Below are 144,179 nucleotides of genomic sequence, written 5' to 3' on the forward strand. Positions count from 1 at the left end.
TAACTATCAGATATTCGGATTCTAATTTCTCTGGTTTCTTAGCCTATCAGAACCAGATGCTTAAATACAAGGAGAATACAATGAGCCCAACAATTCTCTCCCAGCACTTTATCTATCTTACGTTGTAAGAGGAATCAACACAATGACTGGAATGCCATGGGAACTCCCGATTTCAGTCCTGGGTATATTCTGTATGTTCCATTGCTAGGTGAGATCCACACTTTCTCTCCCTTTTATTTGATTAAATTTCTGTTTAACTGTATTTGAAATCATCTTCCGAGTTATGAGAGGTCTAATGTCTCAGTCACTAGATTGTATTTGCTATATTAACTATGTAATGAGTCTATATTCATATCTCATTACCTTTATTATAACTTATCTGGTCCTTGGTGGTGATTTTTGTTGAAATACAGATATTTACCCACTACATAACCAAAGGGGATCACTTGACCTACGATTACCTGTAAGAACATTTCCTTGTTACATTTTCAATATCACTGGCTATTATGTGAAGTAGCTGTGACACTTAAGGAAATTAGCAGGCTTTTAAAATTATGGGCAGAACAGCCACCTCATCCGTCTCAGCTGCCCCACATCTAGACAACTCCAACTGAAGCGGCAGCTACACATGCCTTGAACGACCTTTCGCTATCCCAGAACCAACAGTCATGTTTTCAGTTTGAACTTTGGATGTCTTATTCTTCTTTCCCTTGTTTATCTCTTTTGTGTAAGTTGTATTATACATGACGATTTTATTATGTTTAAAGATTTAAGTTTTCTGTTATGATCTATATATTATGAAATAGTTTAATTTATATAATTGAAAATTGCAAAATCTATAATCAAATTTGTGGCAGATGTAGCTACAGATTTGTTATGGAATTGTTGTTAAAATTGGTAGCCACATGTCCACATAAAATCTGTGGCTAAAGTTGTCACTAATTAGCAAAGAAACAAGTCATAGCTATATTGTTGCTATTGGCTACAGAAATCGCTTTCACTAATCCGTCGCTAATTGGCTACGAATTGGAGACAGAACGAAGTTAGCGTCGGCGCTGAGGCCAAGGAATTGATCCGTCGCTAACTTGATTTTAGCTATAGATTGTGTCTGATAGCTACAAAATAATCGGTAGCTAATTTCACAATTTCTTGTAGTGTGAAAAGAAAACAAAAAGGAAGATGTGCCCCGTGTTCATAGAGGGCAACCAAGGCGGCGTGTTCACTATTTTCAAGAAAAGTAATGATGAAAATTATCTCTTAAAATTTATTTCAACCAAATAATCAAGAGTCGACCGTTATGGCAAATTAAAGTCATAAGTGGCGGGTATCGACACTTTTCAAAGAATCATGGGCTCAACCGTTGTCAAGCCAAGCACGCCGAGCAAGAATCAAGGATGAAGTAGTCGCACCTTTTTCGTTTTGGTCCTCCACTCAAAAGGGGCTGCGGAGACAATTGTTGGGCCCAATAAATGGTAAGGCCCGAATACGCTCATGATTAAGATAAGACTGCGAGTTCGACTTGGTAAAGGGGGGGGGGGGTATGAAGCCGAGATTTGTGGAGGTGGTTGAGACAATCTCGGACGAGGAACAACTATAAAGAAAGGGAAGAAGGAGAAAGGAGGAGTGGGACATTCGAAAATCCTAGAGTCTAGACACACTATACACGACCTCGACCTTGAGCTCTCATTCTCGATATCATGTTCTTAGTTCTTTGTTAATGTAACCCGACCTCTTTGTAACCATTGTATTCAATTACTCTCTATTAATAAAGTCCACTTTCGTCAACCGGAATTTCATTACATCGTTGTGTTCTAAGGATATCGTTGCCCACATTATTTCTTCTCTAATTTTTTACAAACAATCGGTGCCAAATACCTTGTGTGGGTTTTAGGATCCATATTATCTGTTGATGAATAGCTTTTGGCCATATACACATAAGCATTTTATAAGTGTTTAACGTTGATGTAATTAAATTTCATACAAATGTGACTACAACGTAAGAGATTATTATATGTTTCTTAAAAAGATTTTTTGTCAATTCATTGGTGATAAAAGACAAACAATCCAAGTCCTAATTGATGTATCAAGAGTGTCCAAACAATTTTGACATTTTTATTCATGATCTTTGAGAAAACAACACACCAAAAAACTCAACTTCAAACAATGAAACACACATGATCACTCAAAAGTATAATATTTTGTTCTCCAATGAACAAGTACAATATTAAACCCTATGTTTTTCAATTTTGTACACAAGTTCACCAGGTTTGGCACCAACAACCCTATCAATCTCTTCTCCTCTCTTCATAAAAACAAAAGCTGGGAGTGTGTTTGCTCTATACGTGCCAGCCACATCCTGCAAAAACATACCATATAGCTTACTCTTGGGACTTAAATATTCACGGTTTCGGTTACACTACGACCGTAAATGATAATTCATCAGTGAGACAAAGAGCGTAATAACCATGAGTTTATCCACATCAACCCTCGCAAAAACAGCTTCTGGGTACCTAGAAACGATTTCCTTAACTCTAGGTTCCATTGCTTTACAAGGTCCACACCATGCAGCAGTGAAATCAATCACTAGCTTCAAAACCAACACAATTTTTTAGTTAGCTTAGAATAGAACCAATGCAATAACATGTAACCAATATTAATCACTAATATAATGTTTATCTTATAAATATGTACCAATTTATTTGAAACTTTCATGGAGTCAAAGACAGATCTCCATTGTCTTCTTGATTCGATTTCCACAACCAAACCATTCTTGTTTTCCACTGATGAAGGAACATCATGTACAGATGAAACATTAGAACCCATTATGTTCCGAATGTGTGTATATAGTGTATATAGAGAAATGATTTGTACTTAATTGCTTGTGGCTAATATGAAATGAAACAACAGACGGGTGAACTTTATATAGATTTTAGTAGGAGAACTGGAGAAGTTTGTTCATTATTATAAAAAGTAACTAATAGGAATGGAATATGATTCAATTTGCACCTTCTCTAACCGCTGGTTTTATTTTTCAAGAATATGGAGCTTATTCCAATATAATTTTGATGTGTTTAGTTCGATTTAGTTGTTCAATATTCTCCACTACATAAAGCAACTCTCACTATGATATTTAGTATCTATATTATTAAAATTATATTATTAAAATTGAAGTATATTTAAAAATCATCCTCAAAAAACATTACTCTATTTACGTCTAAATGCCTTTGAATTAATATCAGAATATTCTTACGATAGGAACCAAAACAAAAACGTGTTATAAACCAACTCATGAATAATTTATAAGAATCCATAAAAGGTATTTAACTAACCATATATGATTTACGAATAATAGCTAAGAATCTAGAATGAATCAAAATATTCCTTTAACAACTAAATCTTGCATTGGACTTTTATTAATATTTTAGCAAAAAAAAAAACTAAATCTTGCCATATCAAATAACTCTAAATATTCCTTTAACTACTATATATACCATACATCATTCGCCTAGACTAATCATATTTCACCAGAACATTAAAAACATGTTGACCAAAATGTTTCCATAGAAAATTACATGCATTTTAAATAAATTATTAAAATTTGTATCACTAAAACTTAAACCCATTAATTATATAAAAGTATTATTGACATTCAGCGAATGATACTTTCGGAAATTTTCATAAATTGCTTTATTTGGAAAAAAACTTTGTTTATATATTGCATTTAATATTTCATTAGATATATGTTTCAAATTAAGCAAATGGAGGATATTGTGCCTCAAAATTGAGTAATTAATATATTCAGGATCATCTATCTCAGTATGAAATGATTATTGGCTTCCATTCACTCGCCTGAAACAAGCAAATAAAAACAAATACAATCTTTATCTAGCTTTGCAGTGGATTCTCTCATCAATAACTTCGAAAACAAAGAATTTACAGGTAATTTAGAATCCGGTGGATCCTCGAAATTGCGAAAATAATTGAAAGTATTCCGTTAAGTCGAATTCAGACAGGAGATCGTGATGGATGAAATTTTACTAATAATGGGAGATACACGGTTAAATCAGGATATCAAGTATAACGAGTGTACTCGGATTGAGAAAGAACGCTACCAGAGTATGGTCATTCGTTCGCTCCATTGAAGGCTTTCTGCTGGAAAGTACGCTGTCCACCTAATAAGATGAAACACTTTTTATGGCAATTGGTATCATGATGTGTAGCGGTTAAAAAAAATTAAGAGCAAGAGGAATACAAGGGGATACAATTTGTGCACGATATGGAGCACTTGAGAAATCCATAAACCATGTGCTTTTTGAATTTCCATCGGCGTTTCAGGTTTGGGCAATCTCACGAATTCCATCGAATTCAGACATCTTTCCCAGTCAATCACTCTTTGCGAACATGAATCATTTAGTTTGGAGGGTTTCTCTGGAATTGGAAAATCATCAATTTGCATGGATCTTATGGTACATATGGAAAAGAAGAAACACCAAAGTATTTAGCAATTTAGATGTTGATCGTAGAGATACTCTCAAATTGGCAGAAACATAGTCATTACTTTGGGATGAGGCACATATTTCACTTATACAGGGAATCGATCAAACTCGATTACTATTAGAAGAAACAGTACCGGGCTACCGGCTATCCCAGGTATATGGTGTTTACGATGGCTCATGAAAAAGTCAGAAAATCTATTCGGGACAAGGGAGTAATAATACACTGGAAGGTTTTAATGGTTAATGGGAGCGAGGAATAGAAAAGAAAGTCAGTCGCCACTTCACTCGGAGATAGAGGCTCTTATTTGGGCAACAGAATGTATGAGGGATCTAAGACGGTTTACATTTGCAACTGATTGTTCTCAGTTGACGAAGATGGTTTCAGAACCGAAAGAATGACCAGTCTTTGCAAGTTATTTGGAATACATAATGATCTTGAAGAGAAATTTCAATAGTTCAGAGCTACAATCTCGTACGCTGTGCAAAGAAGCAACTGTCGTTTGTTGTCCATATGGATGAAAATCTACCAGTTTGGTTTGCAAAGTCTATATGAATATGTTTAAGTTGCTGACAAAAAAATGTAAAGCACATGTAAACTATCAATTTTGTAAAGCATTTATTAAATATAAAATTATTTTAAAATATGCTATTTCATGCATGTTTTATATAACCATTAGTCCAATGCAAATCCAATTGTATAAAAATGTATATACAAACAATAATTAAAATTACTGGATATAAACAAAAAGTTTGTTTTACATATATAGGTATTAGACTAATATACCTCTTATGAAAAATATTAAAACATATATTACCAAATATATAAGAAAAATATTGATCAATATAAAAGTACAAATAAATACTCGCACATTTTGGCGCACGGATCAAAATTCTAGTTGTATTTAAATTTAGATGCAAAAGAAATTACATACACTTCCGATGACAAAAAAATTACATACACTTCTTGATGTTAATATGACTCTACTTATTTGCTAATTCACTTTTTTCTTAGTCATGTTTTTTCTTAAAAAAATACTTCGTAGTCATGTTATTATCTTTTTATTTTGGAGTAACTTACCCCTTTGTAAAGTATTTATTTTAAATTCACTGATTCAAGTAAGAAAGGAAAAGAAAAAATGAAAAACACGTTGCAGTTCATGTGATGTAGTTTCGTGTGGAAGGAATACATCGGTATGTGTTATTCCATTTTGGTATCATAAGTGAAAACTAATTTGAAATTGTAGTTTATTCGATATTGTTGGGGTTGGGGACGTGTACGTACACCATCTTTAAATTTTCCCTTGGTGCACAAAAAAAACTCCTTCCCCATTAACTTTCACATCATCCTCTCATGATCCAAACTGTTCTGATTCTAAAATAAAACTCGGAATGGTGATTTTAAAATTCATCTTGCCTTAAGATTAAATACCTTAATTTAAATGGGAGGGAGTTAAGTCCCAGTGGAGACGGTTTGATGTTATTTATTTTAAAATACACACATATATATATCAGAACCGAATCAGATTTATGTATTTCAAAATTTAGTAATTATGATTTGCTTCATTTTAACAGATTGAATAGTATTTGTTTTGATCCGCAGAGTTATAAATATCCAAATATTTCTGATCGAGTCAAAACAAATAACGTACGGATCAAATCAAATTATATATTTTTTAATGCTCCTAGTTTCGGCCCCAAAACTCATATATGCAATTTTAAGAGGGAATTTTACATTTTGGTTCCCAAACAATGCTTCAAAAATTATAATTTTTTGCAATTTCATCCTCGAATTCTTCTGGAAACTGTAAAAGACTAACTAGCAGATTCTTAACGATGCGACTACACATTTTTGAGACTTTACGATTTATATTATGTCGTTGGATCAATTCATATTTTACTAGTGGTCTGCACTTCACACGGGATGTTGTCCTTGTTTTATGTATGGAGTGATTATCTTCATGGGTTTAAGGATTTTGTTAATTCTTATCTAGGAAAACAATACATTCTTAGATAATTTTGTAATATAAGATCGTAATGATTGAGATGTTCATTCAATTTGGCTAACATGTATCTAACAATTGTTTTAATTATTTGAGCTAAGCCTGGGTGTTCGGTTTTTGGTTCCATTTTGGTTTGGGTATTTTGGTTTTCGGTTTTTTGGTTCTGGATATTTAGAAACCGTTTTGTTATTTACAAAATCCAGTTCGGTTTTGGTTCGTTTATTTTGGTTTCCGGTTTGGTCTGGGTAGCAATGTTGCGAATCGCCTAATATCCGGAAAAAACTGAGTCCAATTTGGTTCAGGTTTTATTGGATAGATTTGGATAATAAGGTTAAAACCACTGGATCATTTGGGTTTTTCATGTTAAATATCAGTAATTCAGATTGTTCGGATAAAATATTAGATAACTCGGTGAATTTTAAATATTTCAGGTACAAAAATATTCAGTAGTTTTTGTTTTCGGGTAGATAATGAATGCTCTACAATGATGATGAAGAAGACTGCATTAAGTGTAAGGGACGTTCAAATTTGTATGAACTGGAGAGAGCTGCTATTATGTGTGTATAATGCTTTTGCAGAGAAGAAGGTTTCAGTGTTCGAGAAGTTTTTGTGGCAACGGCGACCTTCAATACGTGGATCAAGTTTGGGTTTTATTAAATTTATGTACATGCCCGTAAAAAAGTAACCCATGAACAAATGACGAAGTCCAACAAAAAATCTACCAGGAAAAAACTGAAACAAAACTCATTAGTCTAATGACACATGTTATGTTTTCAGAGAACTGGTTATTTACATGAAGAATTAAGGAGGGAATAAATCTATATATTTCTATATAATTATATAATGATATAAATACATATATATATATATATATATATATATATATCAATTGGATTGACTAAAATTATCACTTAATATAAATTAATCTCTTCACTGAGTATGCAACATTTTAAATAATCTCTCAATACCACATCATATTTACAACGAGGAGTAGTCTTTTATGGCAATCTGCACATAAAGCTTGATTTTGATTTTCTTGATCTCTTGTTGAAATCTGCACATAAAACTTGTAAATTGCAACATTTAAAGACTTGGAAATCTATCAAATAGATGTAAAACTTGTGGGGACCGAAATTCGTACTGTCGATCTTCCGTAAAATAAGGAAAGATAGAAACCCTAAATTTTCCAGAGGTCCCGAATAAACTGCGTAAACACATGGAAAAAACCGAAAGAGACAAAGATGACAGAATATTGAAAGTAAATTGCACAGTGGCATATTATTGATTGATAAAAGAGCAAGGTTACAAGATTTTCGAGAGACAAGACGGACAGAGTTTTGCTAGCCAAGTTTTTCTCAGAACGAAAACGAAAAGAGTCTAAGTAAAATCGAGCCGCCTAAGTTCTAAGTTGTTTTCAAAGCTAGCAGAGTTTTCCTAGGTCTCCTTCCCCTGCACCTTCAGCTTTAGCTCTCCTTATATATGCCTTCTAGGTCGGTTCCCGTTTCCTTTTTTGCCCCTTGGTCGAGTTTATCCTTTCGCGGATATATTCCTTTTCTTCTCGATCTTCATCATTATCTTGGAAACTTGACGTTTATCTTTCGATTTCGCAAGATCTACCTTTTTTCGCAAGTAAAGATAAACCGTCATAGCGCTGATGGGCTCAATTTCGTATGAAATTGTAACTGAGCTATTCGCCGCCTTATAAGCCTCTTTGGGCCGCTTTTTGACTCAGACATTTTTACGATTTTCTTAGAAAGAAATTTTCTTGATATGACATCGTCTTATCGAGGAAGTCCATACTTCTCGTATAGTTTAGAAAATCGTGGTGTTAAGTTAACCGTTGCCGTTTATACAATAACCATGGACTTCATTCGGGAAAACGAGTCTTTGCGGTTCTTGTTGTAAAGTCCCAATGGTAACTCCGATCAATACGAAACGAGGGACTGATCCACCGAGGCTCAGTGAAAAGGCATAAGGTCTGATCTACGGCAAGAGGAGTTGGTCCGATTCGCCGAACGGGTGAGCTGGACGGTGCGTTCGGTCCAACTCGCTGAACGGGCAAGTTGGACGGCATGGTCGATCCAACTCGCCCGTTCGGTGAGTTCGACTGCTCGTTTGACTCCGTGATTCATTTTTCTCGAGTCTTTTGCTTCGAGAACTTTTGTCGAGAGTGTGTCGAGAAGGCTTTCGCACAGAAATGTAACTTTTAGACGTTGATTTCGAGATAACAGTTTTTGACCCCAACAAAACTGCATTTCTAAATGGATATTTTGAACAGGGGATATACATGAAACATTCATGGTCCATGGTCAAGAACACAAAGTCCGTCAATTTTTTCTATGTCATTGTGTAGCTCCAGCAAGCTCCAAACCAATTGCATGAAAAATTTGACAAATAATGATTTCAAATAGTTTCAACATTAATGAATGTGGTAAATTAATTTACTTCAAATATGGAATATTTTGTTGTGTGGGTATGTTGATGTCATGCTCATCATTAGCAACAATAGATATATCATCCAACAGAACAAGAACATGCTTCATGGTCAATTTGACATGAAAAACATGGGTCTTGCGGATGTTAATCTTGTCAGTAAAATTACAAGGACTCCTGTGAGATAATTTTATCTAAGGATTGAAAAGTTAAACAATCGCTCAAGTGGAATTGAAAAAACTCATGTGGACACACAACTACACTTGACTAAAAATGCAATGAGGCAATTCCTTAAGTGGAGTATGCTCGGTAATTGGAAGTCTAATATACTTTAGAATTTGTACACAATCCGATTTAGCGCATACAGTAATCGTATTAAATCGTTACACCAAATAATCCATGTCATACCCACTGGAATGTCATAAAAGGGTATTTTATTATGTATGATACTCCGAATTTTATGGGATGAACTATGGTAAAGAAACATAATTCTTCAAAGGCTACAGTGATGCAAACTGGATTTCGACTCTAAGAACTCGAAATCTACAAGTGGATATGTCTTTTACTCTTAGAGGTGCAAAAATACTTTAGAATCTTCGAAACAACCATTATTGGCCATATTCACCATACAACAGAAGAAGCAGAATGACTTCGTAATTTCTTAGAAGATAGAAACAAATCACAGCTTAATGCGCACATTGCGATAGACAATCATATATAGCTCAGGCACTAAATACTCTCTATGATGGTAAATCTCGACATATTAGACGATAACATAAAACCATTAGACCCTTTATTTCAAGCAGTGTCATATTTGTGGAATACATCAAGTCAGCTGACATCATTGCGGATCCATTTACCAAAGGTTTATGAAGAAATCAAGTATTAAAACATCAAAGGGAATATGTTTATTTCCCATGACTAAGCAGGTTTGATACAAAAAATATAATATCGCTCAAATTACCCTAGAGCAATTTTCTCTCTCAAATAAGAGATCAATTGCAGTACTTAGGGATCGAATCCACAATAAGTGTGGGCATAAAATAAACTATAGATATCAAGAAGCTATAATTATTAAAGCAGTAAATAGCAACAAAGAAGTAAATTATCGGTTGTAAGATATATGGGATGAAAGCTAGAATTAGGGTTTCAGGTAATAAGAATTATCAGTTGTAGATGATAGTAAGGGTGTGTGATGTAACGTCCAAGAACTCAAATGCAATAGTAAGATATCTAGCTTTCGATGTGACTCTAATCAGATGTTTAATCCATTATTCCAGCTCTTGCGTGTGAATAAGGAACAAGTTTCAATTGATACTATAGAGTGTTGATCGATACCTATTTAAACAAGAATTAACAACCTAGCTCAGCAGAATTATATTCAAGTCATTAACTCACTTTTGTGGTTGTCTATTATCCTAAGTTCAGGGTTCTAGTTAGCTACTCTAAAACGCAAGCAGTTAGATCAATTCTGTGAAGGATACAATTAAATCACCCTAGCAGTTCTATATATCAATAATTCATCAAAACCTTAATAAACCCTAAATCTAACAGCATGAAAACTCAGACTCAAAGCATAAAGATAAGTTGAATGAACTGCATAAAAAGAATAGAATAAGAGATATTGGAGTTCCCATACAAATCTCTGAAGGAGTCATTGATTTTCTCTCCAAACTAAAGTTTATAAATAAATATGTCTTCTAAAGCGTTTTTGCCAAAACAAATGGCTTAAAACTATATATATTAGGCATAAATTCGACCAGGGGCAATCTTGTAATATGTGAATCAAGTCGAGCCCGTCTACTCGCGCGGGTGTCGAGTGACACCAAGGAAGAGATGTTGATCGACACTTCTTTTAAATCACAGCTCTGACTTCTGATTTTTTGAACAGCTACAAGTTTCTTCATGCATAAGCTCTAAAATGCTCCATAATCTCCAAATTGCTCCAAAACATGCATGGACCTGAAAAGACTCTGAAATAGACTCAAAATATAATATAAAGACTCTAAAACGACTTAACACTGGTAGAATCCATAGTATATCAACTCCCCCAAACTTATTTTTGGGATTCCAAAGGTTCGTTGGAGGTTCTCGTGATCGCACCTCGGCCTAGTTGTTCTGAGTGCGAGTCAGAAGATCCTGGTGTTCTAGACTTCTTGTTTGGAACTCGTGGAGACCGCCATAGCTTAAGCTTCGATGGGCCATTTAGGGTTGCGCCGTTGGTCATGAGTTTTCCCCTTCAAATCGAGCAGATTGGGAGCTAGAGAATTCTGGTGTTTTGAATGCTCCTTGAGTTTGTCTTTGAGATATGGGAGTTTGATTTGCCGGGTCTATTTGATTTCTCGATCTCTCGAGGGTTTCGGTTCGATGTGCGGTGAGCTCTCTTTCGGCTTGGCAATGGTCCGATATGCGATCTCAAAGCTCTGGATTTGTCCATCTGCGTTGAGTCCATGCTTCAGAGTTCGGCCATCTCTTCTCGGGTTGGAGCCAGAGGTAGAAGGGAGATTGGTTGTGTTTGCGTCCGACTGGTCGTATCGATGACGGCTTTCCTTTCGCCAGATCAGTTCCAGACATGTGGCTTTGTTCGTTCTGGGACAGACAGTCCCGTCGTACCAGCGGGCAGAGGTGTTTTCTGTGCTTGAGTTACTCCAATCGTCGCGGTCTGCTTAGTTTGTTCTGCTCCAGCTGCTGATGTTTCGTTTCTTGCGTTAGATATGGGGAAATTGACGTCGATTGTTCTTGGTTCGGTGGAACCTGACGGAGTTTGAGTGAGATCCATGATCGTGCTTAGGAACTTTAGATCAGATTCTTCGCAAGAATGTTTTTCGTTTCTCTTTCCCACAGGCGGCAACAAAATTTGAATCCTAAAATCCACACTAGATATTTTGTAGTGATTGTTTGTAAAAAAATTAGGGAAGAAATAACGTGGGCCAGTGAATTCGCTTGTACAAATAGTTTTTAAAATTTAATATAATATATGTTATGTTATGTTTTTCACATGCTATAATATAATTTTATTTTTCAAATTTAATGTGAAATTAATTTTTTATATATTTCTAAGCAAAAAATTTTATATTTAGTTTATTTTGATTATCTTATAACTTTTAAAAATGGAAAATATGATTTTTAAGTATTTATTAGATTTCTTATCAACAACTATAGTAAAAATAGTTACTGTATGCTAATGTCATTTTAGAATAACTAACATATGTAATTTTTATTTGTGAATGTCATTCAATTAATATTACACTCGTTTATAAATCCAATAATATTTTCAAAAAAATATATATACAGGATATTACAAATAATATTTTTTAAAAGATGATATGTACAGGATAATAATAGCTGAAGTCACAAAATATTTCATTGGCTAATTGGCTTACAGTTATTCGTCATGTTGGTTATTTAACATCAAACATGCAAAATTTTGAAATAAATGACAAAACAGTTCCTGCTAGTAAAAAAGTTCAAAGACAATATGAACATCTTTCAATTAGATGATTCAGATAAATTAAAATAGTTAGTCACACCGCATATATATAATCAAAAAATTTTTTATGTCAAGTTTAAATGATTATTTAATTTTTGTATATCATTATCTATAAAACGCAAATAACAAAAACTGTTAACTACAAATTTTATTTTATTTTTAGATATCTATATAACATGCTAGTAGAAAGTTCTCAGACATTATGAACAACTTTCAATTAAATGATCGGTTAAATTCAAACAGTTGGACACACCACATATTTATATAACTATATGATTTGTAAGGCAATTATACATGATTATTCATATTTTGTATTTTATTTATCTTTAAGATATGCAAATAACAAAAATGGTTAGCTAATAATTATATTTTAGTTATCTATAAAAAAGTTTACAAAAAAGGATTCTTAAACAGATACTTTTATGTATAAAATAATTTATCAGTTTTTACAAACAATATAGCTTTCTACAGGGCTAATGATGAAAAAGTAACTTCAATTTGTTTTATATCTAAAATTAGTTTAACATTTACTTCTTTTTTTGTTGAATTAAAGGCTAAGCTATCCAAGTTTAAAACTAAGTTCAACTGGAAGAAGAACAAGAAGTATAATATGAAAAGAGTCTTCAAAACCATCTTCAAACCATCAGCCCAAACTTCAAACCATCTGCGAAGTAACCCCTCCAAACTAGGCCCCTTGCGGTAATTCAGTGATGCAATTTCGAATTGTTTTGTCAATTCTACGAATAAGCACTTCTGTACCCTGACACGGACCTTGATGCCTCCGTGAGTTTAGTTCTATCCTTATGAGATACACCGATGAGTGAAAGATCAGCCTTAGGAGAATGGAATCCGTCTTGCAATGTTTACTTGAAAATGAAATTATATATATATATATATATATATTGTAGATCATTATCTATAATAATGTTACATCACTAAGATCTCTAATCAGTGTGTAATGTCCCGACCGTCCATGGCTAATGGACCACCTACGCTCGCTCTCTCGATCCCTGGACCCAATTTTGTTCTAACGGACGGTGTGTTAATTTTTTCGAGGCCTGGAAGTCTTGTTTACTGACCCTGCAATCACCACATAACATTTCTCCGTGCTTTGTCGTCACTCATACGGTTTCGCGAATTATTTTCCGATAGGTCACCCATCATTTCACAACTCCAGCCCAAGCACGCTTAACTCTGGAGTTCTAATTGGATGTGTGACAGAATGCATTCATGAATTTTTTTAGCATTTTAAATATTACTTCTATGGTATATCATATATGTCGTTTGATATATATATTGTTAAGCATTTTTGCATCAGTCATCTGTTTGCAAATTTAAATTACAAATCTTTACAAATTCCTCCCATATATTAACGATTGATTATTCATTCCTTACTAACAGCTAAAAAATCCAAATGAATATATATCCTAACCCTCATATATCAGAATAGATATAAAGGAATATATTTATAGGAACTCTAAATTATCATATTAAACAATCTAAAAGACTATTATTAAGATCTTATACAATTTATTATATTATAGTTCTATTTTTATCTACTGATAAAAATTATCATTTAAATTTAAAATAGTTCTTTTAAAATTGACATATATCATTATTATAAAAAAAAACAATGTGATTAATCTATCCATTTGGACATCATAATAAAAACAAATAGATTAACTAAATGCAAACAAACCGATAATAGATAAAAAAAAATTGGATTATACACGATCAACATTTACATTTTATCACCGAATTGACTCTAACTATACTATATTAACAACCCAAAGTTTGTGTCATTTTAAATTTTGAACCGATTTTAACATAAGATAAAAATATGCAATAATCTGTCTTGATCTGATAAAACAAATATAAGATAATATATTATCCATGTTTAAACGCGGGTTAAATCCTAGTTTTTTTTTTTAAATTATTTCATTGTCGTTTTCATTTATGGGTCAAAATCATGTCATTTTCCACTCGATGAAGGATTTTGCAAAAACATTTATGAATATTATTTTGGTACTTGTTTTATTTGTATATTAGGTAGTACTGTCCGCAAATTTGCGGATACAAATAGCTTTTTTTTGGCATCAAACGGCTGATTTATTACTCAACCTTGAGGTGGTCTAGGGAATCAGAGCGGAATAGAACAACCAATGTAGTACAGGTCCCTATGAAAAGATCTTGCTATCTTAGCTAATGAATCAGACGATACATTTTCTGATCGAGGAATAAAAACAATTGAGAATTCTGGAAATCTGCTCTTCAGCTTCTGCAGTTCGTCCAATTCAGTGGAAAAGTTGGGCCAGGCTCCTGGGTCTGGAATCATCGAGATTAGATCCTTAAAATCAGTGCCAAAAGCTTGAAACGTCGATAGCTGAAGCATGCACTCCATCGCCCACGAGAGGGCCTCGAGCTCCGAGTGAAATGGTAAGATTCTTCGTCGTTGGTTTCATACTCCCAATAGCTGAGTTGTTCCTCCTAAGGTTTTCCATGTCCATCCATAACCACTGTAGTATGCGTCATGTGTCCATGATCCATCTATCATGCATCTCTCAGAATTTGTTATCTGCTCAAGGTTCTGTGTAACTACATGTTCCTCTTGTTTGTTGTTTGCTTGGAACCAAGCATGACATTCTGATTCGGCCTATCGGACAATTTCCAAAGGGTCCATGTCTATTCCTTTGAATAGTTTCTCATTTCTCGCTTTCCAAATATACCACATAATCCAAGGATATTGGTCTTTTTATCCAGTTCCAGATCTTCTATATCATTCTTCCTCCAAAAAGGACAGTCTATATTCGTGTAGTGGCTCACGCTCGAGAACATCGATGGCGGAGTTGGGGTTGCTGCATGTCCACACGTCTGCAGTGCTGGAGGGCACTCAAAGATGGCATGGTTTATAGTTTCATCATCTGCTCCGGATCTAGGGAAATGATTATCGCATCGCATATGACGATGTGCTAGATTGCTTGTTACTTTTAGTTGTCCAGAGATTGTTTGCCAGATAAAATGTCTTAGTTTTGGTGGAGCTCGTATCTTCCAAGCAAAGGCTTGGAGTTTTGTAATGCTCAGTTCTCCATGGGTTTCCACCATCTCTCTGTTTAGAATGTTCATTTAACAGTGTACATCCCATTCTTAGTATAGTTCCAACAATACTTGTCCCGCTGATATCCTTGACTTATGGCCAAAGATTGAATCAGAGGGATATCTTCCGGATCTACATAGTTTTCAAGCACCTCTGAGTTCCATGTTTTTGGATTGCATGTCATTAGGTCACGAACTGACGTCATCGGGTGAACCACTGGTGCTAGTGGTCTAACTGGTCTTGCTGGTATCGTTGGTTTCCAATGGTCTTCCCAAGCTCTAATCTCATTTCCAGAGTGTACTTTTTGTCTGATCCCCAACGGCATTAATGGTTTCGCTGCCATTATACTTGTCCATCCATATGAGGGTCTATCTGCCTTATTTAGCCGCAAAGGCATGCTACATCTGAAGTATTTTCCCTTTAGCACTCTAGCTACTAAAGAATCTGGGTATTGTACCAAGCGCCATAACTGTTTGCCTAGTAGTGCTAGGTTGAATTTATGGATCATCTTGAACCCTATTCCTCCATCTCCTCTTGGTTTGGAGAGGTTTTCCCATTTTACCCAATGTATATCCCTTTTAGGAAGGTTCAAGCTCCACCAAAATTGTGCAATGGCATTAGCTAAGTTCTCACAAGTCTCTAATTGTAGTAGAAGAGTCGACATTACGTAGGTAGGTAATTCCAAAAGGATATACTTTATGAGTACTTCCTTTCCTCCCTTTGTGGATACAAATAGTTTTTACAATTTAATATAAAAATATTTTGTAAATAGAGTGTTTAGAGACTGAATATTTATGTGTGTTCTTATTAATGATCAAGGGGGTTCCTTTATATAAGGATTACAAGATGAAGATAAATGGAAAGTATCCAAAACCTAAACACACTAGGATTAGGAAAAATACTAATACATAATAATGGAAAGATTACATCTACTAGTAAAAGGAAATGGTTTCCTTTTCTCCAAGCTTTGTGGCCGTCTCTCTCTCTCCTAAATTCGGCTCTCTCTCTCCTCTCTCTAGGGCTTCGGCCGTCTCTCCATCTTCTAGGTATTGGACCAGTCTCGGTCCGGGCCTGGTTAATGGCAATCCACTCCATGATTTATAACACTCCCCCTTGGATGCCATAACCATACAAGATTTGTAGTACACTTCATGTTGCCTCATTAAAACCTTATCAGGAAAACCCAGCGGGACAAAACCATGATGAAGGAAAAAGAGTACAATACGCACTACTCCCCCTGATGTGAACCTCAGTGTAGGTTTCTACATTCTACGCATCTGGTGCATGATCTTTCCTGTATATGTAGGAAGGGAGTAATCGGCCAAGTTCATTTCTAAGCCGTATCTAGACCACTTTGACCTCTTAGGTCATTTCTCATGTCTCTTGACATCGAGTGTCCCGGTAAAGCATATGTGCTAAATAATGTGAACCATAATGTTCTTGGGGATCACTATTGGGTGTTTGCAAATCGTGTTTACATGTGTCCATAGTCTAGACGTGATCGTCTACTGTTAACTCTTTACTTTAATCGGACAAAATAAGTACTTATGGACAATGTACTAGACATGGTTATCATGAACCTATGTCTCGATCTGGCCGATCCATGTCTGGGTCATAGACCTCGTCTATACATGTCTACTACTTGTCTCATGAGTGTTCAAGATCAATGATCATTGATGTGAGTTTATAATCTCTTATTATGGCTCTGCAGCCGAACACTCTCATGGATGTGGACATCGATTTATTTGCCTTAGGTAATGCCGTATTCATTTTGCATTCCTATCTTAATGATGGCGTCTCATGACCTTAGTTGTTGTGGATCATATCACATGCTAAGTATATATTATTAGGTCATGAATCTTGGCTTTCACTAGCTTATGGACTAAAATACATTTGTATCCGGTTGATCCTTTGTCTCTACTAGCCCGTGATCAAGAAGAAGGGCTAGACGCCTTTTAGTCTTAAAAGCCGGACGCGTCTAATAGAATAGCCAGACGTTCTTTGCTGAAGAGCCGGACGCCTTTAGACGGACAGAGTCAGACATCTTTAGTTTGAAGGGCCGGGGCCAGACGCTTTTGGTCGGACACCCACATAGATTTATTCTATGCCTACTAACCTCTTTTAGGTTTAGTATAATCACAAGGAATTTCAAATATATGGACTGTATTGGTTTGTCTTTTATACAACTCCAAGATTAATGATCATGCGTGATCAATTTCTTTTACATACTATATGCAGCTGCTTTATGTTTCAGTCCATGAATCAGCTTAGGAACGAAGCTGTTCTTTCATCTTATCCAGTGATCCATATGCTGCTTACTACATCATTTGTATCTAATTTCATTCTTAAGACCAGACCATTTTCAATTTCGAAAATCTGTAGCAGCAACCACCACATAGGAGTTCATCTCCTTATAATATGTTCCTTTGATCTCTGTGATTACCTTGTGTAACAAGCTATAATCGAATGCTGTTAGTAGGAAAAGATGAACACCTTTACATCATGTACATCTCTCACGGTTTCTTTACTTCTCACAAGATCCATCTATTTCACTGGTTTATCAGATGGCGTTTCTATATATGTATATGGCCAATACGCTCATCTCTCTTTTAGATACTTTGAACCTCCACGTTTTATCTTTTCTAATCTCTATGATCTTTTATGATTGTATGAGTACTCTTTCGTGGGTTCATGATCCTCGTTCATCTCTTTATGTTCAAGTGCTATAACTTTATGTATCTTTATACAAATGTGTGTGTGTGTCGACACTTTCATGTGGTTCCATTATGTTCCAGACATGATCTATAGAATTGAGATCTTATTATCCAGGACCTTTATTACCTAGTAGCTTGGCGTCCCAAGACTACATGGTTTGGTACCTTAGATGTGTAGCTGCGCAGCCTTTTCTCAATGTCTGGTATGGTTTCTCTTATAATCTCGGATCTGTATTCTATGCACCATTCTTTTCTATCCGAAATTCCTTTATCTTATGGAACACTTGGTCTATCATTATAGACTCTATAGCAACTTGATTATGTCTCTTCTAGGACATTCATTTGGTGCTAAGCTGGTTAGTCATTTCTCGGGTCAGTGTCTGGCATTTCGATTAGCTTCTCAATTAGCTAGCTTTATATAATCTTTCTTTGGACGTCTTAAATCATAATCTCTAGTCCGAGGATCTTTGCCAAGACAATGATGGTTAAAACCATTCGTACTTTTAACATTCTTTATCCAGCTTATAATCTTTCTCCTTATGATATTGAATATCCGAATTCATTTGTTTCATGCAATCCGTACCTGGCCACTATTTTAATCACCCATGTTTTGGCTCACGGTCCTTTGAATTCGTGGAGAAGATCTTATTCTTATATATTCTCAATCCTCTTCTGAGGTTCCATCTTAGACGGCACATGTATGTATGTGGTGGTTTATTCAAAATCTCGTAAGATGGTGTATGTCTGGTTTTATGACCCGTAATTCAATATGAGATGGGAATATCTATGCTCACTTATATGGCCTGATGCATATTATCATTCTATACATGTAAAACATAATGTCTCCAAGCTTATAGACTTTAGAATCTTAGTCTTATAGATAATGGCTTACATGGCCGAATCTTTATAGGTGATGGCCTCTTTGGCCGGTTATGGCCTTTCTGGCCGAGCCATTTATAACATGGCCAAGTAATGGCCTTTATGGTTTGGCCATTTGTATCATGGCCTCTACGGCCGAGGAATGGTCATTTATGGCCGAGTAATGTCCGAGCCATATAACATGGTCTTAGACCATAGTGGTACACGAACTTGTAGTATTGATCATGGGTTTATCCTCTCTCCCCTTCATGACCATACTATAAGGTCGTGGTGCTTGGGACAATTAAGCCTAATGAGTTTCCCTTTGTGTACATGTTTCACAACGTGAGATCTTTTACGGGATAACTCTGTGCCTTTTCAATCTTTGCATCAGGTTTAAACTTTAGGATGACTAATCCTATCATGCCATATAGTGTAAAATTTCGTGGGATATATCAGTATAGTCACCACTTCTTTTGCCTCTTATCATACTGATCTTATAGCATAGTTTTACATCAGTAGAGATCATAGGTATAGTCTCAACCACTTATAAGGTCTTAGGCGTTTTATTTTTCTTAAAGTCTAAAGGAACTCAATTCCTTCCTTACCCATTGTTTCTACTTGGAAACCATACAATATAACTTCAATGGGTCACATGTTCTTTTGGGTGTGTATAATGCCTTTTAAGGCAATGCCTTAGCCATAGTTTCTTTACTATGCTTACTATACCCATTCATGATTTCTTTACTTGGTTTTATGCCCTTTAGGCAACTCTTTAAAACATTCATATGTTAAAGTAAGATCAGACAAGATAATGAATTCAAAATCAATTCTTATTATATATATATATATATATATATAATCGTGAAACATCAAAGCAAATCATAAAGCAATAAGACAAGTCGTATCGAAATTTAGTCCTTGAGACAATCAAAAGTCTCAAAGTCCATCTGGTCATCTTTAGCAATGTCGGAATCATTATCAGCCTCATATCCGGAATCGTGAACCATGTGAGCCTCCGGGTTCTTGTTCTTCAGACTTTCTTGGTAGAGCTCACATAAGTGCTTAGGGGTTCTACTGTTCTTGGCCCAATGGTTTCCCATTCCACATCTGTGACAAACGGATTTGGTCGAGTAAGACGGTTTGGATATGCCGCCTCAACCACGGCCATAACTACCTCGGCCACGGCCATAATTGGAACCACGACCACGGTTATTGTGGTTTCTTTTCCGGTCGGTCGAGTAGTTGTCTCGGCTGTTCGAGTAATTGTCACTGCCACGCCCCTTGTAACCACCACGGCCATTGCCGTGTGATCTCTTATTGTTTTGGACGTAATTACACTCGTTGGGTTCTTTCTTTTCAACCTCATTAGCTTCCGGTAATGGTGCTGTTCCAACAGGTCTAGCTTCACTGTTCTTCATCAGGAGCTCATTGTTTGCCTCGGCCAGAAGAAGGCACGAGATCAGATCAGTATATGTGGCGAAGCCTTTCATTCTGTACTGCTTTTGCAGTATCACATTTGATGAATGGAATGTAGAGTAAGTCTTCTCAAGTAACTCTTCTTCGGTTACTACTTCACCACAAAGTCTCAGCATCGAGACCGTCTCAAATAAGACTGAATTTTACTCATCCACCGACTTATAATCCAAGAATCTAAGATTCTTCCAGTCGTTTCTAGCCTTTGGAAGTAACACCGTTTTCTGGTGATCATATCTATGCTGTAAAGCATCCCAAAGTTCTAGTGGATTTTCCATCGTGATGTACTGATCTTTTAGACCTTCAATGAGGTGATGGCGTATAATACTTATAGCCATGTACCGTCTTAACGGTCTCATTGTTGCCCTTGATGATAGTATCACCAAGTCCCTTTGACCTTTGACTGATCTTTGTATCTAGCGCCCACTACAAGTAGTTATCTCCGGAGAGATTAAGGGCTGCATAGTCTCTGTTTGAGATTTCCGACATCTGAATCACATCATCATTCAAAATTAAGTCTCACAATGTGATCATGTGGCCGCAAGATAAACGACAAGCTCGGCCACAAACATGTCTTACGCATTTATGAAAATCAAGCAATCTAATCGACCATGGTGCGAAACAATCATCAAGCCACATGGCCATGTAGTTCTACTTAATGCAAACGGTTTCAAGATTTTATAAACTACATGCTGGTCGATTCCTTTTAAACAATATGAATGCAATCAATATTCAGATTCATATGTATGCAAATAATCTTAATCAATTCTAGGGTTTCGGTTTAAACATTAGTAGGATTCGATTTTAAGATTAAGGTTTCAAAGCCTTTAGGAATATAAATCGAGATTAAGTGTTTTTAAACATTTAAACATTCAAGCAATGCCTTACGGCCAAGATGAGCCACACGGCTATTTTAGTTCAATTCATCATCCCTGGAATTAGATCTAAGTTCAATTGCAATCAATCAGTAGTGATCAAGTTCGAGTATGAAGGCAATAAGGCCACACGGCCACGAGATGATATAATCAAGGGCTTATCAAGTGTTTTTTAGTTTAAACAAGTCAAAAAATTCAGATTCGAGTTTAAACAATCCTAGCAATCTTTCTAGGTGATCAAATAAAACAATCAAGTTTCAAATCAAACAATTAAAACCGATTTTCCAATTTAGGGTTTTAGGGTTTTCGAAACTTTGATCTTTGATCAAGGGAATTTGATTTGAGATTCAAAATCATTAAGACTTTGATTTTAATTGATCAATGGATCAATCTCGAATTAGGGTTTAGGAGATCGGATTTATTCGAGCTCCGATTTACTCTTTAGGACTTGATCTATTTTTCCTATGGCTTTCATCTTTAGAGTTCTGATTTTAGGGTTTCAATCTTTACAAAACAACAAGGTTCGATTCATATTCTCAGAATTAGGATTACCTTTGTTTTGCAGGTCTGAACCGGACCACCAAAGATCAGAGACGAGCTGAGACGAACGGACGCGGGACGGCTCCTATCGGGTCACGTTGCCGAGAGCTATCGCGAGCTTGTTTCTTCTCGCAGACGGTTGCGTCTGGTCGGGGATTTGGTCTGAGCTGGACGCAAGCTGAGCTGAGGCTGAGGACGTTGATCACGGATAGGGAACGTCTGAAGCTGAGCTTGATCGGAGTTTGCAAGCCGGAACGCAAGCAAGAACAATTTAGGGTTCTTCGGGATTAGGGTTCCAAAAGATCAAGACGGCGCCGCGTATTGTTTCTGCGAGTGTGGGCGCGTCTGAGATCGGATTGACGAACGGTTTGCGCTGATAGATTCGTCTCGTCAAGAGCTTCAATTTTTTATGTGGCTTGCCGTCTGGTTCTTCGGGGTTTGATAGATAGATTGATTTTAAGTTACGCTTAGATTAGGGTTTATGTGTGACAGATTTTAGGTTATGTTTTGTCTCAGGGTTTTGGAGTCTATCGTGCTGATAACGTGTTGTAAATAGAGTGTTTAGAGACTGAATATTTCTGTATGTTCTTATTAATGATCAAGGGGGTTCCTTTATATAAGGATTACAAGATGAAGATAAATGGAAAGTATCCAAAACCTAAACACACTAGGATTAGGAAAACTACTAATACATAATAATGGAAAGATTACATCTACTAGGAAAAGGAAAGGTTTTCCTTTTCTCCAAGCTTTGTGACCGTCTCTCTCTCCTAAAGTCGGCTCTCTCTCTCTTCTCTCTAGGGCTTCGGCCGTCTCTCCATCTTCTAGGTATTGGACCGGTCTCGGTCCGGGCCTGGTTAATGGCAATCCACTCCATGATTTATAACAAAATAATATTTTTATGTTTTTCACATGTTATTGTATCTTGTTTTATTATCTATAAAATATGCAAAGTAAAGTTTTTAAATCTCCGTTTTCTTAAAACATTTATTTTCTTAAATAGACCAAATAATTTATGACAAAAATTTCCTTATATACATATTTATGATATCATTATTGCTAAGTATAATTTGTTTGGTTATTGATGTAAATTAGTTATTGATTTAAATTTTTAAATAAAATAAATAAAATTAAAAGAATTATCAACCAATGAAATTAAAACAATTAATTAAAAAATTATTCAATGATACACATCAAAAAAATCATTTAAATGACTTCTCAGTTAATACATAGGAGGATTTCTCATACATTAAATAGCTCACACCATGCATTAAAACTTTACATCCACCATGCATTAATTAAAAATTCACCGGTATAAATGCTCTTTTGTTGTATATTATCACAGTACCTTCTACATAGTTCAAACCCCATAAAACTCGAACAAAGACTTTTTTTTTTACCATATCAGTCTAATGTTATACTTTATCTATATTTTTTTGTCAACATACTTTATCTATATTATTACCGATGATTTCCACCTTTGATATTGTTTCATCATTACTTTTCTGTATTTTTCATCTTTTATCGGTTGTTGATATAAAACTTGATTAAATTGGTAAAATTCACGAAAGATAAAGAATAAATAATATGTATTTTAAAAGAGAATAAAAATAAAAGGTTTATTAGGATTTTGAGATCATTACAGAGGTATATGAAAAATTGATCTATTGTACTATGTTTTAAAATAAATAAGAGGTCTCTCTCTCTTTCTCTAGAGAGAGAAAATCTCTCCCACCCTTGTTCCCCGATTTCAATCTTTCACGAGGGTTGGGTTTGAGATTCTTCAATTATGTTTTGGTATGTGATATATATTCGGTCAAAAGATCGATTTTTGTCTTTCGCTTTGGCGAATCTGTAATCTACGCGTGGTCGTTATGATGATTTTGTTGTGTTAATCGAATCAGAATCGACTCTATTCTTCATATTCTTATCTTTTTCGAGTTTGGTTTTGATTCAATAAAGTTTTTATGTTTCGAATCTTATCCCGCTTGATACTCAAGATCTATTACTCTAGCTGATTATGCTCAGACTTTATTCTCGAGATGGAATAAATCTTCGCGTTATTCTGAAACATGCGGAGTATCCAAATCGGTTTAAGGAATGAGTTACTGGTTATCTTTTCGTGGTTTTATACAGATTCGTGGTGGAGCTTCGGAGGAGAAGCTAGGCGATGGCTGGAGTTCGAGAGTCCCGCATGACTGACGCATGTTGTAATGCGTGTCCATAGCCTCTTTAGATGCAGACACGTGGTCATGTATGAAGATAACTCTTTTCGTTTGGGATTTTAATTTTGTTGTCTTGTTGGGCTCGTGTGTTAAACCAACTTTCGCTTGTAATTTGAACTTGCTCATTGGGCTTAATCAACAAAGTTGTTGGGTTGACAAAAAAAAAAGTAATATGTTTTAATTTAAAACTTAAACAAAATTAGATAATTCAAGAAAATCTCATTGAGTGTTAAAAAAGAAAATGGATTGAAGAGTTCAAGAAAATACAAAAAAAAACATAAAGGATTTTTCTAACATAATTTATTCATTGAAAATCAAGAAAACATTTTCTTTTCAGAATCAAATTTTGTGTACAGATTATTTAGATGAAAATCAAACCTTAAAATATTATACAATTATCGTTTTACAGCAACTAGCTTATCGTTTCCAATGTCTACGGGTCTTCTGTTCCACCCATTGACTCTTCATGTTCCACCTCCAACCTCCACCCCTAACGGGCCACCTCAGCCATTCTCCACCGCCGGTAACCATCACAGAAATATTCTCTCCTTGTCTGAAACATGCACAAGTATGCCCCAGCTGAAACAGCTCCACGCCTTCACTCTCCGTACAACTTTCCCCGACGAAACCGCCACTCTGTTTCTCTACGGTAGAATCCTCCAGCTCTCTTCTTCCTTCTCCGATGTCAGTTACGCATCCCGTGTCTTCGATTCGATCCAACAAGAAAACCACAGCTCCTTCATGTGGAACACACTCATCAGAGCTTGCGCACATGACGTTTCCAGGAAAGAAGATGCCTTTCTGCTTTACCGGAAAATGTTAGAGAGAGGCATGTCCGCGCCTGATAAGCACACGTTCCCGTTTGTCTTGAAAGCTTGCGCTTATATCTTCGGATTGTCGGAAGGGAAACAGGTTCATTGTCATGTCGTGAAACACGGGCTTAGTGGAGATGTGTATGTGAACAACGGTTTGATTCATTTGTACGGTTCTTGTGGATGTTTACATTTAGCACAGAAAGTTTTTAATGATATGCCTGAGAGAAGTCTTGTTTCGTGGAACTCGATGATTGATGCTCTGGTTCGGGTTGGGGAGTATGATTCTGCGTTAGAGCTGTTTAGACAGATGCAGAGATCGTTCGAACCAGATGGTTATACGATGCAGAGTGTTTTAAGTGCGTGTGCTGGTCTCGGATCTTTGTCTCTAGGCACTTGGGCACACGCGTTTCTGTTGCGAAGATGCGACTTTGATGTTGCTATGGATGTTCTGATCAAGAACTCGTTGATCGAAATGTATTGCAAATGCGGGTCGTTGAGAATGGGTGAGCAAGTGTTCAAGGGGATGCAAAAGCGTGACTTAGCTTCATGGAACGCTATGATTCTAGGGTTCGCTACACACGGAAGAGCTGAGGAAGCTCTGGGTTGCTTCGACCGTATGGTGAGAAAAGGCGAGAATGTTAAACCGAACTCAGTCACGTTTGTTGCGCTCCTCATCGCCTGCAACCACCGAGGCATAGTAAACAAAGGGCGGCAGTATTTTGACATGATGGTCAGAGATTATGGCATCGAACCTGCACTGGAGCATTACGGTTGTATCATAGATCTTGTAGCGCGTGCAGGCTACATTACCGAAGCTATAGACATGGTGATGAGCATGCCGATGAAACCAGATGCAGTGATCTGGAGAAGTCTCCTTGGTGCTTGTTGCAAAAAGGGTGCTAGTGTGGAGCTAAGTGAAGAAATTGCAACACGTTTGATTGAAACAAGGGAAGATAATCAAAGTTCCAGTGGCGCATATGTCTTGCTGTCTAGAGTCTATGCATCGGCCAGGCGGTGGAACGATGTTGGGATTGTGAGAAAACTAATGACTGAACATGGAATTAGAAAAGAGCCTGGATGCAGTTCCATTGAGATCAATGGAATCTCCCATGACTTTTTCGCAGGAGACACATCCCACCCTCACACAAAACAGATATACAAACATTTGAAAGTGATCGATGACAAACTGAGATCCATTGGTTACTTACCGGATCCCTCTCAAGCACCATTGGTCGATTCAACTAACGATGGAAGCAAAGAGTATTCCCTCAGGCTGCACAGTGAGAGACTCGCCATTGCTTTTGGTCTGATAAGCTTACCACCTCAGACTCCAATCCGTGTATTCAAGAATCTACGCGTCTGCGGCGATTGTCACGAAGTTACTAAACTAATCTCAAAGGTCTTCAACACTGAGATCATTGTGAGAGATCGTGTTCGGTTCCATCACTTCAAAGACGGATCCTGCTCTTGTTCAGAATACTGGTAACAAACAAACAAAAAACTAGTCAGCGATTGAAAATACACAAACCGCTGCGACCAATTTTGTATAATTCATAAGTTTGGTAATGGAACATCATATGATCTCGAATGAAAATCAATTCTTATAGCTGAACTAAGATAACAACACTTGATGAATTCTTCTGCTACTGTTACATCAAAGAAAACAGTGAACAACCTTAGCATCAGTGTCAAGGCAACGTTTTTGACTTCAGTTTAGGACCAACCTAACCTAGCTTTTTGATGAGATTGGTACTAAGACGATAGTCATGTCAGCATTGAAGACGTAACGGTTTCCCGTTCAAAGGACCACGAGTACAAACAATAACATCTACCATGTTTCTCTCTTCCTTCAATTTCTTAGTCAGCTTTTCAACGCCATTGCCTTTGAAAGTAAACGACTTTGCCTCAATGGAATTATCTTCAACTTCGCCGTCATTGGCCGCAAGGATCTATAGGGAATGTCGTGACTGCGGAGTTTCTCCCCGGAGGTTAACCACCGTTTACCACAAAGGTAGTGACCCTAACGAGTCATGAGCTTGACCAGAGCACCGTCTCTGATTGGTTCTCAAGCTAGAGACGAGTCGAGGGAAAAAATTCTAATGCCTTTTTTTTTAAAACAGAATTTCACTTATTTGAGATGGTCCAATAGAAGACAATATAGCAAAACAGTTTGCGGGTAGAACAAAACAAATGTAATAACAAAACATTAAAACACAGCAAAAAGTACCAGTAGGTACCATCAAAAGTCCATATAGAGCACCCAAAAGAAAAAGTGGATCTTATAAAGAGTGAGCGTAGAAGCATGAAAGGATGAAGATCCATTAGACATGCAAGTAGAAACTTAGAAAATGATCTTAGTCTTGAGACTGACGATAGGATTTAACCAAATCGGACCATCCCAAGCTAGTAAATGTGAGCAGAATCACAACATTAATTACTTGCAACAACATCATCTGCAAATCGTTTAGGAGAGGTTCTGAGTCTCAGATTCGATTGTCTTCTATCATCTTGCACTGAGGTCGGAGCTCTGGGTCCTTCAATCGACGGTGGGGTTTATCTTCTTTTTTTTTCTGATTTCATGTGATTCAAGTGGAGATTGTGTTTCTGTTATGTTTCTTTTTCTGTTTATTTTGTTAGCTGGTTCGCCGTGCTGGTTGTTTGCAGTGTTTTCTTTTCGGTTTGTTCGCTGCTTCTTTGCATCTCTTGTTGGGGGAGGTGGCGGAGTTTCTTCGCAGTGGCTTCTCTCTTTTATCTCCCAAACTCTTCCTCATGTGCGGTATGCTCCTCAAGTCAATGTTTTAGAGTAAGTTTTGTTTTTGGAGACTGATACTTCTACGAGGAGCTGTTTTAGTGTCACTGATCTGAATGGGTAGTGATTCATCATTTTGAGTCGTACTTTGGATCATGTTGCGTTCTTCTCAAGGCCGCTATTGTAGATAAAGTAGAGCTTGTAATTCTCAGGGTTCTAACTCATGGATTTTCATTCATTCAGTCAGATTAAGGCTTTGGTCTTTATCCTCCTTTCAGGTTTCATATCATCAACAAAACGTCAGACTCTGACTATCAAGAGAAGAAGACCAGATGATACACATCTAACAAAAAAGAAAAACAAGGAAAGAAAGGAGGGGAGACCAGCTCCAATGCTATTGCCGGTCTCAATTCTAATATGTCTATGGACACATATTTTTCTAATATGACTCATGTCTATTATATTTTATTAAATTTAAATTTAAATTAAATATAGACAAAATTATTAAAAAAACTTAAAGACTTCAACATATTTACAGATCCATACCACTCATATCCTACTCAAAACCTGACCAAGAATCCAACCCATAACCCAACTCAAATTTTAACCTTAAATCTTCTTCGTCCTCCTCTTTCTCAATTGATATTTATTTCACCTTAGTACAAAACCAAAAATTTCTTCAAATATTCACTGATTTTCTCATTTTTATCACAAATCGTTCAATCCATGATCATATTTAATTAGTTCTCTCTTATCCAAAATTGAATTTCATCTTTAATGTACAAATTCACAATGAAGAAGAACGCATAGTAGTACGAGTACAACTCGAAATAGTATATAACTAGTACAACTAAAATAAATATAACTAGTACAAATAGATTGAGTATAACCGGTATAACTAGTGCAACAAGAACATTCACAACTAGTACAACTTTGCAATTAATATGATGATATCTTGGTTTTTCAGCGTATGAATGATGCTAAAAAAATAGAATGATGTAGAAACTATGAGATATGTTGGCCTAGTATTCCCTGCTTGCATGTGTCAAACATGAATAGTCTACTTTTAATAAAATATGTTTGGATAATGATTTGCTTACAATTTTTACTAGTTATATTAGTTGTACTATTTTCTAGAAATATACGTCTTCATCTTTTTCTCCTGAAGCCGAAGAAGGTTGAAGTGGAACTGAATAAGTTGCAGTAGAAAAAGATTTAGAAGAGCATAATGCAAATTTGGTGTTTGGATTAAGACAATAGTTGTCCAACTGTTACTATTGTAAACACATGTAAAGAACATGGTGAAACTTACATATTTTAATATGAACATAATTTGATTTAGTTCTTGTACTAGTTAAGCCATTTTCGAAAAAGTCATCTTCATTTTTTTGCTCTCAAAGCTGAAAAAGGTAGTTTCGTAGCGGGGAAATGTTTCAATAAAAAAGGATTAAAATAGTATAATGCAGAAGATGATGTAGAACCCATTAAAAAGCCAAAGATAATGCACAACTATTAATGGTTGGTGTTTTGACTTTTGTTTTAAAAGGCTTACACTTTGTTCAACTGAATTGTTTTGTGTTTCAAAGTCCTAGAAAGCATATACGGGGGGACAAAAAAAAAACACAATTAGAAACAATAAGTTTACAACGAGTTAACAACGATCACAAGAATAAATCATATTCTTGAAAACTTTGAATATAATTGATGAAGCTTTGTTCACATTAGACCAATTTGAATATTTGTTTGATTATTTCAGACATGTAATAATGGTACAACTGCTACAACTTAGGTATATACCAGACATGTAATATTGTTACAATTGGCACAACTTTGTATTGTATACCAGACTTGTGATACTGGTAAAACAAATGCAACTTCGTCATTTTAGAAATTTAAAGTTTCCGTTTGATTTTCCATATGAAAAAACAGTTAACTAGTTAAATTGGTAGGTTGTTAGAATGGTCCCTCCTAATTTTTGTGGATGTTGAAGAAGATCATTGGAGGATGCAGATGCCTTCATGAAGCCAAAGAAGCTTTCAAAGCCTTCTTTAAACGTGATAACTCGTAGTTGTACAAGTTTTTAAGTTGTACAGTTGTACCGATTTTTGAGTTGTACAAGTAAATACATAGTTGTATTTCGGCACCAGAATTGAAAATTTTGGTTGTGCCATAAAAAAATAAAATTAATTCATTTGTACCACTTATATATGTTTACCTACATGGTATTACATATTATGGGATCAACAATTTGGTTAAAATACCTTCGGTGTATGTTTTCAAAAATAATGTGGGCAACCAAGTACACAAACCATAAAAATACAATGTATATCATGTAAATTTATATGATGGTGTAATAATATTAAAAAATTGGTAAAATTTCAAAAAAATAGGAGAAAAATTTATGTCCATTTACCAATTCAGATATTTGATTGTTGTTTCATATGGAATACCCATTTGGTTTTTGTCGATTTTTGAAATGACAAAGTTTTACCAGTTGTACTACTAATACAAGTCAGGGTACAAATTTGTACATAGATGTATTTTGGCAATAAAATCGAAAAACTTAATTGTACCACATAAGAAAAAAAATATGCCTTAGTTGTACCACTTCTGTATGTTTGTCTACATGGTATTACATATTATGATATCATTAATTTTTTTTAAAATGCGTATGGTGTATTTCTTTCGAAAATATAGTAGACAAATAAGTCAACAAACCCTTAAAGTATAAGGTATAACATGTAAAGTTATGTGATCGTGTAATAATTAAAAAACAAAAAAAATATTTAGAGAAATCAAATAGTTAAGAATGATCATTCTAAACACTTACCAATTTGGCTAGTTGATGGGTTTTTTTCATATGGAAAACCAAGTTGGTTTAAAAATATATATATAATAAATAAGTTGAACCATTTATATTAGCATTACATGTCTGGTATATAATAAAAAGTTGTACATGTTGTGCCAGTATTACCTGTCTGAAATTTCTACTACTTGCACTTTTTAAAAGTATTGTACTAGTTATATCAGTTAAATCGATTGTTAATGAGTTTTGTGTTAAAATTTGTACCATTCGTACCATCTTTAAATGAGATAGAGATAGAGATATAAGGAAAGAAATAGTGGGATAGAAAGAGAGCATTACACACATTAAGCGACTGAATAACCGATGAATATGCACATGTGGTGTTTTTTCGTGTCCTAACTGTTAAAAGTCTCTGGGAAACAAATGGAAATGCTTGTGGATGAAGAATTGAAGAAGAAATTTTTTTGTTGCTGAGTATTCAAAGGCGTGATGTTTAGGTTTAAGTGAAAAAAAATTGGAAACGAAGATAGATTTAAGAGAAAGTGGGTCTCAGTCATAAGTGAAAAAAGGTATGAGTCTCAGTTATACTAGTTGTACTACTTGTTAACATGTTTGGTTATATGAGTTATATGAGTTGTATTATCATGGTGAAGAAGAAGAAGATAGAATAATACGTGGGTCCTAGTCAAATGAGAGAAACGAAGAAAAAGTAGAAGATTGTGTGGTTCAGGATGATTTGATAATACATTTTAAACGAGAGTTTCAATCATGGCAATTTAGTCATTTCTCCATCCCTTGGGAAATGTAGATTAGAAGTGGTTGTTGTAAAAAAATTTGGTGCCTTGGGAGCCATAAAGATTAAGGTTACGTGTCGAGACGACTAGGATTTGTCTATAGAACTTTTCTTCCTGTGGCTCCTAGGAGAAACGGTTTGTTTGACACCATTAAGTATTTTACGTATGTACTTTTAAAGCAGATGAGATAGGATGTGAGGAATGGTCAGCAATAAAGTGGTTTTTTGGGCCTCACATCTTTATTGGACAGGTTCAACCTAAGGAAGAAGAAACAGAGAAGTATGGCCGCATGTGTAATTGAGTTAAGTCCCAAACAAACAAGTCAAGGGAAAAAGGCCTATTACAATCCAAAAAATTCAGTCGTGCTAAATACGACCAGAATAAGTGATCCGTGCTAAATACGGTCTCAACTCGATTATGATTCAAATAAACTATCCAAAATTTTAAAACATGCTTAAATCTGTATTGTCCGTGACATAAATTAGTCAACAGTTAAATTGGCTTACTGGACATCTGACGTGACACTATTAGCCAAAACAATGTTTTTTTTTATTAAAGAGCAAATTAGAAATTTTGTCCCTTCTGAAACTCAAACCCAATGTTGTCGCCCATAAAAAGATCACAAACCACTAGGAAAATGCAAAGTTTTTAAATATTATCATAACTTTATACCACCTTAACATAAATCATCTGTTCACCTAAGCTGGATCCGACCTGATTTTGACTGATTCGGCTCGGTTTTGGTATAATCAAAATTAACCGATGGATAATAGTATAAATATCCACGAATATCCGGTCGAAACAGGTTCGGCTCTGTCTCAATCCGTCATCTCCCTTGAGCTCTCTCTATCTCTCCTCATCGCCATGGCCTCATCGCATGTGAGCTCTCTCTCTCTCTCCTCATTGCTATGACCTCATCGCCCTTGAGATCTCTCTCATTCCTCATCGCCATAGCCTCATCCCCCGTTACCTCTCTCTCTCCTCATCGCCTATTCTACATCGCCCACTCCTCATCGCCCATTCTTTGTCTAGTCATGTTCTCGTTCAAATGTAGTCCAAAACGCTCTTCGTTTCATTGCAATCGTTGTCGTTGATATACGAAGAAAACAAGAAACACTTTGATTTCTCATAAAGTTTAGCCAAGTGTTTAGATAAACACTTCAAAAACATAATGTTTTCAACTAAGAAAATATTTTTATCATTTCATAGACCAAAGGCACCAAAAGCAAAACTTCGAGTAAATTAACGGTTATTCCAAGATTCGTTGTAAGAATGAGTAAGTCGTAAAACAGCCTGAAACGCCCCACTTACGACTTAAGGTTCAAAGTATCCCAATTTCAATGACGATTTACTTGGAGAAGAATAAGGAAAAATACAAGATAACAGGAGATTTCAGAAAAGCATAAACTCAAATCTAGGCGGATAAAGAAAATTGGGAAAAGGAAGATAGGAATCAACGGAAAATAAACACGTCCGACTTTGAGAGACTATATATACAAGACCTTGAACATTCAAGAAAGGGATCCAGAGACGAACGTGATGAGAAACTCCCTGTAGGATTTACGTGGTTAGAATGGCAAGTTTAGACTTGAATGTTTTTCCCTTTGTTTTATTGTTTCTCACTGTTAACATATTTCTGTTGAGCCTTAAGGTTTGTCGTTGCCATTGCAGGTTGAGCCTTAAGGTTTGTCGTTTCCGGTACAACGCGATTGAGAGTTCTTGTGCATTGCATCGTTTCTGGTTGAGTCATGCATGGACCGACTGAGGTGGCATGATTCAACACTGGAACGGGCAGATGGTGTGGCCAGATCTCGCGAGAACAGAATGAGGTGGCTTAATCGTGTTAATTTGGTGGAGGATCATGCGTAAACCTATTTAGGTAATGTGATTGCGTGAAGGCGTTGAACTCATGGGACCGAATGAGGTGGTGAGCTCTGATGCGACAACATGAGAAACGCGGGGACCGAATGAGGTGGTGTGGTCTCATGTTGGCAACGTGGGGGTTTATCCTCGTTACTTATTGTTTGAACTTTTTTTACTGGATATTCTATGTAGATTTTTTTCTGTTGTATGGTAAATGTTGGGTGATGATTTTGCGGATCCTATAGCTACTCTTACTGAGATTTTATTGAAATGTTCACCCCTCGTTTTTCTCTTTCTTTTTACAGATTCTGTTCATATTGGTGGTTTTTTGTCAAAGACTTCTTGGATCCTAATTTGTTGAAAAACATATTGTCTTGTCCCATGTGACTAGAGAAAAGTATCCTAATATAGCCGACAGTTTCAGTTATACTGGATTGGGATGTCACAAGCTTCCTGCCATCATAGGTAAGAATCTTCTTTGCCATGCATGATTCTCCATAGGTGTGCACCAAACCAAAATTTTCATCTCTTCCCTGATCACCTTCTTATAAATAACCATAGGAATGACTGTAACCGGTAAGCAAACATATTAAACAAATTTTAACCCAGAAATATTTATCCGCGAATCAACAACATTATTGGAGAACAAAACAAAATAACAAGGAGCGTAACTTCTTCTACAGAGGTTACGACAACCCTTTGATGAGAAAGATTATGTAACATCCTGATTTCTGGTATATGTGGAAAGACTTAAGATAATTAATTTGGCTACCTATGTCACCAAAGTCGATTTACCTTTGCGGTCAACCATCCATTTAGAACTCCAGAGTTAAGCGTGCTTGGGCTGGAGTAGTGAAAAGATGGGTGACCTGTGGGAAGTGTTTTGCGATATCGTGCAAGTGAGACCAAAGCAAGGGGAAAGGTCATGTCGCTACAAGAAATATCGGCATTAGTATCACACTGAAAACGCTACCCATAAGGTTTTCGTAGCGTTTTCACAAAAGCTAGGTCTGCCGCAGCTATGGTAAACCCCTTCTTATTGTAGCGTTTTTTCATGAGCTAAAATATATAGAGATATTGTAGCATTAATCTTTGGCTATACGATAATCTTTTATATCATTTGATCTGTGCTATTTTATTATTTCTCATTTATATTATAAAATTATTAATTATTAATTTAAATTATAAATTATAAATTAATATATTTTAATCCACATTTAAAATTAAAATTGAATTCTAATATAATTTTTTGAGAATAAATTTATTTATAATTAAAATTTTGGTTTACAAATGATATCGGTTTACTATGAAAACGGGTTTACATATAACCCCGGTTTATTAACTAACTCTAACTAAACCTAATATAGCTAAACCACGTTCTTCTTCAATCTCCACCACACTCCTTTTTTGACGCCGAGACCACCACAGTAAAGCTTCTTCAGTCTCCTCCATTGCGCTCAGCCACCATTGTCGACGCCGGAACCACCACTTTTGACGCCTAGAGCACCACCTTCGTTAACTAAGAGAAGATAATATCAGAAGCAATAGTGGATAGTGAATATAAACGAGCATTGCACGCTGAAATATGAATCATAACAACAATTACAAAATTATCTTTATTACCAGAGATAGGGAACAGATTTGTAAGATCCGATGCCATCCTTCCGGTTTCTCAACATACAGTCTTCACACTTTCCTGCAACAACAACAATTAAAAAAATCAACTTTTAACAAAATAGAAAAGTTGGAGTCTTTATCTATTGAAACACTCACAAGCATAAGCGATTCAACCTCGTCTTCCATGGAACTGCATCTAAATGTCACTGGTTATCATTCGCCGTCGAGGACGAGATCCTCCGAACATCTGCTCCTATGTCAATTGCAGATGAATGGAGAGAAGCCACGAATGCAGAGGAGTTGAGAGGAGTCTGGACTGCGAGAAGCAGAGAGGAGACTAAACCGGATAAGAGACCACGCCTTACACCAGCGGAGAAGAAAGAGGAGTTCACAAAGGAGAAAGAAGAGACGACGAGATCGACAGATGCCCCTCCCTCTCCATCACAAATGCTGATTTCACCCTGTAATAAAAAATAATATATATTTTTATTTTTTTAAAATATAAAATCTGGTAAAACGTGGTTAAAGACATTAGGGACCTTAATGAAATCAACTTATTACCAACCCGACCTGCTCTACCCGACCCAACCAAACAAAACCGGGTCGAACCCGTTTCCTAATCTCTAAACGACGCGTTTCACACTGAGGCGCATCCTAAATTTCCGACCCACCTAAAACAAGATGACCGCGTTTTGTCTCTCTTCACCTAAATCCCCCACTCGTCTCTCTCCGTCTCCTCTCTCTTGCGATTACGAAACGGAACCCTAGCCTCCATGCGTCGTGGCCTTCTTCGTCGTCCTCCTCCGTCTAAATCGAGAATCCATCAATCGCTCCCTCTTATTTCTCGGGTCTCAATTCTCTATTTGTCTTTGTTTCCGATTTAAACCCGAAATCCTAGAGTCGAGAACCGCTTCGTTTCTTCTTCCTTCTCTGTCGAAATCTAGTCTCCATCTTCGTTCCTTTTCGTAAGTGAGTAGTTTCCCTTTTTGAGTATTACATTGTTGAGATGTCTTAATTGATGTTTGCTATGCGGTTTGCATTTGGAGTAATTGACTTGTTGTGTTTGTAACTTCTTGTACATGAAATGAAGGGCCTAAAAAGAAAGAATCTATCTACTACGTCCGGTGGAGTCTCTAGTAGAACTAGAGCTAGAAAGGCAGTCTCAGATGGGAATGAGCCGGCAAGAGAAGATGTAGTCCATCAAGACAGTACTCCAGTGAGAGAAACGACTGTAGTTTCGCTCTCAGTTGATTCTGAAGGTGAAGACATGTCTGCTGTATCATCTAAGGTATTTTTTGCATTCATTTTAATCATTGTCAGTGAGAAAGTATACTAGTTTCAGTAGTAAGGAATGATTAATACATATATATTATGATTGCAGGCAAGGCAACCACCGCAGCCCCTTGGTCGGGTTATCAGAGGACATGCAAAGGATTCTGGACCAGTAGACCCGTTCATCTTAGGGATCGTGGAAGATTTGGATGTTTGCAGAACATTTCCTTGGGGTCGTCTGACATTTGAGGATGTAATAAAGAACATTAAGCATATGATGGAGCTTCTGAAGGGTGAAGTGCACTCGGCATGCGGCTTTCCTGGATTCATAATTCCATTAGAGGTAAAGCATACAATTTTGCAAAATATTAGTTGTTTTATAACCGTAAATCTGATACTGTGACTATATTTGTGTAGATTTTTGCTTTTGAGTGTATTCCTAAGCTGGGGAAAATATTTCGACTCTATGCAGATAGACCTTGTGAAGATTGTCCTAGGATGTGCAAGAGCCGGTTTACAAAGAGTAGCATGAAGGGTTATCCTTTGGAAGATATATATGCTGCACTTGGAAATAAAAAGGTATATGTATATATATTTTGTAGTAGAAACTAGAAGAATATAATAAAATTTAAACTGATTTTCCTTTCATGTTTTATTTTCAGGTTATTAACAGTGTGTTGGTGCCAACTGTGGGTGAGGAAATTATGCTGGCTCGTATCATTGATGAGGAGCCAGAGTATCATTGATGAGGAGCCAGAGTATCATTGTGAGGGAAGCACAAGTGATACTTGGAACCACTGGCTAAATGTGAAGCAGAAGAAGATATTTTGGAAAGAACTATATGAGTTAGATGTTGCTGCACGAGTGTTTGAAAAGAAGATGACAAAGAAAAGGTGACGTTTTTAGAAGATTCGTCTTCTAATTCTGGTTTGGAGAGCTTGAAAGGTCTGGAAGAAAGGATTTTGGGGGTCATGGGTGAAGGTTTTTCTGGTCTTAAATCAGTGGTGGAGACAAAACTGGATGATATGCATGTGAGGATGAGTAAATTTGAAAAGAACCAGCGATAACTGAGAAGTAGCGCTAAGAAAATTGAAGAAAGGCTAACTTCTATTGAGAGGAAGACAAATGAGGAGAAGAATTATGGTGAAGATATGGATTTTGGACAGTGGGATGATAAGGATTATGGTAGAGCTGAAGGGAAGAAAAACAGTGAGAAGGCTAAGGAAGACAAGGGTAACACTGAGTCTGGCGAGGAAAAGGATGTGGTCTCGGGTGGGAAAAACAGTAAGGATAGTGAGAAAGACAAGGGAAACGTGGAGGATGCATGATATGGAACAAGATGACGAAGAGGAAGAGCAAGTTGTTGTGGAGAATGAGACTGAAAGCAGTGAAGAAGAGAAGAAGAACGAAACTGATAAAACAGAGCTGGGAACTAGGGAAGAAAATAAGGTATCTGAAGAAGATTATGATACTGAGGAAGAGGCTGAGAAGAGGAGAGTAGAGGCGGATGCAGCATGGAGGAGAATTCTTTCTGAATCTGACACTCATGAAGATGTAGAGGAGAAGAAAGAGGTTGAAGGAAAAGAGGTTCAAGAAGAGGCTGAGAATCTAGAGAAAGAGGCTGAGAATGTTGCCAAGGGAACTCCTACACCACCACGTGGTAGACCGAAGAGATTGGCCGTGAGAAAACTAGTACTTACACCATCAGAGGAGTTTTTAAGAGGACCAGCGGTGGAAGCAAAGAAAGCTGTGGTAACTGAGCCATCACCTGTCGAGACTGAAAAAGAGGCTGAAGAGATGGCAGTTGAAGCAGATGTTGTGGAAGAGGAGGAAAAACCTGAGGAAACTGACGAGGAGAGTCCCACCGAGAAAAATGCAGAAAAATGGTGGAGGAAGAAGAAGCTGTAGAGGAGAGTCTCACTGGGAAAAATGCTGAAGAAATGGTGGAGGAAGAAGAAGCTGTAGAGGAGAGTCCCACCGAGAAAAATGCTGAAGAAATGGTGGAGGAAGAATAAGTTGTAGAAAAAGAAGCTATGGAAGAAGAAGCTATGGAAGCAGAGAAGGCTGAGGAAGAGGCAGATAAAGTGGTTGAGAAAGAGACTGAGAAAGTTGTCGAGGAAGAGGGTAATAAATACACTGAGAAGAAAAGAAAATGTGGGCCTTGGTCGTTTACAAGGCTAGTGAGGAGATGACAGATGGGACCAATAAGGTGAGGAGAGATGGAACCAATGAGGTGAGGACAGGGTTCAACCTTAGGTGCAAACATAAGATAATGATGTATGGCAAACCAAGGAAAGTTACAGCTAAGAAGAGGTGCAGACCAAGTAAGGAATCAGCACCTGTGATTGCATGTACGCCAAGTGAGAAGAGAAAACCTCAGTGGCTGCAGAGTCCCTACACGCAGGTGAAGACCGAAGACATTGACGGGCCTAAGAAGAAGCGTAAAACAAAGGGTAAGTAGGCCTCTGGAAATTATTTATGTATTTTAAGTCTTTAAAACTTGGTAGGATGTTTAAACTTGGTTGTAGTATGTTTTTTGGATGTTTAAACTTTGTTGTATTATGCTTTTTGGATTTTAAAAAACAGGTTTGGAAACTGTTTTCAAGTTAGGCTATGTCCAAAAATGAGTTAGATGGATAACTGGTTTTACTACTAGATTTACTAAGGCCAAAAAAACACTTGGTAATAATAAAATATACTCATGAAATGCATAACACATGTTAAACGTGGAATGCATAGCGCATTTTAATAAAGTTCTCATGTAAAACGTACAGCCGTTATATACATAAATATAATACTCAAATTACACTTAGTAATTCTTGGTATTCTTCAAGGAGTTAGTAATACTACCTTACATATAGTAATTCTTTGGCAATTTTTAGCTTTTTCTAGTTAAACCCGTAGAAAATGTAACTCTTTTTAGTAAACCCAATGATTTTACACTATGATTATCATCAGCAGAAATTTTCCAGGAATATGTATTTTGTTAGATTTTCCTCACTATAGTCTAACCTTTCACACACTAACAATATAAGTTAAGGGAGTTTTTTAGAAAACTGAATAGGTTTTTCTTAAACTATTGAAAATAATAATCAAAATAGTTGTAATATACATATTAATCAAATATATAGTCTACTAATTGATAATACTCATGAAAAATATAAGGGTTCTATATACTAAACATAAATACTCATACTAATATATATGGAAGCTGTTTAATTCGAGACACTGTACTCAAGATGGAAGATGTTTAATTAGACAACGGAAAGAAACCCTGCATCAACACATCTTTTAGACATTTCGGTTTCCACAATAGGAACAAGCTTTAGTGCGGGTGGTATTTCAGTTGCCTCCTTCCTATGTATGTTGAACCATTCAGCCATTTTCCGGATGATGAAATCAAACATTGGTAGTATGTTTAACTTTTTCGCGTCACTAATAACACCGTTAAAAGATTCCATTGAATTGGTGGTGTCAACATTGTACCTATCTCCTTCAAAGTAACATCTTGCCATTTTCCTCTCTTCAACACTTTTGTCAAGATACTCCGCTGTTCTAGGATACCTCATGCGAAAAGCATTATAAAGGTTCAAGAACTCAGCCTCAGTATAAGCGTGTGCGCACTCCATAAACTTAAACGCACAAGTGTCTCTGTTGTTACGGACGTGTCCTTTAACATTCTGAGACAAATGCCATATACAATACCCATGAGCGGCCTGAGGGAACACTAGACTTACTGCCTTGATCAAGCTTTTTTTTCTGTATGAAAGAAACACCAATCCAGGGACATCAGATATCACTGATTTCAACTGTTCCATAAACCACACCCAACTATGCTCTTTCTCACCATCTGCAATACCAAATGCAATTGGATAGTGGTGATGATCAGGATCTTGAGCAGTCGCAAAAAATAGAACTCCACCATAAACATTCTTCAGGTGTGTTGCATCGACAATGAGGACTTTCCTCATAACGATAAACCCTTCTTTGCTAGCTCCCAAACCAAAAAATAGATACTTAAACTTTTGGGCCTCATCCACAACCACACGAGCTACTGTGCCAGGATTCGACTGCTTCAGCATGTGCATATAAGAATTTAATAAAGTATAACTCTCTTCTGGACTTCCTCGCACTTTATTAGTAGCTAATATTTTTCCTCTCCATGACGTTGTGTATGATACTTGCACAACAACCCTGTGATGAACCAAATCGATCAAGGCATTGGGAGCTGTTGTGTCTAAACTATCGGGATAATCTTGAGCCAAAACAGCTGCAACGATTCCTGGTGTGCCTCTCCTTCTACTAGGCAGTGTTCTTGTGGTAACAACAGAACATCTATGCTGTTTGATGTAACTTCTAACCGTCCAATGATCTGAATTCATCAACTTTGCAACACGCACAAACCACTTGCAGCCTTCTTTGGCTGCTCCGCATTTTATCACATATCTTTTACTGTCCGACTTAATTACATCATACTCAAAACACTTCAGATGTGAAGCCGTCTGAATATGAACTTGTGCTTCCTCCTTGGTTCTAAATTCTTGACCTACAGCCAAATCCATACCATCATCTCGTTCCTTGACAGCTGGTGTTACTTCAACTGATGGTCTTGCTTCTGTGTCGATCTTCAATCACAATCGCATCTCTTTCGGTGACATTCTCATGCATTTCAATGTCTTCGTAAAGTGTGAGCACACCATCTTCTTCACAAGCCTCTCTATCAGTAGCCCATGTATCAGTAACCTCTCTATCAGTAGCCTCTCTATAGGATAGACCGACATAGACATCAGCTTCGTCATCCTCTTCTTCAACCGTTTTGTTGAACTCCACATGTAGAACACTTCTACACTTCTCATGATTTACTTGCAGTAGATAACCAAAAACATCTTCATCATTCCAGATAAATTTTAGTTATTATAGTAATACCCAGAAATTATCCTTGCACTAACTAATAAAAATTTTAGGACGATTTTGTTCAGATTTTACATTACCCATGATATAGAATTCATATTAATGAAATTACACACAAAATATCATCGAAAATGGACATAAAATATACCATAAACCCATAAACATAGTTTTCAAAATCTTTTTAAATCTCTTAAATTTTGCATCCGGTCTTTCTTTTTAAACACTAGGCGAGATATACACTTCTTTTTAATAATAATCCAGCAAAAATTTCATCAAAACCGGACATAAAATATACCCAAAATCAATATTCATAGTTTTCAAACTCGTTTTTACTCTCTCAAAACTTTCATCAATTCTTACTTTTTTTAACATTATCCATGATATACAGAACATTTAAATGCTGTTCCACAAAAAAAAAATCAGCAAAAACGGACAAGAATTACCTGTTTATGAAGCTTCAAATTCGCCAATGGAGAGTGAGGAAGGAGAGCTTCACGCAGAGAGAAGAGAAAAACTTGAAGACATGTGGGTCATGTCTCCTCTGATTGGTTAAGGTTGTCTCTGTCCCTGGTGGGCCATCTTGGTTGTTGGTTTATTTAAGTGAAGAAATAAATGAGTTAATGAGGTGGAAGAAATATATTAAAGAAATGAGAGGCTAATTTGGTATTTGCAATGACAATGGGGTCCACATAGGGGTATTGAGAATAGAGAAGAGATAAGAATGTTAGTTTTTTTCTCATGAGGGCATTTGGAGTTAAAGAGAGAGGAGATGAAGAAAAAAATATTAAAAAGCAAAGAACTGTATTCGTTATATCAGACTTCTATCAACAGTTTAGATTAAAACCCGACGCAATCCTTGCCTTCTTATTTCATTGGCCAACAACAATTCACTTTTCTTATTTATTTTTATCCGTTTTTGAACATATATGAATGCTTATTTGAAGGAAAAATGAATGATTTCAAATATTTGCATATAGAAATAATTGTTATATTTTGGATTTATGATTTAATTTTAATAATTAAAAAAATTATTTACAGGTTAAGTTTATGATCAATTTAAGGTTTGGAATTTTGGAAATATGGTTTGGATTTTGGGAGTAGGGTTTGGGGTTTAGGGGATAGGATTTGGGGTTTAATTCTAAAGTTCATAGTTAAGTTTTCAAAAAATAAAGTTTAGATTCAAAGTTTGGTATTTATAATATAAAGTTTAAAGTTTAGATCTAAATTTTTTTAAGTCTGAAGTATACTTAGAGTTTGAGAAATAGGGTTTGGGATTAACTTTTGGGGTTTAGGGTTTAAGTTTTGTTTTTTTTTAATTACATGTTGAAAATTTATATATTTTTAAAATTAGTATGCTTTTGTTTTAGTTATAAATTTCTACAAATGTTCATTTTGAAATTTATTGTAAGTGTTGGATGTTGCAATTTAGGGCATGTTTAGGGTTTAGAATTTGAGATAAAAAAATATTATTTTTCTTTTTTTCTAGTTTATTATTAATATTAAATTTTAATTTTATCATATTATTTGTTTTGTCATCTTTGGATTTTGCGATGAAATATTAAAAATTAAGGATTTAGAATATGATTTATATATTATGTATGTTTTCGGATACTTATATTTCGTATGTTCTCGGATAATTAATAAACTAAACCATTTCAAAGTGCTGTAGAGTGCACCAAAATATACATAAACCTCCCCCAACTTGTAATACATTACTCTCATCCGTGAATCAGCTGTGAATGTTTAAGATTCCTAATGCTTATGAAAGCTATTACTTATAAGAACCAACTGCATGACACATCCAGCTAGAGTCTTTAACCGTCTGGCTCTTCTCACTGTTGCAAAACCAAATCTGATACGACAAAAAGTGATGTCAATAACAATCTTGCAAATATAGACTTTCGACGCAATATAAAATCATTTTAAGAACTACCTTGAAGACCCCACCAAACGAAGTACTAACTGCCATGGAACGGGTAAGGTGGGAGGCAATGGCTGAGACACCAGCATCCCTGAACATAAGACAAATCATCTCGTTATCAATGGATATACCTTCACCGAGTCTGGGGCATCAAGAAAGAACTCCTTATATCCATCACCGATCATCTCCATGGTTCAACAATTATCTCCATGGTTCAACAATCTATGAATCCTTAATCAAGAGAGCAAAAGAAGAGAACTTTCAAGAGTTATAGAATCCCCTTCATCTAAAATCTCAATCAGAGATTACACATGGTTAGGGTCGAAATCGAGGGTTTTGATTACACTAACCAGAGAAAGGTTTACGCTTGAGACAAGGGTCAAGCTGACTACAATCTCAATCTGAGACAGAGATTACACATGGTTACGGTTAAGCCCAAGCTTCTTAGCATCCTTTGCCTTCTTGGTGCTCCTTAACCTTTATAAGGAACTTGTGGTTCTGCTTCAAGGTCACCCTTTTACTCTTGCTATCTGAAAAATAATCACAACATCAAACAAATTAATAAAGACCTTCAATTGAGGGGCTTATCGAGAGAAAAGGGACCAGAGAGAGAGAGAGAGAGATTACGACTCCTCGAGTCATTAACAAGATCCTCAAGTTCTTCATTACTTCTCCATGCTCTGTTCTGTGTTTTCTGTATTAATGTTCTGTGTAAAAACAAAACTTGCAGAACAGTAGCAAGAGTGTTGAGGTAAGAGTAAGCAAGGGTGTTGAGTCGCATCCAGGAAGCATAATTGATTCCCTCTGCTCGTTGCTACTGCTCCTTCTCGACGAGTAATCCGAATCCACAGTCGCAGCCATGACAATATCAACCCGACGGTGGAGATGCTTCGGAGCAGCGGGTTCGATTTTCCGGTAAGGCGGATACCGGTGGAGAGTGGAGGGAAGTGTTCTAAGCATTCTTCAGTAACCACCATCCTCTTCAACCTTATCTCTTCAAGCCAAGTGTGCGCAAAGTTACAAAGGACGGATTAGGATTCTTAAGTTTTGATTTTGAACTCGATTGGAGTTGAATCGATCGAGAAGAACCCGATTCACTCATCTTTTCCAACAAAGAATGTTCTGATGTTTATAATTGAAGAAGACGAAGGAAGAAGATAGATTGATTGAAATAAGAAAAAAAATAAAATAAAAAATCATCTCTAGAGAAAAAGAAAGGGAAGTCGGAAAAAGAGAGAAAAAAATGAATGAGTATTTTTTTTTTCTGAGTGTTTGGCAAAGTGTTACCCTAAATTAAATCTCCGAATTTTGTATTCCTATTTAATGAAATTCTATTTTAGCGCGAATTTAATGCTACGATAGAGTTGTGATCCGATTTTTGTACTTTTGGTAGCAGTTGATGAATTCGTGCTATCGCGAACTGCTACCAATACTTATATTTTTTTGTAGGGTGTGGTGATTGCAGAGTTAGCAATGAATTTGAGCCTTTGTAAAAATCAACGCACCATCCGTTAGATAGGATAAGACCCACATGCCGACAGAGCGGGCGTGGGTGGCCCGTTAGCCGTGGGAGGTCGAACGTTACAAATGGTATCAGAACTGGTTAGCCATCTTGGTTCTGGCCCGAGAGGCGTCTTGAGACCTGTCGTGGTGCGCAACGGAGGCGTTGCGCTCTGTGAGTGGGGGTGAATTGTAACATCCCGATTTCTGGTATATGTGGAAAGGCTTAAGATAATTTATTTGGCTACCTATGTTACCAAAGTCCATTTATCTTTTCAGTCAACCATTCATTTAAAACTCCAGAATTAATCGTGCTTGAGCTAGAGTAGTAGAAAGATGGGTAACCTGCGGGACTTATTCGCTATATCGTGCGAGTGAGACCAAAACAAGGGGAAAAGTCATGTAGTGATTGGTTAGTAAATTATGATTTCGAGCCTTCGAAAAAATTAACGCACCGCCCGTCTGATGGGATGGGATCCACAGGCCGAGAGAGCTGGCATGGATGGCCCATTAGCCGTGGGAAGTCGGAGCGTTACAGATTATAAAAAAAAATAAGCCAGCCATGAAAATAAGTAATCAAACCAGATTCATAATATCAAATTACTAGAGCTTTTTGAATATATACTTCAAATAAAAAATACACTAAAGCAGAAAATCAAGATATGCTTACATTCGTACTGGTGCACATATCTCTAACATGGAAGATAAAGTTGGAAAGTTGGAATTTATTGGTTTTTGCTTTGAATTTTTTTTTAATGTTTGATAACAAGAGTTTTGAAAAGAAAGAAGGATAGGAAAGGATCCTCTCCACAATGGCAAAGCAAAACAACAAAGGACAAAGACAAAAATCACAAAGGAAAGATGAATTAGTCTTGTCTTGAAGCTTCTCTTGCAATACGGAGATGAAGCCAAGCTGGCCCTCCTAGAGCAAGATAGGACTGGAAACACCCATCTTTCATCACACTTTTAGCTATATCTATGGCTATTGAGTTGGCGCACACTTTCTCAACTTCAAACGAAACTGAAGAAAAGAGAGTACAAAGAAGTGAGACATGCTCCAATATAGGCACCGAAATCTGGGCCAAGAAGTAGGCGATGTGATCGCATCAATAGTTTCTAGGTGGTCCGATGCTATGCCTACCGAAGTAAAATTACATCTCTCGCACTCTGTAAGACCCATACAATACCACGTAGTTCTGCAACTAATCAGTTTGTCAAAGGAGTAAAGGCATCACGACCGTGGAATAAGACATTTCCCGTGTGATCCCTCGCAAGCCAAGCTCCTCCACTCTGTAATAATACATTCCTCCAATTCACATGAATGTTACATTTAACAATTCCAAACGAAGGAGGGCACCACCGTTCCATGTATCCTGTTCTGGTGTTCAGTCGCTCTATGTTTTGAGCTTGTGTGTTGACCTCAAACCAAATAGAAGCTTCTTCCTCTGCATTATTTACGCAAAACAACGGAGATTCCTGAGTCTCTGCATACAGGATCGAATTCCTGTTTTCCTACATTCCACAACAGACAAGGAATAGCGTGCACACTGTTACCACTGGGAGTTTGGTTGTCCAGAGAGTTGAACAAAAAGGCCATGTTCTCCTCGAAAACCATTGTAAACCCATGCGAGGGTGAAGGACATTGCGTCAGTTGCCACAGTTCCTGAGCTTTAGTACAGCGGAACAGCATGTGGTTAATTGTTTCTGGTTCTAAGTGACATAGAGAACAAGTTCCCTGCACATTCAGACCTCTAGATTGAAGTCTATCAGCCACTTCCAAATGCCGAATTTTGTAAAACAGAGTAAAGACTGTTTTGATTGGTTTTCATTTTTTTATTGACTAATGTGTTAACCTCCAAAAGCTTGAAAAAAATGCAAGTGTCATTATCTATAGATACTTGTGATATTGTGGTGTTGATTTATTGTAATAGAAGAAAAAAAACTGTATCTGAAAACATCCCCGTGCAATAGTTTTAAGATCCAATATCTTATTATATAAAGAAGAGATTGACTCTCTTCTGAGTAAGACACGTCATCAAATAGCTTCTTCTGGACGCGACACGTGTCACCTATAAAACCTCACTGTTTCATTTAAGTTTGTGTGCAACACATGTAGGCTTCGTTTTGCATTCAGACCTAATGTTTTACTCAAAGGGTCAAGTCCGATAAGAGAAACTTTACGTGTTTCAAAACGCGTCGTTTCAGATTTTAGGGTTCAACACAATTCTGATCTCTGCCGTACGAGAGTTAATCTCAACGAAAGCGATGGTTCATCTTCTTCCTAACAATCTGAAAAGCAACCAGTTACAGATGCATCACCCACGATCTACCTTCAATGCGAGCTTCACTCCTGCAAGGCGGTGTATCTGCTTGTATAAAAAGGTTAGCCTTTCTGCTCTGAAAACCATCTTCTCAATCCGGTTTTGATTTTGGAACTGCCGGTGTTGAGTTTGTTTCCAAGAACAAAATATACACAGAGCCTTATCTGGAATGTTTAACACAAATTAAACTCGCTTCTCTATATCTTTCCCCTCCTTGCTTGGTTCTTTATCAAGAGCTGATGCGCAAAGCTTATCACTGCCCTTGAGTCTCCAACATTAGCAACCACAAGCTTTTGACCATCGATTGCAATCTCCGTTTCAGATTGACCCGCCTTTTATCAAGCTTAAGAGACTGCTGACACTGCATCTGTTGATGCTAAAGCAGAGTTATCCATTGGATGGCAAAGTGAAAACCATGCGTGATGTACTGATTGTTTAAACTGAGACTGTCACTAAACTAGTAAAGAGAAAAGACGAGTTCTCGTCGGTGGGTCAAGACAAAGACGTGTTTTATTAGATCAGTGAGTCGAAACCGAGTTACAAAAGGGGAAGAGAACAGAGGAAAAAGTCCGGCGAAGACAAATTCGTCGGACCGCACAAGTCGGCGAGATGTAAGATGTAAAACCCTAATTCTAGCCGAAAGTGAGTGTAGTAATTTGCGGATCCCCTCCTTGTTGCCTTGTCTCCTCCTTTTATAGGTGAACGCTCGTTGACCTAATGTATCTTGTCTCAATGGGCCTCCTCGAGTAATTGGGCCGACTCATCGGGCCGACTCATCGGGCCGTTGTGTCAGGTCGGCGAGCCGATGATGTTCAGTCAATCATCTCATCGACTAAAAGTAGTCTGGAGCCGAGCCGAACACCGGCTTTCAAGTCGACGAGCCGATCTTCTTTGTTGTAATCATGTGTCTGGGTAATTGTCTTGCGGGCCTTTTGGGAGGGCTAGGCCCATACCCAACAGTAAGTCCCCCCAGTTCGCTGGTGAGTAGCGTAGCCGACTCAGCGAATTTGATAGTAGGGTTTGCGAGACAATTATCTCAAATCTGTGATTTCAATCGACTCCTCGACTATCCAATCGACTCCTCGACTGTGCAGTGGACTTTGTATGCTCGCGTTCGAGGATCAGACTGATTTGATTTTGATGATGATTTTTTTTTATTTAAACCGGTGGTTAGTTCCGGTTTTGATTTGAACCGATTTCGGTTCTCCTCGAGAAGCTGAAAAGTCGCGACGTTTGGTGAGCTCCACGCGCCTTAATGGGCCGACTCTAGGCCCATCTAGGTCTAATGATGACGCCTCGGGGTGCGATGTGCTCCTCTCTCTATAAATACCCCTCTTCCTTCTCATTTTCTTCACTCTTCATTCGGCTCAGGTAGTTTCTCTCTCTAACTCTCCGCTTCTCTCTATAACTTTGTAGTCTTAGATCTGAGAATGTCATCGGGCGGTAGAGGTAAACTTTCTAGGGCCCAGAAAGGGAAAGCCACGGTGAATGCGTCCGAATCGAGTCCTGCACGTGTCGTCGAGTCGAATTCCTCGCCCGATTTTGAGACGATTCATCGTGAAGCCATGATGGATACGGAGAATATGGACACGCCCCAGCGAGTCCTCGTTGCTGATTCGGCGCGGCAGCTCCGCGAGGAGAGAGAAAATGTAACATTAATTTCGAGAGACGGTCAGGGTGGAGCTGATGTCGGAGAGACTTCCCTCCCCGATTTCGTTCCGTGTTGTTACCATCCGGGGGGAATCTTCGAGGATCTTCCGGCTTTGGCGGTTGAGCAGATGCGTCCTTCTGTCGTAGAGGGACAGTCATGGGAGAATATCGAGGAGACTCGTTCGACTCCTAGTAGCATGAAAGCTTTATTGAGGGAATGTGAAGGAACCGGGGTGACCTTTTTGATCCCAACTAAATCTCAGAGGCCGTGGTCCCCTCCTTTGGGATTTCAGTGCGTCTATGAGTCATACTTTCAGGATGAGACCAAACTTTGGTTTCCAATTCCTCGACTCGTTACGTCTTATGTGAGACGTCGTGACGCGGCGATAAGTCAGTTTTTCAATGGCGCGTTCTGTACCTCGGTGGCATTGATGGTGACTGCGGCGGAGATCGACGTTTCGATGAGTGTTCGGACACTCGAGGAGTTGACCTATACGAAGTCCATGGGCAATGGTTTATTCTCGATCCAGATGAGGCCCAACTACAACGTGATCGTCGATCATCCGTGTAGGACGGCGCACTGGAAGCGTTTCTACTTTTACGTCAAGTCTGACGGTTTTGCCTTCGAGGAGCCGCCCGACGTTTTCTTCCGATTTTTGTGGAATCATAAACTCGGTAGAACGCTGTTGTCAGCTCATCGACTGTCTCTTTTCCTTGTTTTCTGACGAGTTTTCGTTTATTTGCAGTTGATCACCCAGACACGGCCTCTTATCCGGAAGATTTCGTCTCTGATGCTCGTGCAGTCGTTTCGCGCGTCCAAGTGAGCTGGAAGGATATCACCATCGAGAGGATTCGACGAGTGCTTGACAGAATCTCGAGGAGTAAGTTTCCTCTTGCGATCACATGTTTTCTTCCAACTCATGTCAGTTCCGAGATTTATCTGAACCAGCTTGCTGATTTTTTTCAGAGGATTGGAGGTCTGATCTACTGCCTTTGATTACCGGTAACAAGCGGCAGTTTTCGATATTCAGTAGCGCCGAGAAAAAGATCATCAACGCGGCCAGGGAAATGAAAGAGCTTCCAGACTTGAGTGCATTAATCAAGAAAAAACTGAGCGAGGCGAAAAAGGCATCCTCTGCGACTCCTAGCGAGACAACTCTTAGTGGGACGACTCCTCGCGAAGAGACTCCTCGCGAAGAGACTCCTCGCGTGAAGACTCCTCGTGGAGCAATTCCTCCCGCTCCTCTTCCTCTTGTGGTTTCCCCCGGACCGTCTACAGGCCCGGCTAACGTCGACTCTTCGAGGGAGGATCTCACATTGATCTCTGAACGAGAGACTACTGAACCATCGTTGACTGGTGGTAATAAGAAGAGATCTGCTCCTGACTCCTCTGCATCGGCTGCTTCTCAAGCGAGGACTGAATCTGATGGTCCTCCAAAAAAGAAAAAGAAAAAAGAGAGGAAGAAGAAGAAATCTGTTGAGGAACAGTCGGAGCCTGCCGAAGGCGCTGAGAATTGTGAGACCATTATCGAGAAAGGTTCTTCTCGCGATGCTGCAGCTCGGGGAGTCGTCGACTCGGACAACTCCCCGTCCATCTCTCTGAAGAAGAAGAAGACTGCCCGCAGCCATGAGTAGTCTACTCCGGCTGCGTCTGCTTCTGCTGCGAAGATTCCTCCAGCTGCACCTCGGACTCTTGTTGAAGGCGGTTCGGCCTCTGAGGATCGTCGGGTCAAATTTCATGACCGCGTGGAGTTCAAGTACGTCGGCGAGACTCCTCTTTCCTTTGCCCCGACTGACTGTGCTGAGCTTGTTCGACAAATTAAGGGTGGTCGCAAGGACTTGCCCGCTGTCAAGGACCTTATTTTCAAGGACGCATACGTCGATGCGGCGAGGACTAAAATTCTGGTAAGAATTATTCTCCTTATTTTATCTTTTTCATGTTCCTGGTTCTGATCTTTTCTTTCGTTCATGCAGAGCGACGGGAGCATGAACTACGTCGTCGAGTTATACGACTCAGCCCTTAAGGAGGCCACGTCTAAGTTAAAGCAAGCCGACAAGCTCGCTCGAGCGAAGGATGTAGCTATTGACCGCAAGACGAAGGAATTTAAAGCGACAATTGATAAGGTCGCGGAGGAACGGGCTCAACTGATTGAGAGGAAGAAGGCTCAGAAGGCTCATTTCCTGGAGAAATTCGGGGAGTTGAAGGATAAATTTGAGGCTGCGGGTGCAAAGATACGAGGACTCGAGGAGGAGAAGAAGGCTTGGTTAAGAGAGAAGGCAGCCATGGAGGAGAAGATGGTGTCCACCGCGCTGAGACATTTGAAAGAGGTCAACAGATTGAGGGACTCTCGAGGTTATGAGGTTACTCACGAGCGGTTTCGTGTACAAACGGCCATGATTGCTAAGAGCAATAAGCGTTTCTCCCAAATTCGAGATCTCGAGAAGCATCGTAGTGAGTTCGAAACAGCCAGATCCTTGCAGAGCCAAGCTTTTGGGACAAAGAAATGTCTCGAAGCGCTTAAGGAGAGCGGGATCGACATTCCGCAAGAGACGATTGACTTGTTCGCCGAACAAGAGAAGGGGTACGAGGTTGCGGCTAAACGCCTAGCTGTCGGAGGGATCCCCGAGGAGCTTCTCTGTCTTTTTCCTCTTCATCTTCGATCTCCTTTCTAAACGAGAATGTGTGGGCGACGATCGACCCATATGGATCGAATGCGGGCCTGATTGATGCTGGGACCGCTGCTTTCCTTCAAACTCCCAGTAGTTCTCAAGGAGATCATGCGAACGAAGGATCTGTAGAACCGACTGGAAGAGAGCTCGGGGAATTGCCTCTTCAAGAAGGTGGGATCGTTGGCGAGGTCGTAAGGCTCGACGAGACGACCGTTGCATCTGCTTCGAATCCGACTACGCTCTCCACCAGCCTCGTTGTGAATGAAGATCCGCTGGTCCCGGTTCTTGGGACTAGTGTCGAGACGGAGACAGAGCTTGTTAATCTACTTGAACTCTCAGACTCTTCGACTGAAGAAGAGGGTGGCGAACAATTGGAGGAGACCGAATCCGGCTTAGTTGGTAACCCGCAAAATGAAGAGGGAGCGGTTGACGGAACTGATAATCTGCCAGTTCTGCCAGCGGACGTGACTGGGGAGGCTCTGGATCGGCTCACTGCTCAGGTCGTCGAGGGGGGCTCCGACCGTGTCGAGGACTAGTTTAATATGTTGTTGTTGTTTCCTTTAGACTTTGGTTTTTAGCCCTCGGAGGCTTTTGTTGATGTAATATCTGGATTTATTTTGCTTTTGTGGCTATCCGTTGTTTCAGACTTTCAGAAAGTTTATCTTCCTTAGAAGTTATTTTTGAAACAGAGTTTGCCTTAGTCGTGAGATATAGTTTCGTGGACTCGAGAATGCGAGTTAGCCTTCGACGAGTCGCTGAAATCTATTTTGAATGTTGGGTTTAAACGATTTTGGTTTGGCAATCTGGTCGATGTCTTGAATTAAACCGAAGAGTCGATGACTCGGCTTTATCAAATTTTGACACATCATGCCGTCAGTTCGAGTCCTCGATAACAACATAAATTTTCGAGTTTTGAAGACAATCGTTTATACTTTCGAGCGACAACGGTTTTCAAATCGATCCTTAAGTAATCCAAAAAAGAATATTAGGTGGGCCAAGCCCGGCTTTAGAGGATTATAAGATGATTGAAAGTTGTCGTCTCGATCGCACGGGTCGGGACCGCGATACGACCGAAGAATCCCTCGAGCATGTGTCTGATCAGGACATGCCCGTTAGTGGGTGCGAGTTCTAGTACGTTTGTCCGAGAGACAAGGTCGTGCTCGTGTGTAAGCATCGCTTAAAACAATTCGCGCTCCTACTTGTTGGGAGATTGTTTTTGTTATAGCTGGACCCGGTAAAGGGCTGCCTACGTACCTCTAGGAGAGGATCAAGCCATTCGTAGTTCGTTTTGGTTAGTGAAAGTGGCATTGGATGCACATTCACTTTTTTTTTTTTTTTTTTGGGAGTGAAAGTGACAAGGGTGTCATTCACTCGTCGATTGAGCAAGATTCCTTGAGTGTTCGATCTTCGGGCTTGTGCCTAAGAGTAGTATCGTCGGAGGTGCATTGAGTTCCACGCTCTGGGGACGGGTTCGCCGGTCGACGTCTCGAGTCGGTAGACTCCTGGTTTGACGACTTGAGAAATTTTGTACGGTCCTTCCCAGTTAGTTCCGAGCTTGCTTGCATTCAGCTCCTTGGTGTTTTCGAACACTTTGCGTAGTACTATGTCGCCCAGTTCGAGAGGTCGAGACTTGACCTTCTTGTTGTAGTAACCTTCGATCTGATGCTGATAGTTCTGGATGCGGATTAGTGCTTGGTCGCGGCGTTCTTCTATAGCGTCCAGGGCGTCGAAGAGCATACCGCTGTTGAGCTCGACGTTTTGTGCATCCTCGACCTTCGCAGACTGGTTACGTTGACTTCGGCGGGAGCCATGGCTTCGACTCCGTGTGCCATCGAGAAAGGAGTTGATTTCGTTGCTCCTCGAGGAGTTGTTCGATGTGACCAGAGGACACCGTCGAGTTCATCTGCCCAACATCCTTTTTTGAGATCGAGGCGCTTTTTCAAACCGTCTATTATGATTTTGTTGGTCGCCTCGGCTTGGCCGTTGCTCTGGGGGTATCGCGGACTTGATGTGTTGAGTCGGATTCTCCATCTCTCGCAGAACTCTCGAAATTTGTTCGATATTAATTGGGAGCCGTTGTCAGTCACTATCTCGTAAGGTAAGCCGTGGCGACAGATGATGTTCTTCCACACAAATCGTTGGACCTCTTTTTCTGTAATGCTTGCGAAAGCTTCCGCCTCAATCCACTTCGTGAAGTAATCTGTCAAGACCAGGACGAAGCGTTTCTGTCGAGAACTCGGCATCGGGCCGATTATGTCCATTCCCCATCGCATGAAAGGGTATGGAGCTGTCATCGTTCGTAGCAACTGTGTCGGGGAGTGGATCGTTGAGGCATGTCGCTGGCACTGATCACATCGCTGGGCGTAAGCTTCGCAGTCTGCATTCATCGTTGGCCAGTAGAAACCGAGACTCTTTACTTTTAAAGCAAGTGCTCGACCTCCAGAATGATTTCCTGCAGCGCCTTCGTGCGTTTCAGCCATGACTAAATGCGTCTCTTCGCCATTGATGCACTTCAGAAGTACCTTGGTTGCGGTCCATCGGTGGAGTTCTCCGTCGAGGACGACATAGTGGGCACTCCGCGTCTTGAGTCGTCGTGCAATCCATTTCTCGGGAGGTAGCTTTCCATCGACCAGATAGTCGATAAATTCTGTTCTCCAGTCGTTGGTGTCGTTTGACACCTCTTCGAAGACGTGGTTCGCGGGTGTGGCTTCGGTTATTGGTGCTACGATGGCGGTCTCGATGGGAGTCAGGTCGATGCTTGGTTTGTCGATCTTGTGGATAGGGATGGTACGTTTCACCTGATCGCGCAACCTGCTACCTAAGGCAGCGAGAGCATCAGCGCATACGTTCTCTCCTCTGGGGACTTTGGTGAGTTCGAAGAATTTGAAATCTTTGGCAAGTGTTTGAACGATCTTAAGGTATGCGTCCATTCGTTCGTTGCGGGCGTCGTAGTCACCACTAAACTGACTAGTTACGAGTTGCGAGTCGCAGTATGCGCTGAGGCGTTTTTCCTTGACTGCCTTGGCGAGTCTTAGTCCTGCGGTCAACGACTCGTACTCTGCTTCATTGTTTGAAGCGGCGAAGCCGAAGCTGAACGACTGTCTGATCAGTTCTCCTGTCGGGGATTGCAGCTGCACTCCTGCTCCTGATCCTTTGTTTGTCGACGACCCGTTGACGTGGAGTATCCAATTTTGACTCGGGAGGATTAGATCTTGCTCGAGCTCTGGTGCGAGCTCGATGAGAAAGTCTGCGAGGACTTGAGATTTCGCAGCTGTTCGATTCTTGAAGACAATGTCGTGCTCGCTGAGTTCGATAGCCCACTTCGATAACCGTCCAGATTGATTTGTATTCTGCATTACCGATCGCAATGGTTGATTTGTCAATACTTCGATTGTGTGCGACTGGAAGTAGGGACGCAGTTTTCTCGCCGATGTTACAACGGCGAGAGCCATCTTCTCAAGGGTGGGGTATCGAGTCTCTAGATCAGTCATGCGCTTGCTCGTGTAGAAGATAGGTTTCTGTTCTCCTCGATCCTCTCGGATGAGGACGCTGCTGACCGCGGTTGAGGATACGGCGATATAGAGTGAGAGTGTATCGCCAGTTTCGGGTTTGGATAATACGGGAGGAGTTGTAAGATACTCCTTGAGTTGTTTGAACGCCTCTTCGCACTTCTCGTCTCAGATGAAGCGTTTGTTTCCTCGCAACAACTCGTAGAAAGGAAGGCATTTGTCCGTGGATCTGGAAATAAAACGGTTCAGGGCAGCGATCCTTCCTGTAAGTCGCTGGACTTCTCTGCTGGTTTTTGGGCTGGGAAGATCAAGTATGGCAGAGATCTGTTTAGGATTTGCCTCGATTCCTCGCTGGGTGACGATGTACCCTAAAAACTCTCCTGAGGTGATACCGAAAGTACACTTGGCTGGGTTGAGTTTCATACCGTATTCGTTCAACGTCGTGAAGCATTCTTTAAGATGATCCAGATGGTCCGTTGCGCGGAGTGATTTTACCAGCATGTCGTCGATGTAGACTTCCATCGTGTTCCCTAATTTGTCGGCGAACATTCGATTGACGAGTCTTTGATAAGTCGCACCCGCGTTTTTGAGACTGAACGGCATTACTTTGTAACAGTACGTCCCTCTATCGGTGATGAATGCCGTCTTCTCTTGATCATCCGGATGCATCATGATCTGATTGTAACCAGAAAATGCGTCCATGAAAGTCAGGAGTTCATTCCCAGCAGTCGACTCGACGAGTCTGTCGATATGCGGGATGGGGTAACTGTCTTTTGGGCAAGCTCTGTTCAAATCGGTAAAATCGACGCAAACGTGCCACTTCCCGTTCTTCTTCTTTACGACGACCGGGTTAGCTAGCCACTCGGGGTATCGCACCTCGGTGATTGAGCCAGCTGTGAGGAGTCGCTCAACTTCTTCATTGACAGCTTTGCTTCGGTCGTGACCTAGCTTTCGTCTCTTCTGGCGAATGGGTTTGATGGTTGGATCGACATTCAACTCGTGGGATGTGATGGCGGGGTTTATTCCTTTCATATCCGATGTCGCCCAAGCAAACGTTGAAGCGTTCTCCTTGAGAAAGTCGATGATTGCGCGTTGCATCTCTTCGTTGAGGAAGGCTCCGACTCGGACTACTTTGCTCTTATCAGAGTCGTCGATGGTGACTTCTAAAATCTCGTCTTTCTGAGGTTGAATTTGCTTTGCTATCGCGTTGATGTGAGGAGTTGATTGTTGCATTTTCACCGTTGCAATGAGTAGCTCGCGAGCGGCCTGCTGGTCTCTGCGAAGAGTCTGCACTTCACCGTTTGGTCCTGGAAACTTCACGCACTGATGATATGTCGAAGACACTGCCTTAACAGAATGTAGCCAGGGGGTTCCGAGGATCGCGTTGTAAGGAGCTTTCGTTCGGATGACTGAGAATTTGACCGTGCGTATCACTCCGCAGGCATAGACGGGGAGTTTGATTGTACCAATCATTGTCTCGGAAGCACCGTTGAATCCTGTAAGGGAGGGAGATGATGGTTTCATGTCGCGCAGGTCGACTCCCATCTTATGGAGCGTATCTTGAAAGATTAAATCGACTGAACTGCATGTGTCAATCAACAATTTAGCGACGTAACACTTCGCAATTCCTACCTCGACTAGCAGTGGGTCGTTGTGAGGTAAATGGACACCGATGGCATCGTCTGGCGAGAAAGTGATTGAGAAATCGTTCTCGGGTTTCGATGGCCATTTCTTCGAGGTTACTGCCTGTCGTCGATGGTCCTTCACAGACCAGATGGAATCACCGCAAGGAGGTGAGCCACCCATGATTATGTTTAGGAAGTTAGACTCGACGACTCGTTTATTTCTCAGTCGAGTCCTCAAGTCGCTAGGCGAGTCTTCGATGATAGGTGAATTTTTGACGTTGGGCGAGTCCTCGACAACGGGTGAGTCCTCGACAACAGATTTGTGTCCGTCCTCATTCTTGGACCTCGCCTCCTCGATTCTTCGTCGTAAGTCTGAATGTTTTGGTCGGTTGAGCTTGATTCTGAGGTCTTCTCACGAAGATCGATGACTCGTGGCCTGAGACGGGATCGGGCACTCGAGTCCTCGATTTTCCTAGCCTTGGATTTTTTGATGATTGAGCGGAGATCTCCGTGTGAGTCGTATGCACGATCAGATGTCTGCGACTTTTGCCTGAGCTTGTTTCTTAAGTCGTTTGACCTGTCTGATCCTATATGCTCTCGTTTGTTCGTTTGCTGGAATACTCGCGTGAGTCATGGACATGTTTATCCTCTTCTTCATCTGAGGAGGAACTGGGTCGTGCGAGGATGACTTGTACACGTCGACGATTACACGGTTGCTCCTCGTCGACTTGTGCATCGCCGTCTTCTTCTTCATGCTCTTCTGGCTTGTCATCCTCAGTATGCTTCGGCCGGTTTCTAGACTTATCCTGATTCTTGTGAGTTTTCTTTTCTTTGTTTTTGCTCCAGCTCTTGGTGCCGTTGGGCCTAGGCTTAGGGATTTCGACGTTTGACGTTCCCTTTTCGTACGACAAGAAGAGGGCGTCTAACAAATACCTGCAGTCCCTTGTATCATGTGCCTTAGACTTGTGGAAGCTACACCACATGTTTGGCTCAGCTGGTCCAGGAATTGACGCCGGAGGTGTCGAAGAGGTTTGCGGCTTTTCGTCGTTTTCCCAGACATTCCAACCTTTTTCGCGTACAACGACAGTGGGCTGTGGGGACGCGTTTTTGTCTTCAACCACGTAGACGAAACTTTTCGGCTGGTTAGGTTTACTGCCTGAGACGTGCTGACGAGGTTCCTGGCGTGCCTCGGGAGCTTTGGGGACAGTTGCCGGTTTGGTTGTCGTGTTCAGTTTCTTAAGTATCGCCGCTGTGTCTTCTTCCATTCGAATGAAGTTGTTTGACCTGGCGATTGCGTCCTGGAGCGAAGTGGTTGGATTTCTGTAAAGATCCTCGCGAAACAAGGACTTGAAATAGAGAGTGTTCATCAGTGCGTCGACGGCAACGCTGTCGGGGACTTGGACTTTCGAAGCGACTGCTTTGAATTTTTCCATGAAGTCGCGGAGGCTTTGGCTCGATCCTTGAGATAGATTCCATAAATCGGACAGAGTTGCTCCTTGTCTTGTAAACATGATGTAGTGCTTGAGGAACGCAGTCGTCAGATCGTGGAAATCGTTGATGGAGTCGCGCTCCAATCCAGTGAACCATCCGAGAGCTGGTCCTTGAAGACTTTCCACGAAGAGACGACAGTAGCCAGCGTCTCTTTCTTCCTCAGAGAAGTTGGTTCGACCCATCGTGATGTTGAAAGCAGTGATGTGGTCGGTTGGGTCCACCTTTCCGGCGTAAGTCGGAAGGCGAATTTTCTCGGTCGGCCGGTAACGTACGTCGGTGATCTTCCGGGAAAATGGGGTTTTTAGGGTTTCGGCGAGGACACGTTCGATCAGCGGCGCTGAAGTAGGTCCTTCGAGCATCCGGTCTTTCATGTCCAGGACTGATTGCTTAAGCTCAGCGAGTTCCCGGACGGTAACGAGGTCGACGCCGCCGGGAGTTTGGACCTGTACGGCACTCGTGTTTGCGGGGTTTCCGGCACTGGCTGTTCGGTAAGTGTCGAACAGTTGTTTTCGGACCGTCGTAGCCGGATCTCCTGAGCCTCCGGCCAGCAGAGCTAGAATGGCGGCGAGTTGCTCGGTCGTCGCCTTTTGGGCGGCGTCTTGCTGCGCCATCCTCTCGAGTATGGTTTCTACAAAGGGCGCTGCTGTTGGAGCGCCTTCGGTCACAGGCGACTCGTCGTCGGACGATGAGTCGGGTCGAGTCACGATCTTTTGCTGACGCTACTCTGTCTGCCCCACGGTGGGCGCCAACTGTTTAAACTGAGACTGTCAATAAACTAGTAAAGAGAAGAGACGAGTTCTCGTCGGTGGGTCAAGACAAAGACGTGTTTTATTAGATCAGTGAGTCGAAACCGAGTTACAAAAGGGGAAGAGAACAGAGGAAAAAGTCCGGCGAAGACAAATTCGTCGGACCGCACAAGTCGGCGAGATCTAAGATGTAAAACCCTAATTCTAGCCGAAAGTGAGTGTAGTAATTTGCGGATCCCCTCCTTGTTGCCTTGTCTCCTCCTTTTATAGGTGAACGCTCGTTGACCTAATGTGTCTTGTCTCGATGGGCCTCCTCGAGTAATTGGGCCGACTCATCGGGCCGTTGTGTCAGGTCGGCGAGCCGATGATGTTCAGTCAATCATCTCATCGACTAAAAGTAGTCTGGAGCCGAGCCGAACGCCGGCTTTCAAGTCGACGAGCCGATCTTCTTTGTTGTAATCATGTGTCTGGGTAATTGTCTTACGGGGCTTTTGGGAAGGCTAGGCCCATACCCAACACTGATGTTTTTCCACTTCTTGCTTTTGCCTCTATCCACAAAATGAAATCAAAGTGAGAACTTTTCAGATTCATTCACATACTTGAACAAAAATCTCAGACCTTTAACCAGAGTAAAGTCATTAACAAACAGAGGAGAATCGAGAACTGCCATCTTCACACAGAATCTTCAGATTCATTAACTAAATGCAAAAAAGGCAAGTCAAATTTAATCAAATTCCCTCATCAGATTGCTAACATCAGTTCCAAACAGAGAAGAACTAAAACGAGTCTCATGGCTAGAGAAGAACTAAAACGAGTATCATGGCTAATCAACGAAAGGGTGTAATAGAGCTAATCAGTTTAAGATCTCACAGTAACATCAATCAAAGAAGAATCAACCTAATAAGATAAGCCATTAAGCCAATTAATACCTTCATCTTATGGAGAATTTCTCTGCATGTCATTAAGCCAATTAGTACCTTCGTCTTTAGTCTTTGTATGGATGTGTGATGATCCAAGAAAGAGAGAGAGATAATGGTTGTAAATATTTGTGATGATGATGATGAAGCTGGCAGTTATTATTATAAATTCAATAAAGGAAATGAAATAACTAGAAAATCATAAGACCAATACTTTAATACAAAAGTGGAACCTTAAAGTTCACGTTATCGTGGGTCGATCAGATACAATCGATGTTTGTTCATAGTACAATATTACGTACTATGAAAATGTTATTTTGAACATGTAGACATAAATATAAACGCAAAACTACATTTTGCGCAGGGCTCCATATAATTTAAACTTTCAAATAATGTTTATAATTTTATCATTAGTCCTTTTTCAAAAAAAAAAAACTTTATCATTAGTCACCCAATTTTTTGTAGACAACTATTTTACTGTGGACACAAAAAAAATTATTCAAGAAAAGGGCCTACAAGTCTAAAAAGTTGACCCATATTTGGTTTGTAACGCATGACGACTACTCATTACAAGATGTGAATACCATTTCCTTCCATATGCTAATTTGTTTTAAAAAAATTAGATTCATTTGTTTCTATGCACAGAGCTAGAAACAGCACCAGAACCACAAGTCTTATTGGTGACAACGATATATGGTCTAAATAATAGATTTTCTAAATAACTTATTTCTAATCCAGAGTTCAAATTGTGAATTAAATGTAAATAGCGGTAAACGTGGCAAAATTCAAAAAATCGTACCATCCTCCTACTCCAAAAAGTGTTATACCGGCGCACAAATTCCATCAAGCCACTCTATGAAATAAAATGCTATCATAATACAAACCTGAACATAAGTAAATAAACTAACAACCATGTAAAAAAATCATATATCAAAGTAAAGACGTCATAAATTCATTGCGATACAATCATATCTATCATCACCAATGCATAATTGACTGGATCCAAATAAACATAAGATGCCTACATGTTGAGACACAATATTTTAGTCAAAATATTTTCTATTTTCATGTACAAGAAATTATACTCAGTTTGTCCGTTTAGAATAATACATTTGTCACTTTTTTGCCTTTGCCTTTTCTTTTTATTTTTTATTTTTCCTTATTAATAAATTTATTAGTACGATTAATTACATAATAAATAAGAAAATATAACCAAAAAACATTACACAAAAAAAACAAAAAAGGCAAAAAAATAACAACTATTGTTAATAATATCAATTACTAACATTCTCCAAAACAACTATAATAACTCTAACAAGGAGTTCCTCTAAATAAAAACCTCATTCTCCACTATTTTTTAAAACCCTCACAAAAATGAAGATACAACGGTATTAGAAAACTCGATCCCATTCTCTTTTGATCGAATCCAATTGATTTATGTATTTTATAGTGTTATAAAACTTAAAACACTATAAAAGCTTACAATTGGGGATTAAAATAGCAACAATACTACGAATTCGATCATTTTTAGTTATGAGGTAGACAACATAATCATATTCACACCCAACTAAACATAAAAGAAAACGTACACAAAATTATTTTTTTATAAAAATCGATCCATCAAATCCCGCGCGTAGCACGTACCTCTCCTAGTTTGTTGTATATAAGACATCCTCTAGAGGATGTTCTGTTTTTGACCCCTATTTTCTGTTTGTTTTCTCCCTCTTCCCTTCTGTTTCTTCTCTTCAGTATTCTGCTCCTGGACTAACCTGAGTAGCAAAAATTGATATTGCATGTTAGCCTCAGGATAACAACCAAAAGATAGAGGAAATTTTTTTTGGTGCAATCAATTTTTACTCTAATTTTTCCAGTGGTGACTCATGAGAAAAATCATCGACTAGCCATAGACCAAAATCTTGGAAGCGTTTCAACTTTTGGTTGTAGCCGACAATGTAGTTATTGTGAACTATCACATGTTTCCCATTTGTCTCATTAACCCATTTCTTGTTCTTAAAGTACAATCCTCCTGACGGGAAAGCTGATTGTGGAAGCAAGTAGACATCTACCTGGAAAATTTAAAATCACAAAAGGGCTGAAAATGGACAAGTAGTGAAAAACTAACTCTGAGATTGAAACCAACAAAGTCATCGAACATGAGTTGATAAAATTAGAAATCTCGAAGTACCAAAAAATAGTATAAATTTTATGAGTGCTTCTAATATGTTCCATCAGGATGATGGATTTCATGGGAAATCTTGAACTGAATCACATCTAAAATCATCAATAATATATCTTACTTAGAAAATCTGATTTGACCTAACAAACTAATTATGATATTCTTTTAAATTCATGGACATCTAAATTAATATGAACTAGATCCGGACAAGCACAGCCGTGTAGATTTTTTATTTCTATACTTATATTTTAAATATTTTAGTTTATACTCTCTCTTGATACAAATATATGATGTTTAAGGTTGTTCACACATATTAAATATTTACTTTTATCTATTAATTTTTTTTTTCTTTTAGTTAGTTTAAAGTTTTATTTGATTTTCAATAAAATTCAACCACTTACATTTTTACATTTTGATTAATATTTTATTTTTAAAGCAAATTGCTTTAATTAAAAATTGAACATCATACATTTGTATACAAAGAAAAAAAACTAAAACATCATATATTTGTATACGGAAGGAGTATAACAAAATTTAAAAATAACTTAATAATGTAATTTAGTGTTATATATTATGTAATTTTATAATAGCTATGTTTACGTGGCTTATATATTATTACTATAATTTTGTATTTTTGTAAAAATAATTATTTTGAAAACATTATTATGTAACAATACTACTTTACATATTTTTTATTTAAATTTTAAAATTTATATGGAAACAAATTAAATTGGACATATATAGTAGAGAAGAAATTTTTTGAGATACTGTTAAAGAAACATATTTTTTAAAAAATACATTGTACTTCAAAATAATTTTGTAGTAAATATCATATTTGACAAATACACTAAGTTGAGTAAATATATTCTATTAATATGAAATAGAAATGAATCTTTCTAACAAAATATTTGCAAATTGTATTTTTGAAAATTAATCAGTTTAAACTGTTATTATCATTAAATATATTGAACTTTCTTAAAAAATACTGATTTGTATTCAAATAAAAAGATAAAAATATTATAATAAATTCATGAAAAAGTTGATAAAATTTTAATGAATTGTCCAAATTAAAAAAAAAATCACGCATGGAAAGTTATTTATTAGAAAACAGTATATGGTTGAATCTATAGTATTGTATTTTAAAATATTATATATTTATCAGTACATGTTTGTTAACACAATACCTATATGAATATTGATACATGTATAATATAATTAATAATAATGATGCAAATACAATAGTGTTAGGATTTTTAATATTTGAGGTAAAATTCTAACATTATTGTATTTGCATAATAAATGTTATTATTATTAATTAATTAGATCTTATACAAGTATAAACCCTAGAATAATTAAATGTTATTATTATTAAGTATATTATAATTGGTTATATGCAAATGTAATTATATATTTATGGAATATTATATTTTCGAAATTATGCATATCTAATAATATTTTGATGGAATAAAAAGAGAATTAAATAAGTTGTTAGAATTTTATCATGAAAATACAAAAAAAAATATAATCAACTTTCTAGGGATGATCCATTTAAAATATCACACATGAAATAAGTCATGACTTCTATTTTAATAGTATAGATATATTTATCAATACATGGTTGTTAACACAATACCTATATAAATATTGATACATGTATAATATAATTAATAATAATAATGCAAATACAATAGTTTAGGATTTTATTATTTGCAAGGTAAAATTCTAACATTATTGTATTTGCATAATAAATGTTATTATTATTATTATTAATTAGATATTATACATGTATAAACTCTAGAATAATTAAATGTTTTTATTATTAAGTAGATTATAAATGGTTATATGAAAATATAATTATATATTGATGGAATATTATATTTTCGAAATTATGCATATCTAATAATATTTTGATGGAAAAAAAGAGAATTAAATAGGTTGTTAGAATTTTATCATGAAAATACAAAAAAAAATAATAATCAACTTTCTAGAGATAGTCCATTTAAAATATCACACATGAAAGAAGCCATGACTTCTATTTAATAGTATAGATCGTGAATTTATTCACTTATCACACTTTGGGTTTCTTCTAACTTCCAATAGTCATAACACATTCTTTTAAGATTTAAAGCTTTAGTACCATTAATTGGGTAAACGAATCTTGGCAATTAAGTATATGTGGAACTTAGAGGAAGCAATTCGATACCTGATGAGTTGTTTTGTGAAGTGCCCTATTAAAAGCAGGTTGATCATGTGGTTTCTTTGCTTCGGTGTTAGACCAAGGCTGAGCTCGAATTTCTTCAACCCATTTCTTCAATAGAAGCTTTGCACCACTAGTGCAACGCAAGAAAATCATGCAGCTACATACATAAGTCACTCCGTTCCGGCTCGGTGGTAAACCATGAGAGTAATTTAAAGGCTTAATCTGGCAGCACCAAAATCAACCAATACTAAGGATAAATAAATACTCTAACATGCAAAAGCTGCAATTGCGTACCGTTGTCATGTCATCCATGAAGTATACGTCGTGGCCTCCCTGTAAATACTTAAATGGATCTTGTAGCCAGACCATATCAACATCATTGTACATAACATTGTAACCTAGCTCCAAAATGTCCAAGAGATGTTGTGGTCTCCGAGAAGTAAGGTTGTAGAAACCCTAATCAGAGATAATAAAATTTGTTAGAAGTTGGAATTATTCACATACACGTTATTTGTGTAGATTATCAATGGGTAGAGCTGGTCTTGGTATAAGCCCATCAAACATGTTATTCGGACACATAAATTTAAATATAGGAAAAATGATTTCATACCTACAAGAACAATACAACACCACATAGTCATACATCTGTAAAAAAAAGTATTGTGTTGAATCTAATGAATCTCAATCCGTGAAATAATATGTATTACGTTGTTAATACAATAAATATATTTTTGATATCGGAAATGTGTCAGATCTGCAATTAGACATCACTCAATAATTTTTTTTTGAGAAACGGATCATAACATATATTCAAACGATCATAAAAAAAAATGAACACACATATATTAAGTATTCAAAATTCAATATTATACACCAAAGAACATGAAATAACATATTAAAATATGTTAAGCATCATATGAGATATTGCCGGCTTATAAGTCCAACACACTTTAATAGCTATCGGAATTATATTAATGGTGTTGGCATCATAACACCCAATAGTTCATTGATCTTTTAATGTGATTCATATACTTCGTATAGTTTTTAATAAATCATTTTTGTCCAGATCTTTGGTCATATGGTGCAATATTTGTTCGTGTAGATAGCGCAATCATTTTTCTTAAATATAAGAAAACTTAGTTGGTTTCTGTGCGCGTTATGGCTTCCGAGTTCGAAACGGCAAAAGTTGCGGTATCTATTTATTTTTTAAAAAATATTCAAAAGTAAAAAATAATACTACCAAAATAGAATATATCATGATAGTCATGGTACAAATTTTTTTTTATAACCCTTTCAAATTGTTTCTTGTATAAGTTTTTGGGCAATTCTCTCAAATAATCATTTTTAAGTTTTTGTCACAAAATTAGCACTTAAAAAATATAATGACCAAAATAGATCTTTTTTATTTTGAAATTTTAATATTTATTTTTTATTTTTTAAAATTTGAAACTCTATCCCCAAAACTCCACCCCTTAACTCTAAACTCTAAATCTAGATTAATTAACTTTTTGGTGTAAATGCATATTTACCATTTAATAAAACGTATTTTGGTCTTTTTCTTTTTTGAAATCTATTTTTGTGAAAAATAAACTGAAAATAGCTATCTAAGGGAATTTCTCAAAGTTTTTTTACCAGCTTCCTCTGGTTTCATTTCTTTCATACAATTGATCATCTGGAGCATTGTAAAAAAAAATTCTTTTTTTTATCAATACATATTACATTTCAACAAAAAATTAAAAATGTTATAGAGAAAGAATTAAAAAGCTATATGAGGTATTACACTATTTTAGAAAATGTATATAGATGATTGAATATTTTATAACAAGTGTTGAATGGATTGTTGATTGTGTCAATTTATAAGATTATGATTAATAAATTAATCATAAAAGATTGGTGGATAAGTTTACACGTCATATAAAATATAATTAAAATTAAATATCAACATTTATTTTGTTTTAATATTACTTAATATTAATATTTCAAGAAATATATCTTGGATCTTCTTCAGTAAAAGATTTAAGATGACCAAATATTTTCTAAACTCCTCTAACCAGAGAAGTTTCAGGACCGGCCTTTAAGGACATCAATCATTTTGGTGTGTATATATAATAGTTAGCCTTGCATATTCGGTTTTCAATTCGGGTCTGATTCGGTTCTTTGGGTTTAGAAGTTTAAACCATCCAGGAATTTTAAAAAATCATTTCGGTTCAGTTATTTGGTTTTTGGTTTGGTTTGGGTAACAAAATTAGAAACCGGCTAATATTCTAGGTAAATTTGGAACTTGGTTCTGGTTTTTTAGTTAATTCGAGTTTAAAAAAATAAGTTTTGGAATTAAATATCAGATTTTGTTGGGTTTCCGAACAAAAATTTGTATATTTCGGATAATTTTAATTATATTGGATAAAAAGCATTCTGGGGCTTCTTTGTGTTTTTGTATTTCGGTTTGTAAATAATATTTTTAAATTATTTGAATGTTTGAAAACTAAAAATACCTGATATTTATACGTATGTAAGCTATATTATAGAAATACGGGTACCCAATCAATTTTTCGTTCGATTTCGATTCCATTATTTTTTTGGGTAAAGTTGTAACTGCAAGGGAATCATTACCGCAAGGTAAAAAAGAGAGCTGATAATAAATAAGTGGCTATACCTTAAACACAGGGTATGCAAATATCATTAAGAAAATTCAATCAAAAAGGGGATGAAAATCATTTAACAAATTTATGATCCTGAGTTTCAAGCTCTAGACATTGCATACGAAAGGGTGAAACATCTCGGCGTACCTGGGAACCAAAATGATGTGCGGCTTTTGGATCCAATGCTGGAGGAATGAGAACGGCATGACCAGGCCACTTCTCGTTGACTTTGTACAGAAGAGCGTAATCTTCAGCGATCACTAGAACTTTTTCATGATGCTTCTGTCTAGAAATGCTAATCAACCAGTTATTAAGAAAAGGCAAGAAAGGATAACTAACTGCACAAACGATCACTGTCCCGTTCTTGGCCACAAACTTGGCTGCTTGGGCAAGAGAATAGTCGCGCCAGTCAGAGACCACAAAAGAAGGAGACGAAGAAGAAGAGGTTCTGTTCTGAAACATGAATAACGGAGACTCTGATAAAGGTAAGTATACGCCGAGGAATACCAAGAGAGCTAAAAGGAGGAGGAAGAGACCGTTGCGGTTTAGAAATGAAATGGGACGGTTTGCGATTGGGCGTTGTTGCGGCTGCGCCATTGTTGTAACCGGAGATGAAACAAAACTGGTGAGAAAATTTTCAGGAGTTGGGATCGGATTTGAAAATTGGAAAATATAAGAAACAAAAAAGTCAGCGATCACGGTCCAGGAATGACAACGTGTAGAGATACTCAATCTCCATTCTTATTAATTTATTAATCTAAGAACGTACACCAAAATAAGTGATAACCTAAACTATTATACATATATTATTTTATAAGCAATATACATTATTATGTGGGTTTGATGTTAAGGCTAAAATGGAGTAGGGATTGGCAAAAAATTCTTCCTACTTTGAAGTTCAACAATCCAAGAAATGAGTACATTAACCACGAGCGTGTGTTCCAATGGTTTGCATGAACAGAAGATGACTCATCACGATGAAAAAAAGTCCAGTTAGTTGTTGGCACGTCTGTGTTATGTGCTTAATTCATTACGAATTATATATTTTAGTAAATGTTCTCATTGTCTATCGTACAAATAAATAATTTTCTGTTGTCCCATCATTTTGTGAGATTACCATTTAGTTAATCTCAAGTTTTATTTTAATCTTTCAACAATTTGTTTTCTCTGGTTATAAAGAAACGGTACACATAAATTACAATTACTTTGATGCAGTAAATTGAAAATTAATTTTGATCTTATTACCAAATTATCTCAATCTCATTAATCAGTAAAGTAATTAGATGAGGGTTTATATACAAGTTATACTTGGCCTAAACCATACAAGCCAAAGATATCTACATTGGTTTATAGTATACCAATTTACAATGTGTGAACCGACTAAACCAATATGGTTAATAGTCCCCCTCAAGATGAGACAAAAATGTTTACAAGATTCATTTTGCCAAACAAACGGTGTAACAGATCGGGATGCAGAGGTTTAGTAAAAATGTCAGCAACTTGGAGATCGGTGCGAACATGAAAAAGTTTGAATAAACCTGCAACCAGCTTCTCACGGACGCGATGACAGTCCATCTCTATCTGCTTTGTGCGTTCATGAAACACACTCTTATGAGTAATGTGAATCGCAGCTGTATTATCACAAAACATAAAGAGGAGGCTTCATCAAAGGAATATGCAGTTCCTTGAAGAAATTGGAGAGCCAAAACAACTCATCAACCGCAGCTGCCATACTCTTATATTCTGCTTCAGCCATCGATTTGGAGACTGTATCTTGCTTCTTAGAACGCCAATTAATGAGTGAAGAGCCCAAGAAAATACAGTACCCAGACATAAAACATCTCGTGTCAAGACACAAACCCCAATCAGCATCAGCAAAGACCTGTAACTGAAGCTCAGCCGTAGAAGAATAGAACAAGCCCTGACCAAAAGTACATTTAATATAGTGAAGAACTTTAAGGAGAACTTGATGATGTTCTCGGCGAGGAGCACATCTAAATTGGCTGAGTTTGTTTACAGCATAGGTGATGTCAGGTCGAGTAATTTGAAGATACATGAGCTTTCCAATCAAACGTCGATAAGCTTTTGGATCAACTAAGTCACCACCAGTCTCGAGAGAAAGTTTAAGATGAGGATCCATAGGGACTGATGATGGCTTACATCCGAGAAGACCTGTTTCATTTAAGAGATCAAGAGCATATTTTCTTTGTGAAACAGATATACCTTTCAGAGCTTCTAGCAATCTCAAGGCCTAGAAAGTATTTGAGAGCACCGAGATCGCAAAGTTTGAAGTGAGAGTGAAGTTGAAGCTTCAAGGCAGTGACGACAGAGTCATTATTGCTCGGAATGATGATATCATCGACATAGACTAAGACACAGAGGAAAGCGCCATCAGTATGTTTGAGAAAACATGTATGATCAGAATGAAGATGGTTGAAACCCAAGCCAAGAAGAGTAGATTGAAACTTCAGAAACCACTGCCTAGATGCTTGTTTGAGACCATATATGGATTTTTCAAGTTTACAAACAGTATGAAGGTCCCCCTTTTTAGATGAGTACCCTGGAGGAAGTTTCATATAAATCTCTTCATCTAGATCACCATTAAGAAACTCATTTGAGATATCAAGTTGCGTGAGAGACCACCCTAATATAGCCGCAAGACTGAGTAAGAGTTTCACTGAATTGAGTTTAGCAACCGGGGAGAATGTCTCAGTGTAGTCTATACCCTCTTGCTGTGTGTATCCCTTGGCAACAAGACGTGCTTTGTAGCGTTCGACAGTACCATCAGCATTGTACTTTATCTTGAATACCCATTTACAGCCTATAGCTTTTTTGTTGGGAGGTAATGAACAAACAACCCAAGTACGAGTACCTTCCAAAGCATCAATTTCAGTCGCAGCCGCCTCACGCCACACCCAATGTTTATGTGCCTCAGTATAGGTTGTGGGTTCAAGTTCTTTATCAATGGAAACAAGAAAAGCAAGATAAGAAGGAGAAAGCTTGTCATAAGAGAGGAATTCAGAGATTTGATGAATGGTTGAGGAAGTTACTGAATGACAATAATAATCCTGAAGATAAGCAGGCTTTTTGACCCTCCTATGCGATGTTTGAATGAAAGATTCAGGGACATTAGTAGAGTTGGCAGAAGGCACAATCTCTACGGAAGATGGTTCTACAGAATTAGACTCATCGAGAGGAGATGTTTGCATAGGAGGTGGCTTAACAGGATCTTTAAAAAAGGTTGTTTCAGAAGAAGAGAGATCCTGTTTAGCAAAAGGAAAGAGCTCTTCGTGGAACACCACATGACGAGAGATGAAAATGGAATTAGACTCAATGTCAAGAAGCTTGTAACCTTTGACGCCAGCTAGGGGAATTTTTAAGTATGTTCTTAATGGAAGTGGAAGCATAACAAAGACATCCAAAGACTTTTAGTTGATCATAGTCAGGGGATTTCTTTGATAGAAGATCAAAAAGATTTTTATCTTGTAAAACAGGGGAATGAAGACGATTTATAAGATGAACTGCAGTGAGGATGCAATCACCCTAGTAAGCAAGAGGAATGTGAGATTGAAAGAGAAAAGAACGAGCCACATTTAAAATGTGTTGATGTTTTCTTTCAACCACATAATTTTGCTGGGGTGTTTCGAGACAGGAATGAAAAGGAAGAATGCCTTTTGACTGATAGAAAGAAGTGAATTTGATTTCATGAGCATTGTCGGATCTAACCCCTTTAACCTTAGTATTAAACTGACGTTCTACCATTTCTATGAAGTTGGAAAGATAGTTAGAACATCTGATTTATGTTTAAGAAGATAGACCCAAGTAGCTCTAGAACAATCATCTACAATGGTTAAAAAATATCTGAAACCATCATGAGTAGGAGTAGAAAAAGGACCCCAAGTATCAATGTGTAAAAGATCAAAAGGATTTTCACTTTTATTCTGATGAGAAACAAATGGAAGATGTTTTTGTTTCGAAAGATGACAAACATGACAATGGGAATCAATATTTTCTTTTTGTTTTGATAAAGACAAAGAAGAGTTCATACTCTGAAGTTTTGAAAAAGATAAATGGCCTAGTCTCTTATGCCATAGAGAACTAGAAACAGTGGATAAAACAATGGGAGATTTGATACCTGGCGAAGACGAAAGAGACTCAATATCCAGGAAATAGAGTTTAGAGACTTCTCCACCCATCCCAATCGTTAATCCCCGTGTAAGATCCTGAAAACCACAAGAATCAGCGTCAAACCATACAAGACAACCCATACTCTTAGTAAGGCAACTAGCGCTTAGTAGGGTGAACTTGAATTGTGGGATATAAAGAACGTCATCAAGAACTAAGTGTCTACCCAGTTTAATTGTTCCTATTCCAACAATGCTCACAAGAACTCCATTCGGAAGTGTGACAGTGGTATTAGGAAGAAAACGAAAGTTGAAAAAGGAAGATTTGTCATGAGAGACATGGTTAGTGGCACCTGAGTCAATGACCCAAGCGTTGAGAGGCAAAGATGCATCATTAACAGAACAAACATAACGCCTATCAATTCCGGTAAAAGAACATAGGATAGAGAAAAAAAATGTACCGGAAATTGGGCAAACGACTGTGGAAGAAGAAGGCTGGGAAGATAGTGAGACAGAGTGAACTTCAGGTGTGGGTGTGACACTAGGAGACTCAAGTTTGCTATTGAGAAAAGCCACAAGTTGCTGAATCTGATCAGGTGAAAGTGCATCTCCAGAAAGACCAGAATCTTTATCTGTAGAATCTGTAGCAGTTACTGCTGCAAGAACTGGAGTAGAAGTCTGATCACCTTTGAACTTAGACTTGAAACTGGCAGGGTAACCATGTTTCTTGTAACACCTATCAGCAATATGACCAACACGACCACAAAACGTACAAACGGGTCTGTCACGGCGTGGATAAGCATTAGAAGATCCTCCAGTAGTTGCTGAAGAATACAATTTCTGACCAGTGTCCTGAGGATGTGAGACTTGAATGGCAGCATGATTGAAGTCGCTAGAAGCAGATTTCTGACTGTCTTCCTGATCCAGGAGATTAAACACCTCAGACATAGTAGGCAGTACTTTCTTCATCAAGATGCGACTACGAATGTGTTCATAGCTATCATTTAAGCTCAGGAGAAAATCAATGACACGATTTGTTTCTTTCTCAGCTAGAAGGTCTTCAATAGTACGAGAAGGAGGTTGAATGCTAGAAAGTTCTTCCCACAAGGATTGAGTCTTCCTGTGGTAAGAAGAGAGATCCAAACTTCCTTGACGAAATGAATGAATCTGATGACGAAGTTTGTACAGCCAAGGGAGATTCGATTTGTGGAAACGAGTGTGTAAATCCTTCCAGATATCAGATGCATTCTTGAAGTACAAGAAGCTTGTATAGATTGGCTTGGTCACACTGTTCAACAACCATGACTTCACCATACTGTTACAACGACACCAGATTCGATAATACGGATCATTCTCAGGCGGTTTCACGATAGATCCATCAAGAAAATCTAGCTTATTCTTAGCTTCTAAGCTAGTAGTCATCGCAATTATCCAGACTCCATAATTGTTACCATCACTTAGTTCAGAGGCTAACACTAAACTAGGATGATCCGAACTGTGAAGATGATAAGGCGAGTGTATGTTATCTGGAGAATTGGATACTTCAAAAGGACGATCGGAAGATGCGCTGTGAGGACGAGAGACCTCAGCACGATTCTGAGTGGTGGAATTGTGGGGAGGTGAACGAGGAGCAGAAACTCGATCGTTGGCGGTAGAAGGATGCGGAGAACCAAATTCCGGTGAATCTGGTGTAGATCAGCGAAACGTTGACTTGCATTTGCGTTTTCCCATCAGAGAAACAGAGATCGGCTCGGAACGATGATGAATCGTGAGATTTGAGCTGATTCTGATCGGGAAACGGAAATGGAGATGATGAGATGAGAACCGTGATCGTCGCCGGTGAAGATTCTGGTGAAATCAGATGGAAAAAACGATGATCAAAGCGGAAGATCGTTAGAGAGAAAGAGATATTTGTTGCTCTGATGCCATATTACCAAATTATCTCAATCTCATTAATCAGTAAGGTAATTACATGAGGGTTTATATGTATAACGTCGCCTAAACCATACAAGCCAAACATATCTACACTGGTTTATAGTATACCAATTTACAATGTGTGAACCGACTAAACCAATATGGTTAATAAATCTCAAGATAACAAGAAGAAAACAGAGATACAGACATGCAAACCTTTTCGCGAATTCAAAAAATATATATATTTTCTTGATTTCAAATTTTACTAATTTTTTTCTAGTGAGGACTCAAGAGCATGATCATCAACTAGCTATAGACCAAAATTGCAGAAACCTTTCATCTTTTCGTTGTAGTCGATAATGTAGTTATCGTGGATTATGGCATATTTTCCTTTTGTCTCTTTAACCCATGTCTAGTTCATGAAGTACAATCTCCCTGATGGGATATGTTTCATCTGAAGTTGGTACGTATGAGATCAATGCACATGCACATTCAATCGTGAATTATTTTAAAGACATTTATTGATTGATCAAGGATGATCATAGAGAGAAAATTATGAAACCGTAAATATATGATGAACTCGGCAAGAACTATAAAGTTGTGTAAATCTTAGTTCTTTTTCAAACTTCTGCGGGATTGTGAATATACTTACTTTCTTCTAGGTATTCTCCTTATATACCTGATTTCTTTTCTTTCACTAGTAGAATAATCAGTTATAGCCACGAAATGGTCACGATCAAATCGTGGCCATTGTGAAGATAGTCACAAAATGGTTACAAATTTGTCACAATACAAAAAAAGTGACTAAATGTGTCAATCTTGTGGCCAAAATAACCATGAAATTGTCACGGACAAAAACATGACAAACCTTAGTTATTATATAGCCACGAAAATTTCGTGACCAGTTTGTCACGAAAATAAACATGAAAAATCAGCTACTCCTTGATAAGAAAATTTTGTGGTTCAAGATATTTATATTAAATTTTTAGATTAAGTTAGTCACGATTACAAATTGTAACAAAATCATGACCATTCCACCAAAAACATCCTACCAATCAGTCCAGTAAAAATGTCAGGATTTTAAAATAAAAAGGAAAATAAGCCAAGAAAACATTTCATGGAAAAAAATATGACTTCTCTCCCATCAGTCTGTAAGAAGGACAGGTGTCAGGGAATACATTTGAATTTTAGTTACGTACGAAAATCTTCGTGACCAGTTTCGTGGCAAAAACAAGGATACGTGACTATGATTTGGCTATAAATAAATACTAATGGTTTCACTTTCTTTACAACTTAAGATAGCATACGTTCTTACAACAAAACAAGTGAAAAATGTCTTATAATTTTCGATTTATAGAATGGATGGATCAACACATTGATCCAATCCAAATTGTTTCTGAAGAGTTTATGAAAAGTTGCAAGGAATTTATTACATTTGCTTGTAATCAAAATTCTTTTAAGAGAGGCAAACATTGTTATGTTCATGTGCACGATGTCCAGACCGAAAGCAACATGATGCAAGAAAGAACTGTATATCGCCATCTTTTTTAAGGCAGATTCAAGAGTAGTTATTATGTATGGTCAAGCTATAGAAAAAGTTTCGAGGTTGGAGAATCATAGACGAGATGTCAAATTTCTGGAGAATAATAGACGGCATGCAAATTTATTGAAGAAAGACCATGTGCGAAAGAAGAAGAAGCATATCAGAAGAACACAAATATACCTATGGTACAGGACATTGGAGCGCCACACATGATGGAGAACATATGTTTGGTGGATGGATCATAGGCTCCCCCACCTCTCAGTTCAGTGGATGTGGATGAGTTTGGAAGTACATCTCTCCACAAATCCAATTAACAGGGAAACAAAATATAAGACGACATGAGTCAACTTTACATTCAAAATTAGAAGCATTGATTTGGGCATGAAAAGTATGTTATTATGTCATTCAATTTGCCCGAATTTTGGAACAGACTGCATGCATATACATGATATAATTAAATAACCTCATGCATTGCCAAACTTCTCAACAGAGCTAGAAGAAATAAAGATTCTTCAAAGGTGATTCCAAGAATTCAAGATATCTTACATTCCTCGAGGACAAAATATAATTTCAGATTCTCTATTAAGAACTTATCTTTCCATAAAAAAACTTTGTTTTGTTAGTTGTTCTATTATGGTTTGATTGCCTAGACACTTCAAGTTTAAGTAATATAATGGTCATCTGATGTCAAAAAAGGAAAATGCCGGACCCGTTATTTCGATTATCTATTGAAGAGAAAAAATAACTTTTGCAATGATTGAAAATGATATAAAATTTTCTGATAGGTACTCTTCCAAATTTAGTAGATATATTTATTATACGAGTTTGAAGCTTTCGGGTCTAAAAAGCCATAATTGTCACTTAATCTCTCAGATAACCATTTTAAAGTTTTTGTCACAAAAATAGCATTCAATAGAGTAAATGACCCAAATAGCCCTTTTTAATTTTGAAAATTTTAATTTTAATTTTTAAAAATTTGAAATCCTATCGTCAAAACTCAACCCATTAACTCTAAACTCTTAGTCTACGTTAGTTGTTGTTCAAAAAAAAAAAATCTACATTAGTTAACCCTATGGTATAAATGTATTTTCGCTCTTTAATAAAAGAGAGAATTTGTGAAATAACAAAAAAAAAATCAAAATTAGATTTCCTATGGTATAAATGTATTTTCACTCTTTAATAAAAGGGAGAATTTGTGAAATAACAAAAAAAAATCAAAATTAGATTTTTGGAGAAAGAGATGAGAGAGATAGAAAGGGAAAGGAAGAGAGAGAGAAGAGGATATTGGTTATTTAGCTAATTTGAGTGTTTTGTTTGGTTATGTGATGCAATTTCTGTTAATAAAACTTGTTTTGGTTATTTTTCTCATTCAATGTAATTTTTATAACAAATCTTTTAAAAAAAAACTAGGGCAATTCTCTCAAATAGATATTTTGTCCCAAAAATAGACCTCAAAACTAAAATGACCAAAATAGCATTTTTTATTTTAATTTTTTTTTTATTTTTTAAAATTTGCAATCTTATCCCACAAACCCCACTCCTCAACTCTAAACCCTAAACCTTAAACCCTAAACCCTAAACCCTAAACCCTAAACTCTAAACCCCACCCCTTAACTCTAAATCCTAATGTCTAGATTAATCAACCAAAATAGCATTTTTTTTTTTTTTTTTTTTTTTAAATTTGCAATCTTATCCCACAAACCCCACTCATCAACTCTAAACCCTAAACCTTAAACCCTAAACCCTAAACCCTAAACTCTAAACCCCACCCCTTAACTCTAAACCCTAATGTCTAGATTAATCAACCCTAGAAGTATAAGTCCATATTTACTTTTTTTGATAAAACATTTAAGTCTATTTTGATCATTTTTACTTTTAAGATTTATATTTGTGACAAAAACGTTTTTAGGTATATCATAGGGAATTTTTCAAAAGACTATCCTAGAGAATTTCTCTAAAAATAACTCTAAACTTTATTTTCAAAACTGAATTTTTTTTTTTTTTAATGTTGTAGATCTGTTAGTAAAAATCAGATTTTTAAAATAAAAAGTGTAAATTTCCGATGTGTAAAAATGTAAAATTTATGTATTACTAATAAATCTCTCAAATAACATATTACATTTCATATTACATTTCATTTTAACTGTTTTATATCCGAAATAAACGATACAGCAGAAAAAAGGTGACACTTAACGGTTTGTAAGTTACAGATTTAAAACGTTGAAAATTACAACGTTGAAAACTTAATTAATTTTCAACGTTGAAAACTTAATTAAGAAAGAGCTTTTTGCCTTTTTCCAATTCAAAATAATTCTATCATACTAATAAAATTTTATGTTGCTTAAAAATTTTGTTGACAAAATCAGTGTCGGGAGAGAGAGTAAGCAGAATTTTCTTTTTAACAAATTCTCTAACTACACTATGTTCATTTCACCCACGAAATTAAAAATTCTTTTTGTCTTTGTACTTCATATTCCATCAAAAATAAAAGCTTTGCTAAATATGAGAAAATTTACACTTAGCTTTTCCCAAGATTAGATGTTAAGAAAACAAAACGCTTATCTTGAAGATAAAAAGAAAAACATGACCAAATGTACCTCTAAAAATATCTTTATCTACAAACAGACGCAAGGACATTATCATCATCATATTCATATCATCATATTCATATCATCATATAATCACTCTTTTTTTTATATATGACCTAATGAAGACATAAGAAAAAAGCTAGTCCCAGAAATGGGGACCAATCCCAAGAAGGAAAACAAAAGAATGTGTATATGATTTTCCAATAACATACCTGTGAAACAGGTTCTACTAATACCCGTAAGATGACCCACCAGACTGTGGTGGTGCCGGTGGGAGCCTGTTTGGTGTGGTGCGACGGTTGCTACCACCAGACCCAGAAGAATCATCCTCACCATTCTGAACTGGATCACTGTACCGTCGGCTGTGACCACCAGATCCATACCTCTTTAATGAGTCCGGTCCACTAGCAGCAGCGTTAAACGCATTCATCCAAGCCTCCATTGGTTCTCGGGCTGCTTTCTGCAAATAATACAACACAAGAAAAATAAGGTTACATGCTAGCACAATATTGAGAGAGCATATGTTTATTTATTTATATATATATTTATACCAGTGCCGCTGTCAGACCAGCTTGAAGCAGCTGCTGCTCTGTTATCGTGAATGCTAAGCTGCCTTGTGAGCTTTGAAAGAAGAGATGACTGCTTCTGGTAACGGTCTCTTTTTCTTTTGACGTTCTGATCCTCTTGAATCAAAGATTCAATCCTCTCATTACCTATCGCGCTGCAGATCAATACAAGAGAGAGACAAATAAGCACCCCATCACAGTCGTATTGAGTTACACTACGACTTATGAGATAGAAGATATGAAACCTTATAGAACTATAGAGCTGGTTCAGCATGTCTTCCTTTGATTTCTCCACTTGACAAAGAACAATGGCCTGTTGGAAGCAACAAATGGGTTTAAGTAATGTGATCCGAGTAATAAAAAAGCGAGATAGACATGGGAAATCTTTAATTTCTCAAGAATGCTAATTAGTCTAGTCTACCTTTGGAACATTTGCGGCAAGGCTATTGAGAACAGCTTCAACGTAACCCCGTACTTCTTGGGACATCCACCGCAATTCCTCTTCCGGGTCAACCGGTTTCCTAACCATCTTATCCTGAACAAGAAACGAAACGCGGACAACCAAAGCAAAACCGTATTTTACACCACATCATTTAAACCAAGTCTCTACGGGTAATATGGTTAACCCTCTTTCAAGTATGACCCACAGAGACGTCAGCTTATACTCATTCAACAATGAGCGTTTCAAGCCATATAGGGATGTTGTCCTTGTGTGACTTACAAGTGAACCTTCTGAAAGACTGTGTCTCATGGAAGCGCCACCTACTTGGCCTCCTCGGGCTCGGATAACCTTTTGCAGCTTATTAATCCATTCATTCTTATCGACCATGCTCTCAGCCTTCAGAATCAGTGCATTGTGCGCTGCAACATTAATAGTTTTTTTAAGACTTGCTCATACATACAGCACAAAAGAAGAGGGTCAAGCAGCTAACTTTTATAATAGCTCGACATACCTTTAAGTACAGTCTTATATGGAACTCTGCATGTTATCTTAAATACAAGGCCTGGTCCTTTTGAATCTGGTCCATTTGATTTCTTATCTTTCGAGCTCTTTGATTTCTCTCCTTCATCATCAGAAATTTCTTCAATACTGCATTCCTGAACATATTAACAGAGTTTCATGAGACAAAAATGTACGTATTGTGAATCTTGATAGAATTGCGAAATCTAAACGTTATTTATGAAGCATCCAGGTTTTCTCATCAGTGGTAACGGTAATTAAACGTTTTGCAGAGTAGGTTTCACAATTACAGGTAAACATCATTCATCAACAGGTGGCAGAAGACCATTTAATACGAAACCCTATTATTAATCTTTTAATTGCAGATACAACTTCGACCAACGAAAAGTAAATATTGGAAGAGAATGATACCTCCAAAGTTACAGTGCCACGGAAGTTCCCTTCTTCTTGCTTTTTCGTATAACCAAGCTGAGGAAAGGTAAATGCAAAGGCAGATCACTTCAGCAACAATCATAACTAAATTGTTCTAAGTAAAAAAAAAGTATAATGCAGTGTTTTTAAAACCGGACCGACACCATGAACCAGTTATATAGCCGGGTTGGCTCTAGTAATTGGTTCGACCATGAACCGGCCACGTAGATGGATTGGATTTCAAAGTTATTAAACCGATAAAAGCCACTAAAAACTATCAAAAATCAATAAATCATTCATTAAACATAAAATTAGGTTATATTTATAATGTATTATGTTTAAAATTTATTTATATTTTAATTATGTATCATATTTAATAACATTACTTTAAAATTGATATACTAACAATATATTAAACCAAAGTATTGAACCGCGTTTGACCCGGTCGAACCATATTGAACCGTGACCCAAAAAAATTTCGGTTCAGCTTCCGGTCTGGTTTTAAAAACACTGGTATAATGTTAATTATGGAGCATCTATATTTTGTCATCAGCACTAACGTAAAGAAAACGTTTTCTGTGTAAAGGATTATATACTGCTAGCATAACAGTTAAAATTAAAATGCACACAGCTTTCTCTTTTGCAAATATTTGAATAGCATGAAGGATACTTGTTATAAACGCTAACCTTTCCAGTCTTTTCATTCAGAACAAACCATCGCCTACTCCAGCCATTTGTCTTTGCACTTTTCTTCATCAAGTACCCTGTGCAACAGAGTAAAGTTAAGTTGAAGACCATGGAAGCTGGTTTTATAACAAACTAAAACCATGAAAGTGCATCTTGCACTACTTCACGCTAAAGTCGCAGGCAAGAAAAAGAAAAAAAAGATATCGTCAACTGAAAGAAAAACTTGAAAGCTGGTGATTATTTATCATAAAGTAATTTCAAGAAAAAAAAAAGAAAAATAATTTCAAGAAAAGCCGATCCTACACCAGTCCACAGCTTAACTGGCAGTTTGGAAATAGAAAAGACGAAGAAATCACGCAATTGAGCTGAAGATAAGCTTAGCAGCAATAAATGCAAGGTCGGAGCAAAAAGAACTACGTTAGAAAGCCACTGTGAAGAAATTATATTAAAGTAAGGACCTGCTGTTATCTCCCCCTCAGGTCCCGCAGTCTTTAGACCAGAGACCTCTGGCGTTTCTTTATCTTTATCTTGCGGAAGAAATTTGTCTTTTAATGATTTCAAGCTACCACCAGTTGATGAACCATCTGGCTGAGGACTAGATGCCTGGTTTACAAAGCAGAAACGAGAATTGTTACATCATTAATTTATATAAAAAACTTGAAAGCAATATCCAGTATGAAAAATCCAGATCTATTTTGAGATAAAGGCAAACCCTGTTTAGGAGAGATTGCTCTGCATCTTGTCCCTTTTTAGATGAACGACCTTTAAGCTCGTCCTCACGACGTTGCCTTTCCATTCTGACAACGATAGTAAACCGTGCAGCCAGAGGACGTAACAATAATGAGATATGCATCAAAAACGAAAACAATAAAGCTTGTGGTAATGAGTATATTATAAATATCAGGACTTGTGCGGCAAATTCTGCAGCTATGGGACTATTAAGAAAGGTGAATATGTAACTGTAGTGAAGGCAAATTCTGCAGCTATGGAACTATTAAGAAAGGTGAATATGTAACTGTAGTTAAAACTGTCATACAGTTAAAGAAAGAAATTAAATTAATGATCAACCAGTTCGATGAGCTAAAGCCACTCGAAATGATAGCACCGAAAAACAAAGACAGGAAAGCTGATGTTACCTTCTTTGTACGAGGCGGATGAAGTGCTGAGGTGGAACAAATGCACGCTCCATATCAACTAGTGCAACTACCATCTTCTTAGCTTCATTCTTGAATCCATCAAGTGCAGCACTTGCTATAGCAACGACCTGGTTCATAAGCATATTAAGAAAAGGAATGCAATTATGAAGATGAAAACTTAGCAGTGAAAAGCACTAATACCTCTCTCTTAAAAGGAGGATATCTCCCAAGACCAGGTGTGGCATTCGCGGAAGCTGAAACTATGTCAACAAGCACTCGGTGAACCTAATCAAAAGTTCAGCCCGTAAGCAACCAGTTATGAAAAATAAAAATGAAACTTGACAGTATTGACAATAAGACTGAGTACGACTCCAATAAATCTAGATCGTGACAACTAAAATATTATAGTAATATGTGTTGAACAGACCATGAGTAACAAGCAATGGCCAATGTTCGCAACTAGTAATTTAGGCATTTCAATCCTATGCAGCTGAAGGTAGAGGAAGCAACACTAGATAAACTATAAATGCTAACATCGACACACCTCATCAACGCATAGTCGTGCTGGGTCTTTAGCTAACTCAAGAACAATCTTTATCAACGATCTCAACCCTTTCTCCGGAGATATAAGATAAGGTTGATAACCATCTGCCTCTAATACAATCTGAAACGGTTAGGAAATCAACTGTCAAACTCCCATCTAAATTTTTATTTGCTCATATGATTTGAGGCAAAAAAATGCAGAAACCCACCCTTTTAACATTATTCAAGTCAAAGTATCTATCCAATGGAAGCTGCTTTATACGGTTGGGGAAATTGCCTTCAAAACTTGCAACAACTTTCCAACCACTTCCCTGCACAAAATTTTGTTAAAAACAACAATAATTTACAGAGCTCCAAAAGTGGCTTCACCACATGAAAGGCACAATCACAAGACATGCAATTCAAAAACTTGTTCAGTGAAAAGTAGAGTATGCACATCCAATATTAGTTTCATTAAATTCCAGCTGATATTAAGGCAATCGTCCTGAAGTTTTTTATCCTCTCTACATTAAAACAGCACTAAACCTTTTCCGTTACAAGTAGCACAACGAAAACGGTGATCAGATATTTTACTTGGCAATCAGGGTGTGCTTATTTAAAGTTTCCAGACTATAGTATTATTCAGCTTATGTAGGAAAATACTCACTTCACCACCAGCCAAGTGGAGAAGAAATTTGTCCTCAAACTCACGGCAAAGCTCCAAAGCTATAGCCCTTGTACCTTCAACACTACTAACTAGTTGTTCGCCAAGCCTTGCTAATTCGTCTTGCACTACTTGAGACTTACCCTGGAGTCTGCATGTAAGCACAGAATTTGAATGTTCAGAGTTCTCAAAAGAACCAGAATTATGTCCCTGAATAATCATCCAGAAAACTAAAACAAAAGACAGTAATGACACGGGAGATGGAAGAAACATATCAGATTCACAGAGGATAAGCATAGACCATATTGGGATAAAGCTTTCTAGTACATATCATGAGAAGTGCGCTAATAAAGATGGGAGCTTGAAAGTTCAAGTAACTAAACCTAAAGACTACTTCCACTTCAAAGATTAAGAAGCGGGTAGGCTTTCATGCAGCAAACTGCAAGTCTTCCCTAAAGTACAAGTATAGAAAATATGCAAAACAAGCAATCCATTTTCATTTGCAAATATAGCGTTTTAAAGCAAACATATAGAGCGAGAAAATACCCAGACAAGATATTTGGTAGCCTGAGCTTCATTCTGCTACGAATCTGGCTAGCAAGAGTGTCCACCAGGGCAATTCTGCCAAGTTTGCTTTGTGGAGTACCAGTTAAAATGGATTTGAGGCTTTCAGTCTCAGCACGCCAAGCAGTTTCTAAAGAGTTCTCACTGCCTCCAGACTGCGCTGATGCGATTGAGACAGATTGACCAATAAGTGCAACCCATGGAATATCAGTTGTTTTCGGAGGTCCCTGGTTTGAAAGAAGAGCCTGAACTGCTGCAAGCGCTTTTGGGTTCTCTGCTGCCTGGTCAATTTTGCTGATAATTCCTACGGTCCTAGTGCCTATAAACAGGGAAATATGTGAATATTGTTTTGTTCTAGTAAATTTTAAGAAAATCCAATGGTTTAGTAAGGGCAATCGCAATACTTCAAAAATCTAATGAAGGGTTCCAATAATGAAAATTGTAATGTACTCACTGTCTGGATCATACTCCTTTGCGGTCTTCAGGGCTCGAGAGGAAGAAATCTCAGACGCCTGGCTAGCAGGCACAATAACCAACAGTATGGCATCGTTGTGCTGTGCATGTTCACCAATCTTGCCAAGAGAGTAAAGGAACAAATTACAAGAAAATAAAAATAAAAATAAGAAAATGAATCTACGTTTCCCTTTCAGCCAGAAAATGTCGAATAAAAATGTTGAAAATGTGTATGGTTGACAGGTGGACCAGGGGAATGACAAAGACATCATGCAGTTCATAATCTTACCATTGCATCATCAACAATTCTCTGGTCCAGTCCAGGCAAATCAATCAATTTCAGTGGTGGAGCTGCAATTTAAAGGGGACAAATATGTCATGATGATTACAGAAAACGGTAAGGAAGCAATTGATATGTAGTGCTTCATAGCCTTTGTTTATACATATAATCCGATATCCACAACTTAGCTTAGATTCTACCCAAAAAAAAAAAGAGAAGCTGCTATAATGAGCATTTTAGTTAGTGGTGGCAACACATTACAGCTGAGTCGTTCACTGATGTCAGGGACATATTCAGATACCCAAAACTTAGCTTCGATAAGATGAATGCTAAATTGACCAATAAATGCGGCTTCAGAATTATGATTGATTAAGTAAGAAAGGACTAACCAGTGCTTGTACGAAGTTTTAGGTATATTTCATCACGACCCCTCCCTGTGGCTCCTTTGCTAAGCCTATCCTGTAGAGAATGTCTTAGGGCACCTGCATAAGATCCATGCAGAACAAACGAAAACATTACATACACAATAATCCAATGCACTGTATCCTACATGCAGAAATAAAATTACAAATCATTTCCAAATTACATAGGTGTATATAGGGAGCCTTACTTGCAGAAACTTGTTGAGATTTATTGTCAGTTTGCAAGATAATTGCCTTGCTGCTCAGAGATTCCTCCCTACTGAGGTCAATGATTATAGGAGCCCGTGTAGCACCATTCTCACCCGTCGGCTGTCCATCGTAATTTGTACCAGACAGAGACAGAAGAAGGTGGTTAGCTTAAAGAAAACGCAGCAGTCAATAGTGACGTAAACAAACTCCCGCACACTCTGTATACAACATACCAGAACTGGATGACCAATTAAGCTATTCAAAACTGCGGACTTCCCAGCTCCCTGTTCCAGCAAGCAAAGCGAGAAAACTTAACCCTTACACGTCCCAGTGACATAAACAGAGCAATAAAGTCTCCTTTCTATCTTCCAGCAGACAAGTGGTTTACATAAGAGAGAGATCAAAGCTTACTTTTATCTTCCTGAAACTCTCACAGTTACAAATATCAAACACATCAACCTTATTCCTTCCAGGTATTAACCTCATAGAATCAAACAATTCATGATGAAGAGAACCACAGCAAAACAAGCGACGAACGAAGAATGAATGCATCGTACCTGACTAAACTCCTAGGTTACAGGAATATTTCAACAAACCTCATTGAGATCCACGATACGGCATCCAAAATCTACACTCGATCACAGGATAGAAACTAAATACAAACACGAGAAAGGAAACACACCACATTTCCTAGGGCAACGACGTTGAGAGAAGTAGCCGGACGTCTAGAAGAAGAGCTCTCCCCCGGATCTTCGTCAGCGAGCAGCGCCGCCGCTTGTCTCATTGAATCCGAAAGCTGAGACAACTCATCGATCGCCTCCATAATCAAGGTCGAAATATCGGATTCAGTTGTAGGAGATCTGGACGAAGAAAGGGAGCCACTAGATCCGATATCGATCGCGGCTACAGGACGGTGAATTTTTCGGCGGTTAAAGATAACCGGAATTTCGAATTCGGTCGCGACGGTGCTAAAGCTAAGATGTGTCTTTTTCGTCGGGGTGAGAATAAAAGAAGACGACTCATATAACACCGAAACACGTTATAATTAATTTACAAAGATTTCAAATTCAACAACAAAACTGAAATTTTACACAAACTAGATCCTTTTCTGCCCTACGCGCGTATAATTTCTATTTAAATTTTAGTAATAATTTTGCTATGTTAAAATCAAATATTATAAAATCTTCCTGTGTTTACAAACTATCTAGTGTATAAGATATAGTATAAGAGGAAAGACATATATGGATTTTTTTGTTTGAATATTACATATACTTTTATCTTACAATGGTCATGACCTAACAATTGTTTTTGAATTAAAATATTCTTAAAAATATATAGTAAAATGTGTGTACAATCATAAATCTAAAATAAAGATATGCGTACTAATATATATTAATAATTTTTATATATTAAAAGAATTTTAATGACAGTTTTAAAATTTTATTGCAGATCGAAAAAATATTTTTTATATTATAGATATTTTAACAAAAAATAATATGAATATTTAGAATTGTTGCATTTTCGAGTTCGAAGAAACCACATAACTACTAAATATTAAAAATTATAAATTTCTTCATCTTGATTATATTTTGCTAAAGTTTTAAATATTTACAACAAAATCTTCACTTAGATTATATTTTTAAATTAGAAAACATTTGCATATATCGTAGATTAAACTCTTGTTCTTAAGAAGCGGAATGAGCTTTTTTTTGTCAACGGAATGAGCCTTTAATTAAATCTTTCTCTTACTTTTTTTGTTTCATCTCTACCTTTTTTAAAAAAAAAATATTGTATAAATAAATAATTTTAGTTTATTTTTTCACCAAATCACGGAGTTAAAGTTTTTGTTAAACCTATTTCCATTATATAAAATAAAAAGTGAAGAAGACAGAGTTTGTTTTTTTTTTTTTGCTGTTTCGTCTAAATCTTGATCTTAGTCGAAAAGAATCGATATTTCGTCACAAAGACATGCATGAGAAGAAAATGTTTTCCAATAATGCACTTAACAATATTTACATTGTCAAAGTCAAATTGCCAACAGCCTATAGACCACAACCAGGGACGAATTTAGAAACGTTTCTAATCGGGGCACAATATTAGAAACAGTAAAAAAAGTTTTGATAGTAGCACATTTTCAATTTTATTCAGTAAACTAACAATAGTTCATCAAATTAATTTAAGTTACTTAAGAAAAAAAATAAAAATCAGTAGGGGCACGTGACCATGTACCGTTGTTAGTGCGTCCGCCCCTGACCACAACTAAAATAAATCAGAAACAAATCTCATTCATATTGCAACAGCGTATTCACCTATTTATGTAAATATCTTATTTTACACCAATTTTGGAAAATAGCAAGTAAAATGTACTTTTTCCGTTCACATAAACTTACTCTGCATACACACCGTTTTTATGAAATATCCAGTCCATCACCCATCAACAAAAAAAAACTTTTTTATTCTTAAGCGAGAGGTTCAGACAATAAAAAACGCAAAACATAATTTACATTATAAACTTAATAAATTAATAAACACTGTAAATTAATGAATTTATTCAAAATAGAACGTAATTTAGTATAATAATAAGGTAGCAATTAACTAAGAAATCATATAGAAATATATTTCTATAATTTTATTAAAATGATAAATAAATAGTTATGAATATAAAATTTATACGTATAAGAAATTCTATTGTTTGTTTTCTTTTCAATGAGCTCTATCATCAACTTTTAATATTTTAGTGTTAGTTTAATAGTTTAATGCTACATCTAAAACATATCTACATTCTAATATATATATATATATATATATATATATATATATATCGATTAATAACTAAATATATGAAATCAAATATTATTATTAGTATTTGACGTAAAACATATTTAGAAGTAAATAAATGTGAAAATATTTAATTAAACTAAATTTTCGTATAAATTAATAAAATATCATGATTTTATAACAATGGATTTAAAGAGTTTTGGCTGTTTTTTTTTGTTTTTGGGAAACATGAACCAAGTGATGTGTTAACATATTTCCTATTTATCTCAGCAATATACTTTTCTTCGTGAGTCCTTTCTAAAGAACTAATCCTTTATAATGCTTCATGGTAGGTTTACAGAAGATTAGCACAATTTTTTTAAAAAAGTATAATTAAAAAGCATAATTTTTTTTTGAAAACAGAAACAGAGATAAATCTATGAAATTTCTTAAGGTAATATTAATTATTTGCAAAATTTAAGTTAATTGCTTCTCAAATATAATAAAAGGCCTGCAAGAGTTTACAATACTGATAACCATAGATAACAAATCGGAGATATTCTTATTAGCAAATCTTCATACACACTCACTTGGCATAAAACGAATGTGAAATCGCAAATTGTACAATAGTTTCTCAGTAAAAACTCCTTGTTCGGAACTACGCTAGGCGTTAGTCGGGTGCTCGGGCTGGGCCTAGCGCCTAATGAAAAAACCGGGGAGTATACGGGGATTAATCGCCGACTTGTTTTTAAGTTATTATAATACTATGTATCTAAATCACAAAAACTTCTCATGGTCTGGTGGTTATAGGAGTGTTCGCCTCCTATCCAACTCCGGGTTCGAGTCCCATTTGACTCAATGTTGATCTTTTTCAAATTTTTTTTAAATGAGTGGCATTTATGTAAATAACTCATCATCTTCCTCAGAATTCTTTTAGGGCTTCACGATTTCTGAAACAACTTTTTGCGGCCGCCATAGATTTTTTTGATTAATCTTTAAATCCTTTGGGTTTTAATTGTAGTTTGCATTATAATCTTGTAGATCTACCACATATAAACCGATTTTCGACTTCAGATTAACAAAAAAACTAAACTTTCTGTACCACACCGCCTAATCCTCCGCATGCAACCAAATCGCCACGTTCGGAGACCGCCGACCGTTTAATCGCCGGAAAGTCGCCCGCGGCGGCCACGTTTTAGAACATTACAAAAGGGACAACGAAGAAAACCAAAAGCAACCAAATGAGTTTTTATTCCACCTCCAATTTTCAGACATGGCACTCTTCTTTATTGTTTTTCACTCTTCATCAGAGTAAAAACATGTAGACAACACAGTGAATCCACGACTTCTGGATCTGTGCAACATATTCGCATTAGGTTCATGTTCTCATGCTTCATCAAACTCATATAATTAAAGAACACTGCATAGTTGAACTGTAAAACTCAGCCACAGTTAGTATTATGAGTTCAGAAACAACTATAACAACACATCACTGACGTACACCAAACACTTGGCTGCATCCGCATCAACTTCCTCAAAGATAAAGAGAGACCTAAAGAGTTAACACATATAATAAAATTTACCATCCAACCTTCAAAGTGTAGGATTTGTAGATCCAGGAATTCTTCTTCGCTCTATCCCGAGCTTATTTTCTGGAAAATAAAACAGTAGCTAACGTCAACAAATGTCTGTCTCGAAACAAATATCATTAGTCGTGATAAACTCATTCTCTCTCAGTCGTATACCAGTTAATACCTAATTAACAAATAAAGTCGATATTCAACCAATACAGGTTTACTAACCAAATGATTTAAATAGTAACTCAGTGAGTGTAGTGGTGACTTGTAAAACACTGATGACAAAAGCAATCACTTTACCCAGAATCTAAGTGGAACCAATGCGCCAGCGGTTTGTGATAAAGGATTGAAATCTTACCTCTTCGAAATGTGTGAGCTTGAAATGTTTTGTTCCCAATCTCTGTCCACCTGACCCAATCAGAGCCTTCACCGTCTTTTTAGAAACCTGGAGCAGAAAACATAAACACAGCCTGGAAACAGTGTTCAAGGTTTACACTTAAATGAAAGCTTAGTATCTCTAGTAGCAGAGATTGTACTCCTCGATTTGAAATCTCCCCTTGAAAGCCTAAAGGTTCCTAATCATGTTTCCAGAAATCTTCATGTCTATAAACTGAGCTACCAAAGAGTCCTCAAGACAATAAGAAGATAAACTATCAAACATGTTCTGTAGTGCCAGATCTATCTAAACCCAATATCAATATATACAATTATTTCAAAGCATGATGATCAGTGGATATGACACCACGCTGTTATGCTTGAGACCTAAACCAAGATTCATATTTATCTGTTTAATTGCATTCGCAAGGAGAGGAACTGGTATTCACATGAGAGTGAGTAAGACCAACATATGTTGTGTTGTAACTACTTGTTTGACAAAGTGAAAGTCTAAGGTTTCCTAAAAAGCAGAACGTAGTTTAGATAGTATTTGAACTTAAATATGGAGCATAATTAATTGCAGACGAAAAACCCATATATTAGTAGTGTAATCATTACCGTTTGTTTATACATAGCAACGAACCAAGATCCATGTCTTGTTTTTACATTTTTCTCCAATCTTCACGGGAAAGACGATGAACTAATCACCATAGCCGCATCCTATGGCACCACCTGGATACTCCTCTTCTTCACCCTCCTCACAATCAAAACATCATGGCTTTCTTCATTTGTGGCTTCAGCTGATGGGAACCTTCTAAACTTTTGTATGACAGTGCCCCTGTCCATGTCTGAGATTAGTGAGTATACATGAATTGACAGACTAAAACATGGGAATATAAAACTTTGGTGTACCTGTTCATCAATCAAAGGGTTAGGCGAAGGTTGTTGAAGCCAAGCGGTGGAATGTGTTTAGGTGGTGGATGGAATAGGCGAGCAATGAAAGCGGTGAGGATATTATAATGGTGAGTTAGAGGGAATATGAAGAGTTGTACCCATTCAAAGTGTTAATTAATGGTTTTGACGGGTTAATGTAGACGACGGTGGTCATCATCACGAGGAGTTTCTTAATGGCTTTAGGTTTTTTGATGATAATGGGAAAGAGGAAGATGAAAAGATAGATCGTCATAGATGTAGAAAGAAATGTGAATATGTTTTCTGGGCTTTTTTGGGCTTTGACGGGAATTAAAAAGCACGGTATTTAATCTATTTCGAGTTTCGACTTTAGTCGGCCTGACGTAGCAAAAAGGAACATTTCTATTGGTTGATTTTTTTATCCTAGGTAGACACTTTCTCCATTGAGCATATCTCCCTTTTAGTATTGTTAAATGTAATTTAACAAAAGCTTAAATATACTCGTTCTCTCTCTTCTGTGATTTTCTCCAACCACTCTCTACAACAAGCTTTTAATCAAGATCAATCTCGGTGGCCGGTGGCTTTTGCGGCCGGTTACCATCCTTTTTCTTTTGTTTTTTGCTTGTAAATAGCTCCGATCTAGGATCGATTTTCTGTTTCACTTTGGCGAGTTTCAAGTTTCGCGTTGGCGATTTCGTTTTTCGCATAGGCTAATTTTGTTGTGTAAAGTCCAACCAGATCAGAGTTGCATCTAACTCCTATCTTTCTCTGTTATGATTTGGACATATCTAAGTTTCTCCGAGTTTCAATCAGAGTTTTTACTGCCCTCTTTCTCTTATTCTTACTTTCATATCCCGTTGAATCCGAGGTTTTCTTTCGTTTTGTCGGTTATTCTTGATACTCTATTCAGATTGGTGTCAATCTTTGCTTCTCTATTGGATATATGCAAAGTTACCGTGATGAATGGTTGTATTAAGTTTATCGAAAAAGCTTGTTCGATTGTGGGTAGATTCAGTAAAGATGAAGAGGAATGTCAAAATAAGAGGAATGTCAAAATAAGTAAGCTAGTCAAGCCAAATGGTATAAGATTTAAAGGGATTACTAATTTTGATCTGCGCTACTGTTTTTGTTGACACGTTTATTAATCCGTATGTTTGTTCACTAATATGTTTATGCAAGGACGTTCAGTTTTCGGCTCAGTACCAGTTTTTCGGTTCAAGAAATATAGATACCACTCGTTTATTTATGAATTTGGGTTTGGTTTCAGTTTGGTTATTTTTATTTTGATTTGATTTGGATAACAATGTTAAGAATCCGGTAAAATTCCGAGTTCAATTTGGTTATGTAACTATTCTCACTTTTTTGTAATAAATTAGCATTATTCAGATAAATTTAAATATTTCAAATAAAAGATATTTGGGTGATTCAGTTCCATCAGGAAATTTGAATTTTTTAAATTTGAATTCATTTTAGAGAATTTGTGGTGGATAACCACAAAAACAAATTTAATTAGGTAGATTGACATGATACTGTTGATTTTTCATAATGCCAGTAGTAATCATATTCTAACTTGCCGATAGGCACATGCATAGGCCTAACACCCTTGTCTTTATTTTTCAGAATTTTTCATTCACACACCAAAATTAATTATGAAATTTTTTTGAAACTTAAGCTGACTCTATATCTATCGAGTCATCTCGCTCTCTCTCTCTCTCTTTCTCTTTATATCTCTTCTTTTCTCTCTTCTTCCTCACCTCTCTCTAAATAAAGATCTGTTTTTTTTTTCATGACAAAGGCTCTGATGAAATCCTGTAAACTTTAAATTTTTCACTAGTTACTGAATTTTCTTCATTTTTTGGTAAAAATCCAATTTCTCTCTTTATTTCGTGATTCATTTATATTTTTGGATGTTAGTTGATCTTTTCCAAGAATTGGAAAAAGCTTTAAATCATCTTATGTTGCAGCGTGTGCCCAAAATTTTCAAAAAAAATTTATCACCGGAAGTACTATTATTCTTTTTTCAGTATATTATTTGAATCAAAATTATGTTTTTTTTTTTTCTTGTTTCAGGTGACATATATGACTTGAGTCATCTCTATATACATGTGAAGAATACAAGTATTTCAATCGCCGCTGCTCCACCATCCTGGTAAGCGTCCGCCTTCGCCTCCACCGCCATCATCATTGTAAGCCTTTATCTCCACCACCGTGCTCCTGGAATCGTCTTCGTTTATCTTCTCATTTTATATCAACTGGATGTTTGATTTGCTTTGGTACTGCGTTTGGTGAGTAAGAAATGCGTCTTCATGTTTTTTGTTTTTTCCTTATTTTTGTTTTGTTTTTTTGTTGATCTGATTTATCGTATTTTTTCTTCTTTGTTCGGTTTATGTGAGACACGGATTGGAAAGTAAATTCCTTTGTTTTTGTTAGATGTTAAGGCTATTATAAGTATGATCCGACAGAACTATGCAATATCCGGTTATAAGATCCATGTATAAACTCTACTTCATATATTCTAATAACTCAATTTGGCCATCTACAATATTTTTCACATTCAATTTAGTATAATTAATTTTGTCCACCACAAATAACCAGTTTAGTTTTACAAAATTCGGATAGAAGAAAAAATACTTCGATATTCAACTTATATATTTTGAATACTAAAAAACTGAAAATTTACCAAGTCACACAAATAAATACATAAATCTACATGAAGATCACAAACTCCTCTTATACACTAAATCCTAAACACTAAAATCTTGATCTTTGGGTAAACCATATGGTTTTTCCAAAGCTTTAGGGTTTAGTGTTTTTAAGATTTAGTGTTTAAAGTTTATGATTTATGGTTTAAGATTTACCCAAGAGTTTAGGGTTTGAGACTTAGGGTCTAGTGTTTTGCTAACGGCGTTAACAATGTTAAAAAAAATTAATAAAAAGGGTAAAAATAAATAAAAAATAGTACTAGTTGCCAAAAAAAAAATTTTTGTTTAAATATTGTTAACGTCGTCAGCAAAACACTAAACAAAATTTTTGTTTAAATATTGTTAACGTCGTCAGCAAAACACTAAACTCTAAATCCTAAACACTAAATAGTAAGCACTAAAATCTAAATCTTTGGGTAAACCATAAACCCTAGGATTTAGGATTATATCAAAGGTCTAATATTTACGGTTTAGTGTTTTTAAGATTAAGTGTTTAATGTTTATGATTTATGGTTTAGGATTTACCCAAAGGTTTATGGTTTACCCAAGGGTTTAGGTTTAGGGTTTATTGTTTAGGATTTAGGGTCTAGTTTTCACCAATATATAATTTCAATTGAAGTCGTTTAGATACATGTATGTACTCGTTTGCACCAATATATAATTTCAATTGAAGCCCGTTATTAATTCAGTAAACCATATAAATAGTTTTTATTTAGTGTATTCATATTATATCGATATAGTTCATAGTTGTGTTAGACCAAGTGTTGACAAAGTTATTTCACTCATATTTTTCTTCTAGATAATATTACCTAAAAATGGATAGTAAAAACGATACCCGGTTACATTCTATTTGGGTTTACCAATATGTACTATGCTATTTATTTTGTTCTATTCTATTTGGGTTTAGGGTTTATATATTTGAATTTATGGTTTATATTTGGGTTTAAATTTAATGATTAGGGTTTTGGGTTTATATTTAGGTTTAGGGTTTAGTGATTAGAGCTCATACAAAGGGCTCTTGTTATGATCTACGAGTTCCACCTGTAGCTTCAGAGTCTAATCTCACAATTCAATGTTATTTTCTTAAAAACATTGCTATTTGCTTTTCAATTTTTATAACCAATTTCTAATTTTCTCTATTAAACTTTGTTCGAACATCATGCATTTCTTCTCGTGCTCTTATTTGTTTTACATGGGCTCACACATCTTCTACTATAATACATTTCCTTAATGCTTTATACCCGGTTATTATTCTGTATATAACCATATATATATAACCTTGCGGGTTCAGCGTTTCATATTTCATTTTTTCGGATACTATGCATGGAAACCGGTCAGAACCATTCTCAATATTTGTATGTGGGCCCTAAATTAGATGTAAGTTACATAATGTAATTTTTCAGGCATCTAAATAACAACTTCATACACGCTCTTCATTTCACAGCCTACATGGATGACGATTATTCTCATGTTTTATTCTATCTGATATTACAACCGGTTATCCACTCGATTTACCAATTTGGGCTTTTGAAATCCGGTTTTGATCTTTCTTATGATTGACAGTTGTCGCTTACGCTGAACTTTTAATAACAGTTCAGTAGATGTATTTTTTTCAACACCCACAATTCAACTGTTGGCTGACACATATATCCACTCCTTTTTTACTTTCATAACATTAGCCCTGTTCTTTTCATAGCCGCTGCGGCCGGTTAGCGACAAAAAATAACATTTAGGTGGAGACAAGATGATCGATTTTGAAAGTGAATTAAACTACCGGAACTTGCCGCAGCGACTAAAAATGAAGACGCTGCCATCGCTGATATTTCCAGCGTCTAATTTTGTTATTGCGTCTAACCGCGTGGCTGAAAAAGTATGCTTGTCTTGTGTTAACGGCGCTGCATTTCCGATGGCGAGGATGTACTTTTCAGTTACTGACGCTGGTCCCCAGCGTTCGTAAAAAGAACAATATCTGCTCTTCTAAACACATCAAAAGCTTCTCTCACACGCTTAACATTTCACAAACATGTAAGCAATGTTCCATATTTTACTATATTTTATTAAACCAGTTTTTAATTTCCAAAATCTAATGTTCGGTTAGCTATGGTTTAGGAAATTATTAACTACTCCTTGCTTCCTTCGTTATAATTGATGCGCAAAGTACCTCATCGCTATTTTGTCTTTTAGCTTAATCTACCACGTGTTATAAAACTTCACACGCAACATTAATTATCTAAATGTGCAGAAGGAGTCGTAGGAGTGTCAGAGGTCACTGAGGGCAAAGTTTTCATTGATCGCATGACCATCTACCGATTCACAAATTATTAAAAAATTTACACACTTACCTAATTTCCTCTCACAATTTGTATATTGGCCTCATTGACCCTTCATTTTATTTGTATTTTAAATTTTGTATCTACGAATGAAATGGTTAAATTTGAATCCAAGTGGGCTTCTGACACATGGCCCACTTGTAAATTTGTATCTACGAATGAAATGAAATGGTTAAATTTGTATATACGAATGAAACGAAATTTTGTTCTTTTGTATCTACAAATGAAATGAAATGGTTAAATTTGAATCCAAGTGGGCTTCTGATGCATGGCACTAGACATTAGAAAGGTTTTAGACTTATCCCCTATATATTAAGCATGGAACATTGTTTTCTTAACCACGTATCATTACTAAGATGATTCTTAGAATCATTGAAAATATATATTTATATTGACCAATTTATTTTTATTAAACTAACTATCAAATTGATTATTGGGACATTTGGTAAAACCAATCCAAATATTCAAGTCAAACCTAAAAGTGTACCCCACTTTCAGTCAAATGCAAAACCAACCTAGAGGGATAGTAAAAGTACTATTTAACCCTTATGACCAAACAAAAAAACATAAATGTATTTTACGTTTCTATCCTTCGTAAGTCTACATGTAATAAAAGAAGTCTACATATATATAGACTTCCTACGAAGTCTACCTTATAGACTTATTTTGTAGTCTACACTCTAATTTGATCTAATAATTTAATTTTGAAAATGTATAAAAATAATTATTGTGATATTTTTTACTAATCATCAATATAATGGATAATATGAAGTAAATAAATTAAAATTTCATATAATTAAACAATTTTTAAGAATATATACTAATTTGGTTATCATGTGTTAGACAATGTTCATAGTTTAGAAACAAAAGGTTCTAACATGTTATGTCTTTTAGTGGTTGATTTCATAGGGTTAGATTTTAGATTTTGTTTTATTAACTTAAATCTGCATATTAATGTTTAGTATTTTATATTTTGTATAATTGAGACTTTTTGATTATCAAGCAAAATATTTAGGGATTGAGATTTGTGGTTTAGGATTTCGTAGACCTACAATAAAGTCTATTTATCTGAGGATGTCTTTTTCAGTCTATATTTTTCAATTTTTTTTACAAAAAGTCATTATATTTAAACTAAGTTAAGTTCCTTAAAAATAAAAAAGTGAAATCATATACTATAACTATTAAAAAATAAAGAAATAAATTTAATAAATCATATATTAAAATTATTAAAATAATACAGAATAAACAATAATAATGAAATTATTATAGTAGACTTCCAAAAAGTTCTACTATGTTACACTAAAATCTACTCCAAAATTTTAATTTTAGTAGACTCTACAGTGTCGTAAATTTTAACCTAATTACATTTTTGTCTCCCTATATAAACAAAATTTATACACTCTTTCTCTAAAGTGGCTGCACAAGTTTTTAAAACTCTTTTCCTTCACTCTAAAACTCTCTCGCTTCTCTCTAAAATTCTCTCAATTATTTCTAAAACTCTCTCATTTCTCTTCTTTCTCTCTAAAATTTTCTCAAGTCTTTCTCACAATATTATCTTGTCATTTTAGATATTATGATTCATGGTTTTCATCTTCTCCTTTAAAAAAAATGTAAGTTTTAGATCTATAGATTTTAAATGTGTATTTTTATGTTATTTATTTCTCACAATATTTTCTTTTTTTGTAGGTATTATCACTCATGGATTTCATCTTCTCCTCTAAAAATGTAAGTTTTAGATTAATAGATTTTAAATATATATTTATATGTTTATATTCAAATAAATTTATAGATCAAGCTCTGTGCATTAATTTGCTACTAGTTTATCTTATAAATTCTATTTTGTAAAGTATTTTCAGATTTAAAATTATTTTCACATTTCAAAATGTATAGATTTTTTCAGATCTAAAAAATTATCACACAGTATAGACTTCTAAAGAAGTTTACTAAAGCTAGTAGACTTCATATGAAGTTTACTAAACCACAAAGTTTAAGCAGACTTCATTGGAAGTCTATAAAAATATGATTTTAATTTTTTTCTATGTTTTTAATAATTTTATCTTATTTTGCAGGTATTTTCTTTCATAATTGTTCTCTTATCCTCCCAAAAATGTAAGGTTTACATCTATAGATTTTAAATATGTGTTATAGTATTTATATTTAAATAAAGTTTTATATTTAAATTCTATATCTTTAATTTATTACTATTTTGTTTATTAAATTATAATTTTAAAAGGTTTTTAGATTTAAACTTATTTCATATTTTTAATGTATATATTTTTCCGATCTAATTTTTTTTGATAGAGTAGACTTAAAATGAAGTCTACTTAAAATTTAGGGCTGGTTGACTTCAAATGAAGTCTATTAGCCTTGAATTTTAAGCATATTTCATTAGAAGTTTACTCAAATATGATTTTAATTTTTATCTTATTTTTATAATTTTTTCTTTTTTTTCAGGTATTATCTTCCAAAGTTTTCAAATCATCTTCCCAAAAATGTAAACTTTACATATATTCATTATAAGATATTTTGTGTTTCTAATGAACTAACTTTACAGATTTATACTTTATCTTTTTGCTTTGTTACAAGGATGACAAAAAAAAACTATTTTTGAAATATTTTCTAGAACAAAGTATTTTCAAATTTTCTAAATGTACATTTTTAGATATGAAAACTTTCCATTAGTGTAGACTTCAACTAAAGTCTACTAAACAATAACTTTACGTAGACTTAATAAAAAAGTCTACTAAAATATGATTTAATTTTTTATCTTATGTTTTTCTTATAACTCTATCTTATTTTGCAGGTACTTTTCTCCAAGAATTTATTTGAGGCATCAAGATTATGAAAAATCAAACATACTCAAGAATACTTTTTAATATATTGCTCTGTAATAATTTTCATAATAAAATATTAATTTAAAAAAAAATTTAATGCATAGTCTATAAACATTGTATTCATTATTAGTTGCGTTTCACTTTATGATATTATTAGTTTTTTGTTAGATATCAATTTTTTCACAAGATCTAACCAACCAAACAAGTAAAACCACCGTAAGCTAAAATAATAACTAACACACATGTGAGACGAAGAAAATCTATACAAAAGTTTCCCAAAAAGTTTCAAGAGTAAAACTAATCAAAAAAAATTGCAATAAGTATCAAGTGTATAATTATAACACATTAACTTTTGAAATTCATCCAAGACCATTAAAATTTTACTAACATACACTGTAAAATAATTAAATCATGAAACAAATATGATGAATAATACACAAATGCACTTTTAATAGAATTTACGACGTAGACTTCAACTGCAATCTACATTTGTAGATTTAAAAAGACGTCTACACTTATTATCTAACATATAGTCAATCCAAAAATTTCTAGTGTACTTGGCGCTGGCTTGATACACAAAGGCGTACAAAGTATGTCTTAGATAACTCGATCAGGTTCCGTACTTGTCGATCATTCGTGACAGGCATAAGAGGAGTATTTGCCTATTCGGAGTCATTTGTTGTAAAATGACGTCTGGTAAGGAATATGTTAGCATCATCTTCTCGATTTTCTTGTCCAGATCATAATCTTCTTGTGTCATTTCAAGAAGTTAACCATGTGTGCAGTCATCATGCACAAGGAACATTCTTCCTCCATTCCGATTATTGACCACAAACTCCCACAAAGAGTCTTTCACCACCCATTCTCCGTATACAACAGGTAACATAGCTATTTCCGGAAAAAAATACAGTTTACATAATTAGCGGAGAAATATTTTATGTTTCATAAAACTATATAGGTAGACTTACAAATACGTCTACAATTATTAGCTAACAACATAGTCAAATCAAAAGTATTATACTTTCATAATTATAACAGATTTTCTTTTCAAAATCACTCGAACCCATTAGGATTAACTAATACACACTCTCAAACAAACAAAAAATATTAAAAAATTTAATGAATAATATACAAATTCACTTTTAATATAATTTTTTATGTAGACTCCATATTCAATCTACGAAGATGTAGACGTTTTTTTCAGTTTACTAATGTAGACTATCAAATAGGTCTACTCTCTGGGTTAGTTTTTGCAATTGAAAATTTTACGGGTTACTTTCTATATTTGAAAAAAAGTTGTGATTTTATACATGTAGACTTCCATTTCAGTCTACACTTCAAAATATTTAGTCTTTTTAATTGACCAAAATTCACCCATGATTTGATTTTTGGAAGTAGACTTCATATGCAGTCTACATTTTTTATTTTATTTTAAAGAGGTTAGTTTTGCAACTGAACAAGTTTGGCTTTCTACGAGTAAATGGAAACGAACATCTACATATTTTTAGACTTCGTTTGAAATCTACTCTCAAATTCGATATGTTAGTTTTGCATTTGACTAAAATAAAATAGTAAACTTCACATGTAGTCTACTTTTTTTCTAAGTTAAGAAGGCTGCATATGAAGTCTACTGTTAATCAAATTTTAATTAATTTTAAAACTTTTTAGTCAAACACAAAAGTAACCTATTCAACGAACTCAAAGCTTTGGTCAAATGCAAAACTGACCTTTTGCAAACTTCTCAGGCAGTCTACACTTCGTAGATTTCCGTTGAAGTCTACAATAAAAATTCAAAAGTTCGATCAAATGCAGAACTAACCTCTTTTACATAGACGTCTTAGTAAGTCTACCTAAATTTTTGTTTTTGTTGTCAAAGATAGAGACGAAGACTGCCGGGGAAGTATGCGGTACAAAAAAAAAATTTGTTTGGTCAAATGCAAAACTGACCTATGCGTTGGCAAGTAGACTGTATCGTACGTCTGCATATAGGCGTAGACATACAAAACAGTCTACTATCTCGACACAGATCTGAAAAATGATGAAAACCATGTAAATAGTAATCTTTTTCTGGTGTAAAGCTCTTTCCAACCTTCTCAACCGTCCAAACTCCAAATATTAACAAAAAGAACCGTCTTTAACGATTCACTAATGAAAAAACTCGAAAATATGAAGTTTGTTTTTATGAAAATGAAAGTTATGAGAGTTTTTTAGATGGAAATGTAGAAGAAATGAGAGGAAATGAAGATTTGTTGGTTTAAAATGAGAAAAAAGTGGTTGAAAATTGAATTCTAGAGCTTTAAGAGCTTAAAAATGGTGGTTCATGATGGTTGAAAAAATTGATGATAATGACATTATTTTAAATAAGAAGAAATGATGTGGGTGTATTTGGTTTTTTGTGAATTTCGAAATTAATAAAAAAATTAAATAATAATGGCAATTTTGTAAATAATTCAAAACATAAGGATAATATAGAAAATTCATTGATGAATAGTAATGAAAAAAAAAAGAGGTTGGTTTTGGGTTTGACTTGAAAAGATGGGTTGGTTTTGAAAAACTCCCCGTGATTATTTGTGTACAAAAAAAATATTTTTAATTCTTTCCTTAAATAAAAGCTATGAAATTACCTAATTTGGTTAACATATACATGGTAATTAATGATTATGAATAATACATATTTGATAACTATTTTATATCCTCTTTTTTGTTTTTAATTTTATATTATTAATAGAAATTAAAAAATCACATGAAGCATATAATAAAAAAAATTTGATTTTTTTTATATGTTATATTCTGAATTTTTAAAAAGAATATAAATTACTAAAATGGTAGTCACACATTAAAATTTTTGTGATCAATGATTTAACTTTTTTTTTTTGTTCTAACAAGATACAAATGATTGTAAATCGTATGAATATGAAGTCTCATTAATAGATATTCATATTATATATATATATTATTTAAATTAAATGATATACTATATAAAAATATATAAAAATGTTAATTTCGAAATTTGCATTAAACAATTAATGAGATCTTAATATTTTAATTTTGAAATTTGTGTTCAAAAACAAATTAGAACCCGGCGATTATTGAGGCAAAGCAACAAGTAAAGAGATTGCATAGCTCAAAGAGAAAAGGATGAGAAGGATTTACGTACATACAATGTATTGTTAATACTCTAACTATTACTAGAGATTGACCCGTGCACATGCGCGGGTATTAGTTCTTACATTTTTATACATTGATATTTTTTATAATTAATGTTATATATTTTAGATGGATCGTAATATAACTAATTGTATTCAAAAAAACCTGGACCGAATCTGGTAATATGGTTATTTTTAGCATCTTTATGAACATGAGAAACATTACCAGAGAAATCATCAGCATGTTTCTGTTGAAAAAAACCAGTCTTTTCCATTATTTTCATAATCTCAGACACCATTGCTTCCATCTGCAATTTATTAAAAGTCACAATTGGTGCCTCCTTTCTTTTACTGATATCTCCAGCTGACATCTCCAGCCATGGTTTCCTGTTACAATCTCAACAAGAAAAGTTAGCCCATATTTGAATAGCCAAAGCCTCACAATTTCTCAAGTGTTTCTCTTTTGTATCTTTCAGTGAGTTTTCTCTGTGAATCCAATAGCTCAGCAAAAAACAAAGATCAAACTTCAGAAAACAAACCCCAACCCCAAAACAGAAGAAAGAGATAGACATATTGCAAGATTTTTGTTTGCAACAGACATTACCACCAGAGCTGGATTTCTCTTCAGCCAGTTGGATTTTTCTTTAACTTTTCTTTTTAATTTTAATTTTTTTAAATCTGGTTGGCCCGCTTGCAGATACAACAGATAGAAGTTTTTAGGGGGGAGGAGGGTTTTGGTGGAGAAGATGAATGGTATTGAGGTGAATTTGGAAGGAGTGAAGTATAATCTGAGTGTGGTGCTTCCGATGATTTCGAGGGGTTGAAGAAAGAATGGGAGGAGTTTTATTATGCTTTTGGTAATCTCAGAGGTGGTTTCTTTGGTTTTGAGCTTGATTTTAGTGGGAAGTGTTTAAATTTTTTGTTGGGTATTTGTTTTTGCAGGACATCCAAGGGAAGGAAGGAGTGAGGCTGATACGATGATACCAAGAGTTTCATCTAAGCTTTCTATGTTGGTTTCACATACAATCTTCTCCACCTTTGGCAAAATTAGGTAACATTTTCGTTTCCGGTTTGTCCAAAGTTGGGTTGTTGTTGTTTTACTTTATTAATGTGATACTATGAGAAATGAAAATGATGGCTTGTTTAGCGCAGTTTTCATGGTTTTGTGGTGCTTTCATAGACTTCACACATTGACATCTTCACATAGGATGATTGAACTGACAATTTCTTATAGAGGTCGACATATGACATTTCGTTAATATATCTTAAGTTTTGTCATGGCAGAACATTTATTAAGAACGAGATGTTTCAAACTGAGAACTTGCTTTGACTTTATGGATCAGTTTGAGCTCTAAAGTGTCTTCTTTCATGGCCAATTTGATTAAGGAGATGTAAAAAAATAGGAGTTTCCCTAGTGAGAGAAAATTACACTCATAGATTTGCTTCAAGAATGGGACACTGTGAGATTTGAGATTGATATGTGGCTCGCTTATTACAAAGCTCATTGGTTTTGTGCCGCCATCGGTAGATTTAATACTTGTACATTTGCTCATGGAAATGACATTTTGTATGATATTTCTTGGTTAACTGCAAGTCTGCAACCGGTAGTAAGATCTATTCCTACAACTAGTTATGGTCTCATTTTTAACCTCTCTACTTTAGAAATCTTTTCATGGTCATTCTATTGAACTTGTTGTATTATGTATGTTCGAATATTCTTTTCTTCTGATCATAGGATCATAATAGTTCTGTTTACCAATGAATGTCTGATATTAATCCAATACCCACTATTCGATAAATCCATGCATGTTGTGCTCGTTTAACTAATATTCTATAAGAATTTTATTGTTGCTGAGGATGCAGATGAGTACAGTGGAGACCTTGTATCAGGTCTCTATTGTAAGATTGTTGTTCAGTTCGAGAAGTACAATGACTTTGTGAATGCTATGAAGGCTTTCTGTGGTCGCTCAATGAAAAAGGTAAAATATCCATTCCATACTCCATAGTGAAGCCTTGTATTTTTTTGGTGGAAAATGCGAAATTGTGGAATGGTTATCTTTCTATGTTCTGCTGTTGCGTAAAGTTCTTGAATAGCACATAAGTTGTATTCATTAACAAAGATACTTTTTGCTGGATGATTCTGTTGATTGCTGAACCAGCTTGTGTTTGGGGTATCTTGTTGATGTATCTAAAAATATATTATGGGGTGTAATAATATCACAAGTAATTTTTGTTGACTGTTGTAATCTATTTTATTTTGTCATCTGTGCAGGAAGGTACTCGGCTAAAAGCAGACTATTAACTAACATGGAACAAGGTTGGGTTCTTCTGGAACTCGAGGAGAACATCGGATCACATGATGGATACAGAAATGAGGCTGTTGGATACAATACGGATGATGTACGTCGAAAGACATTCAGGGTATGTATGATTCATGATCATATACTATAAAATACTGAATCCAGACACATGTGATTCTGATGTCTTAAACATGTTTATTTGCAGGAGTAAAACACTAAGATGAGGTCTAAGAACTTTGGAGGAGATTCATGACAGTGGATTTGTATTTTAGATTATCTTTTTGACGATTTCTAAGCTCATGATCTGATTTGTGTTCTTATGCCGCCTTATCATCTTTTATTTTATGATAAAAATACAGCACACCGATCTGGACCTGACTCCTCGAATTTCTAATTTTGGAAATGTATTGCCTTTGAAACAATGATGGAAGAGGCTTCTTTCTGTTATATCTATCCAAGGTTTTGACTATTTTGGTTGTAGATATGAGTTAGAAATAGGTAAAAAAAACTAGTCATTGTTGCCGGGTTACATAATTTCAGCAAATAAAATTTTTATAATAGGGAGATCTCTAGAAGCACAACAGCCATATCCATAACCAATCAGTCATGTCTCTAGTGGATTAGATAAAATCTAGTAACTTACCATAAGAAAGTTCAAAGCTCATTTGAATCGGACAAAAATGATGACTAGAACAGAGTACTCTTAAATCTATTTAAACTCCTTGAGAGGACCATAACCTAATATAAAATTTCCAATGAAGTCGACTGATGTCTACAATGTGCCTGAGATTAAAGTTACCTTCTCTTTTTTTTTTTAATTTTTCCAAATAGTTATCATGGATTCATAGGTTGGAAGTTTTAATACTCATACGCATATGATTTGATCACAACCTAGTAACAACATGACGGCAACATTAGTACAAAAGGAATATTCCTAAATAAGATAGAAACATGATAAAACTTAGAAAGGTAAATAGTAAAACATGATCATAATCAACTCCTGCTTTATTACAAATAGGGATAATAAACATGAACTTAATAATCAGTTAGAGAGCTAATGTAAACTGATCCTATTAACCAGGAATTATAGTTGATTTCTAAGGTATTTTCATGAAGGAATAAACCTATTGTTGCAAAACCTAACACTTTTAACTCGCAAACAACCTTTTTTTTGTTCAACCTCGCAAACAAACTTTTTCTCCTTTTTTCTACTTTCGTTTGTGTAATTTAAAATAATAAAAATACAAAACGTAAAAAACACGGAATTACTATTAACCCCATTCATCTTATTGGTGTGATAGAATCTACATGCGGCAGATTCAGTCATGAAGTTCTATAGATCAAAGATGGTGATACAACTCTAAAAACCAGAGCAAGAGAAAAACAACAAGAAATTTTTCTCAAGCAACATTGTTTCTGCGTTCTTTTAATTTTTTAGGTTATGGGAAGAAAAAGACCAAGAAAAATATTTGTAGTCAACCTAAAATGAAACCTATGTCGTGATCAGAATCTCACGAGTTGTCTTCCATCTTCAAAGTGCAGAGCTTTAGTAATGCCTTCACAAACTTTAGCAGATTGACCAAACCTACAACAGATTTATGCAGACTTGTCCAAACTGTTATCGACTTTATTCAATTTTGCTTCAAACATCAAATCGACATTCAGTATGAAATGGAATCATACTATAAATGGTCCACCTTGATTCAACTTTAATCTCATCTCTATAGAACACTCTTACTTCAGATTTAACCTTTAGAAATTAATGATGTTTCATCAATTAGTAAGTTAGCCTTAGAAGACCTAAAGTAGATTCAATTTTTTTCCACTGGAACACTATTGGTAAGAATATTAGCATGATCTTTGAAGTATAAATTTTACAAACTTCAACCTCACCTTCATCAGTTACCTCTCTAATAAAGTATTTCACTGCCACATAATTTGCCATCTCATAAAACACATAGTTCTTCTCCTCATCAAAACCCATCTTATTTACCAGACTAGTCTTCAATTTAAAAGTTCTCGTGCTTGAGCCTAAGTTCTTCTAACCAGATATAATTACTATGAATCCCCATATTTTTGCAATTTTCGAAAATCTTCCAATAATTCCTTTTATATTTTGCGCTGTCTTAGCATTGCTTAAGAAAATAATGTATAGCATACCAACTTGGCAGAAACCCAAAACAAAACTTAGCAAAAAAAAATACACACACAAAAATCCAAAAGTCCGAAAATTAGAATTATATACAACCTTTGCAATAGAAAGTGTTAGTGTTGTGTTCACTAGTTTGTAAAAGCGCTTGTATTCTAAAACTTAGTCATCAAAGGAGAGATTGAAGATGTATTGTTGACTGGTTTGAGAAGGTATTAGAACCAGCCATCATATATATATATATATCAGGAGATGTATCAGTCACATGTTCAAGAAGTACGACAAGAAGTACTGCAGAAAGTTGTTCAAGAAGTACGTCAAGTACATCAGGAACAGAGCTATGCGATTGCTAACAAAAAGTTGGAACACATAAGTGGACAACAGCTTAGGGACGACTTGGACAAGCCAAGATCTGTTTGCTGAGCTGGATAGTCATTTAAATAGTATGTTGAAGATGAGGAAAAATTTGTGCACAAAAAAAAAGATGAAGAAAAATTTCATTATCCTTATGAGAAGAAAAATGAAAGATTGCTTGAAAACCCTATGATTTAGAGTTGAGCAATCAATTAAATACTAAAAAGCCACCTTTTTTAGAATGCATGCACGCCTATGGTATTTTCCAGAGAGGCACACAAGCTGTGTGTGGCGTCATCCCACCATAAATATTTGTATGATCTGTTGGTGGTTAGTTTCTATGAAAATCACAGCTGTTCGTAGACAGCGATGCTCCATTGCTGCTGGAAGGTACTCAATGCATGAATGCTTGATACCTATCTTCAAAGTTCATTGATGCAGATAAATATTTGAGATATTTTCAAATATTTATTATTTATTTTATTTGTTATTTAGATAATTATCTTTATTGTTATAGGGTTTTACGGTTTTATTTTATATATAGCCGTCTAAGCTTAGGTTTGTATTCAGTATTCAGTTTATGATTGATTAATAAAAGGAGTTTTTCTAAAGAGGTTTTATAAGCCACTGAGAAGAGTATTCTCAACTCTAAAAGCTTTTGACTGAAGAGTATTCATAAACCCTAGTTTTCGGGATCTAATTATATCCCTAGAAGCTTCCACTTCATCATTCATTCTTCTAGAAAAGAATGGTAGACACTGTAGTATTGGATACTATAGAAATTTTAATTGCAATCTTGTTCTAGTGGATTTGGTTCTAGACTAGGTCCTGGAGACGTAGGGAAACCCGATAAAAAACTCTGTGTTCTTTACTTTATGTTCATAGGTACTCTAACGACACTCTAACACACCAATCAAAAAGCCTAGATTAAAAAAAAAAAAAGCCTAGATAAAAAGTAAACAATTTGGAACATTTTTTAAACACTATTCGATGAATTATTAAGATTGTCAGTGTGATAAAACGAGTAGCAGTTTGGAGTTTGTTGATAAAAGCTTCGAACTTGTTTTTTCTTTTAGAACTAAGCTATTTTGTTGTAGAAGTCACTAGAAAGTAGCAGTTTGGGGAGTTTGTTGATTAAAGCTTCAAACAAGAACACCTTCCAGTTGCATATTTACATCTAAATCCATTAACACCCTAGAAAACAAATATACACGAATTTTATGTTAATTCAGCTGTCTAAAAATTAACAACCATGAAAGAAACAAACAAAAACGGTGACAAAAAAATAAACCAAAGAACATTCACAAAATGAAAAGAAAAACGTTTTTGCTCTGTCACGCGTTTTTTCTTTCACGAGCAGCCAGAGAAGGCAAAATGCTACTTGCGAGAAGAAAGATGACGAAGAGTTCTTGGATTAAATGATGCTCTGTCTTCAATACTCAATTTCCTTGCGAAATCTTTCTTCTTCATCGTGTATGTTGAAGGTCCTCTGTTTCCGCTCTGTTCCTTGATCGTTGGTACCAAGTACCAAGCAATACAAGTACACATAATCGCAACAGATCTTCCAAAGAAAACCAAGAAAATAAGAACCAATATCACAGTCACTGGAAAGAAACGATTCGGTCTCGCGATCTTCTTTAGATTCTCGTTCAAAACACAGCTCTGTTTCTCCTCTGTTTCAGGTTCTGGTTTCTTCGTTTCCTCTGTTTTCGTTTCTTTGACCTCTGTCTTGACTTTGGCAGCAGCAACATCTTTGGTCTTCTTCTGTTTATGAAGATAAGATGATTTGATCACGACGGGAACACACTCGCCGGAGCTTGTGAACACGAATCGGACAAGAGGCGGGCCACTGGAATCGAGCTTCTTCGAGTAGATGCTTTGTCTCTTCTCGTCGAGTTCCGAGAGAAGCTCAGAGAATTTTTCAAGTCCACGGTTTGAATAAGGGTTCTTGCTCGCTTTTCTTGATTTTTTTGGGGAAGTACATGGAGATCTAAATGGGCTCACCATTTTTGTTTCAATTGATGACCCTTTGGTTTTCTAAATTCGTGTTGTTCTTGTAATATATACGGGATTTGTATTAAATTTAATATTGGTTTATATATTTTGATTGATTTAGAAATCCATATAGTATTTATAAATCCAAGTAAAATATGCAAATCCGGAGGTTTTCCCTCGGATTTGAGTCTTTGTATTTTTAACTAAAAAATCTAAACAAATCCATTCAAATCCATTATTAAATCAAATATATTAGTAAATCCGTACGATTGAATAACACTTGATTTGATATAGAATTTATGAATCATTAAACAAATAACACATGATTTTAATACAGATTTGAAAATCATAGAACCAATAACACTAGATTTAGTTTGGATTTTCAAATCCATTAAAATACAACAACCAATAATCCCTATTAAGTCTTCACGCGATGAGAATATTTGTTTTAAAAAGTCTATAAAAAGAAACTCGTTTCGAGTATTTAAAAACTGAAAATTATATTCTTTCAAAAATGAAGCGTAACTTGGTCAAATCTCAGGGTTTCAGAATATTATATCTTTCAAAAAGAAAATTAAGGGTGAATATAAGAAGTTTCGAAGAACAGAAGGTTGCATCATCGCGCGTCTTATTGTTTGACTTTCTTGCGGCAGAAGTAATAAAAAAAAGTATTAAGAGAGAGTAGTTTTCTTTCCGCTAGTGCCAAAACATGTCATAGACTTAGAACATGATTAACGGAGTTCTTAGGGTAGAGTTCTTAATAAAATATAAGAAATCGTCTCTTAATTTTTAAATAAAAAAAAGCTAAGAACCAGCTTTTAAATATTTTAGTTTTACTTTCAGTGGATCCTCTTATTTAATAGCCGATTCTTAGTTTTTTTAGTTAAAAGTTAAGAGACGGTTTCTTATATTCAGCTAAGAACTTCGTCATAATAACCGTCCATTAATCTGGTTCTTACAGCGATAATATTTTGCACATTTATTATTCTTTAGAATTTTTCTATAGCAGTTTTTGGATAAAAAGTTTCTGGATAGTCGATAGTGACATGACAGGCAACAAAAATAAGAGGATCCACGGAAGGAAACTGCTTAATCATTATATGGTGTGTTAAAAAAAAAATCATTATATGGTTATTATTGTAAATTTGTAGCTGAATAAGAATAAATGGTAAAAGGAATTGACGAGGTAATATTATTGAACAGCATATAGTGTTTTTTTTTTTCCAAAAAAAGGAAAGAAAGATTTGAATAGTATAGAGACAGACCACGTGACATGAAATGCATGAATCAAGTTATACGTGGTGATAAGGATTCCATGACTTGCAATTTCAAGACTTGACCTGGTCATCTAGAATCATTATCTCTTCTTTGGCTCTATTTTTTTCAGTTAAGTGATGTCATTGATTCGTTTAACATCTCTTGCGCACTCCTGTTAATATGCAAAAGTAAGATATTCTTATTCACACACTGTTCATCAAATTATATCCCCTGATAATACCATTCAAATATTAATAGCCGATACCAATAATAAACAAAAACCATATTTCAAAGATACAATTAGAACTATTTTCAAAAGTATTTTCCATCGATTGGCTTTTGAACTTTATAAACTATATTTCTTCCTTCAGGAACTGTACTTCTTTTTTCCAGTCTCTCATGGCTCTCTCTTGAAGCTTCCAGAAGCTGTTTGTCCAAACTCAACTCCTTTTTCCAGCTCATTATATGATATGATCCTTTCAAGAATCAACCCCCTTAAGATGGTAAAAAGGATATGTTTCAGTTTGATGCTACCAGCACCAACACTAATGTGATGTGGATTGAATAGTCGAACATAAGTTGCGGAAGACTCTTTTGATATTTCGGTTGATCACAAATCAACAAGGATATGACGCAGTGATCGGAGTCGGTCATTGAATATTACGCACCAACAACAAAGTTTTTCTGAAAAAAAGAAAACAGAAGAGAATCACTCTCAAAGAAAAGAAGTTCAATAAAAATTGGTTAGTTAACCTTTGGACATTAACCGTCTAAAACCTTTTATACACTGATTTCAAACTAAAATTAAATATGCAAATCCCTATATACTCAGGAAATGCAAATAACTTATAAAGAGTTTATCTGACTAAATTAAAAGACAAGTTTGACAGTTGAAGAAGTGGTCAATCCTTGATCTTCACGGTTGACCCAGTCGGTTTTAAGACGCTGGCCCGTGGTCGACCGGATCCTGGCGCGTGGACAAACCCTAAGCTTTCTCGCCCAAGATCCAACGGTCAACCAAAGTTTCATCTTGGTTTTTGGCCGTTGTTAATTCTACTCGAGTCACGTTGAAAGCCCAATCTCCATGAGTTATTTCCTTCGCCGAAATACAAATCCAAATGTTGCCATCTTGGATTTGACCTTCATAAATGATCTTTCGGTCGATCTTTATGATCTTTTGGTCCATCTTTTGAATCAAACATATGAATGCTTCTCTTAGCCGTTTGGTCTTTGCCCTCGTCATTGGGCCAGCTGGTACATGCAAAGCTTCCTCAAGATCAAGCTCTCCATCTGCCGCTACAAGCTCACTCTCCTTGGTATCATCCATGACCACATCATTATATCTTTCCTTGATTATGCTGAGCTCACACTTCAGTTTCTCATCCAAAGCAGCCATTTCTTGTTCCTTAAAACACATTCAAATCGTGGCGTAGTCTGACCACAAGATCTAATTAACCAAATAAGAATCAGTTCCTGCTTCTAATTAACCAAATTTTCTAACGAGAGAGAAAAGTATCGTAGCAAAACTATTAACAACACAAGTACAACTGTTCCGTATCTTGATGATTGGGACAAGGAAGCTACCTTGCTGGCTTGCTGTGGCAGTTAAAAAATTTCTATCTATTGCTTGTGCGTCTGACAGTAATGATGTTGTTATGTTCTTCAGATTCACACAAAGTGTTTCCCATTGATCCGATGACGGATGATCTCCGCTACCAGATTTCTGACCATCCATAATCATTGAAAATTGTGATTCTAGAGTTGAAAGAAGGCTCGTTGTGATTTCAGTTGCACCAAAGAAAAGCTTTGCTCTTGGAGATTCCTTCTCAGCCACTAAGCTCTAACAAAATGCAAGAGAAAGTCTTTTTTTAATTCATAATCTAAAAAAACGTAAAAGTTACACAATATAAAGTAAAGCTGTTCACCTTCATTGTGACTATAACATCCTTGCAGACATCCTTGCAATTAGCAACTGGCTCGTATAACCGTTCTGGAATCTTTTTCATGTGAAGCATTTCTTGTTTGAGCTCAGAGATATTTTCCATAAGTTTGTTATTCATAACTACTTGCTCGTTGAATTTTACCTGAGAATATATAATAAATAACATTAAAAAATCGAAATCACTTGGTAACATGGCATAACAACTGCATTTTAAAAATAAGAACTGTAGTAAATCAAGAAGATAGCAAATAAAAAGTTCAATTGGCGGTCAGATCTACCTGAGAGAATCTCTCTAGTAAAAATCGAAAGAGCAGAGCATTTTCACTTAAACAACCGATAAAAAGACTAACCTGTAGACTGTCCTTCTCATTAGTCAGCAAGTCAATCTGGCTTTTGAGTTTTCCACCTCTTCACGCCTCTTCACGCGAGCATTCCTAAAAGAAGAACCCAAATATTATGGCCAGCTTTAGGTGATGAAATTCTCACCATAGTGTTCTTGAAAACCATACGAGCAGCATATAAATTTGGATAATATCAGCATATATGAGCTAAGATACCAGCCAGTTCTGACAAACCAGAGTGTTTGAATGCAGCTGATATGAAAAGGCAAGCGGATAAAGAGACAAGAACACCAAAGAAAAGAGTTAAAGTAAATGTATCTACTCACCATGGTTGCTGTATTTAAAGGAATCGGTTGACTTCTAAATGCAGGTGTAAATTGAAGTTTGTCAAGGTCTGGAACAAAACCTTTGTTTAGCTTTGCCCAAGTGTCTTCATCAGCCAAGTCTCCCAATGCATCAACCATGGGACTAAAATCAGGCAATCCTGAATAATTTGACCGAGCAACCACAAAGGAGCGTGTAGCTGATTTAAAGCAAGGAGTCCCAGGAACATCACTGCTATCATTAACATTGTTTGACTCATCTAGTTTCTTTCTGAAACTGATAAATTCCTGCCAATAAAGACGTCAATATTGTCAATTCTTTTTTACACCAAGAACATGACTCCACCACATTAGCTTAAAAGCAATAATAACTTCTTTAACAACACTGATGACATGTTAGTAGGTAGGACATCACCTAAGCCAATTAATGAACCCGTACCTCTGACTGGTTCCTCTTGAAGTCTAAATTAGAGACAAGACTGTTTATGTTCTCAGTTTTCAACTGTTGATCCTTAATCCACTGCTCCTGCTCCTGCTCCTTCTGTTTCCTTCTCTCTTCCTCAAGTTGTGTTTTTAGCCTTTCACATTCTAATTCATACTGAAAATAAAACAAAAGGATAGCTGTTTTGTATGATGTGTCTGCTCAATGTTCTATTCAAAGAAAAAGGCACAAAAAACTACCTTGAGCATCTGATTGCTTAACCTCATTATCTCTTGTTCCAACACTTCAGCATGGGATCCCTACGAAAATTACTAATGTTAGCATTGTCCCCCATTCCAAAGATGTAATCGAAATTTGATTATACCTGAAGCTTCATACGTAACTCCTCTATCTCTAACTTTTGGCGCTTCAATAAAGCATCATCAGTCAAGATCTAGAGCATTCAAACAATGTCAGATTCTCGAAAGGAACAAAAATCACAGAGTATTAAGGTTGAAATAGAGAGTTTATATATCTCTCCAAAGAATCAATAGAATTACAAATGCTTTAAAATTCAAATGCAGACCTCATTCACTTGAGCACAGTTGGTGATCCTCTTGGCTCTGTTTGCAAATTGGAGAGTGCCTTTTGATTCCTCAATATGGTACTACACACATGATCGTGCAACTTTGATAAGTCAGTTGACTGATCATGCAAAACATGACAGGAAAAACAACTTTACCTCTTCTGGTGCTATAGTGCATATAATGCAAGTCTTCGCATTACCACCAAGTGCAGGCTGCAGAATTCGAGTCAGCTTGCTGTCTCGGTACGGAATATGTCCCCTATAATCAAAGAATGTCAGAAGTGAGCTGAGCTGTATCGCTGTTATGGGTATAGCCAACTAAAGGGAAAGGAAATACTTTAGCTTAGCATTCTCACTTAGTTTATTGATGAAATTCCCAAGAATCATTAAGCTTTTGTTAATGTACTTCCCTTCCGTCAAGCGTACTCCACCAGCACCAGTTTTGGCAATTCTTTCAGATCCAGCCAAATCAACCAGATTCTAGAATCCATTAAAAGAAGGCACATAAGAGAATAAACAGCTTTCTACACCCGTAGAGAAAATGATCACTCACCAAGACTAAGACACGGATAGGATCCATAGAATTGTTTCCTTTCCCCCTGCTCTCAATCACCTTATCCCACCAGAGATATTGTATCAGAACAAATACTTCAAAAAAAAAAAAAACAGTTGAAGGTTTCATTCATAGGTTTCGAAAACCCCACCATTCTGAAGATGGTGTGGGACGTGCTACTGTGAACGTTCATGTTTGTCTCACCAAAGTGCCTATTCACTTTCAATTAAAGACGATCATGTCAATACAAGTTATTACATAATAAAAAAAGCTTATAAATTTAACTTTGGTTTTAAAAGCTTCTCCAGAATCTAAAAGCTTTAGAATCTGTTCTGCGTCATTAACTATTTCTTCCGAAAGGCCAGCAACAAAGACTCTACGCTACACATTAAAGAGAAGCAAGTGTGTATAATCAAACTAAAAGATGTAATATCACTTGCGAAGATAATCTATTCACCTTCAAATGTTCATGAATTTGAAGTCTCTGATTCTCAACAGCTAAGAGATCATTGATCTCTTCGTTATAAATCTCCATGTACGAAACCCGGATAAGAAACTCGCGATCGGATATCTTAGAAACAAAGAATATAAAAAAACACAAATTAAAAGCTGTAGTCTTTTTGTTTGTTTGTAACTTCACACTGGGGTAGTTCTCTGATGCTTACCATTTGTATTCTTTCAATACATCTCTCACAGACCTCCGAATAATCCCTGGATCAGTCTCAGAACCGGTCATTGTAAACGTCTTCCCTTCCCACTACTAGTTGCCCATAAGCAAACACAGTAACTAAAACAAAATCACATCAAAACAGAATCAAACTCAACAACTGTTCAGGTTTGGACCAGGTTAGGTTACCATTGAAACCCTCGACCACGGCATGAATGGTATCCATGGTAAGAAGCTCATAAACGCATGCATTCGTAGACATTTCGTCGAACACATGATCTGCAAAAGAGACAAAGATGACGAGAATTTGATGCACAGAAATCAAAACCCATAATCATTGACAAGGTTTTAGTACCGAAATAGTAAGAAGAAGTGACTGAGATTGGGGTGTCGAGAGAGATACGATTGTCTTCCACTTTCCACAGAGAAGATGCGTTTTCCGATGATGATTCCGGTCTCACTCTCACTTCAACACAGATTTTCTCCATCTTCTTCCCTGATTAATGAAATTGCCGTTTCAATTTGAATTTCAATAAAATTGGAATCTTTATCCTCCAAAAACAAGATCCTTGAGAATTTGAATTGCATTAAAATTGCAATAATATCTTCTATATTTTGTTGCATTCAAATTTTTATTAATATTAAGAGTTTTAAGTTATACACAGTAATAATAATTTTTAATTATAATATTTTTCTATTTTTTAAAAAAGAATTTTAATCTACATTTGGACATAGTTATTTTTGTATTTTAACTTTATCGGATTAGATAAAAATAAAACCATTATATTTCTTTTGATTTGGTTTAACAATTTCACATTTATTTTATTTAACCTTCAATAGGTGAAGATTAGATTTTACAAAAAAAAATTAGTTTATACTAAAATTTATCGTACTTAATGATTAATTATTTTAAATATTTCTTGTCACCTACTTTTAAATATGTTTATATTCACATATATAGAAAATATTATAATATAAATATAATATTTCTATTTTTTTTAAAGTAAACATTATTATTTTTATAGTTTAACTTCATTACTTTGGAAAAAAATAAAAACATTAATGTATTTTTTTGTAATCTTATGTTTTTTGTTTTGGTTCAACTATTTCACTTTTATTTAAATTTTAATAGAATTAAGATTAAATTTTATAAGAAAATTTAGTTTAAATTATATTGTCTTTAATGTTCATTTATTTTATATATGTCTTACCAGCTAAATTTAAATATGTCTATATTTAAAATATATAAATGGGGAAATTGCCAAAAATGACTCAAACTTGATTTTGAATACAAAAATGTACCCCAAATTCAATCAAATGCAAAAATAACTTAAAAGGCTAATGAAATTACAACAACCTCCTTATGACTAAACGAAAAACATGTATTGAGTTTTACCATTACAACCCTCAGCGTGAGAAGACTTACAAAGAAGTCTTCTCGTTCAGTAGATCTTAAAAATAATTTAATTTTTTTATAAAAAATATTTTGATGGAAAAAAAATTGAAATCATGTAATAATAAACATTCTAAATGATGTAAATTTATTTTTACTAAAATTGAATTATTTTCAACATAGATGAGTGAAAGTAGATTAAGTCATGATAGTCTTTGGTTTAGAGTTTGATAACATATGTTATAATATTGTTGGTATATTTAGGGTTAGATTTTGAAATCTTATCTTTTTTTTTTTTAAATTGTTTTGACCTATATGTGTTTAGTGATTACCTAATAACTTGATCTAAACACTTTTTAAATATTTTAAAAGTTTATGGAAGTGTTTTTTTGTTTAGTTATTTGATTATATGGTCTGAAAGACTCACAAAAGACTTCTGAAGTCTTCTGACATATCCCACCTAAATTTTAGTAGAATTTAGGATTCCCGCCTAAATTTTAGAAGAATTTAGGTAAACCTAAATCGAAGTCTTCCAGAAGTCTTCTATGGGAAGTCTTCTAGAAGTTTTCTAGGGGAAGTCTTCTCATGTATTAGGTCTTAAAAGTAATTAATAAATTTTATAAAAAATATTTGAAAGCGAAAAAATCCAAATCATGTATTAATAAACTTTTCTAAATGATGGAAATTTAGTTTTACTAAAATTAAATTATTTTTAACATAGATGAATGAATGTAGATTGAGTGATGATAGCCTTCAGTTTAGGGTTTGGTAACATATGTTATAGTATTGTTGGTATTTTTATGGTTAGATTTGAAATATTATCATTTTATTTTTTTTTAGTTTGACATATATGTGTTTAGTGACTATCTAATTACTTGATTTAAACACTTTCTAAGTTTCTTTTAAGTTTAAGGAAGTGTTTTTGCTTAGTTATTTGATTATAGGGTCTGGAAGACTCCTAGAAGACTTTGGTTTAGGGGTTAGTAACATATGTTATAGTATTATTTGTATTTAGGGTTTAATTTTAGAATCTTAACTTTTTAAAAATTTTGTTTTGATCTATATGTGTTTAGTTTTGTGTATATTAAATGCTTTATAAGTTGATTTAAGTTTAATGAATTGTTTTTTTGCTATATAGTTAGTTATTTTATTAGGTTATAGTTTGAAATACTTCTATAAAACTTCTCAAGAAGTCTTCTGTATCGAAAATATTTAACCTAATTGAAATTTTTGTCTACATATATAAAGAAAATTTACACATTATCTTTCTTCCTCTCAAGTGGCTGCAACAAAATTGTAATGTTTCTCACTCTAAAATCTCCAACCTCTCTCTAATCTCTTTGAACATCAAAATACCAAACTTTAAATCAATTTCTCATTTTTTCTTATGTCTTCTCACTAATTTATCTTTTTTTCTGTAGATTTTTCATTACACGGTTCTCATCTTTCACTTATTCAAAGGCATATCTATAACTTTTGGATATGTATTATTGTGTGTTTTATAAATTAGATTCTGAAATGCTATAGATTCAACTTAATGTGACTGCTTTGTTTATTATTTAAGCATAAAATTATATTTTTGAAGTTTTTCTCTGTTTTGAAGTCATTTGAATGTTTTTGAATTTGCAGGTTTTTCAGATCTGAGATAGACTTTGAAATACTTCTCAGAAGACTTTCGGAAGACTTCTCAGAATACTTTTGGCAAGTCTTCTAATGCATTTTATGCTTGAAGACTTCCCACGAAATCTTCAGGAAGTCTTCCGAAGTCTTCTACCCAATGTGGTACAAATTTTGGATATGTATTTTGTGTGTGTTTATATATTAGATCCTAAAAGTTTATAGATTAAACCTAATTTGATTGTTTTGTTTATTATTAAGCATAAAAAAATTATTTTTGAAACTTTCTCTGTTTTAAAGCCATTTGAATGTTTTTGAATATGCAGATTTTTCAGATCTGAGTCAGACTTTGGAAAACTTCTCAGAAATCTCTTGGAAGATTATTGGAAGACTCTCGGAAGACTTCTTGGGAAGTCTTCTAATGTATTTTATGGTAGACGACTTCCAGCGAAGTCTTCGGAAAGTCTTCCGAAGTCTTCTGTCCAAGGTGGTACAAAGTAATGATGTCAAGTGGAGTCCAAGCTTATCTATGTGGAGGAATTATATCTAGCTCTATGTGCAATTATTTTGTTTATGGTGTGTTTTATGATTTGTATATGTATTATTTTAGTTGTGAATTCTTTTGTAAACTTGAAGAGATGTTAATCAAAAGAATTTGGTATATATTCTCATGTTTTCCCAAAGTACTTGACATTCAACATACCAAGAATTTTTTAAACCATTCTACCCACTCATAACAAAACATAATAACACAAAACCTTAGTCAAATTTACTAAAACTAAGAGAGAAGACTTCACAAGAAAACTTAGTTAAATTCACAAAAGATCAAACTTGGATTTAAAGTGAAAGTTGAAATTTTAAATCTCATGTAAGTTAAAAATTATACCTTATAATCTTAAGAGACACATTAAACCACATGATTTGATATTCTTGAAGTTACTTAACACTTTTGAAAGTTAAAAGCATACCTTGAAGTTACTTAACACTCTTGAAAATCTAACATAGAAGACTTCTCCAAAAGTCATCTAGAGAAGACTTCTTAAGAAGTCTTCTCGGATTATCTAGAAACATTAGTAAACATAAATATTTGAAATCTCATAATTATCACCAAATAAGTTATGAATTTCATCAAGGAGCCCCAATATTGACTAATACACATGAATTAATAAGAAAATATTAAAAAACCATTTTAATTGTGAAGAAAATGAAAGTTTATTAAACATTGACGTAGAAGACTTCTGGAAGTCTTCTCCGAGAAGACTTCTATTTAGGTAATTTTTGCAATTGCAAATTTACGAAGGAAGACTTCTTAAGAAGTCTACTCTACAAAAGACATCTTCAGAAGTTTTCCTTTGTAAATATTGGTTTAATTTTGAATTTGAAAAATTCTCAAAAATGCCTGAGAAGACTTCTCAGATAAACAGGTTAGTTTTGCAATTGACTGAAGTTTGTCAGAAACTTGACATTTATAGAAGACTTCTAGGTAAGTCTTCTCGGAGAAGACTTTCATAGAAGTCTTCTGAAAGTCTTCTTAATATAGCAAGAAGTCTACCTAGAATACTTTTGCAATTGACTATATCTGATTTTTCCAGAGAAGACTTCTATAGAAGTCTTCTCACGTAACCAAAGGTTTGACCAAAACCCGGAATAAAATTTGAGAGGACTTCTAAAGAAGTCTTCTCATTAATATTAAATGTTTCACTATTAGTTTTCAATTGCAAAAGTAACCCACACAGACTTCTTGCGAGAGTAAGAAGACTTCGGAAAAACTTTCAGAAGACTTCTATAGAAGTTTTTTTGGAGAAGACTTCCCGAGAAGTCTTCTATAAAAAGTCAAATTTCTGACAAACTTTGGTCAATTGCAAAACTAACATATTTATCCAAGAAGACTTCTCGAGAAGTATTCTCTGGGGTTTTCGGTTTTTTTTCTTAATAAAGGAAAGTTAGAAGACTTCTAGGGAAGTCTTCTTGATGGAGAACACATCTAGCGAAGTCTTCTGAAAGTCTTCCTGAAGTCTTCTGAAAGTCTTCGCGAACAGATCTGAGAAAAAAAAATGATTTCATATCTTGAGCTTGTGAGATTACTTGTTTTGCTTCTCCAAGTACCCAGAACTTCGCTACAAAAGCTATCAAGTCGTTAATGGCACGAATCATGAGCTTCAATGTCTCTATGAACCTTACAAAGCTTGGAATCAAAATCTTAGTTTTTTTGGATGAGTTTGAAAAGAAAGTGAAAGAGATGTGATTTGTGTGCATAAGTAATGAGATATGAAGAGTAAAAATAGAAACTTTGGTGCATTAAGAGCTTCAAATTGGTTGTTATGGTGGTTAGTGTATTGATGTCAATGATAATATTGTAAATACTTGGTGAAGATGAGGATGATAAGGTAAAAGAATCATTTGCAAAAAAAGAAAGAAAAAAAAATGTAATGGCATTTTCGTGAATAACTCAAACTTTTAGGGTGAATAGGGAAAAAAGTTTCAAAAAAGCATGAGTTATTTTTGTGTTTGACTTGAAATTTTAGGTCATATTTGAAAAAGCCCCGATATAAATTCTAATAAACTTTTGATTTTTGTTTGTTTTAGTTAAAATATGTTGAACTCGTACAAATTAATTTGTTACTAATATAATGAACTGATAAATTTAAATAAAATCTTAATCATTTTAACTATGAACACATTATTTTATTAGTATTGTTTTAGTTTTGTATTTCTTTATGCACACTTAGAACTAATTTTGATAATATATATATATATATATATATATACATGAAACAGTATGATATGATATATAAGTTGATGTAAGAAAATATTTTTAGTTTGTTTTTAATGTGATATATATATATATTAACTTAATGGTGAAACATGAGTTAGTAGTTATTAATATATATTTAAAGAGCTTTTCCAAAATAAATATTTATACAAACAATTACATTAATGGCGATATATGAGATAATAGTTATTACCATGCTGGACAGTCTACCTGATATGACTCGAGTCTGATCTAGGAACTTCTGAAAAAGTGTGTATGCTTTTGTGTGAATGTAGCAATTATGTTCATTAATTCCTCCAGTCTCACATCATCAAACAAATTACGCGAAAGACATTTTTGATGTCAGTCCTGAATGAAAGAGATTCTGATGGTAACTGCGTAAGATAGTACGAAACATCTCTAGAAAGTGAGTATTTGAAGAGCTTCCAAAGAAGGTAGTTGTCAGGGACTCTATTGGCTTTGATAGTATATACTAGATCACTAACCGCTTCAGATGGTCCATCGGTTGCTCATGTGGGAGCCCATGATAAAGATGCTGTCCCACGAGTGTAAAATAAGCAGGCTTCAGCTTGAAATCTTCCTTGAAAAGCAGGAGGATAAATTGCAGATCTGTTGGTCTTCAATTTCTTCTGTTAGGAGATTCGAGAAAATATATTTATATGGACTGCTGTAATCTACAACGTTCTGTGTCGAGCGGCCTGGGTATTTTCAGCAAATGCATCATAAGAATTAGCTGCCGCATTACCGGCTTCTAGAACAACTGCTTCTGGATCAGAGATTATAGCCCCCTGATCATCAAGTCTTTGACCTGCTGCATTACGCAAATGACCCTCAGGGTCATGCATGTCTCCATTCTCATCCCGTATCAGTACAAGAGTCGCGACCATGTTGCTTGTGCGCGGTTGGTGTCTATCGATGCTTAAGTAGTGTTGATCACTGCTCGCTCACAAGTGGTGTTGATCGACGAAGAAGAGATGTCGATCGATGCTGCTCATTTCTCTTTGCGGATTGTACGTTCAAATTTAGCAGGATCTGAAAATAAAAGTTATTTCTCTTTGTTGCTTGTGGTACTACTGGACATGCACCTGAAAGACACAAGAAATATTTTATGTAAGTAACTAAAAGCAAGTATAATGATGAATCCTTTGCTCCCCGACAATAGAGTCAAATTCGATTATTGCTCAAATGACCATAGAGCTAATCTTGTCTCTCAAATAAAAGATTGGATTGTAGCACGTAGGGATCGAATAAATAGTTAATTTGTAAGATATATAGGAAATAAGCTTAATTTAGGTTTTCAGGTGATCAGAATTATGAGTTATAGATGCTAAGGGTGTGTGATGTACCTTCCTAGAAATGGAATGTAATAGTAAGATATCCATCTCTCGCTGCGAGTCTAATCAGATGGCTAAATCCTATATTTTAGCTCTCGCATGTGAATAAGGAACGAGCTCTCGCATGCGCCTAACAACTTAACTCAGCAGAATTAAACTATATTTAGGCAAGCATTAACGCTCAGATCGGTATGTTCACTAAGTAATTAAACCAGCTCTCGCATGCGCCTAACAACTTAACTCAGCAGAATTAAATTCAGGAGTTGAACTCACTTTCGCGGTTGTCAATTATCCTAAGTTCATGGTTCTAGTTAGCTACTATAGAACACAAGAAGTTTGATCAATTCTGTGAAGGATCCTAATTAAATCACCCTAGCAGTTCTATGTTTCAATAAGTCATCAGAACCCTAAATTTAACAAAGTCTACTCAGACATAATTAAGCAAGACATAAAGATAAACTGAATGAATTGCATAAATATATAGAGTAAGAAATAATGGTGTTCCAATACAAATCTCTGAAGTTGTCTTGGATATTCTCTTCAACCTAAAAGCTTCTAAATAAAATTGTCTTCTAAAGCATGTGGTATCTTGCCTAAACAATGGCAAACACTATAAATACTAGATATAAAGTCGACCATGGCCAATTTTTTAATATGTGGGACTTATGAGCTTGAGTCGGTCTTGAAGTAAGTATGTCCATCTACTTGCATGGGTGTCGAGAGACACCAAGGAAAAGGTGTCGATCAACACTTCTTCTAAATCTCGACTCTGACTTCGGATTTCTTGAACATCTACGAGTTTCCTCATCCATAAGCTCTAAAAGGCTCTATAATCTCCACATTGCTCCAAAACATGTCTGGACCTGAAAATACTATAAAATAGACTCTAAACACATATAAAGACTCTAGAAAAGACTTATACTATGGTTAAAAATTGGTAAAATCCATAGTAATTCAATAACAATAACAAAATTGCCTAAAATTTCTTCAAGTGCTAAATTGCTAAGATTTATTTTGTGTTCTTCTTGCTCTCTTCCTAGGTCCCCTTTATATATGCCTCAAAGGTCTGTCATTTTTCTTTTTCCGCCTTGTTTTGAGTTTATCCATTTGCGGAAATATTTCCTTATCTTCCCAGAATTCGTATTTATCTTGGAAACTTCACATTTATCCATCTTCTTTCGTTTTTCTTTATCCCAGTGGAGTAACCCTCATTGGAATCTGTGATGGTTCTCATTTTAAATCACAAGTGGGATTTTATCGTTTTTAGGTTGTTTCAGACTGTTTTACGACCTATGTGTTTTTACGATTTTTCTCGGAGAAATCGATGATTTTTCTCAGAGAAATCGTTGATTTTTCTCAGAGAAATTTAAGGTTATTGGTCTCGTGAAGTGATGAAAACCAATTAATTTAGTCGAAAACACGATGGTGTAAGCTTAACCATCCTCGACTCGACGTTTGACTTAAACTTTTACGAGAAAACATCTTCTTACTAAACTCTCAACGGAAACTCCGATTACGACAAAATGAAAGACATCTTGAACGAGATTCAGTCGAGAAGATGAAGAACAATTTACATGGTAATGACAAAGCTTCACGGGCGTTCAGGAAGCTTCATGGGAGTTTGGGAAGTGTCATGGGCGAGGAGGATGCTTTATGGGCTTTTAAGAAGCTTCATGGGCGATGAGGAAACTTTGTGGGCGTTTAGGAGAGCCTGATGGGTGATGAGAGTCAACGAGGAGCTTGACAGGCGATGAAAGATGAAGAGAGAGGAGAGAGACCTATTTGTGGACGTTTACGTGAGCCTTTTGGGCGTTTTTAAGAGAAGAGAGAGGAGATAGAACACTTTGTGGGCGTTTAGGAAAACTTCTTGGGCGTTTAGGAAAGATTTGTGGGCATTTAAGAGAGCTTCCTAGACATTTACAAGTGAAGAGAGAGGAGAGAGAAGGCTTTGTGGGCGTTTAGGAAGAGTGAGAAGGCTTGGAAGGTGTTTACAAACAAGGAGAGAGGAGAGAGGAGAGAGGAGAGAGAATGCTTTTTGGGAGTTTACGTGAACCTTAAGGGCGTTTAGGAGTGGTGATTCCAAGCTTGAAGGGATTGTAGAAACTTTATTCCAAGCTTGAAGGGCTTATAGAAATTTTGTTCAAAGCTTGAAGGTCTTTTAGAAGCAAGGAATCCATGCTTGGAGGAAGAGGAGTGATGAAGCCTTCCTTTAGTTTGTTCACCTTCTCTGTTGTTGGTTTCGTATTCTTTCGGAGCCATTTTGTTCATTTTATGCAAATTTCTCCCCAATGATTTTCCGAAAGTTGTTTTGCGGAAGATTATCTCGTAGATTTTCTAACGAGAGTTATCTGCATAAACTTTCCAATTTTTCGTTTTACTGAAGAAAATTCCATTTCTTGTAAAAAATACCCGAAAGAACATATTTCCGTATATCTCATTTTTGGATTGAATTTATTAAATTTTACTCAGTGCAAAACTTAGCAATTAGAGCATTTAGGCAACTTTCCGTTTTTGTTATCGAGTTGCGACTCAACTAGGTTTTCCGCAGTCTTAGGTTGCTAGAACTAGGGATCTCGCTGACAGCTCTTGTGGCCAAGGCTCTTACCTTGTTGTAACGCTCATACGTAGATTCGGAATAAAACAACTCTTGCTCTCTTTTCGATTCTTATATTTTTCGTCTATATTTTTGTGTTTCTGATTGCTTGGCGTGTGGTTTAGTAGATATCCGGAACCTCTGCAAAATTTAGGGTTTCCTATCTTTCCTAAATCAATGGAAATCGATAGTGCGAATTTTGGTTTCCACAGTTTGGCACTAGAAGGAGGGTTGTGGGGGGGGGGGGGGTACTGATCAATATAACTCTCAGCCACCAACGCTCGATCAAACAACTCAACTAACGATCTCAACAACCAACAAACTCGTGACGGCACCGCTGCCGATGACAACATTGAAAATACTCCAGCAGCTAACGTTACCGCGGTTAATGCTAACACCGCAGCGTTCGAGGAGGTTCAAAAGACGTTCTCGACTTTCGAAAAAAGTCAGCAAAACAAGATAAGGTCATGAGTTCTTTTGCTAAACAGGTTGAAAACCTAACAGCAAGAACCAGGGCCGTTTTTCTACGAGGATCAACCCGAATCCGCGGAAGAAGACTTGATTTTGCGACTCCTTTGGACCGGTTTGGCAACGCGCAGAGAAAACCGTCTGGGCAAAATCCTGACGAAATCACTCCCGCGCCAACACGGAAAAACCCGGGAGATCTTCCCCTTGTCGCGGAAGATAAAGAAGAAGAAGAAATCCAACATGTCGACGTGTATTCTAGCAGTCAGTCCGAGCCCACAGGCGAAGACGCAGACGTGCATCTGTGTCGCACTATGAGCCGAACGGCTCAAGACGACTCCTAGTTTGAAAACCCTATGACCAAAGAAGAAGAAGCCATCTTTTGGGATGAACAGGAAGAACTGGCCGAGGAGCAAACTCGGAACACTCGCGGAAAACGCCGACAAGGTCGGAAATCTGCTAGCAAAAAATCCGAGATTCGCGATCTTTGCGATCATCTCATGAAACGGTAGCAGAAGTAAGAGCAGTGAAATCTCAGATCCATCATGCTACCAGCACCGCACCTGAGATCGATCTACTACTCGAGGAGTCTCGAAAAACACCCTTCACTACTCGCATCACCGGAACTAAGGTTTCGGATCCTGGAAAGGTCAAGGTAACACCTTACGATGGTATAACCGATCCAAAGACAAAGCTACATGCTTTCGAGATCGCGATGGGGAGAGCCAAGTTTAGAGAAAGCGAAAGAGATGCCGGCGAATGTCGCCTCTTCGTCGAAAACCTCCGAGGAGCAGCACTCGAGTGGTTCTCTCGCCTGAGGTGAAATTCCATGGGAAGTTTCCACCAACTCGCCTCGGAGTTTCTCAAGCAGTACTCTATGTTCATAGAACGAGAAACCTCCGATGTCGATCTCTGGAGCATGTCCAAGGGAGAGGACGAATCTCTCCGCGACTTCATAAAACGGTTCAAGACTGTTATGGCTACAATCAGTGGAATAAGCGACAAAGTGGCCATAGACGCGCTCCGAAAGACACTCTGGGACAATTCGAAGTTCAGGAAGTGGATATCTTTGGAGAAGCCGCGTACGATCCAAGATGCGCTCCACAAATCCACTGACTACATAATCATCGAGGAGGAGACAAACGTCTTGTCACAAAAGCAGAGGCTGACTAAGACATCGTCAAAGGATCCCGGGTCAGATCAGAAGTCGAAAAAGAGAAACCCCTGAAACGACAAAAACGTCCATCATGGGGAAGAAGAGGCCCATGGAGTGCATAACTACGCCATCAACTCAGGATCGGAGCAAGGCTGGACGACGGGTAACACATGGACTCGAAATCCAAATTACGACGAGAATGTCTTCTGCGATTTTCACAGGCCCGCGACCACTCAACCGTTAACTGCAAAGTTCTCGGTGCAAGGTTGGCCGCAAAGCTGCTTGCGGGAGAACTCGCCGAAGTGTTCAGCATAAAAGATCTCATCCGCGATTCAGACCGCCCCGCGAGAAACGATAAGGCTCCTCTGACGGAGAACTCTTTCCAGGGGAACCAATCGGGAGAAAAGCGCGGCAGAAGACATGACGAGAAGGGCAACAACAATATTCGCCGCAGAGTGATTATGATCATCAGAGGATCGCAATACTGCAGTCATGCTGTCTCGGCTGTCAAAGCTTATCAGCGCAAGGACGAGACGAGCGTGAATTCGCTGACCTGGTCCTTGCCCAGTGACTTCCCGTAAGGATCAATCACTTTCGATGAAGAAGAGGCTGGCGGGATCGACCAGCCCCACTGCGATCCACTCGTGATCGATCTCGTGATAAGAGATCTCGAGGTCGCCAGGGTTCTCATCAATATGGGCAGCACGGTCAACGTCATCTTCCACAACACTCTCAAGAGGATGAACGTCGAGTTAGGAGAAGTCATACCATCGCCCAAGCTGCTAACTGGCTTCTCAGGCACGACATCAATGACTCTCAGATCAATCAAACAGCCCGTCGCGGCGAAAGAAGTCACCAAGATCGTCGACTTCGCGGTCGTCGACCACCCGACCATTTACAACGTCATTAGGGGAACGCCCTAGCTAAACACCATGAAGGCAGCCTCGTCGACTTATCATTTAGGCATCAAATTCCCGACTCATAACAGAATTGTCGCGATCTGGGGATGCCAGAAACAGTCGAGACGGTGCTTCCTGGGCGAAAATAAGATTAGACAAATCACGACCACCGCAATGGTGAAACCCAAACGGGCAAAGCTAACTCAGATGCCAACTGAAAATGCTTTGGAAGAAGACGATCCATAATTGTCGACTCAAGCAACGGCCAAGAAATAACAAGTTTCAGAACCCAATGCTTCGACCCAACCGGCAGAGATAAATCCGGTGGAAGACTTCGGTCCTGCAACTAAGGCGATCGACGCAAACACGACAGCCGAGTAAACACACTCGCACAAACAGCAGCACTACGAGATGGCTTGATCCTCGAAACGGGTAGGTACGCAGCTCGCCTAAGGACGAGTTCAGCTATCCCCCCTCTCAAAAGGGGGGGGGGGAGTGGGTACATATACGAATACTCGTATATTCCCGCATTCTAAAATATTTTCCTTGTACTCAATATTTTTGAAACTTTTCGGGAATAAAGACATTAGTAAAATCTCGCAAAATCTCTCTTATCTCGAGAAACATCTTGTTATACTTTCGGAAATTATCCGTATACGAGAAAAACGATTATCATACGAACCCGAAAAAGAAAACTCGTGAAAAATCGTCCTACCTCAAAACGGATCAACTCCACACTATCTTATCCAACAAAGAAACTTCATCACGTTGACTAAGGCATCGCCGGAATCAACAGATTCTGCCGACCGCAAAAACTCCTTCACAAATATTTCTTGGTCGCACCGTCGAATCCGACTCCCGACCAGAACACGAGACCTCAGTCTCAGATACTCACAACATTACTAAAAGTGTGTTTTCAAAAAAATAAGCGAGACGTTGCCTAGATCTTCAAGAACATGCTCTCAGTCCATTCGCGACAATAAATTACAAACGCTCGTCGATTGGCCCGACGAGCACTTTAGCCGTCCTAAACAAACACATTTAGATCCATCCTAATGGTAGATCCTGTTACATCCGACTAGGATAAATAGCGCGCTATAAAAGAAATCCAAAATTTTGGTCCGCATTTTCGAGAGAGTTAAAAATTGTCCTCGAAGAGATGCTCGATTCCTACCATAAAAGTCACGTAAGCCAAGAACATATCGCGGACTTTAAAGTGGGATGGAATCAGGTCGAAAACGTTACGGAAAACGTAAGTCGAAGTGTCATCGCACCCCGTAAAGCCATGATTAGACCTAGGTCTTGCCCTAAAACCAGCACACTGGTCTCTAACGTCTCAAGGCATGATATCGAAAAGATACGAGATCCTGACAGCATGTCTCTTCGTCCGCATATAAACGCTCTCGAAGCCTTGAGAATTTCTCAAATATCTCGGAACGAGCAACGAACAGGACGACGATCCACAAAAACGGGGAGAGGAGGGAGATGACAACTTGGATCCTTCCCCTACACTTAACAAAAATCCAGACATCTTCGTAATCCTTTTTTATAAAATCATGATTCAAAAACCGGTAAAACGTAAGGGATTCGAAGCCACACACGGCCAGTCCCACTACATAAAGCACGGCCGCACCTGGACGGAAACAAACAGACAATGGAAATATATTACAAGATAGGGGAACACTCTCCCAATAAGTCACGAAAGGCTTTTCGATCAACCGTCGAAATCGAAGTACCCAGTCATCGATCCCCCCATCGAGTAGTCATTGACATCAAAGGGAGCCATTGGCTGGTTCACTTCGCCCATCTCATTGGGGGCTCCCATCTCAGCTTCCACCGTGTCGGGAGAAACATGAATAGGTTCCCGTTGCTTCGAAATCCTCTCCTCGATCTGAGAAATCGCGAAATCCCTGTCTCTTTCGTTCATGCGCCTAGTTTGCCTCGCATCCTCGACAGAGAATGAATAGTCAAAAGCCTGCGTGAGGAATAATCCGCCCACAGTACCACAGCACTCGCGATAATCTCCGAGAGCTTGATAACTTTCCTTAAGCTCTCTAAACTCGCACGAGAAACTGTCGCGATGGCTCTTCATAACCTCGGCCATCTCTCTCTTTCCTCGCCTATAGGCACGACAAATTTTCGTCGCAGCTGACCCTCTCTCATGACGAAGAGAACACTTCAATTCGTCCTTTAGACGGGCAATCTCCATATCAGCCATCTCGGCTCTGAATTGAGCCATGCCAGCCTCCTGGCTGCTCACGTTAAGGGCTCGGTTCATCATGAGGAGGCCCTGCGAAAACTCTCGAACTCAATAAAAATTCGACCGTAACAAAAAAAAAACGCTCAAGGACGCAAAATTACCCCATTGACCATCCTCGACTCCTTGGTAAACTCCAGCACCTTGCCGGACCCACCCTCGGTCGGGGGAAAGTCAAAGTCGAGCAGCTCGTTGTGGTCAATTCGGTCACCGCCGCTCCCACCTGCTTGAATTTTGAGATAATCCCTGAGTATGTTGTCAGTAGGAGAGCCTTGTCCGAGAGCCACGTCGTCATCGACAATAACATGTTTGTCTTTGCGGGTCCTCGACCTTTCCCTCTCTACCGGAGCCTCATACGGAACGAACATGTCCATGCTCGACTCTGCCCCCTCTACGACCGCTAAATCCGGCTGCAGCCGAGAACGATGGAGGGGCGACAGCACGACGAACCCGTTTCGGAGTGAATGAGGCCCAGTTGAATGGACCACCATAGAGTAAGTCTCTAACGGTGAGCAAGTCATCCGGAGTCGAGGGAAGAGGATTAGTCACTACAAAACAAGAAAAAAATGCGTAAGGTTGAATATCATCAAAACCAAAACTAGCGTGTATCCGATCGGGAATACCTTTCCGGCCCCATCTGGTCCTAAAGATGGGAATGCAACTCTCTTCAACGGATGCATTGTTGACACATACAAAGATGAAATGCTTCTTCCAAGAATGGAAGTTCGACGCAAATCCCTTTACGATCGCCATGTTATTCCGAGGAAGCAGCTGTACTATGTCCGAATTCCCCCGAGACATAAACAGGCCTTCGAGATGATCAACGTCAAGGGTCATGCCCCGTTCGTAACTCAGCACCAGAATCCCAACAAGGTACTGCAAACCGCACGGGTTGACCTGACCAATCGATAACCAAAAATGACCGAAGAGCCGCACGACAGCTTCTGGGAGAGGAAACCATAAGTGGCATTGCATTAAGTACGCTTCAAAACACGTAAAGTAACTATCAGGCGGGAACTCGGCGACTTCCCCAGCTTCTGGGAGACGAAACTCGACTGCCTCCGGAATTCTGCAGAAACTCCGAATGGCGGCAAGCCCATTCTGACAGCTCTTGCTCTGACAACCATCCACGGGGTCAGAGTGAAACGGAGAAGGAACCCATGTCCCGGGCCTAGGTGGATTTACTTCACCCTTGGCCTCCCAGTACGCCTTGACCTCCGCAGGATCAACTGAGTGTTCCGCAAACTCCACCTTTGGCACAACATCGTCATGTTGCAAGCTAGAGCCATCGGGAACCGAACGATCGTGACGAGATTTGGTGGAAGCTTTTATCCTTGGAAACATGATTGTTAAAAAAAAAAATTCCTTACAAAGGGGAGAGAAGAGAGAAAGGGATCTTTCTGTCTTGAGAGAAAGGTTTGTGGAAATGAGCAAGTAAAGAATATGAAAACTTACTCCACATACTTATAGGCAAGAGAATCCACTATTCACCTTCAGACTTTCAGACATTGATTCCGCCTAACTTACCCGGCATGCCTAAACCGCTCGCAAGAACACCATGATTCTAACGAGCTGGGAGGCTAACTGCTGGAGTCAAAAGCGGTCACGACGGAATCAATGTCAGAAAACTTCCCGGAAAATGTCCTCTTTGAAAATGAAAGAAAAAATTCAAAAGAAAAGTGGGAAAAACTAAATCGAGTTTCTTAACAACTCTGAAAAAAATTCACACGATAAGTCTTCGAGAAAGGTTACTTCAGGCCTCAGACAAACAGATCCCGAACAGCGAAACAACCGTCGTCCAACTCGCCTCGGCGAGTTGGATCGAGCAAGCCATCCAACTCGCCCGTTCGGCGATTTTGATCGAGCTAGCCGTCCGACTCGCCTGTTCGGTGAGTTGGATCAACTAGCCTGCCTTCGTCCCGTTTTCGTAGCTACCTCCTTCGAGATTGGATCGAACCTGCTCTTGTTTCGTCCCAATCGTAGTCACCGTTGGAACTTTACGATTTCAAAACCTTAAGAACTCATTTTCTCGTAAGAAGTTCGAATTGATCGTATAAAATGGCAACAGTTAACTAAACACCTCGAACTGCCTCCACTATACGAGAAAATTCAAGCTTACTTCGGAATCGACGTCGTTTCGGAAGCGCTCTTTCGATAAATCGTAAAAACGCTTAAGTCGGAAAATGGCCCGAAAGGGTCCAAAACGCGGCTACAAGTCCACTTACGATTTTATACGAAATTGAGCTCAATCGTTACGACGGGTTATCTTCTATTCTGCAGGTGAAGATAAATGTCAAGTTCTGAAATATTTCAAGTTAGGAAATAAATGTAAATCCTAAAACTTGGCCAATAGTTTCAAAAAGATACATTTTTCATATTTCCAATGCATAAATTAAATATAAATTATAAACTTCAAAAAATATAATTGTATTTATTAAAATTATATTGGTGAAAACTTGTGGGAAATAGTTGATTATGGAAAATAATGTATTGGTAACTAAAATTTGATATATTTTCTTAATAAGTGTGAAAATCCTAAAATATAGAAGTGAAGATAAATGTCAAGTTCTTAATAAGGTGAAGATAAATGTCCAATTACGGCACAAGCTTACCTTCTGTCCCACATAAGTGACAGCTGCAGCTTCAGCGCCATCTTCATCAATCTCGACACAAGCTTTTATGGTTTATTTGCATCAAAACGTCTCCACTAAAAACCCTAGAAGCCTCAAACATGAAAGAGAATTTAAATTTTGGAATCCTGAAATCGCCAAATTCAACTCTGTATTTCGGAATATGACTATCCAAGAATCCAGGAGTTGCTGTCATTTCCTCCAAAAGATTATTCAGCCCATCTTTCTTGTCCGGAAGATAGAAATACATCGAAATTTTCGGTTGGTATCATCATTACGGCCTTGTCTGTATGGTAGTCCAAGGACCTTGAATCCATCGTAAGCCTTGATGTATTGGTCTTTATGACTGCTCATAAAAGGCACACGCACTGGTTTTCCAACGAGGAGGTGAAACATTTTATCTTTCGTCAAGGACATGTCGAATTTCTTTTCCCAGGCTCCTTTGAAGTATAATGCGTTTCCACAAACCTTAACGCTCTTGCTTGTAACGAATCCAGGAGGAAGAATGTCTCTGATGAGACCATTAGTGTGATCTGAAGCCCATTTATTTAGCTCTATCCGCACTTCTTCAGCCTTCAAAATAAAAACATGTCATTTAAATTCAGTTAATTGCATAAATATTCCATAATCATTTTATTTAACTTAACTGATATATGTGCAAGTTCTATATACACTACGTTCTCTAAATTCGCAGTCCTAGTACTACTAATCTTCTCTTATTCTTGGAGATCAGAGAACTTTATTATTATTTTTTATGTTTAGAATTTAGTTAATTAATATGTTCTGTAAAAATAAATAAGCTTGAGGAAGCAGAGATTTCGTTTTAGAATATAACAGTTTGTATTCAAGAACGTATAAAGTATTTACAAATGATCAACCGGGAGTGATTGCTCGACCCATACACCATTAACAGCTGAGATTTTGGGGCCACCGCTGGCACTGTCGTCAGCTAAGACTACGGTAGCGATCTCCTTGTAGACAGCGTTAAGCTCGTCGGAATGGGTGCCGTTGGTAACAGCCATCATTGTGAGCGCGGCGCTGATTGACGCTGGAGAGAAGACGAAGTTAGAGTTTCTTGCGTCGGCGTCAATTGCTTTACTCGTAAGGACCAAAGCTGTATCGTTTAGCTTCTTCATCGCTTCTCGCAACTCCTCCTGTGAGAGAGAGGGACTTGCGAATACTTGCGAGTTGCTGAGTTTTTGTTTTTTTTTTCTTCTTTCGCTCCATCTTTGAGATGGACGCATTCTCTGTTTCTGAAGATGTGATAAGCTTTTGTTTTCTCCTTTTTTGGATCCATTGTTTATTTCTTTGTGAGCACACATGACATACATGCCTGACGTATATTTATATATAGAGAGAGAAACAGAATAGGCTGAAAAGTAAATACGTTATTTATGGAATTTGAAAATCTAATTTTTATGTGATTTACTTTTTATTATATAGTAGTTTTTCTTTGATGCTATGCGTACTTACCTTTTCATATATGTAGATTTAATTGTCAGAGTTGAAAACTGAAATACGGAAAATTGATTTTTGTTATGAACCAGATTGTGGATGGCTCATAACCAAGAGATTATGATTTGTAATCTTTCCATTTATCTATGACGGTGTAATCTCCTATATAAATAACCTCTATGTTATGAATAAAGATAGACTTTTCCATTACTTTTATAACACGTTATCAGCACGAAACTCTAAATTCCTAAGCTAATACCCAAATCGAAAAACTCTAAAACCCTAACCCTAGCCCTAGCCGTCGATCCGACGAACCCTAAACCCCGATCGCGTCTCTTGTTCCCGCATCTGTTCCAGCTCGCGTCCCCGATTAGCTTCAGCCCAAGGCGTTCCTGATCCTAGCTCAGACGTTCGCGACTCGAGAGCAGCTCCAGCATGCAACCTCTTCCTCGTTCGCGACATCATCAGTCAGCTCGCGTCCGACGATCAAGGCGTTCCCGATCAAGCAACAAAGGATGTCCGCGACCCGATAGAAGCGACTCGATCCATTCCAGCTCGCGTCCCGTTCGTGTCCAGCTCGTGGCTCAACTCCTTTGGTGGTCCAATTCAACAATCATTTAAGGTTAAAAGGTAATTCAAAACCTAAGAACCTCTAATCGAACATGGATTGATTGATAAAGAATGAAACCCTAAAACCCTAATCTTTATGAATCAAAACCATAGGATAATAGATCAAAAATCCTAATTGAGTAAATTGAAGCTCTAAAAGTTCGATACCCCAAACCCTAAATCATGTTCCTACATGATTAAAACCCCAAATCGGTTTTTACAAGTTAAAATCCGATAAACCCTAACCCTATATCTATAAACCCTAAATAATATAAGTATCAGAAATAATTATACTATAATTATCAAATCACATATTAAAACCCTAATCGAATATTTTGAAATCAAAACTGTTTTCGGTTTTGATCATTGAGGTTTTAAATCTGATTGAATCTGATGCTAAGTTGCTATAATTGTTTGACCGTTAAATTGATAGATTTATTTTCTCATCCTACTTGGTTAATTGTTCATCTGATTTAAAATTGTTTAAACCGACCAGCCTGTTAAAACATTGATTGAATCCGATAGGTTGCTAGCTTGCTTTGCTTATATAATCCGATAGGTTGATAGATTGATTGAGGTTTACTTGTTTAAAATCCGAATGATCTGATTGCATGGTTCTTGAGGTTTAATATCATTTGCTAGGATTGATAGTTTTGTAATCTGATCTGTTTTAAATAGAAACCCTAAATAATCCGTATGATAGGTTATATTGATCTGATTTGGATGTCTTTGAGCATTGAGAATCCGTATGCTAGGTTGATAGATTCATGATAAAATCTAATGTCTTGAGGTTTAAGATTGTATGCTAAGTTCGATTAAATTGATTGATCTGATTATATGTTTTTGAGGTTTGATAAATTCGGATACTAGATAAATTATTTACACATGGTTTATGCTAAATACCAATCAGCCTTGAAACTGATTCGTTGAAATTCATGCTTGAAATCTATATTCTAATATTGCTAAATCAGCCTTGAAACTGATTCATTGAAATTCATGCTTGAAATCTATATTCTAGTATTGCTAAAATCAGCCTTGAAACTGATTGAGTGATTAATAAATCTTTTTTCTAGTCTTGCTAAAATCCATTGATTGTTAAACCCTAATTGCATGATCAATTGAATCCGTTTTTGCTAGTCTTGATAAACCATAATATTATGAGCACATAGAAATAGTATTGCTGAAACTTGCTAGATATTGACTGATTGATTAAATACCTTTAAGATTGATAGTCTCATTTTCCTCATAAGATTGAAATCCGAATTGATTGTTTTTAAGAGTAAGGCCGCATGAAAATTATACCTAAATATTGAGTGATATATGATTTGAGATGTCGAAAATCAACCTGGATTTTACTGCCCTAAATCTCTCTGGAGATAATTATTTACGGTGGGCATTGGATACAAAGATTATCCTAAAGTAAAAAAAAAGACTTGGTGAATGTATCATAGAAGGCAATAATGCCAAATGAGAAAGATTGATACAGAGCAATATTAATTATTAGCCATCATCTTATTAAGAGTCTCAAAGATCAGTATCTGACTATAGAGAATCCTCTAGACCTTTGGACAGAGTTAAAAAAAATCGAGATATGATCACCAAAGAACGGTGTTATTACCAAATGCCCTATTTGATTGGAGGAATCCCAGAATCCAGGACTATAAGTCCGTGGATGAGTCTATTGCTAGCTGGGCAAAATAATGGATTACTGATGAGAAACAGTGAATTGAGACCTCCTGGATTAACCCCATTACATGATACCAATAAGGCCGCAGAAGAAAAAAAAAGTAACCACGTCCAGAATGATAGACCACACGGTCATAGCCGTGGAGGGTGGAAAGGACGTGGCCATGGCCACTATAACACATTTGGCCGTGGGAATCACTATGGCAGAGGCCGTGGGAATCACTATGGCAGAGGCCGTGGGTATCACTATGGCAGAGGCTGTGGGTATCAACCCAATTTGAGCCATGGTCAAGGCAGTGGCTGTGGTATATCCTTTAAACCACAAAGCTCGACCAAATCAGTGTGCCATAGATGTTGAATGGGGAACCATTGGGCTAAGATATGAAGGAATCCCAAACATTTTTGTGACCTCTATCAATGAGAGTCTGAAAGGGAAGAATCCTGAAACCCACTTGGTCTATAAAGATGGTGAAAATAATTTCGAACATGATCAAGATGATCTTATGGAATATGAGACTTATGATTGCCTAAAAGAATCAAGTTGATAATCTGATTTCGACATCAAACTTATGTGATTGTTTTGCTTGTATGGTTTCCCTGATTTTTATCTCCTTGAATTTATTTCTATTACATTGTCTGCTTAGATTAAATGAATGAATGATTTTTCTATATGAGTACACTGAAAAACACCAATATTAGTACTAAAGTAGGTATCGCCAGTCTGAAAGAAGGCTATGGCTAGGCTAATATATTATTGCCTAAGGGTATGCATCTAAAAACCAGTGATGCCTTATATTCAGCCAGCTCTAAGAGCAAGAGCAGCCTATTGAGTTTTAAAGATATAAGAATGAATGGTTTCCATATTGAAACAATGGGGGAAGGAAACAAAGAGTTCCTTCAGATATATGTATAAAACCGCCCAAGGCCATAATAAGTCCTAAAGACTATACTTGCATTCTCTACTGGCCTAGACTATGCATAGATCAGTATGATAGAGGCTAAAAGCCTGCGAAAATATACACTTTATGGCACGACCGGATTGGCCATCCTGGTCCAAACATGATGCGAAAATTGATATTCAAAAGGAACACATTAAAAGATAAGAAGAGTTATCCCAAAGAATCTCACGTGTGTAGCACGTACACAAGAGAAACTCATTAGGCCATCACCAGTAAAACGGCTACGAGCCCCTTTTTCATAATAAAGACTATATGTCTAGATAACACTGGTGAATACATGTCCCAAGCGTTTAAATGATTATGGTATGTCCATGGGGGTAAGTGTGGACAATTCCGTGACACATGTCCATACCAAGAATGGCTTGGCCGAAATCTTTTAAAACGCAAATAGCAGATTGATAGACCATAACTTATGAGGTCAAAACTCTCATTCACAGCTTGGGCCACACAAAATTTACATGCACCTAAGTTAATATACATCAGGCCATTTAGTGAGCATAGATATCCCCTATCACAATTATTAACGGGTCAAGAGCCAGACATACCCCATCATAAGACATTTGGATATGCTGTCTATGTACTAATTGCTCCACCAGAGAGAACTAAGATGAGACCTCAAAAGAAGGATGTGGATATATGTTGGATATGATTCTCCCACAATAATAAAGTACTTTGAGCCAACTATGAGTGATTATATTTGAGGCCATGTACACAGATTATTTTAAGACCAGGAGGAGAAAAAAATAATAAAGCTGGTAAAAGAATGGTAAAAGAAATAGAATGGAATCAACCATCAATGTCTTGGCAAGATCCTCGGACTAAAGAATGTGAAATAGACGTCCAAAGATTATACATTTACAAAGCTAGCTAATCAAATGCCAGACACATTTGCTGACCCGAAAAAGAATGACTAAGTCATATATAAACCAGCTTGTAAAGCACCAACGAATTTGATGTCCAAGAAGAGACACAATCAAGTTGCTAAAGAGTCTAGACAACGTATGAAACGTGGTAGACCAATAGGTTCCAAAAGATAAGAATCCTCAGAAACAAAAGAAATGTGCAGAGAATGATAATCAAAATCCAAATCCGAGGTTGCTAAGGAAACCATCCCGACATGGAGATAAGGCCGGCCGGCTCTAAGGTACAGGTACCAAACAATGTAGCTTGGGACGCCAAGCTGCAAAGTATTAAAGGTCCTGATAATAATGAATCTCAATCGATTATATCATGTCTGGAACATAATGGAACCAATAAGGAATGTCAACATAAGATGATTTATTTGCATACAAGGTAGCACTTGAATTTATGAATATAAGCGAGGATCATGAAACCACGTCAATATAACAGTGCGCACTCGTAGAACAGATTGGATTGAATGGAAACGTGGGGTTAAATAGTTTAAAGAAGAAAGGCGTTTTTGGCCATATGATTAAGACGCCATATGATGTTAAAACCAGTGGATATAAATGGGTCTTGTGAGAAATATAAATCGTGAGATATAAAGCTGATGTTGCACAAGGATTCTCACAAAGACCAATAATAGATTATGAGGAGACATACTCCTATGTGGTAGATGCAACTACTTTTAGATTTCTTATAAGTCTGGCTATATAAGAGAGAAAATTAGACTTGCAGCAAGTTGATGTAGTGACTGCATATTTATATGGTCCACTGGATAATGAAAGTACTAGAGGGTATTGAGCTGAAAGTACAGTAATTTCTCGAGAAAAATATTGATAATCATCAAAGTATATGATCTGAATATCCTAGGAACCTCTGGATACAATTTCCCAAACAGTTGAATATATCAAGAAAGAGTTTGAGATGAAAGATCTTTAAAAAAAAAAAAACAAAGTTTTGTTTAAGATTACAGCTTGAGTACATTAACAATGAAATCCTTGTGCATCAAATAGTATGTACAGAAAAAGGGTACTCAAGAGATTTAATATGGACCAGTCTCACCCATTATCTAGTTCATGGGCGTGAGATCACTTGTTTTGGACACTGATCCATTCAGTCCAAAGGTGGACAATAAAGAAGTCCATTTAGTCCTGAGATGGACGATGCAGAAGTCTTGTTTTAGACACAGATCTTATTGGTCAATAAGAAGGACGATGAAGAAGCTTTTGATTTTGGTTTATTTTATACTAACCAGCCCAAAGAGGGGTTATTTGGTTTTGTTGATTTGTTTTCAGACAGGTTATGTTTTACACATGGTGGTACACGCATATCACAGCAACATCATCCAAGATTTCGTGTGTGGGTATTTGAGGTTGATGAATCAATATGTTCGATCAGATTGTGGCATGACCGATGGTAAAGAAGAACAAACTATCATGTTCGAGGACGAAGCATATTCTGCTCAAGATCTTCACCACCCACGAATTGCAAAAAATTGGAGAGGTCCAAGGGACCTTCAGTAATGTCCAAATGAGGGGGAGTAATGTGTGTTGTACTCTTTTTCTTTCACCATGGTTTTGTCCCAATTGAGTTTTCCTGGTAAGGTTTTAATGAGGCAACATTAAAGCACATTACAAGCTCTAAATGGTTATGGCATCCAAGGGGGAGTGTTATGAACCAGATTGTGGATGGCTCATAACCAAGAGATTATGATTTGTAATCTTTCCATTTATCTATGACGGTGTAATCTCTTATATAAGGAACCTCTATGTTATGAATAAAAATAGAATTTTCCATTACTTTTATAACAATTTTACCCAATAATTCAGATCTTAGTAGTTATTTTATAAAGTTTGACGCAAAAGTTTCTATCTTCCCTTGAGAGCCAAGCTACTCAACCAGAATTTCAAGTTATCGTATATAATGTGCTAAGATTTCATAATCTGATTTTTTTTAATTTATTTTTATGAATATATTAATTATAGATTTCAAAAAACCAAATTTTAATTTAATTTATTATATAGATTTTTTTTTGTTGGTGCTTTACTTTTTAATTTTCATATGTATATGTTTAAGTTTTATTAGTGTTATAAAAAAAAGGAAAATGGTTATTTAAATCACTAACTTTCAAATTTGGTTAAAAAAAATATGCACTTTCTCTTGGACCATTTAAAACATCAACTTAACTTGAATGACCACTTTAAAATTTAACTTAATTTGACTAAGCCAAATTAAAGACGGTGTTAATTCGGGTAACGGATTGATTAGACAGGGATAATCACCGTCTCTAATTTCTGTTAAGTCTAAACGGCGTCGTTTTGACCAAAGCTACACTCGTTTTAAACTCAAACCACTAGACCATTTTACAATTTTGTTAACTTGAATAACTACTAATAGATATTATTATTAAATTTTCAAATCATCTTCTCCCAACCTAAATACCTAAATCGATCATTGTTGATCTTGCTGGTTCTCTATCATTATTTGCTTTTATTGCTCGAGCGGTACTGTTATTAATATTATACATCTCCTTTGTATTTCATTAATTTATTGATAACTAGCTTCGAACAAGAACTTAGCTAACATGTCTTCACATTAGCATCTTCTTTTCTTCATCTTCATCCTTGTTCATCAGTAGTTCTTCCCAAAACCTGTCGTCGAGTTCCCTCTCCACCTCCTCAGTCCGTTGCCATCCATATCCTTGCATCTCCAGTCGCATGTGTTTAAGGATTTTAGGGATTTAGGGAGAAGATGATTTAGAGGTTTGATAATAATATCTTATATTATTTATTCAAGTTAACAAAATTGTAAGTGGTCTAGTGGTTTGAGTTTACAACGATTGTAGATTTGATCACGTGTTCGATTCTTTTCAGATACTATTTTTAAAAAAAATTCAAAATGACGTCTTTTGGAATTAACAGAGATTGGAAATGGCGATTAACCCCGTCTAATCAATCTGTTACCCGAGTTAACGTCATTTTTAATTTGGCTTAGTTAAATTAAGTTGAGGTTTAAAGTGGCTATTCAAGATAAGTTGGTGTTTTAAATGGCTTAAGAGAAAGTTCATGTTTTTATATTTATCTATATATTTAGAGATAAATATAAAAAAATTCTATAAATAGAAGAACTACAGAGGGAATACACTTAAACAAGATCTTTATTTTCATTTAACAAAAAATCACTAAAACAGAGATGGTCTTAGTAGAATATATAGCATACATCTATTATATCTATTATAGAGAAATAGTAGAAAAAAGACTATTATTTCTATAATAGACCAATGCTATATTTTCTTTTATATATAGAGGAATGTTCTATTTGTCTTTAAATATAGAAAAATAGCATTCTCTGTAAATAAAAGAAAATATAGCATATAACACTGGGGGAGAAAGATATATATGATTGGGTAAGATCAATAGCTCTAACTGGACTATGAAAGGAATAATAGGAACAAAGAGAAAAATAATGAAAAGAAACAAAATAATAGGAATACTTATTTGTTATGTTCTTTCCCGGATTTATTAAGGAATAATTTTGTTTTATGATTCCTTAAATTGAAAGGAATAAGAGGAACATTGGAGAAAAAAATATTCTTTACAAATGGTGTCAAATTTTAGGAATGAAGAGGAATTAACTATTTTCATTTATTTCCTTAATCATCATTTAGACGTAATTTAAGGAATGAAAAAATATTCCTTACAAATGGTGTCAAATTTAAGGAATAAAAAAAATTCTTTACAAATGGTGTCAAATTATGTTTTAGCTTTCAAATGATATTGCTTGACTCACAAGTTTGTATATTTCCTTGCTAACCAAATTTAGTCTCAACAATTCGCCAAGTGACTAAAATCTTGAAACAAAAATTAATTAAAAATCAATGAAAATAACACGATGTCATCTTTTCAATATTCTTTGTAATGCAACATCTAAATCAACAGCCAAAAACCAATATAGGTTCTATTATAGCAAAGTTGCAAGTTGATTAAAACAAAATCTAAAACAAAAGAAAACTGCAATCCGGTCAAATCGAGTCTTAAGCGGAAGAAGGTTTGGGAGGATCAAAGATTTGACCAACGAACATAATAGTTCTACTTCTGTCCTCTTTTATCAAAAAAAGAAACGGATGATCAGCCACAAAATCTATCAACTTCATGTAAGAATATTTTATATTCTTATATGACCTATGTGTCTATTTGTTCAATATAAAGATTAAGTTCATATTAATGTTAGGGATAATTTGCAAAATACCCTATTTCGGATTTGAAATTTGATAATTACATTTTCTATTTTAACTTTTGAAAAATACACTTCCTTAATTATGAATTGACCTTTTTACCCAAGATATAATTCGAAATTAATATATAAATTCGAAATTAATAAAAATAATATCATTAAAATTAGATAAATATGTGTGTTGAGATAAATATGTTATTTTACCATTTAAATTTTACAATAACAAAGATAAGCATGTGAATTATGACTTGTATTAACTTTATTATGAAGTTTATACAGATTTCCCTTTATTTTATTTTCTTCACTTATATAAATAAGTCACGTTGTTAAAAAAGAAAAGCAAGTCACGTTTGTCTCTACAAAATTTTCATCTTCTCTACCGGAGCCAAGTAAGTTCTAGCTAATATGATGTATTCGGATATGTGTTTTTTTTTTTGATTTTGAATATGAAAAAGAATTGCACTGATTATTATTCATCGGTTTGTTCTTCTTTTTTCACGTGTCATGAAAATCCAATAAATCTGTTTGAGCCAATGATTTGATTCGTGTATCTTACAAATTTTTTAATTTATGTTGTTTATATAGAGATGGAGTACAAGATTCAAAAAGGAAGTAATGGAAAAAGAAAGGCAGAGGAAGAACAAACACATACCGACAGTTTTCACAGAAAACAAATGGTGTTGCTTGCATTAAAGTCTTATCGAAAGATTACTTTCCTGTGTAGATGAAAGAGTTAAAAGAAATTCTGAACAGTGGATTCACAAATAATTCCCTATCTCTAACGATTTTCTTTTAAAATATATATATTTTTTTAAATTGTTTAATAGGAATTGATAAATATTAAGATTGGACAATTTGATAAATTTATATATAGATAAGTGTATTTTTCAAAAAAGCTTAAAAAAGGTGTATTTTTCAAATTATATTCTTATTGAAGTGCATTTATCCAAATTTTCCCTTAATGTTATGGATTCTAATATAAAAGACGAAACCGTGATGGATTGGTTTTGATTAACAACATTAGAATTTGAGTGTTTTGATAACCCTCCTCTCTTACCTTATTTTATATGTCTTTCTTATGATTGTATATATGTAACTATATGTGTGTGTATGGTAGTTAATAAAGTATATAACTACTGAAATATAATACAATATATAATTACATATAGTGTGGTGGTTAAAAGTTTATGGACAGTTGTGTCTCTTAACATAGTGATATATTTTCATAAATATAAAAGCTTTGTATCTCTTATGAGAACAAGTTGAATCACTCTTACACCGCAATAAAAGTGTCGATCATATGGATTATGAAAAAGACGTTTTCAACGTTTCTTCTCCATCAAAAGAAACTATTGAAGAAAAGGTCAAAGAGACGAAGAAATCAATTGGTGAATTGATTCCAATACCAAGCCAAATTAAGCGTGAAATAAGGTTAGTGTTTCTTCTTTCTTCTTTAGAAAGTATTAGGGTTGAATTAATCTAGACTAGAATATGGTCTTGGGTAGATTTCATAATTGAAATCATAAAAGTTTTAATCTTACATTTGGTATCAGAGCCAATCTAGATTTAATTAATTCACTGTAATTAGTTTTCATCAAGTTCATGAACATATACGGATGAAACCATTTTAAAGAGTGTTCATGGTTTGTTTAAACGCACGGGATCATGCGGTTGCTTAAACGCACGGTCACTTGTTTAAGTGTAAGTTCATGATCAGTGCATATGTAGACAGCATCGTAATCGTACGGCACCGTAATCATTATGCGTTTAAGTTTTTAACATAAATTATGGGTCATTAGATTAAAGTGCCGTAACTAAGACAATGTTTATTGCAATCCCTTAACAAGGGATCTTAGCATTAATGTGATTTTAATTAAATGGAAAACCCATTTATTATGAAGAGGCGTCCCTTAATTAAGGAAGCGAAGGCACGGTCCCTTGAGCCACGTGGCTTGATGTTATTGGAGAGAGGGTCGGTGGTCTCGCGAGACATCGCGTTCTTTCTTCATTTTTTTTCTTTCTGTTTTTCTTCTCTCCTCTCCGGAGACGAAAAGGCGATATCTCTTCTTCTCGGTGGCTCGACTCAACCAATGGCGGGTTTCTCGGTGGCTCATGTAGATGAAGGAAAACGGCGTCCCCTCTAACAGTTGCTATCGTCGACCAAGGAAAACGGCGAGATGTCTCTCGTGGTTGCTGTCGGAGGCGTCGCCAAACGGTGACCGTCGGCAAATCGAAAGGCAAAGATGAGTTCATATGTCTCACTGTTTTAATATTTCATTCATGCATGTCTTTAGATTGTTGTATTTCATCCTGAATCTAGAGAAGCTCAATCGACTGACTTGTTGTAATTTTGTCTGTCTTTGTGTCTTCAGATGGTTTGATCAAGAGGCACGATCCAGAGAGAGCCGTCCTATCTCTCAGAAAAAACCCCCATGATCGTTTGTAAAAGGTAAAACATTTGTCTTTGATCTTTTGAATCGGATAAAATCAATCTATTTGGTCTGTTGAATAGGATAAACCATTGTTTATATTCGATGGTTGTTTGTGAGTTTGGTTGCGCTTGCTGTTGGATTTAATTGTGAGTTTGGTTGCGCTTGCTTTTTAAAAACGTCTTGAATTGTAGAGTAGGATTTAATTGTGGCTTGAACTGAATTAGAGAGTTGGATAATACCATTGTGCTCTGTTTAATTTCTTCATTATTGTTGCTTTTTAAAAACGTCTTTGCTCTGTTTGAATTGGAGAGTAGGATTTAATTGTGGCTTGAACTGAATTAGAGAGTTGGATAATACCATTGTGCTCTGTTTAATTTCTTCATTATTGTTGCTTTTTAAAAACGTCTTTGCTCTGTTTGAATTGGAGAGTAGGATAATACCATTGTCTTTCCTCTGTTTGAATTTGATAAAGCATTGCAATCTCTTGTTTGCTATAGTGGTTTGTGGTATTAGAAATATGTTGCGATTGTCCTTGATTGCTATCTCTTCTGTGAAATGAATTGAATGGTAATTATGTGTTAGGTTAGGTAATAAATAGCTGTTTATTGGTTTGTGGTTAGATAGAAATGAATGGTCTTGTGTTTGTTGGTGTTAGAAATATGTCAACTCGGTTATGGTTGGCTATCAATGCGTTTCTTCTTCTATTGATTCTATAAAAGTCTTGGCTTCTCTTCTTTGTTCAATTCATTCCAAAACCGTGTTCTTCTCTTCTCTTCCTATTCATTCTATAACAATCTCAGCTCTTTCTTTTCTATCCCTCTTCCTTCGTTTGGATTCCAATCAGTCTGCTTCAAGCTCAAAGTTTGTTGAACTATTAAATAGTCAACAAACTCTTTCCTTTGGAAACAATGAAGATAGTGTTGAACTATCTTCATCACAACTTCCATTTCAATGCTCATTTGGTACCGAAGCCTCTAACTTTGATGGAGAGACAGCTACAGAGCGAAGAGAGCGACGGAAATGGACACCAAAGGATGATATTTTGCTCATCAGCTCGTGGTTAAACACGAGCAAAGACCCAGTGGTTGGGAACAAGCAAAGATCAGGCGCCTTTTGGTCAAGAATTGCTGCCTACTTTGAGGCAACCAGAGAGAGCCAAGGGACTGATGCTGGCTGCGAACAAAGAGAGCCGACCCACTGCAAGCAGCGTTGGCACAGGATCAACGACGTTGTGTCCAAATTCTGTGGAGCGTATGAGGCTGCTACTAGGGAGAAAAGTAGTGGCCAAAACGAGAATGATGTTCTCAAGCTAGCACATCAAATCTTCTACAACAATCACCAGAAGAGATTCATGCTTGACCACGCATGGAAGGAGCTGCGCAACGACCAGAAGTGGTGCGCCCTTGACACTGCTAAACGTCCCAGTTCGAAGAAGATGAGGTGTGATGACGGTGGAGACTCATCAGCCTCTCAAGCAACTGAGAACAAACGCCCCCCGGGTGTTAAGGCCGCAAAGGCGAGTTCTAAGAAGAAGGTGGTAGAGGAGAATTCTCTGAATGCGTTTCAAAGTATGTGGACAATCAAACAGCAGGATTTGTTGATGAAGGAACGGTTGTCTAAGATGAGTTTGCTTGACAGTCTTATTGGGAAGCAGGAACCTCTAGCTGAGTATGAAGAGGCCCTCAAGAAGAAACTCATCACTGACTTGATGTCTACTTGATGTCTAGCTAGTTAGTCGGCTAAAACTCTGCTTATGTTTCTTGTTATGCGTCTTGTTGTGTTTATCGTTATGTTTCTTGTTATGACTCTTGTTCTGTTTATGGTTATGTTTCTTGTTATGTTTCTTA

The 144,179-nt window shown here is 36.3% G+C and overlaps 8 protein-coding genes, 5 long non-coding RNA genes and 3 pseudogenes across 15 annotated transcripts in view; 5 read left to right on the forward strand and 11 right to left on the reverse strand.

Moving 5' to 3' along the window:
- Positions 1-784, forward strand: part of LOC106449717 — a 1,460-nt gene extending 676 nt beyond the window's left edge. The window contains exons 3-5 of the long non-coding RNA XR_001289259.2: positions 43-208; positions 414-463; positions 543-784. This is a non-coding gene — a long non-coding RNA (uncharacterized LOC106449717). The remainder of the gene's footprint in view (positions 1-42; positions 209-413; positions 464-542) is intronic.
- A 1,306-nt stretch (positions 785-2,090) lies between these two features.
- LOC106449716 (thioredoxin H7) lies at positions 2,091-3,570 on the reverse strand. The gene is made up of 3 exons (XM_013891430.3): positions 2,692-3,570; positions 2,465-2,587; positions 2,091-2,356 (listed from the first exon to the last, which is right to left on the reverse strand). Exons 1-3 carry the CDS (start codon positions 2,821-2,823, stop codon positions 2,225-2,227), a joined length of 387 nt encoding a protein of 128 aa, XP_013746884.1. The 5' UTR covers positions 2,824-3,570; the 3' UTR covers positions 2,091-2,224.
- Positions 3,571-19,999: 16,429 nt separating this feature from the next.
- On the reverse strand, positions 20,000-20,506 carry LOC125585904 (ATP-dependent RNA helicase DED1-like). The gene is made up of 2 exons (XM_048755622.1): positions 20,263-20,506; positions 20,000-20,127 (listed from the first exon to the last, which is right to left on the reverse strand). Exons 1-2 carry the CDS (start codon positions 20,504-20,506, stop codon positions 20,000-20,002), a joined length of 372 nt encoding a protein of 123 aa, XP_048611579.1.
- A 3,103-nt stretch (positions 20,507-23,609) lies between these two features.
- LOC106390399 (pentatricopeptide repeat-containing protein At1g59720, chloroplastic/mitochondrial) lies at positions 23,610-26,622 on the forward strand. Its single transcript, XM_048756519.1, has 2 exons — positions 23,610-23,773; positions 24,113-26,622. The coding sequence occupies exon 2, from the start codon at positions 24,631-24,633 to the stop codon at positions 26,500-26,502; it is 1,872 nt and encodes a 623-aa protein (XP_048612476.1). The 5' UTR covers positions 23,610-23,773; positions 24,113-24,630; the 3' UTR covers positions 26,503-26,622.
- A 552-nt stretch (positions 26,623-27,174) lies between these two features.
- LOC106394865 lies at positions 27,175-35,488 on the reverse strand. The gene is made up of 3 exons (XR_001279028.3): positions 35,002-35,488; positions 34,852-34,924; positions 27,175-34,747 (listed from the first exon to the last, which is right to left on the reverse strand). It is a non-coding gene; the product is annotated as an uncharacterized LOC106394865 (long non-coding RNA).
- Positions 35,489-39,371: 3,883 nt separating this feature from the next.
- On the reverse strand, positions 39,372-40,679 carry LOC106392533 (protein FAR1-RELATED SEQUENCE 5-like). Its single transcript, XM_013833338.2, has one exon. It carries the CDS (start codon positions 40,677-40,679, stop codon positions 39,372-39,374), a length of 1,308 nt encoding a protein of 435 aa, XP_013688792.2.
- Positions 40,680-42,662: 1,983 nt separating this feature from the next.
- On the reverse strand, positions 42,663-45,507 carry LOC106394498. The gene is made up of 4 exons (XR_001278886.3): positions 43,577-45,507; positions 43,300-43,479; positions 42,962-43,180; positions 42,663-42,880 (listed from the first exon to the last, which is right to left on the reverse strand). It is a non-coding gene; the product is annotated as an uncharacterized LOC106394498 (long non-coding RNA).
- A 2,618-nt stretch (positions 45,508-48,125) lies between these two features.
- Positions 48,126-50,418, forward strand: LOC125586413 (microtubule-associated protein tau-like). 2 transcript variants are annotated; one of them, XM_048756520.1, is made up of 2 exons: positions 48,126-49,301; positions 49,388-50,418. In XM_048756520.1, exon 2 carries the CDS (start codon positions 49,489-49,491, stop codon positions 50,053-50,055), a length of 567 nt encoding a protein of 188 aa, XP_048612477.1. In that variant the 5' UTR covers positions 48,126-49,301; positions 49,388-49,488; the 3' UTR covers positions 50,056-50,418. Both variants share the same exon structure in this region; 1 of them encodes a protein (XP_048612477.1).
- Positions 50,419-56,472: 6,054 nt separating this feature from the next.
- LOC125586414 lies at positions 56,473-59,644 on the reverse strand. Its single transcript, XM_048756521.1, has 2 exons — positions 59,391-59,644; positions 56,473-59,009 (listed from the first exon to the last, which is right to left on the reverse strand). Exon 2 carries the CDS (start codon positions 58,324-58,326, stop codon positions 56,812-56,814), a length of 1,515 nt encoding a protein of 504 aa, XP_048612478.1. The 5' UTR covers positions 58,327-59,009; positions 59,391-59,644; the 3' UTR covers positions 56,473-56,811.
- Positions 59,645-60,863: 1,219 nt separating this feature from the next.
- Positions 60,864-67,202, reverse strand: LOC106395443 (UDP-D-xylose:L-fucose alpha-1,3-D-xylosyltransferase 3-like). Its single transcript, XM_013835898.3, has 5 exons — positions 66,541-67,202; positions 64,049-64,210; positions 63,758-63,976; positions 61,236-61,444; positions 60,864-61,147 (listed from the first exon to the last, which is right to left on the reverse strand). The coding sequence occupies exons 1-5, from the start codon at positions 66,988-66,990 to the stop codon at positions 61,054-61,056; spliced, it is 1,134 nt and encodes a 377-aa protein (XP_013691352.2). The 5' UTR covers positions 66,991-67,202; the 3' UTR covers positions 60,864-61,053.
- Positions 67,203-76,515: 9,313 nt separating this feature from the next.
- Positions 76,516-84,470, reverse strand: LOC106396435 (annotated as a pseudogene).
- A 5,842-nt stretch (positions 84,471-90,312) lies between these two features.
- On the forward strand, positions 90,313-94,684 carry LOC106395639. Its single transcript, XR_007322951.1, has 3 exons — positions 90,313-90,896; positions 91,109-93,765; positions 93,983-94,684. It is a non-coding gene; the product is annotated as an uncharacterized LOC106395639 (long non-coding RNA).
- Positions 94,685-100,005: 5,321 nt separating this feature from the next.
- On the forward strand, positions 100,006-102,819 carry LOC125586417. Of its 2 annotated transcripts, none has more exons than XR_007322946.1 (5): positions 100,006-100,919; positions 100,993-101,101; positions 101,914-102,029; positions 102,323-102,471; positions 102,556-102,819. It is a non-coding gene; the product is annotated as an uncharacterized LOC125586417 (long non-coding RNA). The 2 variants fall into 2 exon arrangements; XR_007322945.1 differs by having other exon boundaries at positions 100,011-100,907.
- Positions 102,820-103,860: 1,041 nt separating this feature from the next.
- LOC125585496 lies at positions 103,861-107,896 on the reverse strand. Its single transcript, XM_048754664.1, has one exon. It carries the CDS (start codon positions 106,858-106,860, stop codon positions 106,231-106,233), a length of 630 nt encoding a protein of 209 aa, XP_048610621.1. The 5' UTR covers positions 106,861-107,896; the 3' UTR covers positions 103,861-106,230.
- Positions 107,897-108,814: 918 nt separating this feature from the next.
- Positions 108,815-113,573, reverse strand: LOC106391541 (annotated as a pseudogene).
- Positions 113,574-129,784: 16,211 nt separating this feature from the next.
- The window catches only part of LOC125586406, a 19,535-nt pseudogene continuing 5,140 nt past the window's right edge, over positions 129,785-144,179 (reverse strand).

The sequence above is a fragment of the Brassica napus genome, chromosome C4 (genome assembly GCF_020379485.1).
Source record: "Brassica napus cultivar Da-Ae chromosome C4, Da-Ae, whole genome shotgun sequence".
Taxonomy (NCBI): domain Eukaryota; kingdom Viridiplantae; phylum Streptophyta; class Magnoliopsida; order Brassicales; family Brassicaceae; genus Brassica; species Brassica napus.

What these genes read in the sequence shown, in the direction of transcription:
- LOC125586414 (XM_048756521.1), bottom strand. Translation starts at nt 58,326, where the DNA reads ATGGCGCAGCAAGACGCCGCCCAAAAGGCGACGACCGAGCAACTCGCC.
- LOC106392533 (XM_013833338.2), bottom strand. Translation starts at nt 40,679, where the DNA reads ATGGATTTGGCTGTAGGTCAAGAATTTAGAACCAAGGAGGAAGCACAA.
- LOC106395443 (XM_013835898.3), bottom strand. Translation starts at nt 66,990, where the DNA reads ATGGCGCAGCCGCAACAACGCCCAATCGCAAACCGTCCCATTTCATTT. An exon ending in CACATCATTTTGGTTCCCAG is followed by an intron (nt 64,211 to 66,540) that starts GTACGCCGAGAT and finishes ATCTCTGATTAG; the next exon opens with GGTTTCTACAACCTTACTTC. An exon ending in TTCACAAAACAACTCATCAG is followed by an intron (nt 61,445 to 63,757) that starts GTATCGAATTGC and finishes TAAATTTTCCAG; the next exon opens with GTAGATGTCTACTTGCTTCC.
- LOC125585904 (XM_048755622.1), bottom strand. Translation starts at nt 20,506, where the DNA reads ATGAAGAACAGTGAAGCTAGACCTGTTGGAACAGCACCATTACCGGAA. An exon ending in CAATTATGGCCGTGGCCGAG is followed by an intron (nt 20,128 to 20,262) that starts GTAGTTATGGCC and finishes AGCTCTACCAAG; the next exon opens with AAAGTCTGAAGAACAAGAAC.
- LOC106449716 (XM_013891430.3), bottom strand. Translation starts at nt 2,823, where the DNA reads ATGGGTTCTAATGTTTCATCTGTACATGATGTTCCTTCATCAGTGGAA. An exon ending in TGAAAGTTTCAAATAAATTG is followed by an intron (nt 2,588 to 2,691) that starts GTACATATTTAT and finishes TTGGTTTTGAAG; the next exon opens with CTAGTGATTGATTTCACTGC. An exon ending in TTGATGTGGATAAACTCATG is followed by an intron (nt 2,357 to 2,464) that starts GTTATTACGCTC and finishes ATGTTTTTGCAG; the next exon opens with GATGTGGCTGGCACGTATAG.
- LOC125586413 (XM_048756520.1), top strand. Translation starts at nt 49,489, where the DNA reads ATGAAAGAGCTTCCAGACTTGAGTGCATTAATCAAGAAAAAACTGAGC.
- LOC106390399 (XM_048756519.1), top strand. Translation starts at nt 24,631, where the DNA reads ATGTCTACGGGTCTTCTGTTCCACCCATTGACTCTTCATGTTCCACCT.
- LOC125585496 (XM_048754664.1), bottom strand. Translation starts at nt 106,860, where the DNA reads ATGGTGAGCCCATTTAGATCTCCATGTACTTCCCCAAAAAAATCAAGA.